This window comes from Neolamprologus brichardi, chromosome 23, assembly GCF_056152115.1.
Source record: "Neolamprologus brichardi isolate AB-2024 chromosome 23, ASM5615211v1, whole genome shotgun sequence".
NCBI lineage: Eukaryota > Metazoa > Chordata > Actinopteri > Cichliformes > Cichlidae > Neolamprologus > Neolamprologus brichardi.
In genome coordinates, this window is record NC_142125.1 from 4873109 (window position 1) to 5014858 (window position 141750).

At 40.2% G+C, this 141750-nt stretch overlaps 8 protein-coding genes and 2 non-coding genes across 16 annotated transcripts; 2 read left to right on the forward strand and 8 right to left on the reverse strand.

Annotated features, from left to right (window-relative positions):
* Positions 1–7676: 7676 nt before the first annotated feature.
* dmrta2 (DMRT-like family A2) lies at positions 7677–11802 on the reverse strand. Of its 2 annotated transcripts, none has more exons than XM_006800412.3 (2): positions 10504–11802; positions 7677–10132 (listed from the first exon to the last, which is right to left on the reverse strand). In XM_006800412.3, the coding sequence occupies exons 1-2, from the start codon at positions 10961–10963 to the stop codon at positions 9246–9248; spliced, it is 1347 nt and encodes a 448-aa protein (XP_006800475.2). In that variant the 5' UTR covers positions 10964–11802; the 3' UTR covers positions 7677–9245. The 2 variants fall into 2 exon arrangements, with proteins under 2 accessions (XP_006800475.2, XP_006800476.2); XM_006800413.3 differs by having other exon boundaries at positions 7677–10129; positions 10504–11797.
* An 11910-nt stretch (positions 11803–23712) lies between these two features.
* On the reverse strand, positions 23713–88351 carry faf1 (Fas (TNFRSF6) associated factor 1). Of its 2 annotated transcripts, XM_006800411.3 has the most exons (19): positions 87809–88349; positions 85410–85478; positions 81683–81729; positions 78441–78706; positions 78239–78330; positions 77860–77951; positions 70797–70902; positions 65140–65226; positions 56006–56101; positions 55777–55900; positions 55614–55677; positions 55433–55514; positions 46519–46673; positions 41932–42068; positions 41744–41832; positions 38197–38277; positions 36439–36516; positions 32795–33010; positions 23713–24138 (listed from the first exon to the last, which is right to left on the reverse strand). In XM_006800411.3, exons 1-19 carry the CDS (start codon positions 87866–87868, stop codon positions 24055–24057), a joined length of 2025 nt encoding a protein of 674 aa, XP_006800474.2. In that variant the 5' UTR covers positions 87869–88349; the 3' UTR covers positions 23713–24054. The 2 variants fall into 2 exon arrangements, with proteins under 2 accessions (XP_006800474.2, XP_087692003.1); XM_087835877.1 differs by lacking the exon at positions 23713–24138 and having other exon boundaries at positions 32505–33010; positions 87809–88351.
* Positions 88352–92564: 4213 nt separating this feature from the next.
* On the reverse strand, positions 92565–99064 carry armh1 (armadillo like helical domain containing 1). Of its 4 annotated transcripts, XM_087836489.1 has the most exons (11): positions 98657–99063; positions 98438–98506; positions 98177–98343; positions 97862–98058; positions 97524–97608; positions 97249–97365; positions 96952–97024; positions 95950–96079; positions 95203–95280; positions 95046–95127; positions 92565–94954 (listed from the first exon to the last, which is right to left on the reverse strand). In XM_087836489.1, exons 1-11 carry the CDS (start codon positions 98860–98862, stop codon positions 94926–94928), a joined length of 1233 nt encoding a protein of 410 aa, XP_087692615.1. In that variant the 5' UTR covers positions 98863–99063; the 3' UTR covers positions 92565–94925. The 4 variants fall into 4 exon arrangements, with proteins under 4 accessions (XP_087692615.1, XP_087692613.1, XP_087692612.1 ...); XM_087836487.1 differs by having other exon boundaries at positions 92565–95127; positions 98657–99064; XM_087836486.1 differs by having other exon boundaries at positions 95046–95280; positions 98657–99064.
* A 1554-nt stretch (positions 99065–100618) lies between these two features.
* Positions 100619–100737, forward strand: LOC118453472 (5S ribosomal RNA). Its single transcript, XR_004843325.1, has one exon. It is a non-coding gene; the product is annotated as a 5S ribosomal RNA (ribosomal RNA).
* A 2195-nt stretch (positions 100738–102932) lies between these two features.
* LOC118453473 (5S ribosomal RNA) lies at positions 102933–103051 on the reverse strand. The gene has a single exon (XR_004843326.2). It is a non-coding gene; the product is annotated as a 5S ribosomal RNA (ribosomal RNA).
* Positions 103052–106349: 3298 nt separating this feature from the next.
* Positions 106350–107822, reverse strand: LOC102783529 (mast cell protease 1A-like). Its single transcript, XM_006800409.3, has 5 exons — positions 107735–107822; positions 107509–107656; positions 107288–107417; positions 106889–107140; positions 106350–106789 (listed from the first exon to the last, which is right to left on the reverse strand). The coding sequence occupies exons 1-5, from the start codon at positions 107820–107822 to the stop codon at positions 106631–106633; spliced, it is 777 nt and encodes a 258-aa protein (XP_006800472.3). The 3' UTR covers positions 106350–106630.
* Positions 107823–112550: 4728 nt separating this feature from the next.
* LOC102783245 (duodenase-1-like) lies at positions 112551–114883 on the reverse strand. Its single transcript, XM_035911909.2, has 5 exons — positions 114826–114883; positions 114607–114754; positions 114397–114526; positions 113421–113684; positions 112551–113329 (listed from the first exon to the last, which is right to left on the reverse strand). The coding sequence occupies exons 1-5, from the start codon at positions 114881–114883 to the stop codon at positions 113168–113170; spliced, it is 762 nt and encodes a 253-aa protein (XP_035767802.2). The 3' UTR covers positions 112551–113167.
* Positions 114884–121355: 6472 nt separating this feature from the next.
* Positions 121356–124869, forward strand: LOC102782947 (granzyme K-like). Its single transcript, XM_006800408.3, has 5 exons — positions 121356–121568; positions 121716–121857; positions 123490–123628; positions 123786–124055; positions 124128–124869. Exons 1-5 carry the CDS (start codon positions 121514–121516, stop codon positions 124290–124292), a joined length of 771 nt encoding a protein of 256 aa, XP_006800471.2. The 5' UTR covers positions 121356–121513; the 3' UTR covers positions 124293–124869.
* Positions 124870–130212: 5343 nt separating this feature from the next.
* On the reverse strand, positions 130213–131467 carry LOC102782666 (mast cell protease 1A-like). 2 transcript variants are annotated; one of them, XM_087835919.1, is made up of 5 exons: positions 131415–131467; positions 131173–131316; positions 130825–130957; positions 130481–130735; positions 130213–130374 (listed from the first exon to the last, which is right to left on the reverse strand). In XM_087835919.1, the coding sequence occupies exons 1-5, from the start codon at positions 131465–131467 to the stop codon at positions 130213–130215; spliced, it is 747 nt and encodes a 248-aa protein (XP_087692045.1). The 2 variants fall into 2 exon arrangements, with proteins under 2 accessions (XP_087692045.1, XP_006800470.2); XM_006800407.2 differs by having other exon boundaries at positions 131173–131320; positions 131410–131467.
* A 3828-nt stretch (positions 131468–135295) lies between these two features.
* LOC102776042 (duodenase-1-like) lies at positions 135296–136461 on the reverse strand. The gene is made up of 5 exons (XM_087835942.1): positions 136404–136461; positions 136175–136322; positions 135959–136085; positions 135569–135823; positions 135296–135460 (listed from the first exon to the last, which is right to left on the reverse strand). Exons 1-5 carry the CDS (start codon positions 136459–136461, stop codon positions 135296–135298), a joined length of 753 nt encoding a protein of 250 aa, XP_087692068.1.
* Between the last annotated feature and the right edge of the window lie 5289 nt (positions 136462–141750).

A 141750-nucleotide genomic window follows, 5' to 3' on the forward strand; every position in this document is an offset into this window, starting at 1 on the left:
TCTTTTTAGCGTGTGTTCAGAATTTATTAACATATCACATACAGTACGCTGCATGTATATTCCATACGGGGGCATGGGGTGGAATGACAAGAGTGTATTTTGTTAGTTACGGCGGCCACGTTGGGAGACCTATAGGTCGAAGTTTTTTTGCACACATTCGTTTTCAATCTGCATATACAGCGATGTAGATACGCTGCTGAATGTCATACAGCACACATACATTTTTAAAAATATTTTTAACTGAGTACATATCTGCAGTGCAAGTGTCTTCATCTTTTAGTGTTTCCTTCTGGATTTATGTTAGCTACTTTTTAGCAACTTATGCATTTTACTTGAATCCTTGAATCTCTCCCTTCCAATTATGTTCCTCCTTCTATTTTCTTACCACATGAATTTCCTCTTCCTCACTTCAGCTCGTGCTGTCAGCAGCCTGTGGTGACTGTGAGGCCTGGTTACCAGTTGTTGCTGGTCCTACTGTTCGCACATTTTGCTGCATCTATTATTGGTGTCTTTATTGTTTTCTCTTAGCTTTCCAGCTTCACCTTCTCGCTACTTTGAGAGCTCGCAGCAAAGGTAGAGGAGGGGCCGGTCACATTGAGAGATTTGATTGGACAATCCAGCGTGAGTAATAAAAATGAACCAATGGGCTGCTGTCAGTGCTTGTATGGCTGGTGGGAAGAGGCCCAAAAGTGTGTTGACCCACTGGGAAAATCCCGGTATGTCAGATTACCAGTCTGGCCCTGGTGGTAACCCCCTTCCTAAACTTCCTAGACCTGATTTTAGGATTAGGGTAAGTGGCACATGGGCATGTCAGGGGGTGGGATCATTGGATTAGAGTAGGAGTAAGAACAACAGGAATGTAACCGAGTAAATTTACTAAATTACTTGACTCAAGTATAAATTTAATGTACTTCTACTTCATTTAAGTATTTCTATGTTAAGCTGCTTTCTTCTTTTACACCATTATATTTTGAATGCAAGTATTCTACTTTGTACACTTTATTTTAAAGCTTTAATTCCTAATTATTTTGCAGATTAACTGCATTATTATTGCTCAAACTACCCAGCAATGTATAAGCACTTAAAATCACCAACAGCTGGATGTACACACATCAACAGATTAAAATTATGATCTAGTAGTATGTATATAGTACTGTATACAACCTGAAAAGTGACGTTCTACATAATGGACACGTTTACTTTAGGTTCTTTTGCACTAATAAACTACTTAGTAGGATTGTAACTTTTCCTTAAGTAAAAAGTGTAAATTTACACATATACCCACACACACAGGCAAGCTTTGTTCTTGGTTCCCCCATAACACCCAATTTAAAATATCCTGGAACTGTCCCTGAGGTGGGAAGGTTGGGTTAAATTACCAGTAACACAAATGTAAGAAATACTTTTTCTGGATGAAGTTTGTGAAGGTTCTTGTCTGAAAGCTTTGCAGAAACCAACCCAAATGCGGGACACGCAAACTGAGAATAGAGTTTGCAGAAATTTTAATAGAAAGTTGAAGAAGAGGCTGGACGGAAATATGGGTGGAATTTAAAAAGGACCAGATAGTTGTGTGGCAGGTTGGCAGTGGACAGAAAAGTTGTAGTGAAGAGAAGCTGAGTGTGGCATCTGACTGGCAGGCAAGAAAGACAAAGGTAGTCAAAGAAATTAACTTTTCAAGGAGTAATGTTCTTAAATCGATTAAAGTAATATTCATACGACTATAGTGATCGAAACAACCCAGCAATAACCAGAGATGGGCGCGTTACTGTAATCCGATTACTTTTTTCAAGTAACGAGTAAAGTAAGGGATTACTATTGCAAAAACGGTAATTAGATTACCGTTACTTTCCCGTAGGAACGCTGCGTTACTGCATTACTAAAACTGTGATTTTTTGTCATGACAGTGACGTTAGCAAGTGCGACATTTGTGACAACAGCTGTGTGCAGATCAACAATGGATCATATATTGAGTGCGGGAGAGAGTATGAGCGTGCAGCGTTTAAAGCGTGGAAGTACTGACCTTACTTTGAGTTTGATTCCATAAAAAGTGACAAAAACATTAGTGTCCGTTGTGCGTGGGAAGAAAACTTCTTTTTACAGCGAAAAAAACCCCTAAACTTCCAAGCAAGCACCAAGTGCGCTATGACGTAATGGGAAACTCACAGAGAAACTGCCGTATCCTTCCACTGACTGCTGCGGCACACCTGCACCAGGGTAAACCTCCGCCTACCCAACTCCTGCTTTACAGGTGAAAATAGAGCAAAAGGACCGCTAGTCTTTGACTTTATTTATTTTCTGCTGTGTTTTACTTGCATCTATTTGAAAGACTGAGTGTAAACACACACAAAATAAAATTATTTTATGTGCTGGAATGTGCAGAGAATAGGTTTAAATATTAAACAAATTTCTTCCAGTCAGAGAATGTTGCATATAATTAAATTTTTGCTTGATGCATAAAGTTAAAAGATTAAAACTAATAAAACAAGTTTTAAAAAGAGACTTTTCCATTTGATTACATTTTGTATGATGGATTATGTAGAAAAAGTAGAATTGGGCTGAAAGATCTATCGCTTTATCACCTATTCAGGTTGTAAATCGTGTTTTTAAAAAGTAACTAAGTAACTAAGTAATTAATTACTCTCTTACTAATTACAGTAAAGTAACTGGATTACTTTTTGGGGGAAGTAATCAGTAATTAGTTACTGATTACTTTTTTCAAGTAACTTGACCAACACTGGCAATAACTGAATGGAAGGCTGGGAATGATAATCAGCAGTGTTGATGAGAAGATGAGAAGCAGATGTGCCAATGGGGAACAGCTCAAGAGCAGAAAGGTGGTGATCTGTGCAGCCACACCCACAGGTGACACAAACAGAGAAATAAGGGGAGGGGGAGGAAAACACAGGAATCCTACCATAAGCCGTGATAGCTTGACAAGAAACAAACTGCATTTCCTGCAGACTTTTATACACGTACAACATGCGAGCAGAAATCACGAAGCACACAAACACACAGACACACTGTTGCATTCCAGCACTCCTTATCTGCCCCACCAGTGTTGACTGACACTCTCCACTTGAGGAGATTAAGTGTGCTCAAGCTGTGTCGGCACAGCTTGACGTCCATTTAGTCTTAAAACTCATACGAAGCGTCTCAGTGAGCTCCCTGCCAGCGACGTGCACACATCATCCAGCACGCTCCTCAATTTCCTCATACACACCGACTACTTTATTATCACTGCTGTCATTGGAGGAAACAGTTTAAAGGGTCATCTGTGAGCTAAGTTGAATTTGGGACCAGTGGGACTGTGAAACTGGGGGGAAAAAAACCCTGATGTAGATTTTTAGAAAATGAGAATTCTTTTATGTGCTCTTAAGAACAATTTTAGATATGTGCGTTTCAACCAGCGTCAGTTTTCTGAGGCTTAATTGCCACATAGAGCGACGAAGCCGGCAGCGTTTGTAGTTAAAACAGCAGCAGATTTAGCCAACACACTAATAATACACACGAGCCAGCTGGGTATTTGCAGTGTACAGATAACTTTCAAACAGCAGCTGATGGTCTCTCTAAAAGCCTGTTAACCTTATTGTAATATAATTTCTTCTTCTTTTTCTTTTAAACCATTTTACAGTCTGAAGGGATAATTATAGAAAGTTCTGTGATTAACAGGAGGCGCTCTAATGGAGCAAACTTATTATCCTGCTGGACATGGTCAGCAAGCTGATATGCTCCGTTGATACTAAGACATCTAATGTTTTCCAATCTTCTGTAGCCCCAATTTCCTGTTATTAGCTAACAGGAGCGCCACTGATGTGTTCTTGTGCTGCTGTAGCCCATCTGCTTCAAGGTTTAACAAGCGTTTAGAGATCCTCTTCTGCAGGGTAGCCATTCTCCTCTGACCTCCGGCAGCAACAAGGCATTTTCACCCAATGAACTGTCGATTACTGGATACTAGCTCTTTTTCAGACCTTTCAGAGACAGCTGTGCAGGAAAGCCCGAGTAGATCAGCCTTTTCTGAAGCACTCAGACCAGCTTGCCTGGGACCAGCAACCACGCCACATTCATGGATCTTTCTTCCCCATTACGATGCTTGGTTTGAACTTCAGCAGGTCATCTTGACCATTTACATATGCCTAAATGCACTAAGTTGTTCCCACTGAGTTGGTTGATCACTCCTTTGTTTCAACAAGCATGCACCTAAAAAAAAGTTGGCAGTGAGTGTATACACAGTAGAGTTGTAGCATTTTGCAGCTGCAAAATCTAACTCTGAATATGTGCACGGTGCGACGCATCCCTTTGACCTGACTGTTCCCATGTGCCTTTTAGTGTTTCATGAATAGGTCACTTCCCCCTATGTATCTTCAAAGACGATTTACCAGCTGCAATGCAATGAATAATGCACATGCACAACCGCAAGCTAGTGGTTTGGTTATCAAGCAGCTGATATGAACCAAGTGCATTAATCTCCAAGTTTTTGCTCAAAATCCACATTTTCAGTCTCGGCTGTGGAAAGTAAGTAAGTAGTCCACTTGATTTATTCTGATTGCAGATGCTCTTCTCATTTAAAGAATTGCTGCCTGAAACCACCAAGTGAAATGATAACAAGAGCACTCTGCAGATAGCCAGTAAAACTGGAGCGCTGCATCAGGCAGTGAACCTCACACATTTGATTTGTGCCTCCAGCTTTCGCTGCCCGAAAATTTGGTCATATGTGTTGTTTACCCACACTTGAGGCACCTAATATTGAAGGCGTGGAACTAGCCCCCACAGCCAGCGTACCACTAAAGCATCACTTTATCTTACTGCCAATAGGTGGGCCTGTGGTTCACCTTCCCCAAATGACTTGTCACTTTTTGATGTAAGGAAGCTTTATTAAGAAAGAGTCAAAGGGGGCAAAATGTAATGGCAGAGAGACGAGTCTGTGTGGGAGGGGCGATTGGTGTTAGGTTGTTGATTGGCGCTCCCTGGGGCGCAGTGATGAAGGAAACCTCTGAAGGAGAAATGGGAAAAAGGTTTCTTGAATCAATATCATCTAAGAGAGGTTTGCATACAAAGTGGGGCCCAAGATGGCAGAGATCCTAATAAAAGCTAATGCAGTCTTTTATAAAGAAAAACTAAGTTAAGACTGAATGCTGAACATTGCACAATTAGTTTGCACGAACTCAAAGCTTTTACTTATTTTATCAGTGGCAGCTTGTGACTCAGCATTATTAGTGAACAGGCAAAAGACGTAAAACGCATCCTGGAGCCCAATTTTATTTCTTATTTAGTTTATTTATTTCCCCATTCTGCTGCGGGTTTACTGAGCTGTAGGAGTCGAGCCACTAAATTCAGAACTGAATGTGCGCAATTGTTTTTGTCTTTGTGTTGGTTTGTTTTCCTGTTATCTATTTGTTATTCTGACAGTAAACCAAACCGTGTCTCAGAAAATGAAAATGGGTTTTATGTATGGAGTAATAACCTAAATGGATTTCCCTCTCTCTCTCTGTCTGTCTCTTTCTCTGCACCGCTCCGGGAGCCTGTGGCTATTTATCTGCCTGTGTCTAATTATTCATTAGTGAACACAGAACAAAGCACAGAAAATATAGTTGTGCGCTCAGTGTAGCAAACCAGCTTTCTTTACAAACCGATGCTCCCGCTTTCTGTTTTTCATCCATCTCCAACTTCTTGGTGTCCATTTGAGCTGAATTTTCACACGCTGTGGCCGTGCATCTAAAAACTGCAGCAAATCTCCATGTTGCAGATGAAGAACAGATGCAGTGCTCTGTAATAAAATCGACCACGAACTATCACTCAGTATGACCATCCTACTGCTGTTTTCTCTTTTTATAACTCACAAAATAAGCTACAAAAAGTCATATATTCAGATTTTGCAGAATTAAAATGTTTTTAGTCAATGCATTGCACAAATGGGCAGCAGAGGACGCTGTAGCGTTCCAAGAAAGAGAAGAAAATCAAAGCCACTACATAACTTGTGTTACATATGAACATACACGTGCGCAAATACACGTGTCAGGATTTGTTTAAGTCCGAAAAGAAGAAAAAAAGCATGAAAAGAGCACTGGGAAATAAAACAATCTCTTTAATATTCTAGATCAGGGGTAGGTAACTCCAGGTGTCGAGGGCTGGTGTCCTGCAGGTTTTAGATCTCACCCTGTGTCAACACATCTGAATCAAATGATTAGTTCATTACCAGGCCTCTGGAGAACTTCAACACATGTTGGAGAGGTCATTTAGCCATTTGAATCAGCTGTGTTGGATTAAGGACACATCTAAAACCTGCAGGACACCGGCACTCGAGGCCTGGAGTTGCCTACCCCTGTTCTAGATTTTGAAGCAACATCCCATTAAAGCGGGGGCAGGGGAACTCCAGGCCTCTAGGGCCGGTGTCCTGCAGGTTTTAGATGTGTCCTTAATCCAACACAGCCGATTCAAACGGCTAAATGACCTCTCCAACATGTGTTGAAGTTCTCCAGACGCCTTGATTCAGGTGTGTTGACCCAGGGTGAGATCTAAAACCTGCAGGACACCGGCCCTTGAGGCCTGGAGTTCCCCACCCCTGCATTAAAGCATGCAGGTGTAGGGCTGCGAAATATTGGACTTCATAGACTGCCTGTCAGGAGCAGTCTGTTATAGCAGCACTGCAGAAGCTATTTGTTAGACAATCCTGTCATCTAGTGGTGCTGTCTGTGTTATACACACCAGCTTTGATGTGAAATGATTTAAGTGCTCATCCACCATTCAAAAGCCTTGACAGCATAACGGCCTGTTTGATGGTGAGGTTTCATTGATCTGTTTGAAACTATTACAACTCTATTTGATGTCTTCAGACTCTTGGAATAAAAACAAGCTTTTACTTTTTCATCTTTGGGAATTTCTTCCACATTTGCTTCCCTGCTGTCTGAAATGACTTTTACTGGTCCTGTTGTCTCAGATGATTACACTCAAAACATCGCATCACTCACACGATGTGTAAAACAGGACAGAAGCGCCCGATTTTAAGCCTCTCCAACATGTCACAAAAATAATGTTAATACAGGCTGAGAACAACTTCCAGTTTAGCATTTTTACTGTTCCCAGAACCAGTCCTTACCTCCCCTCTCACCTGCAGTACTGTCAGGCACACGATGGGATCTTACCAGCGCTCAGCCAATGAGCATCACGCATTTCAGCGGCTCTGGTCTGCAACAAAAGTTGGGGGGGACGGGGCTTGCTACTAACACAGGGTGACCGGTAGATGGCGCCATTGCTCTTTGAAAATTCTTCTTTTCTGTGGCGGCAGTGAAATCCCTGAATGAGTGAAGTAATTGTCCATTGAGGCGCGATCCATTCCAACCACAGACAAACGAAGGCCCGCCGCTCTGCATGATAACGTTATTTTAACAGCTGGGGGAAGGGTTTAGAATTGATACGGGCACTGCTAAAAAAATAATAAAATAAAATTAAAATGGTTATTATTATTATTATTATTTTCATTATAACCATGAATGAGAGGATCATCATGAGAGGATTTGAATATTAAATTATGCAAAGCCATGCTGTTTCAAAAAAATAAAATAAAATAAAATAATATAAGAGTAAAGAAAGAATTACTTGTTCGATAAACGTTTAATTTGTTTCACCTTCTTCTCCAGTTACAGTCATAAACTTTACACTTTTTTCTTCTTGTGTGCGATTTCACGGCAGTTGTGACGTTACGCAGTCACGCAACTGTTTCACCTACAGAGTTAATCTGCATAGTCACCTTAACAAATGTAGTTTGGAAAATGTAACTGTTACTATTTTATACAACACGCTGATTTAATGAAGGGAACGTTACTGTAAACCAACTATAGGAACCTTCGGGTGTCCACCAGCTGAATCTGACCTACTGGCGCGTCACAGAAGAATATAATCTCATACCAGTAAAAATAATACTTTTTGTTCTCCTGTACAGCTACTTATTGATCAAAGCTTCGCTCTACTTGAAACTATGCTGGTGGCTGTAGTAATATCGGGCAAACTATATAAGAGCGAGAAGAAAAAGCATCTGTTTCTGACCCTGAGAGAACCAGAAGTGTCAAAACCCCAAAGGAGTTAGTTTATTAAATGTTTTATTATAGCGGGAATATTGGCTATTTGTGTGCATTGTCCTGCGTGTTGTGAGCCAGATTGGCACTGACTGGATTATAAATATAAAATATTCTGTCTGCTTTGTAAGATTCTGTAGAAAATGTCCCTTTTTTCTTGTTAAAAAAGAAGTAGAATGTACTGTTATATTTGTCATTTTTAACCCTGCTATCTATCCAGATGAAATGTCTTGGATTTGCTGTAAATTGATAGCATTCTGTGTCCTTTCCATATCAGAATATCTGGGGTGACCTTTGCAGAATAAATAGATTTTACGCAGGAAAGGTTTATCAGTGAAAGCATCATTAATAAGTGTGATGTTCCACTTGTTTAAAATAACATTTATTTTTTTTTCCAGCGTTTTGATACATTGTGACAGCACAGCGTGTAACATCTGAGGAGGAACTAACTGAATCCAACACTTTGTCACAAAATATTTGCGCTGACTAATGGATAAATGAAAAGTCAAATATAGGCATAGTGATTTCATATTACCAAATGCAATATATAATACAGGCAGTTGGACATAAACTAAAAAAACAAAATGAAATACAAAGGTGAGATAACTGAAATAATACATAAGAAAAAGAAACATGAATGGCATTTACACGTTATAGATCAACTTTTACAGCAGGAAACGGGGTTAACAAGTAAACTACGTGTTTTAATAACTTATTTTACTCGTGCGTGTGTGCGCGCGCGCGTGTGTATGTGGTAAATTTTGATAGGCTCTAAAAAGTCAGAACTCTTTGATAAATAATTTCTTCGTACTTCGTACTTTTGCTTTTGTGTGTCAGTTTAGTTTTTACTCTTCCAGCCTGATCCGGATTCATTTCATTCTGCAGTTTATAAATACATTCGGTTTTACGTCATTTTACTGATGGCGTAGTAAAGTTCAAACATAGGGGTTGCCATTCAAACTTCTGTGGTCTAACATATAAAATTATTTTGGAGAGTTACACATAAGTGGTTTAGTTTCTTTTCTTTTCCTTTTTTTAAATCCCTCTCAGATCATTTGACTACAAGCCAGATAATCCTATTATGTACAGCAGCCCGTAGCCAGAACACATCACACATTTTCAACACTTGTGGCTACAAATACAATGGAATGTGTCTCTATGATCAGTCCACCGGCTTCACTGTTTCTCCGGCGTGTTGTTGACCAAAGGCCCATACAGGCCGCTGGCATAGCCTTGCTCCTTGTGCAGCATTGTCCTGTCTCTTATCAGGTCGCTAAATGCATAGTCCATTGGAGGTCTGAAGCCCAAAGTGGGCATGAGCCCGGTGGTGGAGTAAGGTGTCATGAAAGCCAGTCCCCGGCTGTGCGCCGAATAGGCCAGCCGCAGCGGGTTCAGTCCCAAGTGTGTGCCCAGCGGGTAGGTGCTAGGGTCTGCGCCAAAGTGTGGTGCGTTTGGCTGCAGAGGAGAAAACGCAGAGCGGTTGCTCAGCGTCATAGCCCCGGGGAGCATGGGCCTCGTCGGGGCTGTTGTGGTTGCGGATGCCGCCGGAGGCTGCTGCGCATTTTGGAGCATCCTCTCTGCCGTCCACGCCTCGTCTGTCGCCTTGTTGGGGCCTTGAGCGCCGCTGTTGTTGAGGATCTGCTCGATGGCCTGCACCACATCTTTGCCACAGCCCTGCAGGACGAGCTCCAGGACGCTTCGCTTGTGGCTGGGAAATACTCGGGTGAGGATGTCGATGGCGTTCATGTGCCGAGAGGCCGCAGAGGAAGGGGAAGGCTCCTGCTCGTCTTTGTCGGTCTCAGAACCCGAATCCGAGCCGATGGAGCTGACGGACCCTGGAGTTTCTTCTCCGTCTTTCAAAGGCTTGGATACCGGTGAGCTGATGAAAGACTCGCTATCCCCGTTCTCCGAACCAGAGCCTCCGTGCCGGCCGTCTGGGGACGAGATGCCGGGGGCTGAGTCACCTTCGGTGGAAGCCGGTTTCCCCGCAGATGGTTGAGGTGTGGCGGACCCGGAGAGCTGGCTCTTAGGAAACAGCTCATACTTCTGGATGCTTGAATCTGCTGACAGAACCAGAGTGTGTAAGATTGAATGAAAGCATAAAACAGAAGGCCATCAAAAGCGTATCAGCACAGAGTCATAATCAGTACAACAATCACATCAAAAAGAGGCAGTAAAGCGACAGACACACCAGTATTCAAACAGCAGATTTACCACGTGAGCTCACATATCAGAATTTAATCTGTAAAGGTTAAACAAACGACATCATCAGCGTTTATGCTGTGACAGCTGATTAGGCTCAGTGTTTAGGGTTAAATGATTCTGCGTTTAACAGAGTCGCAGTTTGATGACAGATAAAGCCTTAGTTTAACACACTAATTTGCTACCTTCTCACGTGCTTCTTTAACATCACAGCGAAGCTTGATCCGCTCACCTGAGTTGCTTTCGCTGCTGACGGAACCAAACACCTCGTAGTTCGGCCGGGGTGGGATGATGCCGTTGGCGGCGGCGATAGCGAGTCCCTCCGCCGTGCCGTAGAGCAGCTGCAGCTCCCGGGCTTCGTTCTCCTCCTGCGCCTGCTGCCGCCGGAGCGCCACCTGAGCCGCCATCACCCGCTGCCTCTCTGCGATCAAGGTGCACTTGGCGCACATGCAGTCCTTCCAGCGGCAGTAGCGCTTGTGGCCCTTCAGCGCGGACACCACGCCGTGGTTCCTGCAGCGGGCGCACTTCGGAGTGCGCGGGTACTTGTCTGCGGCCCGCAGGAGGAGCGGGGGCCCTCGCAGCAGGTTACTGGCCATGGACACCGGAATGGAGGCTGCCGCGGCCGCTGCCGCCGCTCCGGGGTGGACTTGCGAGGCGGAGGAGACTGTGGGGAGCTCCGGTCTCAGATCCATGCCCGCGTTCCTCACCAGCAAAACTAACGTTTTAACGAGAAATCGGCGACGTTTGAACGATCTGCTTTAGTTAAACCGACGTTGGACTGATCACATCTGTCCGGCGGTTCTTAGCACCTCCGGGCAACAGGTGAAGTCACCGATTTCTGCTGTCAGACAGAAACAGGAGGGGAAAAAATAACAATTTATGATCGAAAGTCTGGTGGAAACTGTCCAAGTGTTCTCTGCCGAAGAAGCAAAAATCTGACTTTAAAGTCAACTTTAAATCCGACAAGAGTCTGAGCAGAGAGGAGCGATCATTCCTCCCCGACAGAAAGTTCAAACTGTCCAGGAGGAGCTGAGGTTGTTACTCGCCGCAGCCTGAGACACTAACTTCCTCCAGAGATTGTCAGTGGATACAGATCCCTCTCTCCTCTCTCTATTGTTGCTCCTACGTTTTCATTAGACAAATTTGACAACAATGTGGCGTCTGTCATTGGCCAAAGGGGGAAGGAGCAATCTGATTGGCTTGCCTCTTTTTTCAACTGTGTCCACCTGAGTTCTTTTTTCCAAATATCAAGTGTTAAGAATCTGAAGGGAGTTCCCGGAAAGCTCAAATCGATGCAGTGTATTACCCCCAAAACAGAATTTCATAGATTTAAAACAATAGCCCGTGTTTTTTTCCATTTATTGTGGTAAACCAGACTTCCGGTGCGATGCCAAGCAGGACCATTAGAAATGTAATGAAAAAAAAAACAACCTTAAAATGAAGGAAATTTTCAAACGTTCCAGGAAGTTTCTGTATATATCTCGATTTTAAAAACTAGTTTAACTTGGCGACGTGATTGTTAGGATATGAAATCGCTATTCCTGCATCTACATCCAATCGCAGAATATTTTTAAGACTTAAAATACTCAAAATAAAAGATGATGCGTGACTGTAATCTCATCCGTAAAGGTAAGTATCATTTATTTCATTGGTTCAAAAAGAGGCAAGATTTTTCTCTGTCGACACACAATATATATTTTTTCGTAATATATTTGCTACAGAAAGTGGAAGAAGCTGTCGATGCTGCTAAATGTCGCGGGAAAACCAGAGCGTTCACATTAATGTCAACGCCAAGCTTTAAATATTTGTTTCCCACATGATCCGTTTAAAAGTTAAAAAGTACAGAAAATGTGCCACTTTTTGTTTCATCCGTATACTGCGGACTGCATGAATATGTTGTTCTCTGCTTGGTGATTTAAACACGCGAGTTAGACCAGTTTTCATCCGAATTTCGTTTTTTGTCTTTTTTTCTTCCTCATTTGAAGCTTGAAACTCTAACATAAATTATTAATGACGACTTTGGTTCTATATTAGGTGTTTCTCTTTTAGTTGTTGAAATAATAATAATAATAATAATAATAATAATAATAATAATAATAATAATAATAATAATAATAATAATTTTTAAATAGTGTTTTCTTTTTTTAGGCTCCACAATTTCGTTTGCTCTGATTTTGTTCACCTCATATATAAATATTTTTTTCGTTTATTTCAGCCTTTTTGTTTTTTAAATTGCATTTTAAAAAAAATAGTTGGTTATTTATTGTAAACGCGTTTTGATTAGATAATAAAACGTAAGTAATCGCTGGATAAAAATTTTAACATTAGTTTATCATTCATAGCTCGGCGAGTTTTAAAAATAAAATACTACCTGAACGGATATAATAATAATAATAATAATAATATCAATAATAATAATAATAATAACAGTAGTATTGATAACGCTTAAAGACAGAAGAGCGGCTTTCCGTTTTAATTCTTTGCTCTGCTCCTTCTATGAACCGGGGAAAAATAAAATAAAATAAAAACTGGATTAACAAATTGCTTCCGCCCTCCTCAGTTGTCCTCCATAAAATAAGCGCTCTCCTTTGGGTTCTGCTTTGTCCTCCAGTCACCCTCCATTACCTGAAAAGCGATAACGCTCTAATGCTTCCTGAGATTTAAGAAGTCCGCCGCGCACCGAGCTACAAAAAGGGCATCGCGCGCAAGCCACCTGCTCCCTCACCTGTTCACTGATGATTCGTGCAGCTACTGGAACTCGGATTTTTGGAAAGTTATAGCTCTGATGATTTAGTTCTGCTTTTTTCCCCCCTTTTCTTTCATCAACAATTGCTTGCACCTTAGAGGCCGACAACAGTCTTTGTGATCCACAACAACATCTTTAGCTGGAAGAAATGGTTGCTCGGTGTGCAGCAGCGAGTGTGTGCAGCCCTTCCTCTCTCTCCCCTCCCAGGCTCATTGTTTACTTTCTGAATCACTGTAAGCAAATGCCATCTGTTTCCCTCGCCGCTGTCATCTGCACCTTAATTACCTAGCCAACAGGCTAATAGAGACGATATTAAAACTACATCTTTTTGACATTCAAAGTAATTATCTGCATGGGCGACGATCTTACTCGGATAAAAAATTGCCCGTCCTGCACGCAAGTGAAAGTTGCACACAGCAGAAAGGGCCTGATGCTCACAGGAGAGATTATGGGCCTACAGCCTCAGGATGGCTGATTTAAAACTGCGCATTCAGACTACAGTCAGGCAAACATGAAGGTTTCCACATCAGCTTCTCTTATTACGCGCAATTTTCACTCTTAATAACCGTAGAAATAAAGTGACAATTACTTGGACTTGACACGTGTTCGCTGAGCTATATTTATCCACGAGGAGCTCATAAAGCTTCTCTGCAGTTTTAATATCGTAGCAAGACTTTTAATTACGTCATTGCCGCCTCTGGTTGAAGTTACCGCTCATTTCTTGTCCACGTCAAGTTTGGTTTAAGTTCATTTGTGGAAAAATATGTATTATGATTAGGGGATTAGCTTCACCGGTATTCCTCCTGGTCCAATTAAAAATGCCCCCCCGCGCAATTAAAAGTGACTGTGGGCACTTTCGAGAAAAAAAAAAATCCGACATTCTTTTAACCACTTCATTAGGCCTGTGCATCAAAAACTATGCGATGCTTTCATTTCTTTCAGGAAGGCTACAGACGAATGGGTTTTTAACACCCTTTTAAGATCACAACAAAGGCCATGCTTGACCCAACATATGTAGCAGCATGTTTCCGCTGCCCCCGCACCCCGGTGCGGCTTTCTAGCGGCCTCTCCCACTGCCGCTGCCCCGCCTGCAGCCCGGCTGGGCCCGGATCCCCTCCCGCGCTCTCCCGCTGCAGCAGCCGGCTCTGTCACACAGAGGCAGAGGTTAGAGTAGCAGTTAGACAAGGGCCCGCGGAGAAAAGAAACGCACTGGGTTTTTTTTCTTCTTTCAGCTGAAGTATTTACACGCTTGACGGCCACACCGAGGAGGACTCCGGGTTTATAGACAAGAGGTTGTTAACCTGCCACTTCACACCAGTTCTGCTGAGCTGGGGAAATGGATCGGTCTAAATGCATTCCCTTAAAGGCAAAGTCAGGAGAGCAGTGAAGATTAGAGAGCCACAGAACACAATGCTGTGGGAGTTTAAAACTGCCGTGCGCTCATACGCACACACGCACACCAGGCAAATTCATTATATTAAGCATGAACAGCCTCGATAATGATTATTTCAAGGCCAAATATTTGAACAAATGCACTTTATTTGGCTCTATGTGTGTGATATCTATAGTTTTCTACATAAGAAGGAAATGCCTTTACAATATAACTAAAATTTGCCATATCTGTAGTAGTTATGATGTCATAAAAGCGGACTCTGGCTGCATGATTTAGAAAGGCTCTGCGCTCACACAGAGAAGTACCAATGATTCCTTGTAAGCAGCGTTTTATTTAGGTTTTCGGCTGGTAAAAATGTGGGCTTCATTTGCCAAAAACCAACCTGCAGTAAAGCAGTGCTGCAGAATAAATAGCGCAGTGTGAAAAGGAAACAAACAAAGCGACTAAAGTGACACCGGTTACTCGCCAAGCCCTGCAAAAGTCAAACATATAGGCTAAATTTACGCAGGCCTAGCTGAGTGAGGCCAGACGGTGAAGAGGCACTTGAGCTAAAGAGGCAGACAGAGGTCTGTCAAGCATCACTCTTCACCCGCTAGAATAACACTTATTTGTAAATGGGGGATAACCCTGCCATGGCGTATGAATATTTCAAAGATTTGAAGGGTCCCTCTGTGCCAAAACTGTTGGCCAGCACTCAGGCAATCTCTCTCTCTCTCTCACACACACACCCTCACAAAATACGTTTTTCTGCCCCCGAGGTAGGTTGGCAGGGATTATCTTTGTTTAATGAATGGGCTACAAGTATTCATCAACACGGCGAGATTATTGCACAGCCTATAGTCGCATATAACTCCAGCGTGTGTGTGTGTGAGTGTGAGCGAGAGAAAAAGAGGACAGAGACAGACCTACACACTGCAGCCAATTAAAACGCACTCTCCCCTGCTCTATCCCTCCACATCTGCCTCCTTTTCTCCACCAACGAATGGCGCAGAAAAGAAGGAAGCTCATGAATAGGCGCTCATTGAGATCACAGATGGAGTATGGCTTTCTTTTTGCTAGAAATTTGAGAAACACCATTGTCCCCAATCAAAACTCAATGTGTTCGCCTACAATGGTGTCGGCTTTGAGCTCCGCCGCTTCAATTGGCCTTGTTTTTGAAACTTGAAGTGTTCAGCACAAAGACTTGGCCCTCCTAGATGTCACCGTCGCTTCGCTCCAGTGTGTGAGAGTGTGTGTGTCTATGTGCGCCCAGAAGAGAGAGAGAGAAAACACAATTAATATGAAGCTGTAATTACTCCCCTTCACGCCACTGCACCCATTCAGGACCCCACTGGTCCATTTATTGCTTTATCCCATGTGGCTGATAATCCGAATACCACAGGTTTTTATAAGGCCTCTGTGGTGTTTTAAGGAGACAGATCTGGAGGTATGAGCGAGGGATGCGGTCCTCAGAAAACTGAGCGACAAGAGCGCGCAGCAGCGGCCGAGGGATGGTTGACGCACATTTAATTATTCAATTAATATTTAAAATAAATCTATTAGCGCAATGGTCTGTAGGTATTCAGTGCCATTAAAAAACAGATCTTCACCAATTAATTACGAGATACTTTATTAACCTTTTATATAAAACTGCATCTGTATTCACAAGATTTCTATTTGACATTTTCACATTCAGGCGTAAAAATATGTAACTTCTTTAAAAAAAAAATCTAATGAGAAGGATATGTTGGTATATTTAGTTATTTTTGGTTTTGGAGGATAAATTTTTTTTTGTAAAGGGAGTCCTGTTTTTTGTTTTTCAAGCGGTTGTACATTTAAACACGTTTAATTAGACCAGAGAGCGCCCCCTGCTACCGTCAGCTCTGCGGTGGATGCGACTGCTAAGGACAATATTTAAAATATTTAGAAATAAAACGGCACTAAAGAATAAAAACAGAATTTTTGACATTTTGTAACGATTTCATTCAACATCCGAGCAATAAAACGAAGTTACCAACGCTGCTGAAAATAGAAAAAAAAGGCTACAATTCTGCATTGCGATAAGGAATTACTCCCTTTGGCACTGAGGAGCAAGAATGCTGCCTGATTGCTGTAATTGTGAGATAAATCGAGACATTCTTGCTTTCCTCACAGCGGCAGCATAAGGTTTACATATAATTTTCCAAGGCCCATCGACACTCTTCATAACAGGCTTTAAATTAATTTTCATTATCCTAGATGAAGATTCATTTTTGCCCTATTATGCAAGTAAATGAAACCACTTACTGACCCATGTGGGATTGTTTCGGGGCCTGTACATGCGCATAAAAATGTGACACGTGGGGTTGAAAAAGATTAGTAAAAATAAAAAAATGCAGGATGGATGAGTGCTGGACAACAGTCATATTTAATCCTTAAATGATAAATAAAAACTCCTTATAGACAGCATGGGGATTTAACTGCCTGCCAACCCAGAAGACCTTAAATTATTTTAATGAAGGCTCGCTTCTCTTATTTCAAGATATTAACCCAATAAAACTGAATAATCTTTATTGACTTAGAGCTTGTGTCAAACTAACAAGGTGGCATCTGCTGCGGTTTTGCTCACACTAACACCCCGGACTGTGTATTAGAATAAGAAGAAACACAGAGGAGACATATTTAAATCAATGTAAGTATACTCTTCTTCTTTTCTATATCAGATGATCTGGAATTTAACTTGGCATAGATGGGAAAAAAACAGCTCTCTGAATTGAAGCATACAAGCTGAAACCCTGAAGAAGGATCTGTGCCCACACATTCATTTTTGTTTTTGAGAATTTAGAGCACTTTAAAGCCTCGTGTTTTTACATTAGATTAGTTACATTTATTTATTTTAAGTTTTTGTTTAATCAAGATAAAAACTACAGTCTTTACATGTCCATTGTGTCATTTCCAAACAGAGCTGCAAACAGAGGGAGACAGCGAGGGAGAGATGACCCTCCTTTTGTGCCCACCCAACAGTTTAAGCTGCATAGATTCTGTTTCTTTGGGCAGGGCCCGCGACTCTGAGAAAGTAAACTCGGAGTGACCTTCCAGGTTAGGCCAGTCTGGGATATGGGCAAAGATCCTGTGATTCAAGGAGCTGCCATGCTCGGAGATCTCATTGGGTCCTACTTCAAAAGGAGGGAGGAGGGATCACTTGTGTCAGGAATTTTGTTCCCTCGCCAGTGGGCTGCATTCTTGACCCCAAAGGAGCTGGTTAAACATCATGGACGCTTTCCTCTTTTGTGGTCAGAGAATCAAGACAGAAACCTGATGTTGCCACCACTGATTTTGTGGCGGCGTAGGACGGCAGCGTAAGCTCATTACCACACAGACACTTTCTTGTCCCGCTGGTGTCAGATTTAAGGGGTGTTGCCTAGACAGACACTGATTAAGACATCCAGCCAAAGTTTGCCTAAAATGTAGCCCCCAAAAAACCCAGTGAGCTGTGTTTCAGGGCAACAACATAGAATTATTTAGATTACCGATTATTTTAACAAAACAATTGATGCCTGTAATGCTTAAAAAAAGAGAAAGAACAACTTCAACATGGTCTGAGACCTAAAGATGTTCAATTTTCTGTCACGTGGTAAAGATCAGATTGGAGAAGCTGAACCAAAGGAACGTCTGACATTTCAAGAGACCCAAAATATATAAAAATGAAAATATTTAAGAGTTTTTTATTTTGTGCAGTAGCTACAAATTTCTGTACATTGAGGCTGGTCAAATGTGACTTGTGTCTACTGAGCTGGCTCTCCCAGCGTGGGTCGAATAAAGGAAAATTGTAGTTTTAGGGAATCTTAAAACAGTGAAACTGCACCTGTCATGTCTGTCACCACTGTCCCATAAAAAAATGCAGAGTTAAAGTGAAACCATGACAATGTCACGAGAACTGTTCGTGTTCCCACAGAGAAAAGCACCTGCTGGTCTTTGAAGGATCATTGGGAAATCAACAAAAGGTAAAATAGGAAGGAACAGAGGTCCTACAGAGGTCAGAGGATGCTTTACGAGATGGTGCTGTGATACAGACATTAGATCTGAAACACAGCAGCACAATAGTGGAGTCATTACCACTGTCAACTTGCAAAAAGAAGGTTCCTGGTTTAAATCCCAGCTGGGGCCTTTCTGGGTGGAGTTTGCTCCCAAGTTTCAATTCAATTCAATTCAATTTTATTTATATAGCGCCAAATCACAACAAAAGTCGCCTCAAGGCGCTTCATAGATACAGAGAAAAACCCAACAATCATATGACCCCCTATGAGCAAGTACCTGCAGGTTTTCTCCAGGTACTCCAGCTTCCTCTTACATGCACATCAGGTTAATTGGCGATTCTAAATTGGCTGTGGATGTGAGCTCGATGAAGTGCTTGAAGTGCACAGAACCAAAGGCTGTTTGAATGTGTAATTAAAAATACGTGTGAGCAGCGAGACTAAATAAGTGATGCATAAATGTGAGTACATTAGAATCCCATCTGTTGGTGCTCGTGCTTTGAAAGTTACGCAACAAAAATTAATTAGAATGCATTTAATCTGAGCAAACTCAGATCAGGGTCATAAGATTATAAAAGCACCTGAGCTGGTATATCATCGAGTGCAGGAACACGTGCAAAGTTTCTCATCACTGCTTTGAACCCACAGTTTGCAGTTGGAAGGTTTTGTGCTCTTAGTGTTAACCATTATTGAAATGAATGGCTGTAGTACTGAAACATGGTTATATAATAAATCCCAACAGTTTCAGAATATTCTCACCATTTTCACTTACACTCCGCCAGCTCTCAAAAACATGAATTAACGATTATTCGCCCTTTTATTAATGTTCGATGGGAAGTTTCTTCTTCTTTTGGCTGCTTCATTTAGAGGTCGCCACAGCAGGACATCTGCCTCCGTCTTCCTCCTCTGTCACGCCAACTCTCTGCATTGAAATGTTTTGGTGGTGTTCATCTTTTCTTCCCGCCTGGCAGTATATCCACTACATCTGCACATGTCCACACACTTCAGTCTCGTCTCTCTAACTTTGTCTCCAAAGCGCTCAACCTGAGCTGTCCCTGTGATTGACCTATTTCTAATACACTTCTTTCTAATACTGCCCCCCTTCTGGTCACTACCAGTGAAGACCTTTTAGCATCTTCAGCTTTGCTTCCTGTCTTTTTGATTAGTGACAGATACTAATTATGAAGGAATTCTTGGCATTGGTCAAACGGACACGAACCATACTGTGAAGGAATGGAATATGAACAGTATGTAAGGGTAAAACACGAGATGCAGCACCTGTGGAAAAAATTCAGGACTTGAGAAAAACAGTCGCAAAAACCTTTGACGGAGCTCCTTATAAACTTGTCCTCCTGTTAGAAATGGCCAGTCAACAGAGGCCTAATTAATTTTTTTTAGACTCATTCAACTGCTGACAAACCCTTTCATACAGCTGTCTCTCCCCAGACAGTTAAACCTGGTGACTTTTGCCCGTTAACTTAAGACAAGTTTGGTCAGGTACCAAAGAGAAATATCATTAGGCCTCACTGGCTTATTAGCCACAGCGGTACAAATGAACATGCTTGTGTACGTGACGTTGAAAAAGCTGCACGATAGAAACTGTAATCTCACAGTCGAGAGGAGCTGCACTATGTGCGCCCCTCTGTGAGGCAGAGGCTCTCTGACAGACGAGCAGAGGTGCATCTGCCTCTTTCATAAACACGTTCGGCTTCACGGTCACTGAGCTCCTCGCCCCGCCCTGAGCTCACCCTCGCCCCAAGCTGCACGTGTTGGTACAGCCAGCGCGCTCAACTCTTATCTCGGTACAGTGAAATCTGAGTAATACAAATGTCAGCCATAGACATTTAACTTCTGCCCTTAGAGCTTCAGCAAAGTTCAGCATTTTTCCTGAACTGAACCGAGCTCCTCACATTTAAACGGAAACATTTCAGCTACACATCGTGACAAGATTTGGGGATGAATGGAAGTCAACCAGGATGGTCCCAACCAATCATATGAAGCTTTAAACCAGCGGTCCCGAACCTTTTTTGCGCCACGGACCGGTTTATGCCCGGCAATATTTTCATGGACGGGCCTTTAAGGTGTCGTGGATAAATACAACAAAATAAAACTAGTACCGGTACCGAAAAAAAGAAAATTTATTCATAACACACGTGAAAAGACCCAGAAAAAACCGAGTAAACGATAAAAACAATAACAAAATAACGCTGAAAACTGATAAAAAACCCCTGAAAACTATACATTTCACACCTGAGCCTCAACTCTCGCGGCCCGGTACCAAACGTCTCACGGACCGGTACCGGTCTGAGGCCCGGGGGTTGGGGACCGCTGCTTTAAACACATGTTTAGGCAGGATGCAGTGTAAGGCCCATGACTGAATTAACTGGATAGCCAGAGGTTGTTGAGTTCATGGATATGGAGAAGGAAAACCAAATATATAATAATTACTACTTCTCTCTCAACTAGTATATCCCAGCGCTGCAAATACAGTAAATGCCACCATTACTGACACAGCCACAAGAGTCAGTGCCACAACTTGAGATGGCTTGAAATGGATTCTGCTATTAGCTCTTCCACTCTAATAGCAGCTATTTACTTAAAATACAGGTGCGTTTGTTGGGTCTTTTCCCCCCAGTGTTGGATGACAAATATTACACTTCTCTGGCACGCAGAAAGAAACAGCAAAGTCAGGAGGATTTGCCCTGCAGCGCATCTTTCCCAATCCCGCTTTCAAGCTGCCTTCAGCGAGGAGCTCCTGTCGGGTCAAACCTTTGGAAGTGCGGCTTGCTGAGCACATTAGGTCGACTCATTCCTCGCGTGAGAAACACGGCAGCCACAGAGAGGCAAACTAACACACACAGGATGCTTGTGTGATATATTCACTGTGCGTAACACACCAGTTGTCCAAATTTACCGAAGCAAAAAGAGATGACTACAAATTGTTGACGGTGACACATAATTCTTTGAGACATGTATTACTCAACCACGAACAGCACAAGATTTAAAGACAGCACCCATAGTGGTAACTGTCTCATTCACTGAAGAGGATCAAGTTGAAGCCTACAGAAGTAAGACTACCTCTAAATAGCTTAAACAGACGTTGCTTCCTCCACTTATGTATAATAGTTTAATCTAATCCAGCACTTGAAGTTGGTTTAAACTACTCTAGGTCTGCAGTGCACCTCAGAGAGACAGAGTTCCTCTAAAAGTAGTTTAAATCAGCAAGTTTCACTTTGACTGATGTAACATGTTATAACTTTTGGATAATTTTAATATTCTTATTGTAATAACTACTCTTTGAAAAGAAATGTTACATTTCTGCTCATCCATTTGAGGATCTTGGGGACTGCTGGAGCCTCTCCCAGCCGTTCTAGGGTACACCTCAGACAGGTCCCTAGCCTCTCAAAGGAATACATTCTCTTCTGATCCAAAGAAATAAAAATATATAATCATTACTCCAAGGTGGGCAGCACGGTGGCACAGTGGTTAGCACTGTTGCCGCACAGCAAGAAGGTCCTGAGTTCAGGCCGGGGTCTTTCTGTGTGGAGTTTGCATGTTCTCCCTGTGTTTCCGTGGGTTCCCTCCGGGTACTCCGGCTTCCTCCCACCGTCCAAAGACATGCAACTTGTGGGGATAGGTTAATTGGATAATCCAAAATTGTCACTAGGTGTGAATGTGCGAGTGTGAATGGTTGTCTGTCTGTGTTGGCCTTGCAACAGACTGGCGACCTGTCCAGGGTGTACCCCGCCTCTCGCCCTATGACAGCTGGGATAGGCTCCAGCGCCCCCCGCGACCCTGAAAAGGATAAGCAGAAGCGAATGGATACTCCAAGGTCTCCATTTGGATGAAATGGTGACAGTTATTCTGAAAACTAATGCCCACTCCAAAAATAGTCAAAGTCAGGTCCTATAATTGTCTGAAAGAGAAAGAAAAACAACAAACTGTGCTACTGAGACCAGAGTCCACACTTCAAATAAGCATCGATCAAAAGATTAACTGTAGAGGTGCAGCTTCCTAAAGATCATCACAGTTTTTTTTAAATAATATGAACAGGCGGTGTTTGGTGGGAACACAAAATGTGTTTCCCATCAGCGTCCACTGTTAAGTACAAAACAAAAGTCTGTAATATAATCAGTGAAACTGCAATTTAAACAACAATCCTTTTGCCAAGTCTGCTTTAGTCCTGTCTTATTACATATGTGTGAGTATAATCCAAGTCTGAGCGCTTATTCACGAGGGAGCAGCATTTCACCTGAAGTAGTTTGTTTATGGCATTTATGACTCTGATGGGGTTCTTAAACTTTGCCTTTAGTTGACAGAGGAGCCCCACTACAGATGGAGGGCTAAGCCCGTGTGATCTCCCCTCGCTGCAGGCAGGAAATTAGTCGCAGTTTGGCTGATTTCAGCAGGTCATGTAAGAATGAGAACAATAAGGGAAGTAAAAGGCCTACGAGTGAGTGTGCAAATCTAAACTTTGGTATCTGCAAGAAGCGAAGATGCACAATCAGAGCAGGACTGGAATCCCGTTCAGACAGATACACACACACTTAATAAAAGCATAGAAATGCCGCACATTTTTCGGTATTACCCCAGAGTTGTGACACGAATTGAAGAAAATCAGATCTCCAGTTTATAAAATATCCTCTCACATGACGAAAGAAGACGTGTGTATGCGTGCGATAAGGTTCAACAGATTTTCGCCTGAGACAAATTGATGTTCATATTCATATATTTTATATAATGTATATCAAACTAAAACTAATACAGCATCAAACTTAAAAAGGATTCAAAGGAGAAAAAAACAAACAAACTAAAAACTGAGCAATCTATTGGCTTTTGGGGCAGTGGATGTGGAAACCAGGAAGAACGGAGCTTGACGGGGCCGACGTGTCGTGTCCCAACCCCACCTGGACAGCAGACGGAGGTGTGCAGCTCTAGAAGGGCGGTTTGGGGAAAAGGGTCAGTGGGTAAACACAAATGGAGATGAGACGGCCCGGGCCTCGCGGAGCTACGCCTCTTCTCGAAGTTTATTTAATTACATTTTTTAGCCTTTTCTATTTTAGTTTCAAACACACAAAAAACATGTCTTAAAAAAAGCAGCCTCGGTGTCTTCAATGAGGAAACGGGAAACAAGTCCTTGTTTTTTTTATTTGTTTTTTTTTTGTGTGTGACAAAGATTTGTCTACTCAGTCTCTGAATGCTGTTATTTGTACGGTGTTTGTGTTGTGAGAGAAAACAATGACACAGCAGTTTGGGAACGTGAAGTCGAGAAGAGTGTGAGGGGAGTTTTTTGGGGGGGGGGGGGGGGGGGGAGGGGGGGATTGTAGAGGTGAATGTTTTGGCTGTGTGCTTGTGGTACTGTCTTTGCTCCTCTGTGCAACACGTGTACATCAGGCATTCATGTACGACGACCAGGCTGAGGGCAGAGAAGCTTACTTCAACTTGTGTGTCACTGGATCTGCATGCCAGTGTGTTTATGTGTGTCTGAGATGGTAGTTTGTGTGTGTGTGTGTGTGTGTGTGTGTGTGTGTGTGTGTGTGTGTGTGGTTGAGGCCCAGACTGATGTGTGGGGGCCATGCTCGGTGACGAGTGTGCATCCAGCCAGTTCATCAGTCAGTCAGTCGGACCTCTCGGGGATCGGAGGGCCTGTTCTTATTCTTTAGCCTCCAGGAAGAGCGTCTCCTGTGGAAACAACTTGGCCTCTAACAGGGTCGACCCTGGATCAAGCTGGGTGATCTGAGAAGAGACAAGGTGGTGTTTTGGGGGGTGGGGAGGGAGGGACGACAACATTAGACTGAGCAAAAGATTGCTGCAAATACAGAAACTTATGAAAATCCTAATCACAGCTTCCCCAAAATACAATCCTCAGATTGCTCGATTACGATCGGCAGCACGAAACAAAGACGTTAACTTGAAGCCACTTTCGTAAAGCTCTCCTCAATGTGGTTTAGCTTGATTTGGAGTTTAACTAGGTGGCTGTTTTGCCCTCACTTGTTTGTTATTTTGCTCCACGGTTTCTGTTTATTGTGCGGAGAGCTTAACCTGAGTGAGGGGGTGCGCTCTGGCCGTTTTGGTCATTAGTGAATTTAGTTTAAAGTTACCCCGGGCCCAGTACAGTACTGAAGACTGCAGCACAAACAAGGAGGGCATGATGAGCTCTAGCTTGAGTTGTAGCAGCCAAAAGCGGTGAACCCCCAAATAGTTTTATGAACACGTCTTCAAGTGTGAACAATATGGACGTTCAGGCCATGCACCTCCCAAATGACTCCCAAAAGCCAACAGGGGTGTCAGAGGAGTGTAACACTGTGGAACGTGCAATTGTTTACTATAACTTCTTAAAGACGACATTTCTGAATCATTGCTGTTAAAGGTTTCTCTCCTAATGTACAATCAGCGCAATGAGCCAAAATACCAACAAAATTATCAAATCTGTCAACCCTGTTTTTAATTTTATCAAACTATTTCAAATACCTTCTCAGGTTTATCTACACTAGTGTCACCATGGCCTCGGTCATTCACTGTGTGACTGTCTCGCCATCTATTCCCAAGAGTCAGACTGGAAAACAGTGTGGTTTTAGTGCTAAATTCATTTAATGTGTGTGTTTGCAAGAGAGTGTGTACGTTGTGTATTATTCTAACATCGTGTTTTTAAAAATCCTAAGCAGTAACCTGAGAATTGAGAGATTTGCTTCCCTAAGAGGACCATTAGGTTTGTTTTCTTAAAAAGCTTCCAATCCAGAACAAACTGATGAAGGTTACAGGACAGGAGAGTGTGTGTGTGTGTGTGTGTGAGACACAGACTGAGTGCAGTGGGAAGCCAGAGAAGAATTTTATGCGAGTAATTTCTTCTTTAACAGAAACATTTCTCATAATGCAAAAAACATTTATCTGCTCTGAAAACTCCACACGACGCAGTACCACCCACCACGGAGCTGATCGAGTTAGCCGACATGAAGGAGGTCTGACCTCTGTTTTGAAAAACAGGACAACCCGACTCTCTCCCTCTGACACCCACCACCCCTGCGGGCCTCTTAGCTTATGTGAGCTAATCACTGGCGGGGTTGTGTTACATCGGGCCAATCTAACACCTGGGCTGAATGGGCGAGGCGGCGTGACACCGAGATGTGTCCGAGGCTTATCTGGTCGCTGCTGCATCAGCCCCTCTGATTAGAGATCCTATTCTAAACTCACGGTGGGATAATTAGCCGGCTCCCTGTACCTGCTCTAGAAGGTCAGAGGGCAAGCCGAGCACGGTAAAGGTCGGCCTCACAACAAGCAAAGCAACAGATTTAAAACAGACTTTTGTAGGCAATGAAATGTGAACTCTGACCATTAATTGAACCACGGCATCACCTGTGCTCACCTTCTGAGCATATAATAAATGTATTATAAGTCTAATTAAATATACACATTTTTATATTTTCAATTGGCACGTTCAAAGGTACCAATTCTGCAAAAGTAAAAAAGTATTTGAGTCAATTAAATTAGACAAGGTGGACAAATCTGCATCAGATACTACGTCTCCGATCTCCCACGGGTGTTTGGAAATGTCACACTAGATCTAGAAGGCCTTGGACTCCCTTTCATCTCCTTATCCTCATTTCAAGGTGTCATTTAGCATCTTGACTTCTCAGCGGGATCCTTCAGAGCCCGGTGCGGGCAGGGAGGGGCTGCCACATCAACTTTATGCCCCTCACCCCGTCGACAGCTTCGCAGCACAGAGCGAGACGATAGGAAGAGATTTTATGTTTGTTTCCACCCGTGCATTCTCAGCAAGCATATTCCATCCCGACGGTGGGGGGAAAACGATGAAAAATAAGCTGCTGGATTCCTTTTCCCACCTCGGGAACAGCGCCTCACAAATGGCTGCCATGCTAATGAACCCGACAGGCTGTTATGACACCGCAGCATCAGGTAGGAGTAAATGAGGCTTCGGGGTGGAGCAGGTGCGCGCGAAGACGTGTGTCTGTGGGTTACGTGCGAATGCGTGAGTGTGTGTGTTCCGAGCAAAATCGGGAAGAGAGTTTGTGCTCGCCGAGCGCCGGGGGAGAGGCGAGCGGGAGGAGAGCAGCATCTGACTCGGAAGAGGAAAAGTAGGGAAACAAGATGCCACACTGACACAGGAGACGGGCACCATCGGTGATTGTTTACATTGTTATCCAATTAACAGACCATAAGCATGGAGGCATCTGTCAACAAACAAAGCTGTTGTTTTTCCTCTGCTATGCCTAAGCCATATTCTCTTCTCCTGTGCCTACACATACATACATACATACATACATTCATACATACATAAGACAGACACAATTTAGTTCCCTTTTTTGCAGTTTGTTTTTAACGTTGAGTCAATATAAATTTTAATCATCCACTTCAGAAATCATTCAGGGAGATGAAAGGGAAACTGTCTGCCTAATTTAAAATATTATATTATTTTCATCTGACTAAATAGCAATTTAGGGAAAAAAAACAACAAAAACCAGAACTAATTAACCGGCCGCAAAAAGATTTTCCAGTTGTTAATTAGAAATACTGAAATTAACACAATAAAAAAAACTGAAATAAGCGGTGTTTGTGCAGAAGCGAAATCTAAAGAGGAAATATAATAACTGGGGATCCTCGCATTTAAAAACCCAGGATGCGAACAAAAAGACAGATGGTGTTTTTCTGCAATCTTTGCTATTTTATCTCTTTTTTCTTATGAAAAATTATATGACGTAAAATGATCGGCTAACATAAACCCATAAAACCCCCCCACCCCCCCTTTTTTTGTCCTTATCGAAAAGCAAATCTCAACACAGTTAAAAAAATAATTAGCACTTAATGTGAAGTTTTAAATAAATAGCACAATTGTAAGTCACTTAATTCAAATGAATAAAACAACACTGATAACAGAGGAGGCGACACTAAGCAACGCTCAGCCGTGAAAGAAAAGAAAGGGAAAATAAACACAGGCCCTCAAGATGTCCGTTTCCAACATAATCAAACGTGCAGCTGAAATAACGCATTTTTAATGAAGCCATTACAGGCCCTGCTATGTTAATTAAAACCAAATAACTTGTCTGTTTTAAACTAGTGTTGTCAAGTGTTTATTTGGCCAATTACAAAAGCAGTGGGAGATCATTATCTGCTGCCAGGAGCGTTGACAGCACGTAGTGCTGGGGCGTGAACAGAAAAGAACCGACCAGAATACGGCACTTCAAAGGACAAATGCACCGCACAGACTGCGAGGGAGGGGGGGGACTGAAGGGGAAGGAAAAAGCTGGAAAAAGAGCTATGGGGAAGAAGAAAGTGAGGGAAATTAAAGACAGACTACAGCACTTATATAGAGACGAGCGACAAACCAAAGCAAGAACAAACAAAGATTTTGTGTAAGGTGTTGGTTCGCCACCACGTTCCACCACAAAACCTTCAATTTGGCTTTTCGTTGATTTCCAACGTCTCTGGAAGTCATAACAGAATAACGACGTCTAACATGTCAGTGCAAAATTATGTGCAGGTGTGAGAGCCGCTGACTGAAGAGATGACTGCAGTCAACAATGTTTCATTCAGAGCGACTTTGTATGAATTTGAGGTGTCGCTTTCCTGTGACGGGACAAACTATCCGAGCATAGCTGAGACCCTCGGTGTAGGATTAAGGACTTTAGTTTTTTTCCTTTAATTTTCCACTCGTCTGTTTTTTAAAGGTATATCTTAAGTTATCTAAAGGATTTTTTTAAGAAAGGGGGATTTGGGTAAAAACGCAGGGTGGCAGGAGACCAAAAAGTAAAAATACAAAAGATGGAGCAGAAGAGAGGGAGGTGTACAGACAGCAGGCGAAGGAAAGGGGAGGGAACAGAGAGGCAGAGGGAGGGAAAGCTGGAAGGAAGAGTAGGAGGAGAAGGTTAAGGTAAAGAGGGGGCTGAGATCCCGAGGGTAAAGCCCAGCTTTAATACTACTCCCAGCAGAAATGTGTTTTTCTTTTCCACAATAAAATATTTCAAGGTTTCTAGCTTGTTGTATAATTTGTATATTTAAAAATCAATCTCCGAAAGCTAAACCATCATCTCTGAAAAGTCTCATTGAAAGTGCACGATGTGCATCTTATATTTCCAGAACTTTCCAAACATTTTAGGACCTTAAACTAAACTGTCGATGCTTTTAAAAATAATGCCAAAACACATAATTTGGTATGATCGCTTTTTTTTTTTTAAAAGTACACTTTCCCAGCGTGTCTTAGGGAACTTGCCACATTCCTCCTGCAGCTTTTGGCTGCCTCACTTTCTTCTGTCTCTTCATTTAATCCCAGACTGAGTTGATGAATTTGAGATCAGGACTCTGTGGGGGCCGTTACATCTGTTGCAGCACAGCAAAATGTATCTGAAACCAATCGGACGCCTCTTTCAGTCAAGAGGAACTTATAGAGGTTGGACGGATACTCGTCTCCACACTTTAGATTTGTACTCAAGGATGAAGCCCCACACAGCACCATGAACCCATGTTGCACGTTATAAAAATGTGTTTTATTAAAAAAACACTTTAAAAATAAACTGCTGCTCAACTTCCTGTGAGTCTTCCTACGACTTGTTCAGATAGGAGGACAAGAAAAACAAAACATACCAGTACAACAGATGTAAAACCTATTACGGCGCAGAGCAAAGCTTCTTCTGTGCCATTGTTTATTTTTACTGCATCTCAGGTTTTGTCTAAGAATCATTCGGGCAAATTCGCCGATGGAGCTGGAAGAAGGATTAGCAAAGGTGAAAGAGAGTACAGTATCACAATGGGAAAAGTAATACGCCGCTTTGACAGCGTTTTGGTATCCACGAGCAGCCGGCCAGGAAGAGCCTATTGCAAATTATTATAACGGCAGTCTAAACATATTCGCCGCACGCTGAAGGAAGACCTCGGGCCTTTCAGCAGAGGTTTGTGCTCAACAAGTATCAAAGAAAACGGAGGAAATTCTTGAATGAAAAGCTGAAAACTGAAACACTAAAAGCCCCCCTCCTCTTCCTCAAACTCGCTGACAGTCATAGAAACAGAGAAAGGGTTAGTTCCCTGAGCACGGCTAAGCCTAGTACAAATGATGCCAGTGTAAGGCCTGCTGTAGTGCTGAAGAGATAAGCCACTGATACCAAATGTTGAGGATGAGACTGAGTCCAAAAAGTGGAGACTAATAGACATTTATTGGCTAAGCCACAGGAAGGTGGCAAAAGCATGATTCCGACATATCCGAACGTCCGTGTGATTTAGGATGAAGTTTGCGAAACCCGTGTTAGCGCATTTCCTAACTCACAACGCCGTTCTTGCTCCTGGTTAACAACGCATTTCCCGCCCCAAAACTAAACACAACATCCAGCTTTGCTTAATTTTCTAAAGATGGGCTGAGCAGATCTACTAATTTGTGCTGCAGCTTAATGAGTGGACGTGACGTGAAGAAGACTGACGAGGAGGGTAATAGCAAAAGAAAGAGTGACACTGCACAAAGCTGCTGAAAACTAAAAAAAAGGGAGGAGGAAAAAAAAGGTTTCAACAGTTGTGCAGTATTACAAATGCAATAGTGGTCTATCCTCTATCCTCTGATCCTGGCAAAGCAACAGTGAGAGCGTCTGGACGGGATGGAGGCTTTCTATGCTCTCTCTCATTTAATTACAACACAGAGCTGCAGGATTAGACAGGGGCCTGTGTTCACAGCCTTATACTGGCACTACCACTGAGCCACTTCCCTCCTCTCTTTCTCCAAATCTCTCGCCTTTCTGTTTTCTCGAATAATCTCCCATCCTCTTCTTTTTAATATCTTCTCCACTTGTCTTCTCTATCCCTTTCTCTTTCAGACTGTTTCTCTGATTAAATCTTTTCTTTGTTCAAGCTTTTGTTTTCTCTGTTCTCTTTTCCGACTAGTTCTGCAGTCACCATCCTCTTCTCGCTTCTCTCCCCCTCTAATCCTGCCATCCTGTTTTTGCCGGAATTTCATCTGCGATGCAGACACATCTTTATCTCTGTCTCAAACACATGTTTACTCTTGATTATAAAGAGACAACTGTGAATCCTTTAAGTGACAAAGTTGTGAGCGGGGCATGTGTTTGCTTGAAAATATTTGTGCATGTGTTGAAGTGTGCGATCGTGATGAAATGGAGAGTGTGAGCTGCGCGATAATGTGTGTGTTGCTTTGAGGTGTTTGTGCCCTGGCGGTCTCTACAGACTACGATGGCACACTGCCTGGGCAAGCCTACACACACACACACACACACACACACACCTCTATACAATCACCACCCCTCCACATGCACTCCACTCTTGATTAATGGAAATCCCATTTTTGTTTCCAGCAGCAGGGCTAATTAAACTGGTAGTTAAAACAGTGCTCATTAGCTCGCTACCACACAGCGTAGCGACCGAGCCCTCAAATGGCTGGTTGTAGATAGCTGAGTGATGCAGGGTGTCAGCAGAAGAGCCACAGAGAATACTACTCTTAGTGCTGACAACTGTATCCTAACACAGTCAGAGTGTACTGTATTCACAGTGGACTGATACTAATTAATATTCACTGAATAATACGTGTGCGCAGGTGGATGGATAAACAGTCGGCTTAACTTTCCCCGTCACAGGTGCGAGTAAACAAAGGCGCCGACGCAGGGCTACTGCTGCAGCACACAAACAGTAAAACAAATACGAAGCAATAACGGAGGGAAAAAAAAGAAAGAACAAGAAAACAAAATCGCCAAACAGTGACAAGAGATTATCTGAACTATTGTCCCTGCTGCACTTCATACACAGCTGCTGCCTGAGGTTGGGCTGAGGCCCAAATGGAAAAGCCAATTAGGGCTGTGGGTGTCACAAGCGGAGATGCTGATTTGATTCATCTGAAGGATACAAAGTCATTCTTAAAAAAGATAAAGATCCACAAAGAACAGTTGAATGAAAGACAACTGGATGATTTCAGCTTCTTGTATAATATACTACAGTATATTTCTCTATGCTTCTCTCTCTTGGTACTTTAAGACATCAGACATAACACTTTGTTGGGTCCACTTAAACAAACTGCAAATGTGAAATGTTAAAGTGACATCAGGGGTTAAATTTGACATGCAAAATATGGCCAAGAAATTAGAGTTTTAGGCACGGTTTTAAAGATAAAAGACTTTTAATGGATGTTTGACCTTATTTGACCTTGAAGAAGAGGTTGGAGCTCTATATTTAAAATCCCGATATATCATTCCCTATTTGCCTGTATGTTGTCGACATAAATACTGGCAATTAAAAAAAAACAAAAAAACCCATAAGAATTAGGGGTGGGCGATATAAACGATATATGATAGACACGATATAAATTTGGCCAACGATAGAGATTTTGACTATACCGCTCTATTGCGATAGCGCATGTTGATGACGTCATCAAGCCGCGCCTGTTTTGGTCGAAAGCATCGCAGGCTACAACATTATCATCTCCAAATTATGCCCGGCGACAGTCATAGTAAAGAGATATTGTGGATGAATAATCTCAGTTGTTCTCCTGACTTAAGTTTGGCCCGTGTATAGCACCAGAATCCCTCACGTTAACTTTTATCGAGTGGAAAAAAAGTTAGAGTTCATCCTCCGTCTTCACTGTGCTAATGTTATGCTAACATAGCTGTGTCGCTAGCAATCACGTAGCACAACATTATATACCAGGTAGTCCTGAGCTAATTTCCTGCTAACTTCTAACTCCATTAAATTTAATAAATTCTGTTCTCATGGATGCATGGATGTTAAACTTAATTGTTACACTTGGTAAAGCAGTAACGTTGATGATTTTATTAAGGATGAAAGAATTTAGACCGTTTTTAACTCTCAGTGTTTGTTTGACTTTGGGACTTGAAACAGACGGAGTTTTGGACCCAGATTACTCCGCGAAGCTGCTCACTACGGCAGCCGTAATGCTCTGACAATCCATCAAGCAGTGCTGCTTACCAAAGTTGTACTAAAACATTTTTTAACAGATTTCTGCACGCCAAAATCAGTTCGAGGTCAGTAAGCACAACCAGAATTCATACATAAGGCACACTCTCGATTTTTGAGAAAATTAAAGGATTTTAAGTGTGCCTTATAGTGTGGAAAATACGTTATACAGAAGAAAAGAATATATCGTGATATATATCGTTACAGCACGTGCTTCAAATTATACCGCGATATGGATTATAGACCATATCGCCCAGCCCTAATAAGAATGCATTCAAAACTTTTGGAGCTAATTACATAAGGAATACTGTGAAATGGCTAAATCCACAGAGGAACTGTGGCCTGTTCTTTAAGATCAAGCAAACTCTTGAAAGAAAAAGCCGTTTTTCTATTCTGCATCCTCACTTTGCAGTAAAACAGGAGCAGAGAAGCGATTTCGGCTCTGACGTGTCTGTAAGAGAGGAGGCAAACCACTCACATTTCTTCGAGGGAAGGTCGTGAGGAGCTTGAATTCTTCAAAGGGGTATCCCTTGGAGGCCACAAAGTCAAAGAGAACCTGGAGCTTACAGCTGCCCAGGAAACGCCTTTCCAGAAACTCGCCACTTGGTGTGCGGATTCTCAGCTTGCTGATTTGCTCGCCTGACTCTTCATCGGGCTCTGGAGGCAGGGCCTGCTCCAATGACAAGCGGATTGCCTGAAACAAGAAAAGCCAGCGTTTTTGTTTTTGTCGGTTAAATGCATTAATGAATTTGAAAACAGATTTGCATACAGGTGTTGGTGAGATGCAGCAGTCAGCACTGCTGCTGCAAGCGTTTATTTGCCTTCCCTTCATTTAAACAGCAAAGTCAGCGTGATTATTCCAGTGACATCAGTAAAAATACGCATCTCGTTCTCTCTGTGTTTACAGTGAGTATCAACAGTAACGTTGGCAGCGATAAAGATGATGACACGCTTTCCAAGCAAGCCAAGAAGTTGCTCTCAGAGTCTTACTGCAGCACTATTATTTCACATTAATTAAACAATCTTCTTGCCCTAAGAATGTTATTAAATTAGCTGCCCTGTGTCTCACCCTGTTCCCTGAAGCCCGTTGTAGCTCAGAAGGTTGCCAAGTAGCATATCAGTATGCTAAGAGCAGCCAAGTCCTTCATTCTTTCATGCTGCCTTGCTGTTTGCTCTGTCACTCTCTGAAAGAAAGTGTCAAATACCCCTGCAGATAGTGGAAAACCCTCACTAGTAAGAGGAAGATCTTTGAAGATCTTCTTCATGAGAAGCAATCACTTATTTTACAGACGCTAACGGTGTCTGCGCTAAAGGGCAGGGCTCATGAGTGACGACTGACCGTCATCTTCCACAGAAAAGCAAATCAAGCCTCCCGAGCTCCAAAAACCATGCTTCAACTGCTCCCTGGAGCCTTCGTCTCCTTTCTACTCCTACCCCTCACCTCCTCCTCCCCTGGCTTGTTGTTCCTGTTTGGCCAGCCGGGGAGCATATGCTGTGACAACACGCCCCGGCTTTATTTACACACCATAATGCAATTATATTTCATAAGAGTGTACAACAGTAGCTCATTAGCAGCTTCTGGTGTTGGGTGGGCAGGGTGGAGCGCGTGCTGCTCCGCCATCAGCTCCCTCAGGTACAAGAGCTGAAGCTGACTGAGTTAAAGCTGTCCCTGGGGACAAAGCTAACACATACGCACACACAAATAACAGACAGGAGCGCGTGAGGTGATGGACATACAAATGCAGACAGCTAGTCAACCACAGACACAAGCCCAAACGCCCACGCGAGTTAGAGGTAGCGTCCCCGAAGCAACCACGAGGCACACGTCTGGTCGAGCTTCGGGCCCAGGAAGCGCCGCACAAATAATCGGGAGCATCTCTCCGTCCATTTACCTGCCTCTCCAGCTCCGCTCGGCTAACCACAGAAAGCAAACAGACGATGAGCAGGAGAAATAGGTGCACCTGACAGCCGCACAACTGTATGCTATGACCCCCTGACGGAGGTAAATAATAATGCCAGTCCACACAGGCGCATGAAACACACATGCCCTCCACCCCCTCCCGCCCCAACCCCCAGTTCACCGGCTCCCATATTCATCTCCCGTTTCTTCGCACAAAAGGCATAAAATCACAGAGAAAGCATTCCCACTAGCATTGTTCCCTCTCCGGTGGTGACTGGTGTTTTTAGTGTGTCTGCAGTTTCTACTGTAAACTCAACTGAAAACTGTAAACGAGCACTAACAAACAAACAAACAAACAAAAAATTATTCCAATTAAAACGGCTCACGTGGTAGGCAACGCCGCGCCTTCCTCGAGGAGACGGATAACTAAGTTGGCACCAGCACAGCGAGGAGTGATAAAAGAACCAGTTGCCGCCATAGACTGTTTAAATAAAGAGCAGCATGTGTGATGTAAATGCTAAAATCCAAGTTACTCATTTCAAACGCGCTCAAGTCCAAAATTCTCTTTTAATTCAACCGAATTATGAGCTGCTGTTGTGGAATAATAGCAAATTTGTTCGGTACGAATTAACTAGTAACTAACTGACACTTTTTTGGCTACCTAGGTTTGCTGTTTAATTAGTTTTCACATTTTTGTCTCCAGTTAGGAGAAGAATTCACAACTAGTAATAGTGATTAAATAAAAGGAAAGCGAATTCCAAGTTTTGTTTGTTTGTTAATTAGGTTTTTGTAGTATATTTGAACCGACGTCCATCAGAACTACTGGTACACAAAACAGGATCACGTTATGATAACGTTATCCTTTAACAGTTTGGGAAACTTAAGTTGCCATTGTCTCGGTACGCCAGCTGCTGCTGCTTCTCATATTTATGGATATCTAGACAGTAGCACAACACAGCTCGTCAGCACAGGAGACGCCATGGAAACCTTTGAGCTCGAGCAGAGAAAATTAATATAAGTAGGAAACACAACGCCATCCCGGCTATTGTTGTCGAAAATACACAAGCATGTATGCACTGTTTGATTCGTGGACTACTGTGATATAATTAAGAAGGCCAGGTTCAGGGCTCTTTTGTTGTCGTCTGTTTAACTTAAGTGACAAATCATTTGAGCAAGACGGGTCACCCAATACCTCTCGCTGCCCTCGGGCTCTGACCTGCAGAGCAAACAGCAATCAGCGAGGACTACACTGTATTACAATAGACAATCACGACGCTGGTGCCATCCTCGCCGACAACTATTGTTTTCCTGTGTGCGTGACATTGTATCCGTCGTGCGTGTGTGCGCGCCTTGCCCCGTCTTTGCAGACAATAATTGTTTTCCAGAGAATATGTGTTTACTTAGGTGTATGTTTGTGCATAGGTCTGTGTACATGAATTGCCTCTTTTATTCACTCGGGTTTGAATATGAGGCTGTGTGCTATATCAGCATAAAAAAAGCTAACCGGGACAATAACTGTGTACACTGAAGGTGACATTAATGGGGATCGGCCTTGCTGTAATTAGGATATTTAATTTCTCTGAAATGGCTGTGTGCTTGTATACTGACACAACACAGGCTTCACTGATTGGCAGATTCCACCAAAACCACAATTTAATTGAGTTACTATTGAGTAAGCAGAAAAGGGACATAAACAACAGCACAATGGTACAACCCTGCTAAATCATACTACTAGTGCGTTAGCTAATAGTAGATTTCCATTTGATCATTTTGAAATGAGTCCAAAATTCTCTTTTAATTCAACCGAATTATGAGCTGCTATTGTGGAATAATAGCAAACTTGTTTGGTACGAATTAACTAGTAACTAACTAATAATAATAATGGATTGGATTTATATAGCGCTTTTCAAGGCACCCAAAGCGCTTTACAATGCCATTATTCATTCACTCTCGCATTCACGCAAGCTACGGTTGTAGCCACAGCTGCCCTGAGGCAGACTGACAGAAGCGAGGCTACCATATCGCGATATGGCCAACACCAGTAGGCGGTAGGGTAAAGTGTCTTGCCCAAGGAGCAGGACAGAAAGCCCGGGGATCGAACCGGCGACCTTCCGGTTATAGATACGCTTCCCAACCCCCTGAGCCACGGTCGCCCCCTAACTGACACTTTTGGCTACCTATGTTTGCTGTATAATTAGTATAATTATGGCTGTTGTACTCACCTCCTTCTCCTCCTCCTGCTCCTTTCTCATCTGTTCCAAGCGAAACTGTTCGGCCTCTTCTCTCTCCTGGGCTTCTCTCTGAAACCCCCCAAAAACATAAACAAATCATTAATTTCATTTGCTTTGACGAACTAACTGACTGATCAACAAAAACTTTGTTCTAGACACGCAAGTTGTAGTCTGCACAAGCACAGCATAATTTAAAGATAAAATTAGCTGCTCTGCACACACACTGGCTCATTATGATCTCACTGAACAACAATAAGGCATTTCTTAATATTTACGACACCTCAACTAAACCGAGTAACACAGTAGGAGTAGATTGTACTCTAAACCTGATGTTTGAGGTTCACTTTGATTTTAATACTATGCTTCAAAACAACACTTAAGAACTGACAGTGATACACAAAGATAACTGGTGCACTTGTGGTCAGAAGTTTACGTACACTCATCAGGGGCATGAACGGATTTGAACCATCCTTTTTCCAGGCTGGAATGACTGTACGCCGTACATCTTTAATGCCTTTCGAAAGCAAGAACTGGGCACACGTTTGAACATACTTTGGATTATCTCTAATCCACACACGGTCAAATATATACATACATCCCCGATGATATTTAGTTAAATGTCTCTCAGCAAGTTGAAACTCGACCAGATGCTTTTAGTAGCCATCAACAGGCTCCTGGCATAATTCTGTCTTCTTGGCAGAACTACAGAGCTCATTTAAATTAGCTGGTTTGTTGGCACAGACCCGGCTTTTAAGCATAGTTCACAAATTTTGAATAGGGCTGGGGTCAGGGCTTTGAGTAGATCCTACCAGAAGCTTAATCGGCCATTTCTAATTCCAGATCACTAGAGGAGTTTAAACACCTGTATATAAATACAAGTTTTTACTTTCTCATGGTCTGGAAGCATCACTAGGATCACTATCCACAGTTTGCAGCTGCACATATGGACAACCCAGCTGTATTATGACGCAAACCTTTATGGTCAGACAAGAAAAAAACGGAGCTATTCCACCAAAATAGCAAGAGGTATGTTTGGAAGAATAAAGCTGAGGCTTAAACCTAAGAACTGTATCAACTATCAAGCATGGTGATGGTAGCATTCTGCTCTGGGGCTGTTTTGCTACCAGTGGTACTGCTACACTGTAAAAAGTGGATGGAACAATGAAGGAAGAGTACTACCTCCAAATTCTTCAACTTCACCTCAAATCAACAGCTGGACGGTTCAAACTGGGAAGCAATTGGGTGTTCCAGTAGGACAACGATCCCTGGTTTTGAAACGGATAAAACAGGCTAACATTAAGCTGCTAGGATGGCTTTTGCAAAGCCCCGATCTCAACCCTATTTAAAATTCGTGGACTAAAAGCTGGGGCTTGGCTGTATCAAGAAAACCAACCGACTTAAATGAACTTCATCAATTCTGCTAAGAAGGGTGGTCAAATATCCATAATTGTGCCAAAAGTTTGTTTATAGTGTCTGGCCAAGGTGTAAGTTGCTAGTGGACATGGTGTATATATTTGAGCCTATATATACACAGACATTTGACCCCATGTGGATTAGAGAAAATACAAATTAAATTCAAAGTTGTGCACCCAGTTCTTGTTTGTGAAAGTCACTACAGATGTATGCTGTGCCGTCATTCCACCCTGGAAGAGGAAGAACTCGTAGGAATCATTAAAAGCACAAACCTACATGACATTCATGCTAAGCGTGCGTCAACTTCTGATCACAACTGCATTATTCTGAAAGTACCTTCTTACGATCAGCCTCTAAAGACAGACGATAGGCCTCGTCCTGTTCTCTCTTCACCATCTCCCTTGCCTCGCGTTCGTCCTGCGTGGAGAGAGGGGAAGAAAGAAAGTCGGTCCCATTAACTAACAGCATAATAAAGGATACATGAGAACAAAACATCTAAGCAGAAGTGCCGGCTGTGGAAGCTAGCAGCAGAAAACAGCATGTCAAGTGCGGCTACATACAAACACCAGGTATGAAAGAGTAGCAACAGAAGGGAATTCATTCTGACTGGGCTGTCATTTACCAGACCCCAAGCCCCTTTTATGTTTCCTCATCTCAGTTTCACCCTCCCTTTTTCTTTTATTCACGCTGCCTCTCTTCCTGTTTGTACAGAGGGAAAGGGACAGGCGGCCTTTCTCTTTCTACCTGCTGTGGCTACAAAGTGTTTTATAAAGACTGGGACTAAATACAAGTGTCCATTGTGTTAACAGCGCACAGCCATTAGTTTTCTATTTTCTGAAGGCCCACGCTGTGTGTCAGCCCGGATATGGCAAAGTAAGCTTATTGTGATGATCAGAGGGCTACTGTGAAACCAGGCAGCGGCTAAGCAAAATGACAGTGTGTATTGTTGCACTGAATTGGAAAATGCAAATATACATTTGTGCTTTTGGGCTACATAATAGATGAACTTTGAAAGGAAACTGTAAAAGAATGGCACAGAGGGACAAAAGCATCAAAAGTGGCTACTTTCAATAGATTGCCCCAGAGTCACGCAAACAAGTCGCACAGTAGTTCATGTTTGATATTCATTTTACATTCATTTGACCTGCTGTTGAATGTTTTCAAACACTTTGAATAACCTAAAGTGAGGAGGCATGAAGGGAAATGTTTATCTGACATGCTCAAACACCATGTGATTTTCAGGGCCTTAACTTTGGAGGAAAAAAGAAACAGATTTTCCACAACTATATCTTGGCTACTGTTCAAGTTGGCAAGACGTGTGCCGTCTTTTAGTCGCGATGATACACTTGGTGTTCAGAAAAGCAAGCTGTCACATATTTAATGTTTGCTCACAAATAACAACTAGTGAAAGACGCTTTATATGGCGGTTTTTGGGTTGGTTTTTTTTGCAATTTAATTTTGGAACCAAGTGGCTGAGCTCTACTTGCCAGAGGGCAAATTTTATATCCAATTATTTCCTTTTGGACCGCGATATCAGCCTTTATGCGCACTGTCACTTAACAAACAGAGGGCCCTGGCTTAAATCAGATCCTTTCTGTGGACACTAGTTCACCTAACCATGAAACTCGACTCAAATTTATACTCTTTTTATATACAACTCTTCAACCAAATCAGCACAATGGTTAGTTTTTGGCTAGTTTTCATATGAAATCCATGCTTAATGACCTGAAAACGACCTTTAAAAAACAACAACCCTGAAATGCTGACAGATGTAGACCACAAAATTGCATCGAGTAGTCATTTGATTACTAACTACTAAGCTAAAACACAGAAAACCATACAAATGACTGGCGAGTCAGTACGGCTGGTAGAAATCACAATGTGGCCTTCCAGCTGCTCCGATTCCAGACTGACACAAAAGTCGCTGTCAAAGAGGAATGTCTGGGTGTCTGCGTTCATGTCTGAGTTTGTCTTTGGAAAGGAGAAAAATGGAAGAAGAAGGACGAGACACAGGGAAAGAATCATATACACCAGCACCCAAAAGCAGGTACCGTGAAAATGAGGTTTGTCAGTGAAAATCTTGAGGTTGATGGTACTAATAATGAATAATTAGTCATATATTACACTTCATTTTTATAGTGTTTAATTTTGGTAATAGTACTATTCTTTTGGCACACACACACACAGCACCGGCACTAATCCTGTAAAACAAAAGAACCCTAGGATCCAACACTACACAAACTCTGAATATTTCTTGTTTTAAATCCTATCATTAATGATTATTTGACGAGCGACTAAGAGTGACAAATCCACAATAAAGCCAGAGCATTACAGACATTATAACAACACAGAGAGAGTAGCTGTCACTCAGCAGGGCGCAGCTCACCTGAGCAAGTCTGACCCTCAGGGTGTGTGTGAAACTCAACTCATTCCTCAGCCACGATTCCCATAACTGAGATGCTATGACTCCCACAATAGTGCTGCCAATTGCTAAAGAGGCTGTTTGGTTGACTTAACATAATGGCTGAACCTAACACAGCTTGTCATCTGTCATCTATAGATACAGTAGTCAAAAAAGAGGCACAGTGTAGTCAGGGCTGACAAAAATCCGTGGAAATAAAACGTCTGTGACATACTAAGAGACTAAACGCCAGTGCTGATTAAATTACTCTAAAGCTTAGTAATGTGTTGCTGTTTTTTATTAATCTGAACGAGTCAGCTTCAAGTCACACAGGTCAGTTTTCAATTATAGACTTAACCATAGTAATATTCACATATCATTTACAACAGTTACCATGGCACTCACATGGTTTGGGAATGTCTAAACTAAGCTATGAGGACCATTAAGTTAAAGGTAACTACAGTGTTGTTCATGTCAAAAGGATTTGAGTGAACATATGAGATGATAGTTAATAAATTAGTTAAGTTCGTTGTAAGTGACTGATGCATTGTCTCATATTGTTAAGATTCGTGGGAAGGACACAAAATGCTAGCTCCACCTTTTCTTTTCTATGGAAGGAATGTTTTAATCATGTTTTAATTACATTTTCTCTTTGGGTAAAAGGAGGTCAACAGATATGTTAGCAGTAGCCAGACTCTAGTTGATAACTAAAGGGGATAAAATGGCTGAATGGTTCTCGAGTCATTATAACAAAAGCCATATTTTAACAATGCCTTCTGATGTGCTCTGACATGTTGCAATTTATCGCACAATGTATAAAGTTGGTTCATTTACTGGAGCCACTGAGATTAGCCAACTAAAATAAGATTTATGGTAGAAGTTCAATTCAATTTTATTTATACAGCGCCAAATCACAACAACAGTCGCCTCGAGGCGGTTTATATTGTAAGGTAGACCCTACAATAATACATACAGAGAAAAACCCAACAATCATATGGACCCTCTATGAGCAAGCACTTTGATAACAGTGGGAAGAAAAAACTCCCTTTTAACAGGAAGAAACCTCTGGCAGTCTTCAACTTATCCCAACCAATAAAGCACGGCTTTATCTTGAAACGATGTCCTTAATGTCAAAAGTGTGACTCTCACAAAAAACTGTACATTTGAGAATTCGGTTGGTATACTTGGAAGTGCTCCCCAGGCCACAGTACCTCCTTTAAATAAAAATATGAAGTCATCTATATACAGTGGAAACTATAGATAGTAGCAAACTGGTTAGTTTCCTAGCTTTCCTAGCTACTGTTAAACAGCATTACAAGGAAACACGAGCATATGTTTCCATTTGAAAGAGCAAATGGTCCATAATGAACCAAGTAGTTATTGAAAGAACAAAGAAATAAAGTATTTTCTCCATCTTTAAGGATCAGAGGCTGACGTTTTTGTTTCCTGCGAACAGACTGTCTGAATCCGCTCAAGCTTTACCTCGTCTTTAATGTCCTCTTGCTGTTGTGCTGTGAAGATCTCCATTGCTCCCATTAACCTCATCATCAGCTCATCCACTGTTGTATTGCCTGAATTAGAAAAGAAATTCAGAGGGCAATAAAAGAGTTTGTTTTCATGATAATTACAGAAAACAGAGTTAATTGTCGGATGAATAAAATGAGAATTACCTTGAATAACATTTAGAACTTCGTTGGATGTGCGTTTCCCCATGACTATGAGGAGCAGGGGGAACTGGTCTGTCTTGTATGTCCGTATGGTCTGTGTCACCACACTGCCAAAGTGCCTCGTACACATCGTGAGTAGTCTGGAAGACAAAGAAATTGATCTAATTCACTTTTCCCCCCAATTTATTTACTTTACCTGCTTGTTCCTTTGGTAATAAGCATATATTTAAGCCTGCAATAAAAACAATTTTAAAGAGCGATAAAGTATTAGTGCACATATTTTCCCTGGGAGGTGCGTGCTTTTCAGATTGCAGCACAAAAGAGAAATACACACAACTTGTGGCATTAAAGACTTTAAAACCAATTCTGCATTTTCTTATTCCATCAGGGTGACATGCTATCTCAATTGGAACCACAGATGAATTAGTATTCCTCACCAGACACCCAGAATTGATAGGGCAAGAGAGGATTTCTTATTCCATTACAAAGACAGAACTTTTTAAATTAACATTTCAGAGAGGGAAAAGGGTAGCAGGCAGCCGGAGCCCCGCCAAGCTCCCTGTAAATGTCATAATATTAATGAATTGCTATAGACTGAATGCAAATATAGATTAGCTTTTTCTCCTGCCTTTTAATAAGATCTACTTTAATAACTGCCTGGTAAAATAGAGAGGTAATGGAATGGATGGCGGGACAGTGGGTCAGAGGAAGAAGATAGATAGAGCGGATGCTGTCTGAGAGGGGGTGTAACTCATTAAAAGATGAAGCCAAAGCTGAGGGAGCTACTTGCAGACTTTCCAAACGGTGAAATCGAGTACTTCCAGTCAATAGGACAATAGCAGTAGTAGTAATAATCATGCCAAAACCAGCTAAAGTGTGGACGCTGGACTGAAAGATGAATGAAATGAGCTTTGGAATACAATGCAGACAAAAACTTTTTCCAAATGTTGAACTTTGTGTGACCCACACCTTGCAATGAAAAACGTGGGTACCCTAAATCTTAGATCATTTTGTTCTGACATTTGTCCCTGTTCAGACCTCAACCCAGCCACAATATAACAAAAGCTCACAGGGAAACTCTAACCTGTAATGAAAGGCCAGGGAACAATAGACACTAACTTGAAGGGTAACCCAATCTTAAACCTCTAATCAAGCGCAGGCTAACCTGCTTTGGTTTCTAACTCTAAACTAAGGAAGTCAGTTCAGCACAATGATGATCATAATCACAACAACATAAAAACAGCACAATCTCAAAACACAACTTCCATGTACTTTGTAACCACTATCGTTCAGGGTAAGACGGACACCGAAACTAGGAAACAGGAAGAACTATGAAGCCCTTATGGAATTACGTAAAGAAGAATAAGTATGGCCACAACACTTAATGTCAGGAGGAAGTCACTCCAGGAAATGAGCTGCACAGTTTGGCCTGTCTCATCTAGCCCTAATATAACATGGTAACCTGCGGCCTTTAAAAACCTTTAGGGGTAACTAAACGCAGAAGAAACACCTGCGTGGAATTTGCAACTACCATTAAATGCGTCGGTGGCTAATGTGACTGACAGCTTCTAATTTGTTGCCCATCCCAGCTTATTTTCTCACTGCGGATCCCGACAGCTATAACAGTAAATGTTTTCCTGGACTGTCAGCTTGCACTTCTTCAAATCAAACTGATGCACTAAGATGCGAGTAGACCGGTTAAACCTGGCGTCTGCTCCACTGAGCAGCTGATGAGTCAGGGTAGTACAGTAGCACTGCAGGGAATATTTTTGCCAGCCACCTGTACGTGTGCAGCATGGGAACCGGATGCTCCGATAGCTCACTGTGTCATACACACTTTGTTTCAGAGTGAACATGGACATGTTTTGATTTGAAAGTGACATTTTGTTCTCCCACCAAACGAGTTATGTTTTCAGGGAAGACTATGTCAAGAGAAGAAGTCGAGTGTACAGGACAGGTTAGCACAACGGTCTGTTTCCGCCTTGAGCAGTTAAGACATAAGTTTACACTTAAAGGCTAGTAAATGTAACTGCAATAAGTTAGTTAATTAACCAATTCGCACTACAACCTGGTTTGCCTCTTACCTGTAATTATTTTTATTTAATTTAATAACTGTACAGTACTCTGTTTATAGTAACCATTGTCCTTAATGTAAATATGTAAGAAAAATTGTGTATGTTTCTGTTCCGTGTCCTGTGTCCTGTTTGTTTGTGTATGTGTCTTTTTGGCTGCTGTTACAACCAAATTTCCCCCTTGTGGGACAATTAAAGGATTATTCTATTCTATTCTATTCTATTCTAAATATGTAAATATGTAAGATAAATTGTTTCTGTATGTTTCTGTTCTGTGTCCTGTGTACTGTTTGTTTGTATATGTGTCTTTTTGGCTGCTGTTACAACCAAATTTCTATTTCTATTTTCTATTCTCCAATAAGATCGCCTGTATTGCTATAGACCAAACGGGTAATCGCATTAGACTGCCAGGTCTGTATAATGTTTAAAACACTAAATCTAGTGTCAACATAAGGTCACCTTAGTGCATATTCTTACACTGTAATGTATTATGAGAATGCGCACACAACACAAATAATCGACTTTCAATGTGTTTATTTACTTACATGTGCAATGACAGTATACTGCCTGGGCGATATATCAGATTCATTTCCCACGAGTGACAATTACACTGGCATCCAATCACCAGCACTGCATTTATGCATAATTAATCATTAAACTGGTAGGCCTGTGAGAATAGATTAAGCTAAGCAACAGGCACATTCCAATATCAGCAGGTTTATCACTCGCTCGCAGACGCACACAAATGCACGCACACATAATCAGGATACCTTTCTAACAGCTTGTGTGACTGATGCCAATCACCAGTCACTTTAGATCAGCTAAAGAGCGTGAGAATGCCGAGCAGCAGTTGGATGTGTGAGCGAGTTAGTGCGCACATGTGCATGCATGCGTTAGCAGCAAAGCTGCGACTAGCTGTGTGCGATGAAAAGCTCCAGATGTTGCCTCCTTTTTAACGTGCAATAAAAAGGCCCAGCTGGGGCAAAAAGCAAAGGAGGCCAATGGGAGAGAAAGGAGTGCGGAATGAGGAAAGGAGGGAGTTTCCTTAAAAGAAATAATGGAGAGCTGAGGTCAGGGTGCGGATCTTTCTCAATGACTGCTACCAGAGGGCAGGCTTAACTCTGGAGGTTCAGGGTAGAGTGAGAGAGCTGAGGTAGCTGATTAAATAGAAGAGAAATAAAGAAATATCAGAAAGGAAACAAGTAAAATATGAAGTATTAAAGATGAAGGGAAGGATAAAATAAATGAAGCATTCCTTGTTTACAATGTGCAACAAAGGTTCAAATTTACCTAAACCTCTCCTCTGTTCAACACTTGAACCTGCAAGAGCTCTAATAGTCTGTTAAAAATATACATCTCACTCACTGAACCAATGTAATAAACAGGTGTTGTTGTAAAATACCAACACAGGGTGCTGGAGCTAAGCTAGGACTTTCAGGATAAATTGGAGAGATAGAGATGTTTGGACTCCAACGGAGTCCTTCATCTCCCACTGACCCTCTATTCAGACAGTTTGGTCAAGATTGCCCAATCAGGGGCCTCACCGTGCAAACACAACGCCTTTTGTTAGCATGCAACCTCCAAGCTTCAAAAAGAGAATGAGGCTGAAGAGAGAATGAGAAGAAAGAGATACAGAGTACGAGTAATGGAGTGAAAGATGAATGCCAGCAATTACGGATGTGTCAAACCGATTTTTAAACACTGTTCATTTGCCAGATAGGATTCCACCCACACTAGCATTTCTGGATTATTATCTAAACGCTACCCAAAATATGCAGGATTCACTCTCTAAAGTCCAAGATTTTCTTGCTTCACACACACAAAAAAAATACAACAGTAGGATGAAGGCACGACTGCAAACTAAATTTACTTTCTCTAAGAAAACTATTCGGAACAATAATGCGGGGACAAGATAGTAGCATGCAACAGACTGCTTCCCAACCAGAGGACTCTGACAGCTCACAAAGCCCTCAGCTCATGATCAAGCTTCTCTCCCGCTGCAATACATTCAATATCCTCTTTATTAGATACACCTCAGTATTTATGCAAACAGTCGGCTCCTGCGGACAGTAAGTCACATATAAATAAAACATAAGGATTAAGGATGCAGTCAGGGCTTAAAGGTTCTCTTATTGCATTACTAAACTTTACAGCTGGCTAAAGCAATTCTAAATACAGCATGATTCTGATAGACTACCGGATCTCCAGAGAATTAATTCAGTGTTTAAAACCTTAGTTTTTTATTACCCTTTAGCAATCATTCTCCCCCAGCTATAGCATCACAGTCAGATTTGGCAACCAGAAAACAGCCAGATTTAGCTTTGCAACAGAATTCACGTGTAGCTGCAGTTTCTACAATTTAAATATTTGATCCGACAACTCAAAGGTCGTAAGATGAGCTTAAAACTTTATTTACACAAATGAATTACGCAAAAATGGACTCATTAAACAATAGGATACTTGGAATAAGATACGTCTTCAATCGCACTCCAAGCGTGCTGGTCGACTGACACTGTACCTGGATTTGTTAGCTTCTTTAGTGACATCCCACGCCCATGTGATGAAGTTCTGGCTCAGGTAAGAGACGATAGAGTCAGCGCACATCATTTGGGAGCAGAAGACGTTGCTGAGAACACTGTCATCATTGTGGAGGTAGATAGCCAGCAGCTTTCTCTGTGGAGAGAAACAGTTTGAAAATCAGAGTGGGAGAAGAAGGCATGAGCAAACTGCAACTCTTACTGTGCTAGGACATTTGTTAAGGCAAAGGGTCACTGCAGCTGATCCTTTATTTTTTGTCTTCAATCAGTTGTTCAGTGGCTAATAGGTGGAACCAAACACCAAAGTATACAGTCGACTTTGTGGAAGAAGTTTGACTAGCTAAAACTCATCACTCCCCAATATAATAAATGTCATATCTGTGATCAGTGCTGCTCTATCAGCCATGCACTAGGCGTCTCATTATTGGAGAGACATGTCCATATTACATGAACATAACATGACCACCGGCAGAGAGGACTTGGCGCAGAGCTAGCAGGACTTCTAAAGACCACGGTAGGACCACAACTGGCAAAAAAGCAAATACCACGCAAAATAAAATGGAGAGCGGTGTAAATAAAACTTTGCTTGGAGGCGACAAAGATATGGAGAAAACAAAACAGACAAATCACTCTATTTATTTTACACCAAATGCCAGCAGCCTGTTCAGGTTAGTAGCGGCAGGGCCAGACAATATTGACGAAGCTCCAAATCCAAGGATATTGACACCATCATATAAGCCTGGTAGATTCTCCCTACTGACAATCTAATTAAAAAACAAACACACCCACAAACATAAAAGGTTCCAGGGGACAATGTTGGAAATAATGCTCTTTAAATTACATGTCACTTCTCTTGCTATAAAAGAACAAATAAGAAAAACTCGCACTCTCTGCTTAGTTCATTTTTACCCACGGCTGTGAAAGGGGAGTTAAGGGGTCTGTTCCTCGGGAACAGTAATCTAGGCTACGTGCGCCAAAAAGCGAAAAATCTACACAGGGCGTAAAACGTGAGGAGAAGGGAAAGAAGAAGTTGTGCTATACTGTGGCCTGTGTAGAATAGGAATGGGAGAGCACTGCTGTGTTTGCTCAACGATTAGTGCTTTAGAATAATCTCCAGGGCTCCTAGAGAGAAGGAGCTGGGGACTCATTCACTAGGCCGATTCAACAGCCTGAAAAGATTAAACACTCATGCTGAGAAGACAAGCAAATTCAGTCTTGAGAGAGGAATGAGTGTGAGGAGAGGGAGAGTTTTACAGCGTGGAAAAAAAAAACCCAACAAAAAACCAAAACCCCGATACACACTCGAACGCCGACGTCCCCGACACGCACGCACAGATGCGCAAACTTAACTCCGCTGCCCGCGAGTAACGGGACTCATGCTCGCACACATGCATGCTCAATTAGAGCAAGTGTAAAGACTAATCAAAGTGGGCATTTTGGCAAACTGAACTCCTTCATCTTAGTTAAACTGTCCGTACCCCTCTGTTCCCTCTCCGCTTTCAACTCAGATCTTTTGTATTGCCTGTCTTAGCGGGGAGGAGCAAATCCCTCAGTTCAGCTAAATTACTAGGTCCAACCTGAGCTAGATAGTGACCCCATAGCCCTTCCTCACACCTGTTCACCTAAAGCTAAGCTCGCTTTGAGGCTGTGAGAGAAACAAAAGAGTTCACACACTGTAGAATAGCGTTGCGCTTCATTTGCTGTTTAATCAGTGCACCTCTTTCTTGGAAGATGGCCCAGCAGAAAGTTTGAAAATATGAAATATGTGTCTATAAATATAAAAAAAGCATGTGTTCTCGTGATGAGGCGGTCCTTTGAATGAGGCACTTTTCAACCATTGTTTTAAAACAAAAACATTTTTTTTATCATAAAACATGCAGGTCTTTTGTTTCACTTTTCCTTTTTAATTAATTGATGCACTTGCCTTTTTTTTTCTTTTAGGGATGTGGATTACCATGTGTGAATATGAAGAGCAGGTTTTTCTGTTTTATTTTTTAGTTGTTTGAAATAAAGGGATTATTTATTTCAGACTCTTGAGATAAAAGTGCATGTATGCAAAAAGAAAAACAAATAATTTCTGATAAAACACAATGATGTTAATAATAAAACCCATTTACTGTTAGAAATCACCTGAAAAGGGGTGTAAGTGGATCAGGCTCATATCCCACTCCAAATCTGCCTGTATTATAAATGACCAATGACCAATTATGAGCACCTCAAGAATGCTGCTTCTTCTATTCGTGTAGTACTCTAACTAAGCCAGTCGCAGGAGTATTTATACGTTTACATAAACGGGACTTCCAAAATGTTTTTTTTAATAATGAGCAGCATCTCCTACCCTGAGAGGTAAACAATATAATATGTGGTCTGGGCTGACAGATGAACACAATTTATTAATTTACTCAAGTTCTATTAAAGGTGGACTCGTCCTTCATTATGAGGATAAAAAGTGAATTTAACATGTGATCTGTCACATATTAAAAAGGCTTTATTTGCAGACTAATTCATATAATTTACACTTGGAGATAATGAAGTTGTCGGCTCGGGCGACTGAAACTGCGAGCAACAGACACCAAGGTGTGTGCAGAGCGCTCTGTGATTTAAGCACACTGTACAGTTATTACTTTCATTTTTAGTCCAGCTTCAATTCACCTTTTCTGCAAAAAGTGTCTGCACAGGGGTTAAAAGAAAAAAAGAAAATGTGCTTTTATGCCCAAACATTTATCCTTTCAAAAACATTTAATATAGCCTGTTTACAGTTAGTTATTCATAAAGAGAAACAATAAAAAACAATGTCATCAGTTTCTGTCATGATCAGCTCGTCTCTATGGCTACGAAGGGAAGACCCAAATAGCCGAGTTTCTGTTGGTGAATGAAATAAACCAAGCAAGCTTGCAATATTACAGGCTGTGTCTGATATCACTCCAGATTTAGCTTCATTATTTTGCCCTTTTTAAACATGAATGAAGAGATACAACTTGCTGCTAAAAATCTCACCCCACACCCATAAACACAAAGTTTTAGGCTACACGAGTAAAGCAGTTTAAAAAAAAAATTTAAATTGTTCTGCTGAAGACAAAATAAAGGTACGTCCACACGTACGCGGGTATTTTTTGAAAACGCAGATTTTTTTATGCGTTTGCACACGTAAACGGCGTTTTTGGTCACTGAAAACTGGATTTTTTAAAAACTCCGGCCAGGGTGAATATTTTTGAAAACTCTGTTTTTGCCCTTACGTGTGGACGAGAAAAACGGAGACAACGCAGCGTCAAAGGTGTGTGCATTTTTTGACGTCACACTGTGCGCCACGTTATTGTTTCGGTGAAATGAATTTCTACAATACTATTACTGTTACTTGTACTCTCTGCAGTGTTTAAATGCTTACATATACACACACAGTTACTGTCCCTCCACACATACCACTCGGTTCTGCTTCTATGCCCCATCCTTGTTTACTATTTCCCGCTGAGGCTTCTAGACTTCTGATTGGCCAACATTTCTGCACGGTTAGGAATATAGCGCCACCTGTTGCTTTGGCATGTTCCTAGCAGCATTTTTCTTCATTTCTGCCTTTACGTGTGGACGGGATTATTTTTTAAAACGAAAACGGAAAATCTCCGTTTTCAAAAATACCCGGGTACGTGTGGACATAGCCTTATAGCCCACATGAAGTGTTAGGGGCCTTTGCAGTCAAGGAGAAGATAACTTGCTCCACGATTCATCCATGTTACATTATTTTGCCACCATCAGAATTTTAGAGCAATAATAGAAATAAACGTGACACTATTTCTTTTGTTTGTTTGTTTTTATTTTATTTTAAGCCTCTTTAGGGAAACCGTGTAATGGAACTGAAGTCGACCAACAGCTTTTAGTTTAATTAGGGCCCTTTTTCTGTGGATGACATTTTTGCAACATCAAGAAGAGGCTTAATCACAAATACAGCGTGTTGAACAAAGCCAGGAGAGACTAGTTAATGAGATACAGACATGTACAGATGAAAGGAAGGACAGAGAAATCCAGATGGTGATTGTTCTTTAGATGACCGGCTCAGTCTGGAAAAGCAAATACTTCAAATTGAAGAGCTCAAATGACCTACACGGTGGGAAAACTCATTGTGATCGATGAGCAGCCATATAAGAGGCACATTTTAGAGTCTTTCCAAACAATTATGAGAGCACTGAAATAATATGAAGTTTGCAACTGAAGTTAAGTAGTTAAAGTCCACACTATAAGAATATGGACAAGTTTGAGTTTGCACACCACATTTAACGTTTAACCGTAATGGCCACACATGCTCAGTCATTAACCACATGTAAGCCTTTTTTGTGTATATCTAACTGTTCTGACACATGAGGGGTGGAGCTGTCTTATGGTTATCCAAGCTCCTGATCATCGATGATTCTGATGGATTAAGAGAATGTAGAATAAATATATCAATATTTAAAACTTTACACAGATGTAGCCCCTAATCTATCCATTTACACGTGACAGTAATCATTTCAGGTGCAGTCAATAACTAATCAAAGCCACTTGTGATCAACATCTCACAAGCTGACAGAGATACATGTACATCTACACGCCATATGCCATTCTGATTGACCGCTGCTTTTTCCTCTTGACTCTGCGAGGCTATTGCTGGGTTTTAAAGCAGATACTTGGCAGCGATAAATCCCTCAACTCCGCTCTTCAGCAAGGCTATGAATTTTGATGTGTCTTTGTGTGTGGCAGACATGAGAGCAGAGTGGAGAGCGAAAAAGCGTGGGGTTAGAGTGATTAACCAGTGCGTTGATGGGGATTTAGTGAGGATCGTGGTTAGTGATGGGTGGCCTATCTCTCTGTACGCTCTGACTAACCACTGATCCCCAAGAGGGTTCAGCTCAGCTCAGCTCAGCTCAGCAGCCCAAAGCATTTTCATTAAGGATGGATTGAGTCTATCTCAACATTCCCCCAACACACACCTTCAGAAACACTTCATCAAATGTAGTGTTTTGCTTAGTGATTAGCCTCTCCCAGGCTATGAGAGAGTGAGACTGATTCCTCTGTTTAAAAACCCCTTCAGTCAAACCTGCCCCACTCTAATATACCCTTAATGAAGTAGGCTTTTTCTACTACGAGGACACAAATACTAGATTGCTTTTCAAATGGAAGCGAAAGAGCAAGGGATGGGATTGTCGGATAGATGGAAGAGGGGACGGTGTAATTGTGCACATATGCTACTGTGTAATGAAACCGTGAAAAGCAGCTTGTTTTGGCCTGTCATCTCGGATGTTTGTGACAAAACAGGACAAACACAGAACAGATCAAATAGCTTCTGCTTTCGTGCAACATCTTTGCACATATCCAGCTTCTCCAAAGCCATTTTAACCACAGCACAGTTGGCAGGCTAATTCAAGCTCACCCAGAATAAAACAAAATACAGTGGAAATGAATACTATTCTGCCCTCATGCTGTTTAGAGCACAGTGGTACAGTACTGTGTGTGAACACCAGAGAGACATCAGCCATATTGTGCTGGCTTAGGAGAGGAGATCAGCTGGGAAACAGGCAAAATGCCAAGCTTCTCTTTAGATTTTTTTCTACATCTCTGTTTATTTCACACTCTCTCCTTCCCTTTCTTTTATCCCCCAAAATCACATTTGCTTATTTTTCTCTTTCTTCCCGCACAGCCTTTTTTCGTCCAACTTTCTCTTGTGCTCCGCGCTGCTTTTTAAGACCATGTCCTTCATTTTGTGGCCCCGCTATCATCTTTTTCACCCTCCCTCTTTGTGTGCCTGGTGATCTGAACCCCCAGAACATCTTGCTGTGTCCTCACAGTCTAATAAGGCTGTAATCCACACAAGCTGTCCGTTGATACAAGCATCCTTAAAAGGACAAAAGCTGAAAAACAAGGGGGAAAGTGGACAGCTAAAAATAAAGCCTCAGCTGTCGGGGTGAAAATTTGATGATGGTTTTGATAACTAATATCAGTGTCGCTATCAAGCCACATCCACGGTACATACATTAAACATCACCATCATCCTCATCAATGACTATTTTTTTTAGAAAGAAATGTAATTTTACGGTTTATGGAAAGTAAGGCATAGATTATCGCCATGCTTTCTGCACACACTAATCATTTACTCAGTTACTCTTAGCACACTGTGTCTAACATGTTTTGTTCATGCTGATATTCCAATTGTTCAAGTTTCAAGAAATACTCAATAAAAGTCTTGAGCCACTTTTTATTTCTTTATACTTTGGTAGGAAAATGTGAAATCTGTCCAGCAATATGTCAAAATGTGCAAAAATACAGTGTATAACAAAATGCACTCTCCTAATAAATCTTGTTTGGAATGTAATGCTCAGTAATAGTTCTACAGGCTTTGCCTTTTGTTCCGTTCTCTGTCGAGATGATCCCACGCTGCTTTGATAATTGTTGTGGTCTGGGCTCTGGGGAGGCCAATCCATGTTTGATAGTGTTCCACTATGCAGTTTTCTTTTTCATCAAGGTTTGCTGTTACTGCATTGGCAGTGTGTTTGGGATCGTTGTCATGCTGAAAAGTAAAGCCGTTGCCAATCAGACGCTTTCCAGATGGTACTGCATGGTGGACAAGGAACGATCCCTAACACGACTGACTGAAATGCAGCCGCAAACCACGACAGAGCCCCCAGCGTGTTTTACAGGCTATAGAGACTCATTGTTTTATCTCTCTCTGACCTCCTCCAGACAGATTAACGATTATTTAAACCAGCGGTCTCCAACCTTTTTTGCGCCACGGACCGGTTTATGCCCGATAAAATTTTCATGGACCGGCCTTTAAGGTGTCGCGGATAAATACAACAAAATAAAACTAGTACCAGTACCGAAAAAAAGAAAAGTTATTCATAACACACGTGAAAAGACCCAGGAAAACCGAGTAAACGATAAAAACAATAACAAAATAACGCTGAAAACTGATAAAAACCCTGAAAACTATACATTTCACACCTGAGCCTCAACTCTCGCGGCCCGGTACCAAACGACTCACGGACCGGTACCGGCCCGAGGCCCGGGGGTTGGGGACCGCTGATTTAAGCCAAATGTAAAATTTGGATTCATCCCTATAAGACCTCTTGCCACTGAACTGAATCCAGTTCTTGGCACACCTCAGGGTTTTTTCTCTGTTTCCATTCCTTAAGAATGGCTTTTTAACAGCCACACATCCAGCGAGACCATTTCTGATAAGACTTCAGCATATGGATCAACTGAAGTTCCAGATACATCTCTCGTATATGTCTGTGGTTTTCTTTGCAAGCTCCTTTGATCTCTCGTATAGATAGTTATTTTCAGGCTTACCGCTTTGTCTATTGGTCTCCACTTGTCCAGGCCCAAAAACCAGTTGAGAAACACCTTGTTAGTGTAAAGATACTGTTTATGTTCATCAAATTGTGGTACTTTTGACGTTTCATAAATTCAGCTAAACAAATGGGAACACATTACATGCTTTTTGCAACAAGCTGCTAGTAACAAAGTGCTTAAAAGCATAATTTCATAGTGGTTATTTGCCCAGTTGTCCGTTATGTGTAGACACATCACTGGTTGGGTGCCTTTTTGTGGTTGAATGATTTCTAGGTCACTGTTGAGCAGTTTAACAAAAAAAACAAACAAAACTTTTCTCTATAAATGGTCAAATATAAGGACTGGACTGAAAACGAGCCAATGGCCAAAGAAAAATTGAGGAGACCTTAAGAGAACCTGGGGAACTATTGGTCAAGACCACTTTAAAGAATTATGATGAAGTCTGGCTTCTTGGAAACAAAATATAAAGAGAGGAAATAATTAGGGATGAAAATATTACCAGGTCTCCATTACCTCTATTATAGATGACTGAAACACCGGGGGTAACGAGCTTTTGCTGTTGTGGCCCCCAAAATATGGAATAAACTGCCCCTCCATATTAGGTTGGCCCCAACACTTGAAATGTTTAAATCACTTTTAAAAACACACTTTTTTCAAAGGCTTTTTAGGAGTAGTACCAGAGTCAGTTTTTAGTCAGTTTTTTTATTTTGTTAATTTTATTCATTGTATTTTTTATTGTCTATTTTACTCATGTTTTAATATTTAATATATATATATTGATTTATTTTTATCATTTTCATTTATGTATTTATTTTACTGTTATTTATATTTATTTCTTTGTCTGCTTAGTGTATGGTTTTGAACTTTTATCTGTTTTATTATTGGAAAGCACTCTGGTTAACTGTGTTGTTTCAAAGTGCTATATAAATAAAGTTGGGTTGGATTGGTTTTGCTGGCATTAAGCCTAAAACTAAATGACGTATATTTAAAGTTGTGTCTCATGAGATCTCCATAGATATCATTCTACATAAGCGGACTGAATTATGTGTGCGACAGACCAGCAGCACGGCGTCTGTGATCTCCGATTACCCTATGCATCCATCTATACAATGTATAAGTTTGTGGTAACCAGATTCATCTAGCTTTCCCCAACTTAACAATGAACTCTAATCCAAATGTAAAAAATGTAGGCCAGGTGAATAAAGTTCCTGATTATATTACCGTTTTAAATTTCCCCCAGCCCTGTAACAAAAGAGAAGTTATGAGAAATAAAGTATCTCCCTTGACAGAATTAATAATATCCTTCTCTGTTTGTGTTCCTTTGTCATGTTATCTTAAGCAAAGAAAACTCAAACCTGAAAAAAGCGACTCTTCCATGAAGCAGAAATGACATCAGTGATAAAGGACAGGCCATCATTTGTAACATCAGTACCTCGTATCACTTGCACAGCTTGGATAAGATATCAAGCTATCGTATCACTTGGATAAGAATATGAAGCTTCAAAGAAAAACACAAGTTTTTCAGAGTATATTAAAAATGTTCCTGTGGGACCCAAAATAGTCCAAAAGGTTACTTACATCTCTGGCTTTGCCATGGAAGGCCTCTTGAGATGCTGCCTCCAAAGACCCAATAAAGAACATTGGATGGGTCTCTCCATATCTACAGGACACACACACACGACTCTTATTTAAAACATTGTTACTAACCAGTTTTGTTAGGTTTCAAAGCCATTTTAAAATGAGCATAACAACAGCTCACCTCGAAGAAAATTCAGAAGTAAAGTGAATTAAGGCATCAGTTTCATTTTCACTATTCTCTGGCACTGCAAAAGGGACAAAAATAATCATATGGTCAGGCTTTACATGCTGTATCTGGAGGTTAATACTACAGTGGCTGCTATAAGTGAGTTCACATTACGTACTCATAGGTGATTTCCTACAGCTCGAGGAGCCCACTCCAAACATCTCTGAATCATCCACACCAAATTCTGATGCGTCTTCATAATCATCACCCTCACTGTCGCTGATCATATGGACATCCGCACACTGTAAATAAGAAGCATTTCATGAGCATGTCTGATGCTTGAAAGTTGCCTAGGGGATGAAATGCATAACTCAGAAGCGTGCGGTGGCATACGTAGGTCCATTTACCTCTTCTGTGGGTTCCTGGGCATTAGCTGGCGAGGACCTTCGACAAACACTCAGGTGATGGCAGGGATAGCTGATTCCAGAGAGAGCTAGTGTCATCTAAAAAAACAACAAAGGAAACAGAACAAAAGAATGAAGCCAACAATTATGAATGACTGCCGACCGTGTGCGTTTACTCAACACAATATAATGATGCCATCAAGTTTAAGCATGTGTTGGTATCTACTGCTTATGACTTGCCTAAAACTGATGCCTAAACCAAAACAAGGCAAACTTCACCACTGATTCTGTAGTTGTGCCTTACATTTGTTTGCCTTTTTCCCCAGGCAGCAGAAGCATAACCTGTATCATGACATACTTTGTATTTTCAAACAAAGGCTTGATCATCTCTCTAATGAGGCGTGACCACAACGAGGTTTCTGTACACCTGCAGGATCCATAAGTGCAGTGGTGGTCTATAGTAGAAGGTAACCTGACTAATGAGCTCCCAAATCCAAAACCAGGACTGAAAATGTCAGCATTCAGCAGGGACTCATTACAGGAGTCTCCTGGCTCAGACCCCGAGGGATATCAGCAATAGAGACAAGGCTGTTGCAGAATGAAACTAAAGTTGTCTTGCTTTTAGATCTTAGATTTTCCAATCTGAATATACTGAGACTTAATAATAACACAACATTATATTCAGTGGGACCTGAACTGAAAGCCAACATGCAAATACTGTTCTGGTAGAGAGAACAACAGCACTGAGGCAGGGTAGGTAAGCTTGGTGTGATAAGAGCCAGAGGAGCTGCTCATCCCCTGCAGAGGTCCTCTTATCTGCTCCATTGTCGAGTGCTGAGACACACAAAGAGCAGCTGGACATGGCTGAATCAAGAGACGATTACACGCAACACCAATTGAGTCTGAAAAGAGCTACACGGGCTGAATGGAGTTTTCCTCTCTGTGTCTCTCCTAAATTAAAAGTACTTCCTCGTGCTGGTGTCAGCTCTCTAGAGCAGCAGAGAGCAGTGTAACCAGTAGACCTTATCACAAACACGGACTTATAAGTGTATCTCTGTTTGCCTGGCACTGATAAGAACTGTGCCGTCACGTCGCACTTAATTATCTTTTGACTGTTAGAAAGTAAGTGCGCTGCACACAAAAGACCCAAATATTTATACAAAACTATTTGCACAGTTGTGGAGTAGTTGAGTCAGTGTAGGCGCTGCTGGGGTTGGGCAGTATTGCGATACTCATCCTGAGATTAGTTTGAACATTTTAATTGCTTTTTATGCTGCGGTTTTGTATTTTACGTAGACTCCACTGTGCTTCGCCATATAACAAATCAACAAAAGGGCTTTTTTGTTAGCAATTACACAAAATAACCAAATTATTTTCTACAGAAAAGAACAAGGTAGAAATTATTATTTAAGAAAAATTTGGATAGATACTGATCAAGAAATCATGAGAAGCTGTGTCCATATTCCCCAAATCTACCACAACTATACTCTTTGTCCCTTTGCAATGACATTTACAACATATACAGAAATAAAACGATAGCATTTATTTACATATTGGGTTTTTTTCCCTCCTAAAAGAGCAAGTGAACTCAGTCTCACTCTTGGGAGCTGAAAAAACATTTATTGCACCATTTCAAATAGTTGACAGAGGATATACTAAAACTGGCTATAATATTGGCGTTTCAAATTCCCACCAGTCGAGCAACGATTGACTGAAGGAATATTTCACCGAGTATCTCCCCTGACAGTATGAGAAAGAATAACATCTTGATGAGTATTCCTCCTCTGTGTTGTCTTAAGCGCAGAAATCTGCTCCAAAAAAGCAGTGGCTAGACTCTCAAGCAATATTGAAACAAAACAAACCAAGAATGACATCACCTCTAAAGGGACAAATCCACCGTGGAGCTTTGTTTGCAAGAGCACACCATATAACACTAACTAAGTCTAAATGTTTCGGGGCAAAAATATTTGACTGTCCTTTTCTTTGTGAATTTATGTTTTTTTCCCTTTGGGGCCAAGAACAGATGAATGTTCCCAGACAAAAGGAAAACCAAACAGCCAAGCGCATACAGACGAGAGAAGAGACCGACTGTACTTCTTGCACATTACCAATTAGTAGCAAGTGTACTATTGTCAATAAAAAGCACAGCTGATCCAGCCAACCCTAACATAAGGAACACCTACGAAGAACACTTAACTGAATTGCCTCGTCTGTGCTCAAGTAACTCAACTCTAACTTATTTACTTCTTTTATTTTATTAGATCAATCAGTCATTCTAATCAGAAACCAGAACATCACAAAAGAATTTACTGAAAAAGTGGGGAAAAAAATTAAGCGATGTAGAAACGCAATTTGCTTTTTCAAAACCAGCAACACGCTTAATGAAAAGCTACGACCGCTGAAGACGTTATGGGTGCCAGGTCTGTGAGCTGAATTAACACTGACGTTATTGAGCTAAAGATGCACAGGTTCTGAACTTTAAGGACGTGAAGGAATGGCCCCGTCTCTTCGCTGCCTATGAGTGGCAATCAAACGTGAGAATTTTAACACAGACTGGCAAGCAGAGCCCCATAAACCCTTTACCCCCGCCACTCACAATGAGAGGGTTTTGTCTGAGCACCTAATAAGTGTATAAATAAAGTTGATCACTTCCCCTGTCAAAGACAGCCTGGAGGGTTTGGGCTGACATGGATGCAACCAGGGGAGGTGAAAAGGGGGGAAAAAGGAGAAAAAAAAAGAGAGAGATGAGTGCCTCTCAGTCCTCTTCCTCACATTGACCCGATGGCTTCTCCCGATGTTGAGGTACACAAGTGCAGCTTGACGGCTCAGTGGTGAAACGTGGAAACAAGGTTGAAGCGCCGCAGGGCACAGGGTCTGAGGGGATGAGGTTAACCCCCAAAATGACCCTCTCCCACATCTCCGCACAAAAGGAACTGGCTCCTCTTTTTTGGATTCTTTTAATTAACACTTTCATTGAGGCTCTAAGCATTCAGGGGCCGATACAGGGGAAGAATTTTCTCTTTCCCTCACACCCCCCCTCCCTCCTTTTGCTTTCCCAGTCAACCTTTTTTTTGTCCCTCGACTCTATCCTCCTTTTTCCTCCCTCTCTCTCCCTTCATTCTTTCTGTGTTTCATTTTTTTTTCTTTTCCAGTGTAGGCAGTGTTTGGATTAGGTGTCTGGCTGTGAGTATGAGATAATTACCACTGACAGCTGCACTGAAGGCAACCAAAACCTCATCATACCACCTTACTCTACTATATCATTTTTAGAGCAAGAGAAGAACAGAGAGAGAAAGAAGGGAGGAAGTTGAAAAGGAAAGGAGATAGAAGACTTAAACTCCACCTTTAAGATTTATTAAGATATTTAATAAATGACATTGTTTCTAGGCTGAGATGCAATAGGAAGATATACAGTGTGACCAAGCTCAGGACAAAAAGATCCTATTCTTCAAATAAAAGGTTCAGTGAGATGGGAGCATAACACCAAGAAACAAAAAGAAAACAGATACAGACAGACTAAGTCAGCACTGAATTTCACCTGAAGGAGGCCAATTTCATGACGAAGTGGGGTGGCTCTGCCTGACTTTACTGCTGAGCCCTGATGCTATGGAAACCACAAGCTGTCCCCCCTTCTGTCAATAACTGGTTTCATAGGCCCCAATCAGGTAGAGGAAGATTCCAGTAATGCCAGCTGGGAAATGGAGGGAGGTGCTGCCCTACAAGCCACGGCACCTCAGAGGCTCTGTGGCATTAATACATTAGCAAACACCATGAAACACTGCATAAATGTCAGCAATTACAGGCTAGAAGAAAGGGCGGGTGGTGGTGGAGGGGTGCAGAAATGGGGGGGACGTAATAAGGATGTCCCACTGGCTGTCAATCACTCCAACAGGTACGGGAGGAAGGACGGCCAATCAGAGCTGCTCCAATGAGATGAAGCCGGTCCAGAGACTCTCTGTGCTGAAATGCTAAGGGCAAAGTCTCAGAGAAGGCGAGGACAGAGGTTCAACCGTTATATTTGCAATAGCAAAGCAAGTAAATTTCCATCTTCAGTATTATATTCAGAACAGCTTTGTCAATGCCACACAAGCGAGAAAAAATTGAAAGGCAGCACGACCATAATATTCCCAAATGATGCCAGAGTAAGCGTTTTGCTCTACTTGGAGAAAATGATTTTTTTTTTTTAAATCAAATTTAAACTATAGCAAAGTCCAACATACTTTTTCTCTGACTGAGAACTTTTTCCAGTTCTGTCAAGACGTCTGTGATGGAGTAAACCCAAAGAAAATTCAAGCAAATGCTAAAATAAACAATCACAAAAACCATTTGTTTTGCCCACATGGATCTCTACTACTAGTAAATATTACAAACTGGATTCTAATGAATCTATAAGAACATTGTAATCATGGCACCCAAAACAATGTTCAAGAAACAAACATTTAAATTGCTCATCATGAACAGCTGCACATTTGTCAACCAAATGTGCTCTGGGTAAATGTCACACTGGGGACATTAAATTATTTATGGAATATTAAGAAGCGATACAGAAGACTGGGAAAATGTTTTATATGCTTTGAATAGCAATGTGTTCACATTAGCAGTCGTGTTTGATGGTGAATTTCAATTACTTAGGAATAAAATGTACAGCAGTTAAGGCAATGTGACTTTTACTACCTTATCTATAGATCTATACATATCTAGACAGACAGATATATATAGATATATATATATATATATATATATAGATATATATATATATATATATATATATATATATATATATATATATATATATATACACACACACACACATATATATATACACATAGATAGATAGATAGATATAGATATATTACAGCTACTATGTCCCATTTACTACTACATTTAATACTGAATTTAGGGCTGTTCGATATAACGATATATATCGGATGACCATATAAAAACGTCTATCATGTCATTTTACGCTATCGTTTGTTTCGTGGTGTCGCAAAATAAACTGTTTACGGCAATATTTTTTCATCGTTTTGATGGTCACTGTAGTGGCTATATTAATTTCTTAAAGTTCTCTCTTTCTCTTATATTTAATATAACCACACTACGGACAGAGAAGCGCCTGTTTTTATGCGTTTTGGTTAGCAACAATGACGGTAACAGCATCTCGTGTCCGCTTGTTTATGTTCCACATAAACCTTTCACAATAAAGCTCAAGATCCTGTTGAGACTTTTCAAAATAAACTGAATCACGTGAAAGAGCAGATAATTTACGGATGAGAATTAAAAAAAGAGCCGCCAGGTGCTAAAAAATAAACTTTAGACTCAAACGTTAGAACAAGCTTTTCCCCGCAGCACGCCGTGTAATAAATACTCACAAAGAAAACGGCGGCCGTTACAACTTATGTCTAAAAATGTATCGTTTCATGCATCGGTTAAAACACTCGACTCCAGCTACATGACGCGCAGCTGGAAACACTTCCCGCAAGTCGAGCTGCCCGAGATTCACAGAATTTACAGAAAATGTTACATTTTTGTGATTTATATCGTTATCGGGACGACAGAATTCTTATATCATGGTCATATCGCACAGACCTAACTAAATTCCTTTATTCTAAGAGCCCATAGCAAAAACAATAACAATAGACTGAATAAACTAATCTGCGATTCATTGCCATGAAACCATTATGCATCCTGATCCAATTTCCGATGACCATCAGACCTTGAATTTCAATGAAACGTGCTGAGTGAACAATATCAGGGGCTGACACATCACGTAACCACTAGTTTTCTGGAAAGGTGAGAATTTCTTTCTAACAAACCATCTCCTATACTCCAACAATACATGACATAATTACACTAACATTACACCAACTCAAATAACTTTCTCACAGCACAAGAATAACTGAGAGAAGAAACTGATATTCTGAGTAGTTGATCAGCTAGATGAACTATGATATATATATAAACAAAAATGTGCTCTAGATGACTATGAAAGCAACTATACAGCTAAAGCAAAGGCAATTTCCCCAACACTGTCACAGTCAGCGTGTGAATTCCTGCTAATCCAATTACAAATTTTCTGTATCAGTGCTAAATATGTTATACCTTTTCTTAAACAATGTATAATTATTTTAGTACTTCAATCAACAGTTTATTTAAATAAAACAAAATTTGCAATATTGGGGAAAAAAACAAACAAACAAAAGACAAAAAAACAAGTAAAAAGTACTAATAATTTGACGAAGAATTCAAGTGAAAAATATATATTTTCAAAGCCAAAGGAAATAAAGACACAGTTCGGTTGGATCAGTATTGGGGTTCGATAGCCCAAGACACAGTGTGTACAACAAGAAAGGCACATTTGCAAATACACAAATGCAAATATGCACACACAAATATAACTGCACAGGTGAACGCATTGGTATCGCACAAGACAGAAGAGTTGAGTAGCAATCGATTCCACCGCCAGCAGGATAGTGCGTGGAGCTAAATGCAATCTTGGGCCTCTGACTGCCATCTTTATTGGCCCAAGCCCCGGGAGATGAGACTGGGCTAATGAGCTAGACACTAACACTGGCTCCCTACCCGACTGCTAGGCCAGCCAAGCCCTTGGCTTTCTCTGTTAATACCTTCAGACGTTTCAATAAGAGGGCTATAGCTAGTGCAGAGGCCATTATTGCACTTCTGTCTCTTCTCTATACTTTTTAATATCACTTCATCCAAGGAAACACAGACACTGCGGATGTGTGCTAGTCAAAGGCTGACCGGGCCTATGATAATCTATTCGCAATCGCTGGCCGTTATATATACAGCTGAGTGTGACAAGCTGAGGCCCGCTGAAAACCAGAATACGGAGAACAAAAGTGCAAATATAAAAAACACAATTATCATTTAAACTGAAATTAGTAGGTACAGTTTACTGGTTTGGAATTGGAAAATGAGTGTGCATGGCTAGATGGTAGTAGTTAGATCAATAGTGCATGAAATGCACTGATTACACTTTAAAATGTTCAGAGCCCGTCTAAGTATTTTCAAATGATTAATTGCTATGGAACATACCATGAGAGGAGTCCTTACTGTGATGATTCCTGCATGTCATTTCCCTCTGCTCTTTCCCTATAGTTCCCAACTTTTTACCAATTTACCCAAGAAAATAATAATCTAATTTTAATACATGAAAAACAGTGATTCTTTTTTTTTGTGGTCGGCTGAATATACAGTACATAAACAAATGTACATTTCCAGTAAGTTGTGAATTATTTGAAAGTTTGCTGGTATAAATTTGAAAACAAAAACGCATAATTTCCCTCAAAACACTGATATGTTGCTTCTGTATTATTTTCACTGAGTTTTACAGTTTTAATTATTTATAAATTACTGCACTGTGTTTTTATTTACATTTTACAAAATGCCCTCCTTCCTTTTTTTTAAAAAAAAAACAACTTTGATTTTCGAAAACATCAGCACTCTTCCTATTAGTGCATAATGTGGCTCCGACTCTGAAAAGTAAATAATTTGGTGGAATAATACTGAACATTTCCACTCAAGACTGAGGTCAGTCATTGCACCACATGTCCAAAATGTGCTTTCAGATTTGCAGTAAGATTTGTATTTCCTTTGCAATCCCGGGCTGTTTACTGATCACATCATTTCAAGTCTCCAAAGATAATGCTAACAATGGAAAATCTGCATCGTAGCCCTATGGTTTGTTTGGTGGTTACTGGATTTACAATTGGCTGCTCTGAGCCGTCATGGAACAAAATACAGCAAACAGTCTTGGGTAGTGTAAAACTGTAACCTTTTATCCTTTTTATGTAGGTTAAGGGGTGTGTTGTATTTGCTTCCACTGTCAGTACTAAAAGCTTTACTTTGAGTCAAAAAAAGTTCAGTCATTGTTTATCCACTTTGAGTGATATGACTAATAGGAAACAAATGTAACAGACTCTTCCCACATAACACTGTACAAAGTAACAAGTTTTTACAGTTAATTCTCGCACAAGACACATATGATAATGCATGGAGAGAAAAAAAACAATACACCAAACCAAACAATTACAAAAACCAAAATTAAAATTGTTAGCTGGAAGAATGTGTGCACAACAGATTCTCAATGTAGGCATGAAAACATCCCAAACAATTAGCATGGGAACACATATGCTGCCAAAGAAGGGGTGAGGCAAAAGGGGTCAGAGGTTCTTCGAAGTTCTGTATGAGGGCCGCCTCTGATCAGCTTGACTGTGTGTAGGGTGAATGGTTGGGAAGGGCAACCCTGAGACAAGAGAGGTCAGCGGGACCGAATGATGTGAGCTTTAATGTCCACAGACAGAGGACACAGAATGGGAACCATCTTTGACGTCTTAATTACCTTTAACATCTTACTCTCATACTTCTGACAGCTGTTTTGGCGCAGATTAGAGATTGGAACAATTTTCTGTGCCTCGGGTACTCTAGCAAAACCAACGGACAGAAACTGGAAGGGTGTTTATTCTTTTTTTTCTCAAAAGCACATAGATTTTGAAACATGTGACAGATTTGTAAAAGCGCAGTACGAGTGGATTTCTTGGGGGAAAAAATAATTTTTTAACATTTTTTTGCTTGCCTAGATTGACCTTAGACCAATCAGAAAAATCCTAAGGAATTTTGTATATTTGACCATCACATCCAGCTGGAATCAACAGAAATGGCGCTAAATCATGAATCACATCTAAGCAATGTCTTGCTGTATCAAAAATCAAACTTATTTCATGGAACAATGACACCATTTTGAGAAACCACAGACAATTTTAGGACTTCCTCCCAAGATTTAAAATATGTTTTAAGACCAATTTGTGAGACCATGTCTCAAGTAATAGACTCATCTGCTGAAACCCAACTTAGGTTCCAGTCAGTCAAAAATGAGAACTCTCTGGATTATTTAACTAAAAAACAAAACAAAACAAAACAAATAAACAGGGAAAGAAAACGTCCACTGGGGTGCACTGCAATAAGCAAAAATTTATTTTTCACTATCTCTGCTTAGATGCTCGTATCGTCATTGCATACCTTTACTGGTTCAAACACCCACAGAAAATGTTCCCTGATGAATAGTTTGACTGACTTTTTGCATTTGTGTGTGTGTGTGTGTGTGTGTGTGTGTCTCTTACAGAATCATCAGACGCTGATGCAGGCCATCCCTCCCACTGCTGATGCCGGACTGGGATGTTGGTCAAGTCTGAAATGTTTCTCTTCACCTGCAAACAGAGGCAACGATTGTATTTCATTGAATATTACTATATACTTGCAATACACAAAACTCATGTAACATCCGTAATGACAACAGCATGCACTGCCTCTCTGACTCTGCACAAAGAGCTTTGATATTTCTCTATATTCTTGCCAGCGGGTGGGTCAGTTTTAGCGTCAACATGATTGCCTCATTACGTTGCATGCAACGCTGTAAATTTTAGGAGCCATCCTCCGCTCGGAAGAACAGAAGAGGCAGAGAATAAAGGGCTTCACAAGTCAAAGGAGAGAGAAGGACAGAAAAGAGACAGCCAGTGTTATCAGCATTCTTCAGATGCCACTGCTAATTCCCAGCGACAACAGCCCCACGCTCTGAAATGAACAGTATTTCTCTTCTCCCATTCATGTGCGGACGCTGTATCTGCATCACTTAATAACACTCCTTGCTTTTAAACAGTTAGCAGCCAGCAAGCGCCTGTCCCGTCAAGCGTTGCGTTACACCGGCTGCTGGGTTGTTGGTTTAAAGCCCTAACGCCAGCCTGATGTGCGCCAGTCAACCCTGATCAAAGCCCTGTCGGTGTCTGAACGCTGGCGGCCGTGGATTCTACTGCGTTTGTTCTGCGGGATTCTGCCGTTCAGGCCCGCAGGGCTGAACACTGATGCTGAGAAAACTATCTATTGTGGAGCTAAGATCCCTCCACACACACAGGGCAAATCCTGTCTTTGTAACAAGCACTGAGAAGAGATGGATCCTTGAGCATATTCAGGGCTGCTGGTCATGGAGGTGGAAACTTAAAGAACGCTACAAACACAAAGTCAAAGCCAATCTCGGGGAAAGCAGGAAAGCCTGTGCAGCACACTGAACTGTAAAGATTATGAAGATAGACAATGCTCGGCTGCTTGTCCCATAATACGACTTATTACCGCACTTTGCATTTATATGTAGTTTAAAAACTGTCTGGGAGCACAATCAGAATGACTCTTGTTATCTTTTATAAAAGAAATGCTCAAAAAAATTAAATAAAACAAAGTAAGGAACACTTTTGTCCCAAATATTAAAGTTGAAAATCTTTACTGGCATAAATGAGGTAAAAAAAACAAAACAAAACAAAAAAAAACCCCTGTGGAAATCATCAACCCTCTTAAAACAAAAGCAAAAATCAAAGCTAAAATAGTTTTTAAGCAGAATATTTTTTTCCTATACATTATCAGTCACAAACATAATTTTATTTCACTGTGGATGGGCAAAGCACGGCGAAGCAATTCAGAGTACAAACATGGAGGGAGAAGAATAAAAGAACAATAATAAATGAGTGGCACAGTCCATCCTTTGCCTTTCCGTCGTAAATCCCACACGGCTCGGTGCCTATCCTTATGAAGAGGCTATGATCAGGACAGCAGGCTGGGGTCAAAGCGGGTGGCCAGTGTTATTACAGAGTGTAATATCTATGTTTGACCAGCCAGACTACAGGGATTTGACTGACCGGCTGGCTGGCCGATGAATAGAGGGGAAAAGGGAGGAAAGGAGAGGCATAAACACTAGTAATGAAGAGACTGCAGTCAGAGGTTAAAGCAGCATCAGAGAAACAACAAACTTACGCCCACCACAGAGAGAGTGAAGGTGAGAGGTGGAGGAGGAGAGTGGAGACAGACAGTGAAAGACACCTGGCAAAGGACAATCTGATCTCATCACAAAAAAAACACCCACATCTACACAGCAAGCGTGTCCACCTGAAACTACACTGTCAAAATCTGAAGGGAGTCACTCAATCTTTTCCTGACATATGAAATATTGTGAGAAACGACTGAAAGAAAACTAATTATTAATAAAATTAAGGACAGATAAGAACCCAAGACGAGCTTGACAGAACGCCTGGCCTTAACCCAGCTAGCTGAATTTCTTGTTGCAGCCCTCGGTTACAGAGCATTGTTACTGAGGGCTGCAATCCAACCACACATGGAGCAATACTGTCTAATGCTGCCCCCTGTCTACCGCAGCAGCCATCTGACTGATAAGTGAGACTGAAACAAACTAAAACAATTACGTTTAATAGTTGCCTCTCAGTAACACTTCCATCGCAAATTCCTACTTACAAATAATTCAGACTTGTTTGTCTCTAAACAAGGGGCCTACATTTGGAACGTCATTGCACGGGGTATTAAGCAAAACATGGCGTTGGTGCTCGAACGATTCGGCGGCTTGTGAAAGGTATTGATCAACCTGACTTCTACACAGAGAAGAGAAAATGTAAAGAAAATGCCTTTAAGGGAGCATAAAGGGATTTATATCAAAGTCTAACACAGTGCTGCAAATTGTGTGCGGCTGTTCATGTTGAGATGAGGCGAGGGTGTATGAGCCAGTTATACACAACATTAGCTAAACTGGCAGTGGTGCTGAGCTGCTGGGCAATATGCCTCACGGCAAAATTAATGATCCAATCATTGTAAATGCCAATTGCCTGTAATCCTTGCCTGGAAGCAAATCAAAGAAAAGGAAAGGTTTCCGTTAAACAGTCACAAGCTCCCTCTCTCTTTCTTCATCTCCCCTAAGCACCAGATGCCTTTCTTTCATTCCTTTTTCGATCCAACCCTCCTTTTCTCAGCTCTCTAGCCCCTGTCTGCATTCGGTTCCTATATGTCGCCCAGCTGCGGAGCAAGGATGGGGCCCATCCACAAGCCCTGGGGTGGGCGGGGTGGGGGCGTGGGGGGGGCAGCAGACAAGGGAAATCCCCAGGACAACTGGTCTGGTCACGGACAACTCAGGACCCGGCAGCCATGCCTATTCTACCCTCTACTTCCCTGGCAAACATTTGCTCTCCAGCTTAGCTCAGAAGCTAGCCAGCAACTTACCCCCACAGTATAGTCTGGTAATGCCAATCAGAGTCTACACCGCCTTGAGCTCTAGAGATGGAGAAGAAAGAAAGTGGAAAGGGGACACTGGGAGAGAGATGGAGAATGAAGGAATAGAAAGGGAGGGGTAAGGGCAGTTCCCTGAGAGCCACAAGGCAAAGCCACAGTCTTTGGCAAAGACAAACAAGAAGACAAGACTCCATCCTTATTGATATGCACAAGCAGGGACCATCGGTTAGTCTTCAGTAAAGACAAAAGGGAGAATGGGGAAAGAAAGGTGCTCTGTAGTGGTGTCCATATGTGAGATTGGACACAGTATACCAGAAAAGAGTGTCAGTCAGGCTGAATATGTGTTGTTACCACTTTGTTGCGTCCCAAGATATTTCTGTTGACAGAACAGCATTTCCCTTCTTGCTGGTGTCTTTAATTCTTCTTCTTATTCTATATTTTTTTCAATCTATTTCCTTATCTCTCCCACGGGCAAGCCATACTAAAGCAACGCCACTCCACAACTACTCTTTCACATTCACTCTGACTCCGAAAACGTTTCTGAGCCAGCCCTTACATGATGTATACACACGATATATTCAGGTTAAAGTTCTGGGTCTCATTTTCCCCACAGGGGGCCTTGAGATGCCTAAAGACAGGCATTTGTAAGGAAAGGACCGCAACGTGGAGGCCTGTTTAAGCCCACATGGTCCCTTCTCTATCCCCCGTGGCCTCTTACAGCACCCCCACCAAGCCAACAGTCCTTTGCCTCCTTTCTGTGTCCACAGTTCCCCCCTCCCACACCACAGGGACCCCTCCCCAGTGTTTGTAATCCCAGCAGAAACACTTAAGGTTCACAGTGGGTGCTCATCAAAACCATCTGCCTGAGAAGAGAGTGAGAAAAAAAAAGGGGAGATGATGAAGGAGGAGAAAAAAATGAGAGCGCAAATGGAGAAGAGAGAGAAGTCCAGGGAGGCGAGCTGCCTCCAGTTCAGATGCTGGTTATACTAATCTGTTCAATTAGCACCATTACAAGCCCTGCGTGCAGCCTGATTATTATTAGTGTAATCTTGAACTGCAACGAGGACCTAGGCCGGAACAGCAGTGGTTGCAGAGAACAAGGAAGAATAAACACCTTTCACTTTTGCTTTTGAGAAAACAGCTGGTCTGGATGTAAAACACAGAAGCATTCAGCACATCTAAACTGACAAACAACTAGTCAAAGGCATGTAAAGAATCCACAGCCATTAAACATCCTGATACACCGAGTTCAAATCATTTAAATTGAGTTTAAATTACCTAAACTTTTGAGGAGGTACTGTAAGACAGAGTTAAAGTTCATACTTCTAGCAGCTGGCTAGCAAACACTGACTAATAAATGTTTCCTGCTCAGGTCTCTCCCTGCCAGAGCAGAGCAGGACAGCACAGGGCAGCTGCGTATGGCTATATCCACTCTAATATGTTTTCATATTAAACAGAGTTTTTGCGCCATTAATAAACAAACTGAAGCAATATCTGTCCATTCACCTAAAAATGCATTCTACTGGACAGTCTATGGTAGGAAGTTGTAGCTTAATAAAACGCACAGTTTAGCTGTAGAACAGCTGAGAGCATAAACACCAGGCTCAGCAACACCTGTAATTTGTTTTCCTCGTTGAATTAACTACTGGTTACCAAGACCACTGCCTTTGTTTTCTCCCAGAAAAGGGTCATGTGATGGGGTGTGATGACTCACGGAAGGACAGATAGTGACTGACGAGATTCAATCAGTCAGCAGTTGGATGTTGGTGCCTGCATGATCAATTCCGAGTCTTCTTTACAACCCGTCCTTACTAAAACTAAATCTTAGCTTGGTCGAGTTTTCAAAATACTTGACTTCAGGGGACCTAAAAGGACACAGTAGTGTGGTCAGATATATGCTTTAGTGGTGAAAACACTGGGATGTGACCACACGGTAATTAACACATAAAGCATAAATTCCGTCGGCCACTTTCATAGGTTACGTCGTAAGCTCTCTAAGATTGCCCTTGGCCTGAAGTCTAAATCTGGCCTTGGTGTGAATGCAGCCTAAAAGACATGTTTCTATATGCAGGCAAGTTCAGAATTCAACACAAGTAGGACCTAAAATCCGATACAGCAAGACACACTCACTCGTCTTCGCATTCAAGCAAGCATACACTTACATTCCCATGTTCCTTAACATCTAATCAATTTGCAGCTGTGATAGCAATAACCAACGGATAAAGACATGCACTGGACTCACACTGGGCCCTAGCTGAGTAACTATAAATATTTCATAGGCTGCAAAGGCTACTGTTTAGTTTCAGATGGAGCAAGCGAACGCACTGTCTTTTTCCACTGCACCCACATGCCTAGATCAAACAATGTTTAGTCATTTAAATGACTTTCTAGACTGCTGACACTGCAGCGAGAGAGAGAGAGAAAGGGAGGAAGATGCAGAGCTGGGGGAGTCCAGAAAAAACGAGGGGGCTGTACCAGAGCGCAGCTGTGAGAGTAATTATGTGCTCTGAAATGTGATCATTTGTGATGAATAATGAATCGATGGCTGAGATAGACTAGCGATGTTTGGCAAATGGAATGAAAGTTGTATTATGAGAAGCCAGAATAAGGCACAATAATATTATGCGAGTGCATGATGTGGGTGCATTACAGAGACTTTGTGCGTATGTGTGCATAGAAAGTAACACTGCGATATCTAATGTGGTGTGTGTGTCCATACCTCCTGTATGGTTCTGGAGCCGGGAAAGTTGAGGTTGTAGTCCCTCTGAGCCTCACGGTGGCTAATGACCAGCAGGAAGTTTTGGTTTAATGAATCCTGAAGAGCACTAAACGAGAAGAGGGAACATTGGAAATCGTAAGAAATAGGGATAAATGCTATAAAGGAGATGAAAACACAGAAAACACCTAAATGAGGTGACAGAATAATGACACAAGAGAAAGAAGAGGGCAAAGACAAACATACATAATTGCTAACAGTGACTCGAGTTGAGTAAAGGGCAAGCTGAAACTTGTCAACTAGTGGTAGCCTGCTGGCCTGTGGGGAGGTGGGTGCTTCCTCGGGGGGTAAGTCGTTCGCTTTTCTGGTTATGTCTTAACAAGCCTGTCCAGAGCTATGTTCAGCACAGCAGGCTCCAACAGCTATGACCACCTGCACATTAACAGCGGGGAGTCGATCAATCTGCCTTAACGCTAACAAAACTGGAGAAAAGGCCTGCAGTACTTTCAGAGCTAAAAAATAAATATAAATAAAAAGCAACATTTTGCTGTGGCATATCCTGAACTAGCTGAACACAGTCAAAAATCTGAAATAGCCTAAACCTAGTGCAGTTACAGTTACAATAAATGTATCTAGAAAGCTGTTAATGTTGTTGTAGGCAGCTCATAAAGTATGTATCGACTGACTATGCTATAGTTATCTCCATTTGCATTCCCTTCAGCGTGAAATGTTTTTCACTGACCTTAAAAGTCAAAAATAACAATAATGCAAAGCTGAAACTGAATGTGAAAAAGTGAATGCAAATAAGTCCAGCAGACATTTACCAAGAAACTTTCATATTAATCTGTGAAAGCGGTATTTACAGACAACCGCTGCTCTAAGATGTTGCCTCCGGACCGACACCCGTAGCTCACTTACTAACTTACAGCAGTGTCAGAGAAGAAGAGGTGGGGGAATCAACTTTTGGAAGCTTAATTTACAATAAGCTGTGAGGTTAAGTAGCGTTTTGAGCAAACGCTGGGTCTGTGAGGCTGAATAGCAATGGGAGGCTTAAAGGCCGAAACAAGCACTTAATCAGGGCTCAGAACCCAAGAAGAGGAGGAAGAGTTGAGAGAAAGAGAGGGATGGGGGAATTAATATGTAGCGCACACATTAATTATGCAATCACACCCTTAATCTGCGCAGATCTGGACGAGCTTATGTTAACAGAAGCTCAAATTTACTGTAATGACAGCATATTTACATTGACTAAAACTACGAAATCAATATGTAAATGTAATGTTTGTTGTAGCTAACTGGAGAAGATTGGAAATGTGTGAAGTGGGAAGGATGGATGCATATGTAATAGGCCCGAGCAGACGGATGAGAGCGATGTGTGTGCGTGTGTGTGAGAGAGAGGAGAGATGGAAGGGGTAGGGACATATAAATAAGGATCTAGCTAATATCACGATTATGTTTGGACACAGTCCCGAGCTGCTGCTGGCAAGCGGCTAGACTCCTAAATAGGCAGAGATAGAGGGTAAACTGAGTGGAAGTGTTACTCTGTCCTTCCAAGCAAAGAAGGAACATCTTATCAGTCATTTATGGCAGGCCGATGAGCCATTTGGTGTGTGCGTGGGTGGAGGTTCTGTTTGAGATTTACTTTGAAAAATATATCACTCATCATGCTCTATAGTACAAATATAGCTACTTAAAATATCAAATGCATTCAGACCGGAAACAAACTGCCATTCATGATGAGTCATCTCCTTGTCATTTCCCATCTGTCTAAGGAAGGCCTGCTGGTTCGCATATAAACACAACAACCATGTTTCAAATCTAACATCCCTTTGTCTGGACCGCTTTCACCACCTGTGTTTTCAAAGCGGCTGTCTTCTCGGGGAAGCAGGCCCTTCGAGCAGTGCGGGGTTGAAATGTGGATGTCGCAGTGTTTGCTTCTGCCTTCAGAGGTCCCTTTCTCACTCAACGCACACACACACTCGTTGACATCTAGGTCGGCCTGGAACATCTCCGGAGGCACTTGACATGGCATAAGGGTGCCGTGAGGAAAATGTCATTTAACTTTATGGACAGCAAAAATGGAGCGTTCTGCAGGGGGAGAAGAGCAGGCTAAACAGATTGGTTTCATTCTGAGGTAAGCCCGTCGCCTAAGCTGCGAGTCCCCGCGGCACAGAGCAGACTCTAGACCTTATTAAACTAGCACTGCCAGACACAGAGACGCACACGCACGCACACGTGCACACAATGTGACATGTGCCTACAAAACGCCAATACCCATACACGCATACGCTGTCCCATAAACATTCACCAAAACTGCTCCCTGGTATTTACAAACTACCATAACGCGTGTTTCAGCTGCTGCTTTAAATGCTTGAAAAAACACACCAACCAGCAGAATACATGCCAGCTCATCGTATGCCCCTAACAGGTACAAAGGAGGTTCTGAGGCGCACACGAGAGTCTGCTTACCTCCTCCATATTTTGCATCCGCAACAAAGCAGAAGAATGTGAAACCATTCAGGTTCTGCTCTATTTTGATCTGCCATTGTTTCCAAAAGGTTATTAGCGTGCTACTCGCACAATCCTTCGCATCACTGCTTTAGCTGACCAGTTAGCTATCTCCCTGAAGTGTCTGTGTATCTGAGACTGGACAGCTGACACGCGGTGGTGAAGCGTAAGCCGACAGGCAAAGCTCAATAAAACAAGAATACATAAAAAAAACCTCATGAATCGCTTTTTTAATTTCAAACTTCTTTCCAGAGTTCAAATTAAAATAACCTTTCCTCGGCAAACACGTGCCTGCTCAGAGCTGGAGCGGCGAATAAACAATAAAGGAAACAGGCTCCATTGAAATATTCATCAGCCCTTCATCATTTATGCAAGAGATTAGCTCCTCCTTAACACCATCTTGTATTCACATGCGGTCATCAACATGGCCACAGAAAAACTTCAGACCATTACTAACTGCACATCACTTCACTAACTAAATAACTATCTAAATGAATTGGTGCTCAAAGGAATACCTCCCGAAGCCTCGAGATTTATTTCTAATCAAACAAGACAACCAAAAGGAGTTTGCTCAGCGGGATCATAATGACGGTGCAGCACTATTTAATCAGTCGGTTTTGGTGGAGGTCTGTGTACAGCAGTGAGCCAAGCTCGACAAAGTAATTGCTTTGGATATTACCATTTACGGGAGATTTGAATTTTTACTATGAGCGCTGAGAAATTACATTTGGGTGGATAACTGTCTTTTCAGATTAAAAGAAAAAAATACAAACTAGCAAATATAGTTCGGGAGACAGTGAGAGGTTCATTACTCTCGTTCAAAATGTGTGTTTCAAGCCATTTTATTTAGATGGTAGTGGTTCCTTTTTGCTTTTTGTTTGGAAAAAATCATTAGCAGCTAGAAGAAAACCTTCACTAAGAGATGTTTTTTCCTGCTTTCATAACTATACTATTAAGTTAAGTTAAGGTTATTCATATATAACAGTCTTAAAATATTATCAAGCAACGTTATACGTGCATGTTATACTCCTGTCATACCTGCTGTGTGTTATACAGGCTTCTCTGAATCCAACAAAAGCTAAAAATGAATATGCCTCAACAAGCAAAACAATCCTGGTAGAAAATGTGTCTGAAAAATGTACTTACACCGTTTCCCCCCCCCTTTTTGGCTTTGATACTGAATATCAATCATGCAAAATCACAATGTTGAATATATAAACATTTTCAGTGCACGCCATATTGCAGTCTGTAATGTGGAACAAAGCTACCAACCAAATTAAAAGAAGCTCAAACTTCGATAACACAGTCTGTATGACCGCTATTTTCTTCCCAGATGTCAAAAAGATATTGCCCGAGTGCCACGAGCCACCCATTTTTACACTTTGTGGTCATCCTGTTACATGCACCATGTAACCTAAAGAAATCCCATAAAACTGCTCTGCCATAAAGCCGACTTTGGGACACCTAAAATGTTTCTGTTGACACCACTGCGATGGTTTTAAATAAGATGTTTTAGCACTGAGGTTTAGCTGCAGTTATCTTCTGGCTTGTATTACATTCAAAGGCTTTTCAAATATTCTCATAAATGACAAGAACCACTTGTCAGTGCGTTATTAGAGCACAACACCACTTTCACTCTAAATATACATACACAACAACATTATACACTCCACAAAAGGTTAAACACAATAAAAATAGGTTTTATAGCAGAGCTCTTGTACTGAATTGTGGCAGACTACAAGTGCAACTAATAAAGAGGCAACTCCGTGTGTGGATTTTTGAAGCAAACACTGTTGCCGGATGCCTGTTTGAAAATGGCTTTAGTGTGTGCAACATCCATCCAAGTTGAGACAAACAAATAGATTACTTAGAGGGAAATGAGATACATAGTTTTTTTTAATGTTACTAATTAGATATTCTGCTATATTTGGATTAATTATGGTTAATTAGATAGTAATTACATGCTGGAAGGCTACATTTTATTAGAAACTTGTGGGACAGTAGGTAAAAAACAAATAAAAGTAGACCTTTGTCTTAATGTTAACCGTTAAAGTGCTGCACTCAGTTTTGCTTGTTAGAAGTGAAACTGAAATCAGGGCCATGGTTAAAGCTTCTCAAAGGCAGGGATACAATATAATCAACAGTAAAAAATAAGCATTAAGATATATATACACACTATAAGAATTACACATTTCCTTCCATAGTGAAGTTTCAGATTTTATAAAGACACACACGTCGTTTTTCATGATTTTCTCATGAAAATCAACCTCTTTCTCATTTTCCCTCATACATTGTAATACTCATTTGATTCATCCTTAATTCCTCTAATTATGTTGCATGAGTAAAATGAGAAGACTGCCACTTTCCTCAGTAAATCAAATATTATAAGATGTTTAAAACACAAATAACACAAGAACTGGTCATTTATGGTCATTTGATACCAAATCAGTTCATTCATAAGACATGAATACTTTGAGATGGTATGACACTAAATCTTCTGAGATCTCTCTGCTACAACAAATCTGCAGACACTTCACATGAACTGTGTGTACATGGTGAGACCACAGTTTATTTTTACTACAAGCCAACAGCCTGTTTGGTCTCGCTACAGGGGACTGCTCCCTTCACATTCTGTGATTTGTCACCTATCCACTCCCAGTATGCCAACACGGTCACCATACGCACGCAGGCACACGTTAATAGACAATCGCGTGCGCATATACACAAGAGCCCACCCACTCCTTTCAGCCCCAACTGTCCGCCGCTAAAATAGCTGACACAGAATAACGAGCTCCTGACACCCAAAATGATATCGATAACACTTGGAGGAAAGGCAACGGTGCTGCTAAAAAGACACAGCAGTCGGTGTACGAGTGAGAAGATGAGGAGAGGCGGGGAAGAGAGAGAGCAACGGAGGGTCATTAACTGCCAACACCGTATAACTACCACTTAGCCTAACTAGCATGGAAAGCAGCAAACTGCCAAATTACTTCTTCCACACGTATTCTGCTGACATGTGGATGCTTTCTCAGGGGAGAGCTACAGTACAATTTTTGTTTTTTTTTAATTCACAGCTGAAAAAAGAAAAGATTAAAAAAAATTGGAGGTCAATGTATGACACGCCAATCAAAAACTAAACAAAACAAAACAAAAAAACCTAAACAAAAACCCTCTTGATCTTCTAACAAACGAACTAATGCTCATTGCAGATACATGCCCCGTACTAGCCACAGAGCTTTTGATGACGATTTGAAGATGATCCATAGAGACACGGGAAACTCGGCTCACAAAATGTTATACTTCAAAATGTCCCAGACTACGTCACAACTTATTAGGTTCCACAATTACATAATTATGCACTCAAGAAGACCTTACAGCTGCTTTTTTAATGCAATGTTAAATTGATAAATGCTGATAACGGGACCGGTGCTGGATCTGAAACTACACTGCTCAACCATTAATTTCAAAAATATTCGGAAGAACACATAAAACACTAACCACTGCTGGTAAATTTCCATTAAATCCTTTCTTTCCCGTTTTGTTTTTAGCTCACAGACCGTGTCCTCGGGGACATTAGCTTCAAAAAAGAAAACCAATTCCGTTATTAATCACAGAAGTGGCACTGTACATCCTCGATCATTCTGCCTGGATGTGTCTTCAAATTACAGCGCACACTAAATTACACGGCGGGGACAATGACAGACAGCAAACACTCATACAAACAAAGAACTCAAATACTGCAACCATACAAATAGTGCAAGGTAATATTGTAAAGAGATATTCCCACAAACAAAAAAATGTGTACCCTTCATATCTATCCTCATCCGTCCAATCCCCTCAAAATAAAAAATAAAAATGATCTTTGTCATCCTGTGATAACCAAGTAGAATAAAGCAGATATATTATTTCTTTGGATGATGTTTACCTGATACTGATGAAAGACCAATCACATGCTCAGCTGGCAACTATGATTGTATTACTGCTATGACTTTATCCTGAGCTGCCTGACATTTCAGAGAAAAAGGTTGCTAATGCTGTCACGCATTCACTAAGACAAGCTGAGAAACCTCTGGATGAAGAACACCGACTTCACAGGCTTTCCCAGAAAATCTCTATTGTTACTGCGTGTTAATGTGTGATCTTTCAAGCAAGGTATAAATAATAGATATGAAGTGTGGCTGTCATATACGCAACTTCTGAAGAGAAAGATGCGAAGGAAAACCTTTGGCAAGCAACAATATCATAGCGAAGACGACAAAGAAGGACGATAAAATTATTATTTGCATAACGCACAAAGAGCGTGGCACCAGACTTTCCTCTCATCTTCTCAAAATGTCACAAAGGATGTGAAAAGCGAATGTTCACTGCCAGGTCAAATGTCTCCTAATAAAGCTATGAAAGCAGCGTTGGCTCCCTCTCCTCTTTATAAGTGGAGATATAGCACCACCTGGTGTTTGAGCTGCACTCATGCCACTACCTATAATAATTTATAGTGTATACGCAGCAGAATGACAAGAAAGGATTTATCCCCATAATAAGGATGGGAGTTAGAGAGTACCTGTTTTTGCTGGTGCTGGCAGTAGGGGCAATGTCGGGGGTCAGGACATACAGGCTGTTGTTCTTGGGCAGGTGTAAACTTCTCAGCACCATCTGAGTACACGCACATAAACATACACAACTGTAAAAAGGTCCTGTGAATGAGTTATAGCTGTAGACACAATATAAATTAGATCGGCTCCTAAACGCAACACCTGTCTGGTAATGTAAAACAATTAACAGAAGGAGCAGACTTGTGTTATATCACCTGTGCTTCTCGTTTTTCTTAGTGTCTTAATGTATTAATTCAATTCAATACAATTCAGCTTTATTTATACAGCACCAATTCACAACAGTAGTCACCTCAAGGTGCTTTATAAAAATTAAAGCTTTTAACTCACACTGTCAGACACATCTCCGCTCTTCCACCCTTTCAACTGCATTTTGGAGACCGGAACACCAAGCTCTGTTTCAAGGATCTGTTTGATTTCTCCTATGGATTGGATTAGACAAAGGAAGGAAAATTGACCTTTTGTTCGCAAAAGTCAGTGCGAAAGCGTTAAATGTGGACACGGTACATGTGTGCGAGTTTGCGGTGCTCACCAACTGTGCTGCCCTCCTCAACCACCAGCTCTACAGAGCGTTGCCGGTACTCGACCCTGAAGTTGAGCATCCGGGACTGACGCTCTACGATGTGTCGGGAAGAAGGGTTGAGTGGGCAAAAAGCTGAAGTTGAGGACGATGGAGGTGAAGAAGACGAAGATGAAGAGGAGGGGGGAGGAACTGCGCTTCCCGCTGCTGCGTCAGCTGCTTCTGAGAGGCTAGGAGGTCCGTACGCTGTGGCCTGACTCGCCTCACTGGAAAAGTTACTACAGGAAGACGGTCAGAAAAGAAATTCAAAATAGAACTAAAATGACTTCCTTGTGGTTGTGTGCTGCTTTAAATTATTCAAGTTATAGTGCAGCTCCATGTCTGTGTAAACTCATACAGCATATTTACTTTAACAGTTAGGCAGCAAAAGCAGGTATAACCAATTCAATAAAAGAGATATATGGTCACAATCTCCCCTCGTGCCCCTCAGTTATGGTGCTGAATAATGACTGAAAAATTGCTTTTGGCAAACATTATGATGCTGCAATAAAGCTGACCTTTGACTGTTTGGATATTTAATGTCATCAGTTTATCCTATCAGAAATTTGTGTGATACTTTCAGGCATAAGAGGCTTGCGTTATAGCCAAAAACTTGTTTTGTTATGTCATAAAGACCTCGACTTTTGCCCACCAAATATTGATCAGCTTCTGCTACAAGTCGAAGTGAATGTTTGCTTCAATGCATCTATGTGACACAGACTGCTACCAGCACAAAGACAATAAATTTGGCAAGTGGTTTTCTCTCCTATCCTCTAAATATCTGTTTAACCTATTGTGTGTTTTATCTTTATTGCCATTTCATACGACACAGTTGATAATGTCTTTTCTCATTTGACCAAGAACCAAATATGTCCCTTGTTTCTTGAAATGCAGACAGCAAGTGTTGTGAAATAGCAAGCGCAAAAGCCATGTTTAAACATTTTATCGGTTTAACAACAGTGGAGAAGTCACTGGCCTGAGCCGTATGTCATCCGCCATAAAAACCTCCACAACAAACCTGAGCAACAGGAAAAGGACTAGATCCAACCATATGTTAGCATAATCTAACTGCACCCCTGCTCATCAATTCAGTGAGAAATAAAATTAATCCACCAATAAATTAAAAATTAGCATTTTTTCCCCTAAAATCAGAATGTCATGTACTGAGTTACAAATACTGCACTCAAAGACAGCTCCTCACACGTGCGCTGACAAATTAATGACTTTCATTGTTTGTGTTATTAATGAAATTGTATTTTATTGATATAAACTTGTAACTTAGATGAAAATAAGATAACATTTTACGTGTAATCGATGCAGGAAATCAACTAAAACAACGGGTTCGCATAATGGCTCTTGATGTTTTATAGTGTATATGCAATCAACATCAGGCTGTTGTGAAATATACCAACAAAGGAACAGAGATAACACATGTGCCATGAACTGCAGAAAAGTGGTGGGAAATCCAAGTCAGGACATAGTTGGAAGTTCTCCTTTCTCACCATTTCCAATACTGGAAATACTCGGTTTGACTTAGGCAATACCTGAGTAGAGCACGCAGCAAGGACACAGGACAACCACTTGTTAGCTTTGAATTTACTGAACTCATATCACACAGAGACTTTGTACTGAAATGTTGGCAGATTAAATATCATATTATTGCCAATCCAGCTGTGACAGGCACATTCATAAGGCAGTGACTAGAAAAGTTTAGGGCTGCAATGCATGTGTGAAAACTACGATAAAAAGCATATCATGTTAATAATTGAAGGTGCTAACTGTACATTTGCTCTAAAATCAGAGATGGTTTACATTTGAGACAGATGATGCAAAAAAAGAGATTTTGCAACAAATATTAAAGAACAAATATGAGAGATCCTGCCAAGATCGTCTTTTTTTTTTAATGCTGAAAGTGTCGAGGGGAAATAAGGCTGATTTCATGAGCTGTCAAAATGAATAGGAAAAAAGATCCCTATTGAAAAGGCAGTTAAAATATTTCTTATAGTGTTCTGGGCGTACTTTTATCCTTTACTACAAGTAGATGGCATTCTTCTCCATCTAAACCAAACTACTGAGGCCTTCACCTATGACAGGACTCATGACTTCAACAGATGACAGCGGAGTCTCATGAGAAAACAAGCTGCTTATGATTCTTAAATTGCTTAGTTATAAAAACACGATTAAAGAGAGAAACACTGTTCAGACAGCAGTGCTGGAGTACCCTCCAACTGGCCCCAGATCAGGTCACGTCATCAGAGTCTGTTTACAGGACAACTCTGGCCTACTCATACCAATGCCAGCCACTGAGTGAATGTGTTGGCTGCTGATCACGCTGCCGGCCAGCCTCCGTTCGTGACAGTGTGTGCCTTCAAGAAAGACTGGCAATATCCTCATGGCGCAAGAGCTGAAAACAAACTACAGCACATGCATGTGCACACGTGCGCACAAGTGACTTGCAAAATAAAACGGTTAAGGGGAGGCCTCCAGTGGGAGGGTCTAGATTAACTAATTGCATCCATGGCCCAAGAGCTGACAATAGGACACTCGTGCACATGCATGCATGTGTGCATGTTCACATACACACATGCATTGTGTGTATGTGTATGCATTAGCTCATGAGTAACAACTAACTGTTGAAGGAAAGTGAATGGCACAAACCCTCTTAAAAGAAACCCGTTCTAATCAGAAACTGTGTTCAACTTGATTCTTAGCAGAAAGCTTCCTTGCAGGAAGTTTTTTTAATATCAATCCTCCATTAAAAAGCAGAATAGAAAAATCATAGCAGAAGCAATACCCTGCAGCTCAGTAGACTCTAGGTTATTATTTCCTGGATGTTGCTGCGTGTGAGCTACACTTCTGTATCCACTATAACCGTGATAAAGTTCACAACGCCTTGTCAACACTGAGATGAGGACTTCATGTTCCTGCAAATACAGTCAGACTTTGATTAAGATTTCTTTATTTATTTTCTGACTCGCGTACGCAGGTGATGTACATCAGAGGCACATATTTCACTGAGAGTTTTTTGGGAATCCCCAAACTCATTTATGTGTTTTCACATCTGCCTGTGATTACGTCTAACCTTTAACTTGGTCATTACGGTTTGACAAAAATACAAAAGTGTTCTGAACTTATGCAGCATTCCCTTGGAATTAAAAGGCGAGCTGGTACGTTTTCTCTTATTTAGAGCAGATTTTTGAGAATGTGGTTATTACCTTTGTAAGATCCCGTTTTCCTGTGGTATGACCCCATTGATGGCTGCCTGTAATAAATGCAGAAGTCAAAATTTCAGTTGTTGTCCTTTTGCTTTCAAACACCAAATAACACCATGACAAAATATGCAACCAACGTAAACTGAACTAATTTCAAAGAGGCTGGCAGATGCAGCATGGATCTCCAAACAGGTTTTGACTGTAATTACTGTAATAAACTACTTTTGGCAAACAAACTTCATTTAGGCCTCTATGGTCTTAGGTCTATTTTCATATATATGTATATATATATTTTTTATAGATCAAGGCCTGAGTAACCCAACCTTAAGTGTTTATTAAGGTGTTTGTCACTTAGATATAAAACAAGCTCAGAGATTAAGCGGGTGTTATAGACAGGGTGATTAGTTTATGTAAAAATGTCGTTTGTTGTTGTTGTTCTGGTTTACGTGCTGAAAATGGTTTTTATTTGTGTATGTTCAATGTGTTAGACTTGTACATAGTTAATCATATATGATCAAATAATGTTGAATCCTGGATATGGATTTGTAAGCAATGAAATTTGAAATAAGGGGGTAGGAACAAGAAAAGTGTAAACTTCATCCTACTCCTTTTCGAGCACACGCATTCTGTAGACAAAGATATATACAAGAAAACTTGATGATTTTTAAGTTTTTTTTTGGGGGGTTTTTCTGTTGTTATTTCAATTATATTTGCATGTTCGAAATAAAATTATATATCTATCTATATCTATGAAAAATTAAATATCTTTCAATAAAATTTACACATTTTATACTGACTGACTTGCAAACTGTCAGGCTGACAGGGAGAGTCTGACCTGTGCGTTCTGAAAGTTTACAAATTCTGTTACTTAAAAGAAGAAAAAACACTGAAGGAGGGTGAAAGAGCAGAACAAAGGGAAATGAAAGGCCAAATATAGCCACTGTCTGCTTTGCAGTTTGCTTTTGTTTGAATCGACAATTGTTTGGATTCCTCTCGAACACTCACTATTCTACACTGCCAAACAGGCTGGTAAGCGCTGTTATAATCATATCCACTATTCATTGTTTGTATGAAAAGCAATACTAGAATTTTCTTGCAAACAAAAGGTATAAGGAACTGTGAAATAATGGCAAAAAAAACACCCAGCCCCATCATCAAACATGCTACAGTTGGCCTTCATTGGAGTATACAGTCATTATCTTTAGGTCTTATACAGTGGGGCAAAAAAGTATTTAGTCAGCCACCGATTGTGCAAGTTCCCCCACTTAAAATGATGACAGAGGTCAGTAATTTGCACCAGAGGTACACTTCAACTGTGAGAGACAGAATGTGAAAAAAAAATCCATGAATTGACATGGTAGGATTTGTAAAGAATTTATTCGTAAATCAGGGTGGAAAATAAGTATTTGGTCAATAACAAAAATACAACTCAATACTTTGTAACATAACCTTTGTTGGCAATAACAGAGGTCAAACGTTTACTATAGGTCTTTACCAGGTTTGCACACACAGTAGCTGGTATTTTGGCCCATTCCTCCATGCAGATCTTCTCAAGAGCAGTGATGTTTTGGGGCTGTCGCCGAGCAACACGGACTTTCAACTCCCGCCACAGATTTTCTATGGGGTTGAGGTCTGGAGACTGGCTAGGCCACTCCAGGACTTTCAAATGCTTCTTACGGAGCCACTCCTTTGTTGCCCGGGCGGTGTGTTTTGGATCATTGTCATGTTGGAAGACCCAGCCTCGTTTCATCTTCAAAGTTCTCACTGATGGAAGGAGGTTTTGGCTCAAAATCTCACGATACTTGGCCCCATTCATTCTGTCCTTAACACGGATCAGTCGTCCTGTCCCCTTGGCAGAAAAACAGCCCCATAGCATGATGTTTCCACCCCCATGCTTCACAGTAGGTATGGTGTTCTTGGGATGCAACTCAGTATTCTTCTTCCTCCAAACACGACGAGTTGAGTTTATACCAAAAAGTTCTACTTTGGTTTCATCTGACCACATGACATTCTCCCAATCCTCTGCTGTATCATCCATGTGCTCTCTGGCAAACTTCAGACGGGCCTGGACATGCACTGGCTTCAGCAGCGGAACACGTCTGGCACTGCGGGATTTGATTCCCTGCCGTTGTAGTGTGTTACTGATGGTGACCTTTGTTACTTTGGTCCCAGCTCTCTGCAGGTCATTCACCAGGTCCCCCCGTGTGGTTCTGGGATCTTTGCTCACCGTTCTCATGATCATTTTGACCCCACGGGATGAGATCTTGCGTGGAGCCCCAGATCGAGGGAGATTATCAGTGGTCTTGTATGTCTTCCATTTTCTGATGATTGCTCCCACAGTTGATTTTTTCACACCAAGCTGCTTGCCTATTGTAGATTCACTCTTCCCAGTCTGGTGCAGGTCTACAATTCTTTTCCTGGTGTCCTTCGAAAGCTCTTTGGTCTTGGCCATGGCGGAGTTTGGAGTCTGACTGGTTGAGGCTGTGGACAGGTGTCTTTTATACAGATGATGAGGTCAAACAGGTGCCATTCATACAGGTAACAAGTGGGGGACAGAAAAGCTTCTTACAGAAGACGTTACAGGTCTGTGAGAGCCAGGGATTTTCCTTGTTTGAGGTGACCAAATACTTATTTTCCACCCTGATTTACGAATAAATTCTTTACAAATCCTACCATGTGAATTCATGGATTTTTTTTTTCACATTCTGTCTCTCACAGTTGAAGTGTACCTCTGGTGCAAATTACTGACCTCTGTCATCATTTTAAGTGGGGGAACTTGCACAATCGGTGGCTGACTAAATACTTTTTTGCCCCACTGTAACTGACTTTGTCGTTTATCAAATGCCACACATTACTGGCTGGTGAACTGCCAGAAACTCGGTGGGCAGTTATCACGAACAAACATAACTTTGTTTCTCTTTTCTGAGCTATGAATTTGTATTTAAACAGTTTCGTTTTAAATGACATTTTAAAATGTCACAGTGGGAAGAAGCTCAAATAAATAATAAAATGAATCACTGATAGTTAAGTGTCAGATCCTGGCATTACAGGTAGCTTTAGGTGCGTTGATAAGTCAAAAAAAAGAAGACTTTTAAAAGCAACAGTGCATTCTTACTCAATACAAACATGCTCAGGCTATAAAAAGTTTAGCAGCATTGTAATGATCCATTTATTTTATCTTTCCTAACAATAAAAACAGCTGCAAATGGGTCACCCTTCCTAAAAAATAAAACTCACGTCTGCTTTTATTACTGTAAATTTAAAAATAAAATAAAATGGACAGTAAACACATAAGAGCAATGGCAATATTTCACACCACAAACTCCAACTTGCTGGCAGATGCAGTACTGAGGTATTGGGGTGAACCTCCACACTCACACTTAGCAAACACATTTGTTTTTACAAAAACTAACACCTACTGCAGAAGAACTGCGAGCCATCAGATTTACAGCCGCAGTGAGTCCAGCCCCCACTGTCTACCTCGCTGCCTGCTTTGAGCTCCTGCCAGCATCTATCTAAATATAGACTGACCTCTTCCAATATGCACTTCATGCTGAGAGGTGCATCATGAATTAATACAAACCTGATGGGATTACATGAGGAAATCATTTGCCCGTTACACGGTGTGCGCTACTGGATGTTAACTGCCCTCTTAAACCTGCCCTGTAGACAGACTAAGTCCGTGTGTCCAAGAGTAAAGCCCGATAGAGCCTGCAGATAATGAACTTACCACTAAATCCCAGTTATTAAGCTCTAACAGAGTGATTGCCTCTGCAATGTTGTCAATTCCAGTGCAAGCCTGTGAGGGGAAAGCAAAACAAAAAATGAATTCAGCAGACTAATGCATCGTATGAGATCAAATTCTAATTGTGAAAAGAGCAATAACAGTTACAGTTTAACTACTACTCTATTACCCATAAAAACAACTTGAAATGGTAACAGTCTTAAGAACGACATTCAGTGATGTCTTGATCAAAACAAGGTTGCCAGTTTTTCAAAATCTCAGTAATACATATTCAGCATGACAACAAACATGGGCTTTAATGTCAGTACCATTGAAATAAATTAGTAGGTCTAGTTTAAATGTAAAACCTTAATAAATAAATAGAAACAGACCCAGATAGTAAAACAGTAAAACATGTACTGAGCATGTTGGTTCTGTTGTGTTCAACTGGTCTTTAAACCAGCATGACATTTCAACCTATTAGACGTGTGTAAGAAATGTCTATTTTCCTTTATAATAGGAGCAGTTAATACTTGGACAACAATATTTATGCCAACATTAAGGAACATTTTATGCCTATTTAAAATGAGCCTCTATAGAATTCATAAAGTTTTTACTTGATGATGAAGCGCTCTTCAAGTATCTACAAAAAAGCAAAGTAACACTGGCATGTCCCTGCTGTCTGCTGATACCAGGAAAATTTGCTGTTAACAGCAAGAAATTAATTCAGAACAAAGTGCGATGCGGTGTTGAAACCAACAGCACAGTACTACATATCAAGAATACAATCCAAAGCAAACTAGTTGTGTGTGTATATAAAAAGTATATTATCATGCTGGCTAGACATAACCTGGACTTTAGCCCAACCTTTGATACCACTGATCTTGATTCACAAGTCAAAGCCTTGTCTTGGATTAGTTTACTTCATATGTTGCTGATAGAATGCTTTTGGTTTCAGTGAGCAAGATGTTTGGTCAGATCTGTTCTCATCATCCACCTTCGAACAACGATCTGGTTTAAGTTCTCTGGTGCTTTCATTGTATAGTCTCCCTCTCTTTTAAACCTTGTGAACTGGATCTGGTTGAATAATTTTTTTTACAGTTAAATGCAGACAAAGACAGCACATCTAATTATTGCTCCTCAGAGCATTACTGCCAAATCAGACAGGAACTGGGGTCCCTTTTATCCAATCTAAAACCTGACATGCTAAATCATGGGATATTTTGTCTGTTTTTCAGTCTTTGACATTTAATGCTCACATTAAGTCTCTGATATGCTGGTGTTTTGTTTTGTTTTGCATTTGAGAAATATTACTAAACTCTAAAAGTCAATTGGTGATGCTTGTTTAAGACTTTGCCTCCTCTTGCTCGGATTGCTTTTATTCTCATTCTTTTAAGTTCTTACATTTCACCCCACTTTTAAGGGTTTTGCATTGCCTTCCTATCAGGTTTAGATTTCGGTTTCAAATCTCGGTTCTGACTTTTATGGCCAACTGCATCCCTCAGGTCCTCAGATTGGGGCCTTCTTTTGATTCTGCGTACCCATTTGAAAACAAAAGGGAATTCTGCCTCCAAACCTTAGCTCCAAAATATGGAAGAGGTTACCACTGTTTAGAAAAAACAACTAAATTGTTTAGATAAGTATTTAAGTAGTGGTTGTGATTTTATGTTGTTTTGCTTGGTTAATGTGTGTCAACTTTGCGAATAGTGTGGGCTAGTTTTTATCCATTCACCTTTTTAAAGCACTTTTTGACAGTCCTTTGTCTCGAAAAGCGCTATAAAAATAAAATTCACTTACTTTCCTAACAGTATACTAAAGTAAACTAGCAAACAAAACTACAGTAACAAGCTCTTCATCGGGGAGCTTGCGTACAGTTAGCTAAACACAAACAGAAGATGACGATTATATGCTGTTCTAGTAAAGACCGTCAGATAAACGGGATCATAAATTATTGCCAGTTTGCAAAGGTTTATCGCCATTATCGCAATGTTCACGGCAAACTGGGCTTAATATTTAGTCTTTATGGATGACACAGTTTCTGATAAGGATTTGAAACGCTGGCAAAACAATGTGTAAACAAGCTGACAGCAGCGGTTAGCCCCGAAAATTCCCTCTCAGTAGTAGTTGGATCGTTATCCTTCAATTATGTAAACGATTCAAATGATTAGATGACTGTTGTCATCTGTCTGAGTCATCTTTTCTGTTATGTAGTTATTGGTCACACAGATAACATGCTTCTTCATAATCAGGTAGCAAGTTGTCAGTGTGTTAGCACAGCGTGCTAACCACAGAAACACCAGCTCAGGTCTGCTGTTTACCACGCCAGTCCGAGGCGTTTCAACAACAACGGGCACATTATTGCCCACCTCGTACAATATGAGGGGCTAAGAAAAAATGACACTCACCTGAAAATCGGCCAGAATCATTTCTCTATCCATGTTGCTATCGCCGCTTTCGGAGGCCATGGCAATGACTGGCTAAAAGCAGTTCTTGTTCCACTGGCTCTCGCTGCTTTCTGTACTCACACAGGGACGCTGAGTGCTGGTAAAACTGTTTGCTTAGGCGTGGCGGCGAGTGAACGAGCTGTCAAATTGGGAAATGCTGAACTTTCTTTGATTTTTAACTGCTTCAAATAGACAAAATGCTGTAAAGTAACGTTACAGTGTTCAGTTATCTCATATCACTATTGTCAGCTTTACGGCTGACGTAAACCGGAGATTTTGTCGCAGATTGTCGTAAAAAACCCCAAACGCGATAAAGGGAGGTTAACTTTCATGTAGCTGCATGAAATCAGCGGTTCTCTCCTTAATAACTGTACCACTATAAATATGTTTACTATGCACATATCTACAGACTGGAGTCATACAGATTTAATATTCTATTAGCCAGGGCTTCCACATACCTAAGCTTTAGGAGTAACACTACATCAGAAATTATATGACTTTGTCCAAGTGTTATTACAGAGTTGTAAGGTCATTTAGATTTTATAGACCAGTCTTGTAAATGTGACATAGGTGAAGAGTTCACACAGCCAGCCCATGCAGTAACAGGCTCCTCCTCCAGGTCAGCAACTCCGCCTGCTGTCTGGTTCATGATATGCTTTTTGAAACAGATTAAACCAAGCCACCGATGTGAGGCTCTTTCATGAGCAAACCTTCTCCCTTTAGGGTTTCGCCACAGCGGATTATCTCACCCTATCCCTAGCATCCTCTGTCACAGCAATCCTCCTTCACTGCATCCATGAATCTCCTACTGCAATCCCAGGTTTCCCTCTTTACCTCCTGCCTGGTACCTTCATACTGTCACCTCCAGCTCTGCCTCCAGTCTTTTTGTTAGTGCCACAGTCTCCAAACCAAACATCATCGCAGGTCTCACTACAGTCTTGTAAGACTTCCTTTTCTCTCTTGCTGCTATCCTCGTCTAAACCCACTCCACTCTATCTGCACGCTCTTCTTCACATCTTTAGTGCACTGTCCGGTGCGTTGGGTGGTTTCACAAACAAGTAGAGATCCTAACTTTTATTCAAATAAATATTTAAAATATATTTTCACATCAGTGGTATTATTATTATTTTTCCTCTTTCCGCATGCACAGTTTCAAAGAAAAGTTTGGTCATCTATACGAGTAATATGTTTCTTGGACACTAGAGGGGACCCATACATCATTTATCCTACTGAAATAATATGGCCAATAACACTGTCCTCAGTCCTTGTTAATATAGTCCTCACTGTAGTACGTAACCAGTGGAAAACTCTGTGGCTAACACACAAGACGTTTCTCCAGATGTCTAACAGAAGCATTGTGAAGCATCGAGGCCTTTTAATTTAAAAAGGATAGGATAGGTTCAAACTGTAATTCAGTACCTTAGTTAATTGTTTTTACATAAATACGAAAACGATTCGTACTTTTTTTTAAAGTTGCGTCCACGTGCTTTACAAAGTAAAACTAAAGTGGTCCCAGTTATTAAGTCTGAAACTTACAAATCAAATTAGTTATACTCCCTAGGAAAACTGAATGAATGAATGTGCTCGATTATACTCTTACTAAAGCTCCTAAATATTTTTAAATGATAATAAAATAAAAAGTTATTATTATTATTATTATTATTATTATTATTATTATTATTATTATTATTATTATTATTATTATTATTATTATAACATTTTATTGTAGGCGTTGTTTAAACCACTCTAGGTCACCTCACAAGACTTTAAAAATACATATAAGAATAACCAAGGAAGTATCCATGACATCAGTAAAAGAAGTAAGAAGAAGCCTTTCTCCGGTCACAAAGAAAAGAAGCATTTATTGTGCCAGAAGCACGACTGAAATTTCACCGGCTAAAAAGAGGCCTGTGGACGACCCTGGGCAGAAAGTGAGGGAGCGGTTTAAAAACGCTCTTCACAACCATCTAACCATTTTGGATTGGTTTGAGGATTGTGAAGAGGGCGGATCTGAAATGAAACCCAGTCAATTTCTCGTCTTTTTCTGCTGTCCTCTCCTTCTCACGTTTTTTCTATCAGTGTTGCACATAATACGTTTATCTCTCTCCCTATGAAATACAGTAACTGCATATCAGAGACACTTTGTGAGCAAATGCACAGAAACAGTTTGTGTGTTGGGTGATATCTCGAGCTGTTTGAAAGGTGCATCTTAAAAGAAAGTTGCACTTTAAAGTTTTGTAGCGTCCCTCCGACAGAAGACAGAGACGATCAGTATTCCGTTTACCGGCTGTTTATTAAGAACAGTAACACAGGCTGTGGACCCAACACGTTCTCACTCCCAAAGCGTGGGCCATAAGCAACGCCAAAGCAACAGGCGTTGGCTACGCTTGGCTGTTTCTCAATATGCATACCTGGTATTTAGAAATCTCCCTGCACTCTTTGATCGATTCCCAGAAGAGTTCCTTGAACTCTTCCACCACCAGGACAACATCTGGAGAGGCCTTTCTTACAGTTGAAACCACATTAGTTAATTATTGTTTTCAAGAAGTAGTTCAACAAATGGGACTGAAATCCTCACAGTATCCAGTGCAATCTGTCATCCCAGCCATGCTGTAAAGTAATTATCTCAATCTCAGGCAGTAGTTGATAGTATTGTCCCACGCTTCTGAATCAGCCACTGCAGCAGATAAGGAAAAATGTTCTCATTGCCCTATTACAATAGATATTAAAATAACAGTATGCATCATATAAACACTGTATGTTAAGATTTCTAACTGTCATGGGCCTGGGTCTGTTATTTTGGGGTTTGATGAATAATTATTAGTTTCATTTGTCTTCTGGAATGCTTATGGTTGTTTGTTGGCGTGATCTGCTCCTGTTCCCTCGCTTCCCCGTGTAAGAGTTGGAGTGAGTGTGTTTGTGTGTGTGCCTATCAAGGAGCCCTACTTAAGAGAGCAGTGGACGGTGGATAGGACTGTACTAAATGTGGCATAGGTCAAATGTGGAAACATGTGACGGGAGCAGCACACCGTGTACATAGGCACCAAGGAGGACAAAACTTCACCACATATCAAGGAGAGGAATCAAAGCCTGGGAATTGGGAACACACTGTGGATTGTTGGCAGTGTTTCATAGCTTTTTGTAAATAAACACACTTTCTCCGTTTAGAACGTTCTGCATTTGGGTCCTCCTTCAACCAACCCTGACACTAGCAGCCTTAACTTTCATTTGATCACCACAGGACATTGGTCATGAGTTTAATGTGTAATGAAATATGAGCTCGGGCAAATCTTGTGTTTAATATTGCACAAGAAACAAGACAAAACAGCTTTCCTGTCTTTGAACAACACATGGAAATTTTCACCTCTTCAGAACAACTACTGAAACGTGCAGGAAATCCAGTGTTTATTACACAGTGTGGAAACTCGATGCTGGACTCAATCAAACATCAAAGATGATGATGATGATGAGATAGCCTTTATTTGTCAGTTGCAGTTGCCCACATCCGAGATGACAGACCTTGCCAACCTTACATACAATACACAAACATCACATTGAGGAGACAGGTCAGGCTAGGTAGCAAGGGGAAAAAAACATTGAAATGTGTAACACAAAAGGATAATACAGGAATGCACAGATATCAACACACCATAGCACAATAAAACACAGACAAGCAACATGGGAGAGTATTCCAGTGTGTACAGCTGATCTGGGACCGCTGCAATCTTCGATTGCGCCTCCAGCTGATCCGGTGTCCACATCGGATGGGAGGTAAGCATGGGAGGAGGCGTTGGATCCGGGGTAGGGAGGGTGATAGTGAGGGTGTATCAGTGTACGTGTTTCGTGCTTCTGCATGTGTGTGTATCCTGTGTTCAGCGGAGATAAAGTGTCACCACGCCCGGTTAAGCGTCAGTCAACAGTATACTATGCCACTTGGTTTTGCGTTCTATGTATGCCTTGCCTGCTAGAATCTTGCACCCTGCTGTTATAATAATGGATTTATGGATGGACTTATGGATTTATATAGCGCTTTTCAAGGCACCCGCTTTACAATTCCACTATTCATTCATTCACTCTCGCACTCACACACTGGTGGAAGCAAGCTACGGTTGTAGCCACAGCTGCCCTGGGGCAGACTGACAGAAGCGAGGCTGCCATATCGCGCCATCGGCCCCTACCTATCGGCCCAGATTACCATACCGCCTACACCAGTAGGGTAAAGTGGGCCGATAGGTAAAGTGTCTTGCCCAAGGACACAACGACCAGGACAGAGAGCCCAGGGATCGAACTGGCGACCTTCCGGTTACAGATACGCTTCCCCCTGAGCCACGGTCGCTTATGTGCTGGATTGTCTCAGGGGGATCTTTACACAGCCGGGTAGGAGGGCCACCGCGATGAGCACGGAAGCCTAGATCTTGGTGGTAGTAGCAAATATTCAAACGAGAACTTTGAAGGCCGAAGTGGAGAAGGTTCTATGTGAACAGCAGTTGAACATGGGTCAGTCTGTCCTAAGGGATGGGCAAACGCCGTTCGGAAGCGCGGGGCGATGTCCTACGTCGCCTTTTTGAAGGGGAGTCGGGTTCAAATCCCTGAACCTGGAGGCACCACGAGGTGCCCAGTGCGGTAACGCAAACAAACCAGGTGAAGCTGGCGGGGGCCCCTGGGAGAGTTGTCTTTTCTTTGTGAAGGGCAGGGCGTCCTGGAATAGGTTCGCCCCAAGATAGGGGCCCGTGCCCTGGAAAGTGTTGCGGTTCCGGCGGCGTCCGGTGAGCTCTCACTGGCCCTTTAAAATCCAGGGGAGAAGAAAAGGAACCAGCCAAGGTGTACCCTCAGTGGCCGAGGAACAATATGAGAAAAGCACCACCAAAGCAGGAGATGGAGCAATACTGGAAGAGCATATGGGAGAAGGATGGAACCCATAACAGCAAAGCTCAGTGGCTAGTGGATTTAAGAGCAGGGTCCTGTTAATTTGGGTTTCACCCAGGACTGTATAGGTGTAGGTTGAATAGCAGTGGTGTTCACCTTGGGGTGTCGGTCAGAACACACAGGACACGCAAATAAGGTTATTTCTTCTTTACTGTCATTCTTTGGCACAACAACACAGTAATGCAAAAACAGGCTTACGGGGTGGTGTACAAGAACCTGTAGGTATGGGAGTTGGGGTGTGTGATATACGAACATAACATATACAAAATACTGAATATAATAAACATTCAAGTCTGTGAAGGTTCTCAGTCATCCAGGTCATCGTAGTCTAAGGAGCTTGGAAAGAAGGGAAGGAAAGTTCACCAGGGAAGACACAAAGGACAACTGTTTGCCTTTCCTGGACTGCGCTGTGCACATTGAAGAGAATGGCAACCTCAACATTGAAGTTTACTGGAAGCCCACACACACGGACCAGTACCTCCTCTTTGACTCCCATCACCCTCTGGAACACAAACTTGGGGTAATCAGGACCCTGCACCACCGGGCAGAACATGTTCCCTCTAAGCCTGAAGGGAAAAAGAAGGAACACACACATGTAAAGGAAGCACTTAAAACATGCGGTTATCCTAATGGGGCGTTTATAAAGTCAGCAAAGACGCACAGAAAAGAAGATCAGACACCAGCGAGGGACGATAAGAAAGACAGACGCAACAACATTGTCATCCCCTATGTAGCCGGTGTATCAGAGAAACTCAGGAGAGTTTTCTCCAAGCACGACATCCCGGTGTACTTCAGACCCAGCAACACACTCAGACAGAAACAGGTTCACCCGAAAGATAAAACTCCTAAACACAAACTTAACAATGTGGTGTGCGCTGTACGGTGCAGCGAGGAATGCCCAGACCTCTACATTGGAGAGACCAAACAGCCACTTCAAAAGCGCATGGCACAACACAGAAGAGCCACCTCCACAGGACAAGACTCAGCAGTTCATCTGCATCTAAAGGACAAAGGTCACTCTTTCGAGGATGCCAACGTTCACATTTTGGACAGAGAAGACAGATGGTTTGAAAGAGGAGTGAAAGAAGCCTTTTACGTCCACTGTGAGCGACCATCTTTGAACAGAGGCGGTGGTTTACGACACCAGCTGCCTGCCATCTATAATCCAGTTTTGAGATCCCGTCCCAGACGCCCTTAACGCCCACTCACATCCTGGGCCGTCTGACCTCAGGAAATCACATGATAGGGTGGGGCCAGGTTTCACAATGACTCTCCACCATTTGACCTTAGAACTGAAGAAGCTTCTCGGATGAAAGGTGAAACGTCTTCAAGCAACTCAAAGAAGTCCAGACGCTTTTCTTTGGATGACTGAGAATCTTCACAGACACCTTAATTTTAAGTTCTTTCAAATCCCTTGGATGTTGTCAAATTAACATACTTAATTGCAAAATGATTATTTTTTAGATTGGGTAGTTAAATCGTAACCTTACATTTTACTGTACTTACTTTGAAGGAGTTGCCTTTAGGGAAGTAATATCCCCCAAACTGAAGTAAAATAGTTAGTGTATCTGTGCTTAAGACCCCAAAGGGAAGTACGGTCCTCATAAGTGGCACAAAATGGTTTATCTGTGTTGGTTTATCACTGAAGACCCCAAAGGGGACATTAAACATTCCCAGTCCCGAATAGGAAGGTAAAAATACTGTATGAAGAAATATTGCTTAATGAAATGAAAATCTCAAGTGATTTTTTTTTATTTCTGTGGATTTGGAGGTGTAAAATTCAGTTGCCAGCCTGCTTCTAAACCAAACAGAAACCGGTGTCCCCAAAGGGTGGGAGTTAAAAAGTGCGACCTCAAATTTGACTCAAGTGAGTATACACACACGTGTGTATACCTCAAACACATATAAATTCCAAATTTATTTATTTATTTGTATTTATTTGAGAAGAAGCCCCAAAACTATGACAGAGCTTCCATTGTCCGAGCCATTTCTCGCTATATTAATATAAATGACTGAGCTTCCCATTTTTCTAGTGATAGATAGAATATTTTTTCTTAATACAAAAACAAATGGTAGAACAGGTTATAGGTATTAATACAAACATTTCTAAAAACCTTATTTATATCCGTTTATGAAACTATTTTTCCTCTGGTCAGCTGTCAGACTTGTTACCATTTAAAACTGAAAAAAGAAAAAGAATACAATTAGTTTCACATAGTACAGGAAATATAGGAAAATAATCAGCTGTCAAATAAAACAGTAAAATCATTACCTTGTGACATGTTAATCTGATTTGTTAGCAGCATTTCTGCTTCTGTTTCATTCATGTTCATGTATACAGTGTCAGCTTTGTTCTGTAGAAAGATTGTGATTATATTAGTTGGTACTGACTTGGAGCAATGCACCTTTAACTTATCGTTATCGCTTACTTTGAACTCTGCAAACAGAGCGCTGCCCATCACTCTCCGCACTTGGTCCTCAACAGCAGGGAAGGAGACGACAAAGTACTACACAGAGATGAAAGCAGACATCAGAAGCTGATATTCATATGTCTGAATTAATGTTTCTTTCTACAGATGCAAAACCAAAACAAATGAGAAACGGAGATGAACCAAACACATTTTTACAAACAGCCCAACTTCAAGAAAAGCAGCCTCTGTTTCCACTTAATTACAAGGCTGGCACTTTCTGATTCTAATTTAATGCAAAAGAAAAAAAAGGGCTTTACTGGAACACAATAATTGCAAATTACTGCTTACACATTTTTTTAAAGAGGGTGGAGGCAGTGGGGACCAAGAAGCAGTCATAAGAAAACTCATAAGTAATCAGAAAATTCTATCAGAACAGTAACAGAAACTCAAACCATCTAAAACAGTTGAAAATTGGGCAAGACATAATGACTTTAACTGTCCTGCTTCGTAGACATGCATTAGTAGATTGCTGACAGGACCACATTCAAGCATGAGGTAATGAAGCTCTCAAAAAGCAGTTACAACTGTGAATATGTCCTATTCTGCTGAAAAGAAAAAGTAAAAAACAAAAAAAAAGTGAAGTCTTAAAATAGAAGGCTGAAGCGCTTTATAGTATTTTTTTTATTTGTACCAAATGGTTGTGAGAAAATCATCATAGGTGTCATCAGCCTGCTTTTTTGAGAAGACACACACACACTGAAGTACCTCTAACGTTAGACTGGCTTGTATTTGGGCATCAGGATGTTCTCTGTTGCCCATAGTGTGCAGAAGATGCTGGATCACTCCAAGAGAGAGCAGCTCACGAGAAAGCTCTTGATCTTTCTCAGCCAGCAACCTTTAACAAATATTGAACATCATTAAAATGCAGAAAGGACATCGGGCATAAAACTGCCAAATCAAACATGGGGAGCTACCGGCTATTGTGAACCCTTGTGACATGGGAGCAGCTAAAGATAGCTACTGTATTACAATATATAAAGCTATCACACTGCCATGAATAAAATGTTATGTCATGGTTTTATCAAACCATGGCCTAAAAAGTCAGTTTAGCTTCATGCATCTCAATCTATTTACTGGGAAGTATAAACCACTGTGAATCTAAATCACCCTTTTTGCTGCCAAAGAAAGTGGTAACAAGGCAACAACACGACACCTGCCAAAAAGGAAATAGTTTTGCAGGTGGTGACTATAAACCATTGTTCTCTTCTTATCCTGACAGATTTTTCTCCAGTTTTGCTTTTTTGCTTATGACTTTGTCACTGCAGCTGGGGTTTAGGAGGTAGAGCAGGTTGTCTACTAATTCAGTTTGAGCACCTGGCTACTACAGTCTGCATGTCAAAGTATCCTTGGGCAAGAGACCAAACCTTGAGTTGTTCCCCTTGCATCTATCGTGAACAGCTCAGGATTTTTGTTTATACTGTCCTCATTGAGTTTCTGTGGGTGTGTAATGCAAATGTTAGAGAAGATATAAGTATGTATGTATGTAAATGAGTGTGTGATTTGTTTCTAAAGGTTTGGTCATAACATCCACATGACGCTCCATGAGCACGGCATGATAGCAATGGTTTTTGGCAACCACCTGCAAAGCCATCATGGTTTTGAACAATTCACATTATGTTCTGTTTGCTAACTGGATAGACAGATATCCCAGACGTTTAACTGAGTTTGTGTTATACTGTGATTGAGGGGGTTATTTGGACTCCATACCGTATTGTTTTAGCTGCAGCAGCTTGCTGTACAAATACAGGGAAAGATCCAGTCATCTCAGTCATCTTTGAATCTGACAAAATTGTATAAGGTTGTCAATAAAACTTTTCATGAAAATGACTGTGACAAGTTAGGGCTCATTTACAAAATTATAACACATTCACTGATGGGTTGTGTAACTGTATCAGAAACTGCAGAAAGGCACCAATTAAAATATGAAAAGGCAGCAATAATTGGTCAAAAGAAAGAGGTGTATATTAAAGGCTTTCACAGCGCACAACCAAACTCTAATGTCACCTTTGCTGATTAGATGCTGGTGTTCTTTTTCTTTAAAAGGCCTCAGTAGAGCCACCAAACCAGTCAGTAGAACTGCCTTCACATCATAATGCTTCAGGTCTAAGATGAGTTTAATGGCTGTCAAAGATATAAACAGACAAATCCAGAAAAGCTGATTAATAATAACAGGATCACAATTTTTCATCGATAATCACAATGGCTGATGGAATGATTTGTTATTTCACAGGACACAAAGAAATTTCAGGATAAATTTAAAAATTAGCGTGTCAGCTTACCTTCATCCTGAACTTCCAGGTGTAGGGATCTGAGTGTGTTAAGCAGAGGCTCTACAATGCTGTGATGGGCTGTTTTCATTTTTCGCTGCAAGAGAAAAAATGTTTAAAACTAAAAATCAGTTCTGCAAGACACAGACTGACTGCAGTAATATACAGCTTTGTGCATACTCTGTAAAATGGCCTGTATTTGTATAGCGCTTTACTAGTCCCTAAGGACCCCAAAGCGCTTTACACAACCAGTCATCCACCCATTCACACACACATTCACACACTGGTGATGGCAAGCTATATTGTAGCCACAGCCACCCTGGGGCGCACTGACAGGTGGCTGGCTTCACCTGGATGATACATAAGGTGTGCAGAATGAGCTGCAGGGATTTAGGTGAGCTACAAGTCATGCAGCTAATCAGATATTTGTAGACTTGGTCCTGATATCTGGGATTTCCGTGGGACAGGGACTCCAAAAGGACCGACGCTGCCTCTTTGGTTTCATCTCTGTTTGATGTGGACAGGCACTCGCCTATGACTTTAACACCTGGAAACAAAGCAAAAGAAGCATTACTGATAAAAGAAACTATATTGTAGGCTGTTTTAAAATCTGATCTAAAATCTAAAATAAATTTACATATGCCACAGACAAATGTGAAATTTACCGTGACTTTCACAGATGATCTCCTTGTACTTGCGACCTGCTTTTGAGACAGTGAGTAGAAGTTTGATGGCTCCGGCCTTGTCATCGTCTTTGCTCTGAGAGTGGCTCAAAATGTCCAGCAGAGTGAGAACTCCTCCATCCTCCAGGAAGTTCATCAGATACTGATCACTGATCAAATCAGAAAGATGGCTTATTGAAAGAAAACATCTGTTGGCCTAAAGATATTTTTGCAGATTACAGTCCTGCATTTTGGGTCACTCACTGACAAGAAGCAGACAGAAAAATCCCAAGTGCTTTCAGCTGAAGTCCCAGGAAGGTGCCTAACATGTATCTGAAGTATTAGTAAAGGGTTGTCCAGTTGATTTCCCTGTCATTCAAGAGCAGGAACTCATATCCTTCATCCGATCCACAGAAGTCCAAGGTCCTAACTCATACTTTATCAAACTCTCACATGTGCAGACCACGGCTGAATAAAGGATACGTGAGCTTCATCCATGTGGTAAGTCGAGCTAGGAAGAGACTGGCGACCTGCGCAAACTCCAGCTCCAGCTCATAAAACGTCTTCCCCGTGTTTTGAGTCACAAAGGTGCTCAACATGCGACCGCGGACCCTCATGTCACTGCGGTCCCATTCCCGAAGAAAGCTGAGGACTTTGCCGATGTTAGCTTGTTGCTCTTGTGTTGACATCGTTTTGTTGCCTTGCTTATCGCTGGTAAACCGAAATTAAGCAACAGCGAAGAAGCAGAGCCAGAAATCGGAATAATTATCCAGAGATACAGAATAACATCTTAAATTCAGAGGCTTGATTTTGGTAGCTTTCTTCCTCTATCCCTGGTTTACTGCTGCTAACTCGCGGTTGCTTAGTAACGGCCACACACTGGCACCCGGAAACTTGGTGGGAGGAAAGTCAGAAGAACTTCTGACACTACTGCCGCTAAAGACAACTACGAGTGGAGTTGACAACTTTAACACGGTGGAGGAGTTTTTCGCGGAGAAAAAGGTACCTTTGGAAAAGCTGGACTACCGACGGAGCTCCTGCTATGATCGTCAGACATACAGGATTCATCGCTCACTGTAAAGGTGACACAGAGTTCCCAAACTTTATGCATTACCACTGCATCATTCACCAGCAGTCGTTATGTGCAAAGGTGATCAGCTTTGGGCACGTCATGACTCCCATCATGAGTGGACCTTTGACCTTGCATTTTTAAGGGACATTACTGGGAAACTGAACCATTTGAACTGTGAGCTACAAAGCAAAGGTAGGACTGTTGCTGACACGATGCTTTAAATGCATTAAAAGCCCAGATGAACATTATCTCATTGCAAAGCTGGATTTAATTATTGAAAAACAAATGTGGTCGTTAAATGTAACATATGATAATTAAACAAAATGCTGCAGATCTGGTGACAAGTTCAGTAAAATCTTATGATTTGTTAAAAATTGTTAGTGGCAAGTGAAAATGTTGTAGAAATGATCATTTCAAAATGCAAATACGCGTTGCATATTCATATTTATCTGTTTCCTACCTTGTCTTAAACATTGTTTATAATTATTGTGAGAAATCATTAACATAATCAGTGTCTTTACATAGATAAATATCATTAATTATTAATGATAACATATAGTTAAAGGCAAATTGACCAAATTTGTTATTTCAGAAGTGTGTATCAAACTGGTAGCCCTTCGCATTAATCAGTACCCAAGAAGTAGCTCTCAGTTTCAAAAAGGTTGGTGACCCCTGCTCTGTACTCTACTCTGTGGTCAAAATTGCTTGGTCCCATTAAAACTTTTTCGCATTGTATTTGTTTTTACTTTTACTTTAAATCTAGTCTCTACCAACCAAGACATTTGGTGGACTGCTGTAACCTGGGTTTTGCCCAAGCAGAAGACAAGGCTTGTTATGTACTGGCATCTCTGGCTGTGACTGAGGAATAGAAGAAACATGTTGAGGAAGCAACAATTGGGCAAACAAAGAATGCATTGTGTTAAAAGGTGTCTTCTGCTAGGTGTTAACAATGGTCTCCTGTCAAAGTGCTGACAAAGCTGCTTATCTTCCGAGACGAGATCTGATGTGTTCATGTATGGGCATAAGCGAAAGAGCTTAAAACCCTCACAGTCATGGTGTAATGACACATACACGCTTACATTTTTATCTGCTATGTAACTTAAAGTCTCCAAACAACAACAATGTTTGACTTCCAAATCTTCCTAACGCACGGTGTGCTCTCTATCACTTGTGCTGTGCTGTAATAAACGAACATGTGTTATTATCCAGATGTTACTGCAGGAAAAGCATTTTTGCAGATCAATGTTGAAGTTACAGTTAATAACGAAGGTTTGCATCTTTTCGCTGTAACATATGAAATGTATCACAATAACATTTATTGAACTGTGTGATATTTGCCACCTATAAAAGGTCTTTTGTAGAGCGTCTCCCTCGCTTACGGCCATACCACCCTGAACACGCCCGATCTCGTCTGATCTCGGAAGCTAAGCAGGGTCGGGCCTGGTCAGTACTTGGATGGGAGACCGCCTGGGAATACCAGGTGCTGTAAGCTTTTCGCTTCTACACACAAACAACAGAGGGCGCTGCTGCTCAATCAGTGGAGACATCTTCAGTAAATACTCACTGATAACATTTCTAAAACTGATGATTTTAGCTTTTATAAACAAATACATAAATAAAATATAATAATAATAATTATTATTATATATATATATATATATATATATATATATATATATATATATATATATATATATATATATATATATATATATCTTTACAATGCAAATGATACAAACTCAGTGAATTCACTTATCTGGTGGGTATTTTCTGTAAGGATCACTGAGGTTCTGCTCAGTGTGATTCATGTGTCTGAAAGCTTCAGCATGTCAAAGATGCACCAACATTATCTCCTGGCTTTAGTTTCCAGACTGTCAGTAGATGTTGCTGCAGTCTGTAGCTTCCTCCTGTTTTCAACTCTGTACAAAGAACCTCAGTGATGATGTCAGTGATGATATCCACTCTACTGAATCTGAACCTCCACAGCTGTCTGATGGACTCGCTGAGATTAAAAAATTAAAACAAACAAATTTAATAATACAAATAATTTCGGTTCCAATATTTAATCATTGCTGTAAGTAGACGATCAGTATCACTGTATCTAGAGCTTCTTTACATTTTTTTGTGCACATGAACAGACAGACTATATTGAAATACTTAGTCTGAAAGATTTTTGTATTTTTTGTCTGTTTTAATTGCACACATGGTGCAGAATAATGCAGTCCACATCAACTCCATCACTAAGACCTCAGCACTAAGACAAAATGTAATCATTACCTCTATAACTTTGTCAACAGAGCATTATATTATCATCACATCATTAACTGTTCCATATAATGAGTATAAAACTCCTCTCTGCGCCAGAGATTTTAAAACCGAATAGTGTGTGTGGTTTCACAAGTGCTTCATTTTCAGGTTAATAAAATTCTCTAGAGCAGCAGCTTAGTTGTTTTAGTTTATTTAATGAGAGATGGCAGGCAAGCAAGAACATGATGAGAAACAGGCAATGAGGAAAAAACATCAACATGTAGAATATACACTTATGCAAGTGAAACAAGAAAGCGGAGTCTAAAGGATCCTGCCATAACTGCTGTGATTGTGATATTTTTCCTCATTCATTGAAATGATTTCTCCCACAAAATATCCACGAGAGGAAAGTTCACCAGGTCAAGTCAGCTACAAATAACTGATAATATGGTGGAGGCTTCCAAGGAGGAACTGAAAATGTGCAGGGATATGAATGAAACGGAGCTTTTATGAGTCATTGAGGTGTCATCTTCTCCTGCTGGTGATGTGATACCTAAAGACACCCACATCAACAAGAGCTAACCTCATGTGAAATGAATTTATGGTAAGAAAGTGACTGATCTTTTATCAGTTCAGATAAATGCATCACTGATTATTCTGAACACTTCTGCATCACTCAAACTAACTTCTTGTTGAAGTTGGCCGACAGGATTTTGAAGGAGGACACAGTGGATCCCCCCTTTAATGAGCATAATATCAGTGAATACTAAATGCAAATAATCAAAATGCTCATTAAAGAAGCAGTGCTCTGTAGTTATCTAATGCAAGTGCTATCTGTTTCAGGAAATAACCGCCATCCGTAATCAACACAAGGTTTTTTGAACTGTCAGGTTTGCAGACAACATGGCACACATGAGGAATGGGAATTCCTCATGTGTGCAGGAAATTTGGGGAACACTTATAGTTGATGTCTTAATTATGCAAATAGCTACTATGAAGTTGATGCTTCCTGTTCTGTCAGACAGAAAACAACTATTTGTATCAAGTTACATCACATTGTCTGAAATAAAATCATTATAATAAAGTTAAATACGTATATTTTTAGATAAAATCTTTAAGTATAATATATAAGATGATATTTCAAAGTCACAAAGGTAAAACTCTTTAAAATGCCATACCAAATGTAGGTCAAATGAATAAACTATAGATCTAAAAAAGAAAAGCACATTTGTTCAATGTTCTCTAGGAAAAAATGAGGATCATTTTTGTCGCTGGACTTTCACAACCAGAGAACCGGCGTGAAGAAACCTGATACGAAGCTTTTAAAAGTGAGCATTTTCCAAGCATCAGTTTTAGAAATGTTATCGGTGAGTATTTACTGAAGATGTCTCCACTGATTGAGCAGCAGCGCCCTCTGCAGTTTGTGTGTAGAAGCGAAAAAGCTTACAGCACCTGGTATTCCCAGGCGGTCTCCCATCCAAGTACTGACCAGGCCCGACCCTGCTTAGCTTCCGAGATCAGACGAGATCGGGCGTGTTCAGGGTGGTATGGCCGTAAACGAGGGAGCCGCTATATAAAAGACCTTTTATAGGTAGCAAATATCACACAGTTCAATAGATGTTATTGTGATACATTTCATATGTTACAGCGAAAAGATGCAAACCTTCGTTATTAACTGTAGCTTCAATTGATCGGGGTGTTTTTTTGCTCAAAATTCTATTGCAGCTATAAATTCGTATCTGCATGAGGTGTGCATTGGTCCAACTGTTTCCAGTTAATTTTTTTCATTCATTGTAAATATTTGTATTTATTTGTATTGTACAATTATAACAATTATAATTGTACATTTGTAAATATATTCAGATACATTCTTAAAATTTAATTTTGATTTTAACAAGAAAATGTTTTAGACAAAAAGTGTTCCAAATAAATAAAGAGTAACACATTTATCTAGCGTTCCTTATTCTTAATGAAAACGCTTGAAAAAAAAGTAGGCTTTAATCAAATAATGTACCAAGCCAATAACAAGACAATTCTCAACTTGATTCTCTCTCTGACTATATCTAGCCAGTAGCTCTTAAGCTCACGCACTAACTCAGGCTCCTTCCCCACCAGAGAAATGAGATTCCATGTCCCAATTGCCAGTCTTGGTAGCTGGGGATCAGTCCACCAGGGTCTCTGCTCCTGGCCGCTGCCCGGCACCTGATCTCTACGGCGCCTCCTGTGGGTGGTGGGCCTGCAGGAGAATGGGCCCATGTCCCTTTTTCGGGCTGTGCTAGATATAGTCGGGCTCACCTCAACGCACGGCTTGGGCTCTCTAGCCAGTCTCCTGGAGAGAGGGTGAACTCTGTCTCAGTCTGGAGTTGCCCCTGGTGAAAGGCGGCGGGCTGGGGTGGGTATCCTATTATCCCCTCGGCTTGCTGCCTGTACGTTGGGGTTTCTCCCAGTGGACGAGAGGGTTTGTTTCCTGGGCCTTCAGGTTGGAGAACAGGCCCTGACTGTCATCTGCGCTTGTGCACTGAATGGACGTCCAGAGTACCCAGCCTTCTTGGAGTCCCTGCGTGGCGTGCTGGAGGGTGATCCGCCTGGGGACTCTGTTGTCCTGCTGGCAGACATCAATGCTCATGTGGGCAATGACAGTGAGACCTGGAGGGGTGTGATTGGCAGGAATGGCCTCGGGGATCTGATCCGAGCGGTGTTTTGTTTTTAGACTTCTGTGCAAGCCACAGTCTAGCCATATGGAAAAGCAAGTTCAACATAAGAGTGTCCATAAGTACACGCGTCACCAGGATGCTCTAGGCCGCATGTTGATGATCGATTTTATAATCGTATCACCAGACCTGCGGCCATATTTTCTGGACACTTGGGTAAAGAGAGGGGCTGAGCTGTCAACTGATTAGCACCTGGTGGTGAGTTGGAACGCATGTCAGGGGAGGACGCTGGACAGACCTGGCGCGCTTAAATATATAGTGAGGGTACGCTGGGAACGCCTGACAGAGGCCCCAGTCTACAAGATCTTCAACGCACAATTCCGGCAGAGCTTCAACAGCATTCCGAGGGAAACAGGGGACACCTCCTGTGGGAGGTGCTCCGGGAGTATGGGGTGTTTGGTCCGTTGCTACAGGCCATTTAATCAGTCCATTTGAGGATTCAGGGGTGACCCTGAATCCTCCCTTAGCTATGCTGCAATATTTTCAGTCACCTTTCTCACTCACTATGTGTTAATAGACCTCTCTGCATTGAATCACACTTGTTATCAATCTGTGTCCCTCTTCCACAGCGTGTCTTTCATCCTGTCTTCCTCCCCTCACCCCAAGGTCACGGCAGAGGGCTGGCCCTCATGCATTATTGTAGGGTCTACCTTACAATATAAAGCGCCTTGAGGCAACTGTTGTTGTTGTTTGGTGCTGCTTAAATGAAAGACACTAGTCAGAAGCCATTTTGAGAATGCAGTGGGGAGAGGTTAAAGTTATTTTAATCTTCCTTGTATAGATGTATTGGAAATGCAAACATTTGATTGGAAAGGTATTATTTTAGACTCAGAGGAAAGATTCATACAGCAAGTCAGTGAAAAGTAATTTTTGGAGAGCCATAGGTTTACACAAATGGGAAGAAATCTTTATTTTTTTTCCTTTTTACCTGATAAATATCTTGACATGTTGACTGCAATCAGATGACACATGAGTGTGCAAATGACTGAGGTCTTGATGCAAAGCTTTGAGGTTTGAATTCAGAGAGAGGATGACTGTGAGCATAGATGGTCTCTATGTTATATAGATACAGTCTGTGTTGTTTAGGCCTCGTTACTATGCACATTTTCACTAGATATTAGACTAACATTAAGAAAAAATTCTCAGAATTTTGAGATTAGAGTCAAAAATGTATTTCGAAAAAAAAGGTTGAAATGTGAGGATTACCCTTGTTGTCGAAAGACATACTGCTACGGCTGCTATACCCTCTATAAAATGCCTTGTTTAGGCGAGTTATTGAAACAAATCGATCAGGCGTTTTGTCATACAGCATACATCCCCTTGCATTTATCGATGTAACTATCGATAACCTTCCTATCTGTCCATTACAAGCCATTTTCTCGTGTGCAAATGCACTCTTCAACAATTGCGTGTTTTTCCATCCAGATGCAGTTTTCTGCACCATCTTATCAATGTTCTTATACTGATCAGCACATTGTGGTTACATGCTAAAAGAGAAATAATTTCCTTCCTGTTACTAAAACCGATTCTGAAGTACAATTTCAGTCAGAGGATATAGCAACCATGGCAGTTTGTAATCTGTAGTCTCCACATTTAAACTTTTTTCTCAATTATTTTTTCTTATTGTGGCCCTAATACTCGTTTGTACACCTTCAGGGAATTATTCAGATGTAGGAGGAGCACTGGAATTAACAGGAGTACTTGAGTGCTTCCCAGTTGATAGTGGAAAAAAAGTAGTATAATAGTGTGTTTCACAACTTGTGATTACACTTTTGTTTATTTATTACTCTTTTAATTTTTTTCTTCGCTTTCTTTTCTTTTCTTTTATGATTTATGATCTTTTAGCTGTGTCAGGCTCAATGTTCCTCCTTATGGAAATGTTTTACCCAAACGCTGATAGCTCAATTTCCATATTTTCCCTTCCCATAAACCCCATTCGTAAACATGAAAGCTTCCTGTTCACTGGGGGTTTCTTTACCAGATGTGTTAGCCATGCTCACAATTGTCTAATTTTATCTAGCATGCTCAAGTCTCCTACAGACCCTGAATAAAAACAGGCATGGGATTCTATTTTTGACACCAAGCTTGTTGTGGAAATCTGAAATAAAATGAGATGCACACAACCACGTTTTTTTCATTTGCTTATTTAACTGTGGGGGTCAAACAACAGTACAGACAGCATGCCAGCAGAATTACAAGCACCGAAACATATAAAGTTACAAGTTCTCTACATCCCATGGTCATAAAATACATTTAGGACATTGTAATAAAAGATAACTTGAACATCAACACTTGCTGAAAGAATCCATGGTGACAGAATAAAGTGATAAGGAGCTTTAAATTCAATAAGGTCAGCTTGACAGAGCAAAGTAGCAGAATCTTTTTAATTTTCACTTTTGGTTACATCGACAGAGCAATCAGGAATGCTTAAATTACACCTCTGAGAGTCTTGTCGATCCATTGACGGTATTTTGAGATGTCCGTATAGACATTGGGTACATCTGGGTATTTGCAGTTTAAATTTCTGTTGAAAGAAACAACACCAACTGCGAACCCGTTGCAGACCAGAGGACCACCGGAATCTCCCTGTGAGGAGGACATATTTTAATTTTGTCAGTTTATATTAAGTGTTTTATATATTTTGCAAAATCTAATTAGTATATATTGAACGGACAGAAAACATACCTGGCAGAATCCTTTATTTGTTCCATAGCCACCTGCACAGATAGCATTTTCTGGAAGATTAGGCCATTTTTCCTTACAGATTTGATGTTGAATGACAGAAACGTCCACCACTCTCAGCTCATTAGGTCGAGTGTTATTTTCAGTCAAACCCCATCCAGCCACCTGGCACACTTCATTTTCTTGTAGTTTTATTTCAGCATGTGGAAGCTGAATTATCTGTGCTGTGCCGTCTAGTTGAACTTTCCCAGATAACTGAAGACACACAACATGAAATGAAAATTAGAAATGTCTGTTTTCATACAGTAACCCTTTTGCTGTGATGAAATTTGAATTATAACGCCACAAATATAAGGTCTTATAATTCATGCGAAACTGTTACAACTATGAATATGTACTTACTTTAAGGAGCATGATGTCATCACCATATTGAACATCTCTATAATTTTCAAACTTGATGGATTCTTTAATCTTTATTTTTTCATGATGGTCGTTGAGATTGTGGCTTCCAAGAACAACGTGTGTAAGGCTCCTGAAGAAGTAATCAATGAGACTTGGTCAGTTTTAACGAAATGAATAAGAAATTGCCACAAAAGACGTTGGATTACTTACAACTTACTTACCCATCGTCACAGTGTGCAGCGGTGACCACAAAGTCTTCAGCGATGAGAAATCCTCCGCATTTATGACCATGTTTGTTCTGCACTGAGGCCATATAAAGCATTGAGTTCTCTGCTGCCTTTTCCCCATGTATAATAACACTTCCATGCCCTAAAAAAGCCAAACCAAAATTAAGTTAATGTCCCAACAAATGGTTGGAAATTGATAACAAAGAATTGCAGTTCTTACCGAGGCATGCAAGAAGATGGAACAGTAGAAGTTTTTGCAGACCGTGCATGATGTTAGCCAAACAGTGAACTGTTTCTGGTAGGAGCATCAAGGAGACCTTTTTATAGGGCGTTTTGCCTTGTTGGTAAGTATGATAATAATCACTCTCATTTTGACTTTGAACCACATCCTTTTCACCCACCCAGGCCACCCCCACTTTGAGAAATGTGAGAAATGTTGCGAATGTCTTTTTTGTATTTTATTATGGATGCGTAAAACCAAGAAAAAAAACCCTTACATCCGATGACCAAATGATCAAACAACTTTTTTAAGGAGCCAAATTTTGTGTGCTTTCTTTCCCAGGCTAGCTTACATATCAGCTCAGAAAGTGAAAGTGTAACACAATACAGAAACGGTGTAATTACAATACCTTTTTAAAGTCTCACCTTTGCAAAACAATATTTTTAACTGAGTTTTAACTTTGTGGATACTATACCATCACAACTAAACACCCTGCTGCTGGTGACCTTCTACAGATCCACCATCGAGAGCCTGCTCACCTATGCAGTGACAGTGTGGCATGCCAGCTGCAGACAGGAAGAGACTGCAGAGGGTGGTAAACACAGCGCAAAAAATTATCCTTGTCTGCCATCTATAACTCCCATTGTCTCAGCAGGGCCAGAAACATCTTGAAGGGCATTACCCACCCCGGCTACCATCTTTTTAACCTACTACCCTCTAGCAGGCGCTTCAGATCCTTACAGGCCAGAACAAACAGACTCAGGGATAGCTTCTTCCCCAAAGATATCACCATACTCAACTAAAACTTGCACAAACGTAATTTGGACTTCAGTATCTGCACTGACTGTATCATCGTTCTCTGGCGGTCTGTTTGTGTTACTTGGTGCTGTGTATTTATATTATATTTATAGTTATATTATTGTATAGTTTTTTAGAATGCGCTAAGCACATGTGCACTATGGAGCTGTTTTAAATCTTGTTATAATTTGTATAATGACAATAAGGACTTTCAATTCAATCACAACTGGTATTTATATTGAGGATTTTCATAAACAAATCACTCAAAAAACCCCCACCATTATTCGCTGGAATAGATCAAAGCTGCTGAAACACATTTGAATTCTGTGATGAATTGTTTTTCAATCAGGGAAATCACAATTACCAGATTTATGAATTTCATCGTTGTCAGTTACAGCAATAAAACTACTGCATTCACACTATTAATATGTAAAACTGCAACTGATACATATAGATAAGAGTCGAGCATTATCGCTCATCTGTTAACGTGCTAACTGAACACATCAAGTTTAACTGGCTATAAAATGTTGCTGATAAGTCTGACTTTCAACAAACAACCACATGCACATCAAAGAAATACAGCATAATAAAAAATAATATTGATAATAATACAGATACACACATATATATATCCAAAGTTTTATACATATTGCATGTGGGTTAAAACTGCAACACTCTATTGATATTTATTTATTGTTTGCATTATTTTTCATTATTTTATTTTGGCTCATATTCTGTCCAAAGTTTCTGAGACTTTTTACATCGGACTCTGCACTGCTTTACATCAACAGAACCTGAACTCAAGCCACTGGTTCCCTTTCAGCACAAGTCTGAAGGGCAGCCTGAACCTGCTTTGTGCCACGCACACCCCCAGCCTGCACCGTCTGGTCCTGTTCCGCCATAGGTTTCTGTACTGTCTGGTCCTGCTTCGCCCAAGCCAGTGGTCTGTACTCCACTTGAGTCAGTGGTCACCGCACAGTCTGGACCTGATTCGCTCAAGGGTCTCCGTTGACCTCCTGAGGGGTGCAATATTTGCGGCCTCCATCAGCCTCCAGTCCTGTCGCCCAACGGTTTTTGTCATCATTGTCAGCCTCCAGACCCAGATCCACTCCGCCTTCATAGCTGGCCTCCTGGTCAGCTTCCAAAATTGCTCTGTCTTCGCCAGTGGCCACACTTTTGGCCTCCTGAACTGTTAGTTCTTTGTTTTGGTCTCTAATGCTCCTGTTTTTCTTTGTGTTCACTCGAAACACAAAAGATGAACCTTTTGCGAAACAGTCTCTTTTGCTGGTAAGTATGATTATTATCTACAATATTTTTATTTCTAACCACATCCTTTGTTCAAGGTAAGTTTGCACACTTGTGTTGCATAATAATCATAATAATAGTGCCACATCAGTCTGAAGGACAGACATGCTCGTCCATCATTATGCTAACACAATTTGCTGCTCATTTTTAGTTGAACTTTTGAAATTTAAGACACTTTAGGCCTCCCGATTTGTTTCATTCAATATCCTTTATGGCCTCCTGGTCAACTGTAGGTACAAATTAAGTGACTTTGGATATTTTTAATGAGTGGAAACTCAGATGTAAAGACTTTACTGTGGAAATCAATCTTTGTCAGTATGATTAAGTGGCTATTTTGGATTATACATCATTGCCAGTGACTTTTGTGACTTTCTTCTTTGCTTTTTTCCTCTTATTCTCTGCATCTTTCAATGGCGAAGCACAGAAACCAGTTTTCTGCTTCAGTTCTATCATCAGACTCATTGGTTTATCAAGGTTATCTTGGTTATGTAATGGTTGAAAACTGACAAAAAGCCTTATAGTATAGTGTGTACTGGCAACATATAGACATTATATGTGGAAGCAAACTACAATGCGTTTAAAAGTTGTTTATTCCAAGCTTTTTGGATTTTCTTTCCTGTGGTTTTTTACATACATTGATCGACCTGTAGTTTAACTATACTCACAAGTAAAGAAGGCAGATGCCAGGCTTGACACAGCTGAATGGCATTATCTTTGAGATCTGCAGCAAACTAGATGAACCGCAGACACTACAGGATCCAGATAAGCTATTGCTTGTAGAACATGTACGTAAAGTGTTCTTTGCACACACATTTGCTGATTTCTCATGCATTTAGTCTTTGTACTACTACTCTGACTATATTATTATTTTGCATTTGTTTTCCTATAAAATCTTTAGCTGTAGTACACGATGCATATAATCTATTGCTGTATAGTTCAAATCTCATTAGCCTGTGGACAGAGTGTCTGATGTTCAGCCATTAGAAGATGCTATTCAACAATTTAGCTCACTGAAATGTCTGATAAAGCTTTCAGCAGAGGTCTGTATTTCTGAATTTAAAAAGTCCATGTCAAATGCTAAGTCATTACCTTACCTCATCCAAATGTCATCCATAATTGTCCTTCTTAGATAAGAACTGATTTCACTCTTGTCATCCTTGTCCACATGCTGAATCTCTTAAGGCTGTATCCCTTGTACTTTGCCACGTTGTTAAGGAGACTAGTGTAAGGTCATTCAGATTCTCAGCTCACAGTTCTTCTCTTTTCCTAAGTTCTTATTAATTCTCGTACCCAGCTCAAGGACAAGAGGTCAGGAAAAGACGATGGGAAGGATTTCTGGAATGTATCCTATATTAAATATTTTTGTTCTTTCTTGACTGTTTAAAACGTTTGTCCGAAAGCAACCACCATAGATAAAATTATGCACTGGAATTTCGAGGGATTAAGTAAACAGACATCCAGAGGTGAAGTTTTTACACACTGTAACTTTGTCATAAGGATGGACCCACACCCTGAGTATTGGGAAAGGTTTAATACGTTTATTTACAAGCTGTGAATAAAACAAAATGGCACTGTCGGTGATATGGTGAGATTGAGGCTGAGCACATCATCTGGCTGACACGAAGATCTGCCCACATCTAAGTGGGTTCTTCAGTCTTAAAAAATCAGCTTCTGTTCCTTTGATAAGCTGCAGATGAGTTAATCAGCAGATTGATTAAGTAGAGAGACCGATAGCGGAACAGAAGAAGATGTTTTTACATCACTTCTCAGAAGAGACATTTTCAGGCTAGCTTGCATATCAGATCAGAAAGTGAATGTTCTTAGCTCTTACCTCGCCTTTTACCGTCAAAGAAAATGTTTACTATCACAACTTAATTTTAAACGGACAACTTTTTGAAATGAAGAGCATAAGAAGAAACAACATTATTCATTTGCATAGGCCAAAGCTACCAAAACACATGTGATTAGTGTAATAAACTGTTTTGGAATCAAAGAAACCACAGTCACCAGATACCGGTCATAATGTCAGCATTCTCACAGAGATGAAAACACTGCGTTCACACTGGCTAATGACTAAAACAACAACGGCTTGCTAATAACTAATGCTTGCTAATTTACTCCATAGCATATAGCAGATAAGAGTCATATTATCTCCCATCTTTCAATCTGATTGAACATGTATAAATGCCTAGAAAATGTTGCTGACTAAAAATATTTGCTTTAGACAAACAGCCACAAGTACAGCAGCAAATGCAGATACATGCATATTCACAAGGTGTTAATAATAATGGATTGGATTTATATAGCGCTTTTCAAGGCACCCAAAGCGCTTTACAATGCCACTATTCATTCACTCTCACATTCACACACTGGTGGAGGCAAGCTATGGTGTTAGACATATTGCATGTTCTGCGTGCAGAACTAAAACATTACTGAGATACCGAATTCATATATGCATGGTTTTAGTATTAGGGCATTTTATATTTTGGGTCATATATGATCCATGTTTTCTGAGACTTTTTTTTTGGCTATCGTCACGGGTCTTAGGTTGAAGCAATTTTCTTTTTGTATCTATAGCAACGTTTTGCTTTTCAAAGTGGAAAAAACGAAAGCCTTTGGCCTGTTCCTTGGATGCTCCCACAGCAAAGTTCCCCAAAAAAGTTTTGAAAACGACATGAGTAAGAGAAAATACAGTTTCAAGCTTCAGGTTTTATTTTTTGCTTTTGGACTCACTGTAATGCAAAAATGCTTAAAGAGATTTAATCATTCCTGACACCTGACAGTGTAACAGAACATCTTGACTCAGGATTACATTTCTCTGCATGAAATGAATGCAAATGATATTCATATGGAAACATAAACAGTAATCTCACAGAGGAGGTGCTGTTGATTGGTGTCAAGAAGGAAGAGTTGGCTATCATAGTGTGAGAGGGAAGGTACATCCTGGACAGCCTGCAAGTTGTTTGCAGGCGTAACACAAGGAGACAGAAAACCATTCACTGTAAAATCTAAAATCATCAATTAAGCAAACAAGTGTGTCAGTAAACTATGAGAGAAAGCCTCGGCCAACAAGGAACTTTAAACCCAGAACCTTCTTTCAGTCAGCAAATGGTTCTCACCACACACTATTCTGATCTCACACCAAACTCTCCATTTTCTTGTTTCTGACAGATGTGAAAAGTTAATTGAACACTGCCCCCTAATGGTGAAAATCTAGCTCTGATTTCGCTAAAAACTTCCATTGAGGTCTAACAAAATGATCATGACTGGTTGGAGCCCAGGGAAGGAAGGTAGGACAAAAGACGCACTGTGGAAGAGAGCCAGAGATTATTAGCATTTCTTTTTCTTAAGAATGGGTTTGATCCAAGAAAGGAATTTTGATATGTCCGTATAAACGTTGGGGACATTCGGATAGTCACAGATATTGTTGTTGTTAAAGGAAACGACACCAACTGCCAAATTGTCACACACGAGAGGGCCACCAGAGTCACCCTGTGAGGAGGAAATGTTATTATTTGATTTGCCCGTCAATCATCAATCTTTTTTTTTAATATCATAGGTTGTAGAAAGAAAAAAAAGTTACCTGACAGATTCCTTTGTTTTTAAAGTATCCACCTGCACAAATAACTTTAGCCGGAAGCATATTCTGCCAAGCACTCTGACACCTGTCCTTGTTAATGATGGGGACATCCACCACTTGCAGCTCGTCAACATTTTCACCGTTACTTTTTATGGCCCCCCATCCAGCTACACTGCAGGTTTTGTTTTCCTTTAGATTAATTTTTGGATGTGGAAGTTTAATTGGCTTAATAACTTTGTTTCCTTCCAGGCGAGCTTTCCTGGACAGCTAGTGGCAGAAAATAAGAAATGAGATAGAAAAGAGAATACTTAAGGCAAATTTAATAGGGTTTAAATCCAAACCATGTCCACATGTGTAGCTGGTCAGTTGAATAACCAATACGTACTACAATACACAATCATCACTAACATGTTAGTATACCTATTAATGTGCAACACATTGTTAAAGTAAATAAAAACATGTTTGTTTTGTGTCACATATATTGCAAAAGGCAAGCAATAAGGAACTTTTTTTTCTTTCATGTGCTTTCCCATGAGTAACGTATCCGGGGCCAGTTACTTAAAATAAACTACAGTATTGTGTAAAAGTGTTGAGGCACCACTTATTTCTTTATAGTTTGCTTCCAAGGAGCCAGGCTTCACACACGGCTTGCTGAAATGCATAAAATTCATTTCATGTCCAGTTCTTATACCTCACCATTTTCAGAACATTTCAGGTTTTTAGAGTTCTTTTTGAACAGTGACGAGGATAATGCAGTTTGACAGGCATAAAATGGTATTTGTGCACCGACATGGTGACTGTCAAACAGCTACTAGCCAAACACTTGGCCAAAACAAAAGCAAAAGACAAAATCTATCTATATAGCATCAACATAACAGATAAATAATATCAGGAAGTCATGTAAGTAGGATATGCAGCAAAAACCTGATACAGGACCTAAGAGATGCATGTCTATGAGATTCAGGAGTTATCTACTTACTTTGAGAAGCATGATGTCATTTCCAGATAGAACATCCTTAAAAGAATGTTTGCACATCTTCACATCATATCTCATTGTGTCATCAACCTTTTTGAGATTGTGAGTGCCGAGAACAACACTTGTAGGATTCCTACATTAATGATAATAGAGAAAATTGAACGTTTATGTTTAGATGAATTTGAGGTTGCATGAAGAGTTTTGATTACTTACTTAGGAGCACAGTGCGCTGCAGTCATTACAAAATATTCACTGACAAGGAAACCTCCACATATATGTCCATTGTTGTTTTGCACTGATGCCATATACATCATCTGCTTTTTCTCAGCCTTTCTGCCTTTTATGATTTGACTCCCCAGTGCTGAAAGCAAATGTGCAAAATTTAAAAGCAACACACTTTTGCACATCTGTAAGAAATGGATTAAATCTTACCATTATGTCCAAGAAGCATCAAAGTTTGGAAGAGCAGAAACCCTTGCAGAGCGTGCATGATGCATGGAAGTCGGGTGAAAAATTTTTCAGGGAGGTAGTTGACCCCTTTATGCTTTACCTTGCACTCTGTCTGTGGTTTGTGGTTTTTGGGTTTTTTTCACTTCCTGTCTTCTCAGTATTCATTTCACATTTATCTTCACAGAACATTTGAATCACTCTTTATGCTCTTAGAACTGAAAAAGCTTTTCAGATGAGAGGTGAAACGTCTTCGAAAACTTCCAGATGCTTTTCTTTCCGAGCTCTAGCTTAATTAACAGAGTGATGTAGACTAAATGCTGTCACATGTACATGGAGATATATGTATACAATCTACACACACAGAAGTACTTTGTGCAGGATCCCTGATACATCTAACTCACAAAATATAATTAAAAGCACTGTTTTGTTGGAGCGCACGTGCAGAAGCTCCATGATCATTTCTAACAGGCTGAAAAACAGGAATGCAGGAATCAAGCTATCCAGAAGAGCAGTACGGTTAGCAAACATGGCAGTTTTTGTAGTTGTGTAATGACCTATTTTCATGGTCCTATTTGTGTTATGCACGTGTATATTGATGTTTGTGCAAAGCAGGCCAAACCAAATCGTCACACTACCACGACATATTTTTACTGTCTGTATTATTTTTCTTTTCTGAAATGCTGTTTTATGCCAGATAGTAATGGTGCACACACCTTCCAAAAAGTTAAACTTTTGTCTTATTATTCCACAAAGTATTTGTCCAGTCTTTCAAGTCATGGGGATCATCAAGATATGTTTTAGCAAACAGTGTTGGGGAGTAACGGAATACATGTTACGTATTTAAAATACAAAATATGAGTAACTGTATTCCGTTACAGTTACTGTTTAAAAAGGTGGTATTTAGAATACAGTTACTTTGTTGAAATAAATTGATTACACGGCGGTACTTCCCTGTTTCATATTGTCGCGGGTCAGGGCTGTTTGGGTTTTGTTTGACAGCTACGTTCTGTTGTTCCAGGTGGCAGCGTTATGGTTGCCATGGTTACAGGGTGACGCTCTCTCTCTGCGTGTGTTTCCTGGGTGAGAGAGCGCCTGTTGTTGTTGTGCTAAGCTAATAGGCAGAATGCTACAGGTATAGCTCTAAAGAATGTAGCATCATAGGCAGTGTAGTCCGTGCTGCAGGGAGACTGCCATACCCGTTACGTGTCTGTGAGCGAGGGAGGGAGAAAAAGGAAAAGTAGGAGCTGTCATCGAGCAAAAACGGGAGCTGGAAGCATGTAAATATAATAATAACCACTGCAGCCAAGAAGAGTGCCTGACGAGCCCAGTTGTAAGTAAGCTATTAAGACTCGGCTGTACACCGTGTTCGTGTTTTCCTCCGAAACAATAAGTTCCGTTGGAGCAGCCTTTCAATGTCTCTCTCTGTCTCTCGCTAGCAAAGTTGACCCAGACAACAAAGTAAAGCTAGTTTTCGGCTACGAGCCTGACACAGAACCCACCGTATTAGTCAGAGGTCCCTTTACTACGGTTCAGAGCCGCGGACCTTCAGTAACAGTAATAAATCACAGCAATAGTACATTCATGTAGTTGTAAACAGCATGATAATATATTAAGTAATCCAAAGTATTCAGAATACGTTACTCTCATTGAGTAACGTAACGGAATACGTTACAGAAAACATTTCAGGGGCATGTATTCTGTAATCTGTAATGGAATACATTTTAAAAGTAACCCTCCCAACACTGTTAGCAAATGTCTCTTTGGTCAGCAATGGTTTTCTCCTGAACTGTGCCATGGATGCCATTTTTGCCCAGTCTTTTTTATTGTTTAATCATGAACTGAGCTTGACTGAGACACGTGAAGCCTGAGGTTCTTTAATGTTGTTCTGGGTACTTTTGTGACCTGGATAAATCATGGATGTGCGCTTGGAGTAATTTTGGTAGGCCAGTCACAGAGTTATCAGTGACTTTGTTTCTCAAGTGTTTCTTTAGATTGCTGTATGAAGTGTTGCTTATTTGGATGTTATGTTACATTATATTTCATTTTATTTTAAATTGGGTTTTGGATGTTATAAATAAATAAATGAATTTACATTGTAAACTGAAAAGAAAAACAATACAGTTTTGACGTAAGAGATGTAAGATGAGTAATTAGATACAGAAATAGAGTAACAACTAATCAAACACTTTGTGCATCATCTTGCTGTCTGTCTGTCTGTGGTTTCATCGACACTTTTATCTGTTTCTCTTCTGAAAGTTTTCTTCCAGAGAATATCAAAGCACTTTTTTTTGTGGGTGTTGTTGTTTGCTTCTAGGGGTGTGAAAACTCACACCATGGCTTGACAGCCAAACATGTGAAACAATGAAACCAGTTTCCAGTTTCACAGATGTTAAAGCAGCATATATCACTGTTTAGATTGTCAACATGTGTGTAACATTAAGTACAAAAAAAGTCCATAAAGGCATAATAAACAGCGACCACATAAAAAGACAAAACAAAACAATAATTTGCTCCAATCTACATATAGAAGCCCTGTTACATGAAAGGAAAAAAGCCATCCCCAGTAGTATTGCAGTTTATTGTAATACTTTATTTCAGGACAGTGCTCAGGCTGTTAATATGTGTTATTTTCTTAAGTTTAGTTTTGTTACAAGACTGAGCATCCCATAAAATGAGCAGGGCCTAATGACAGGCCCTGTACTAGGAGCCTAGTTCAACTTTTACTTTCTGTTTTCTGGATTCATTTAGCCTAACATCAGCCATCACATTCTAGGGTATGGTTGCAGCCAGTGTTGGAGTCATTACGTTACTTACTCACTTTGTCAGTAAATAAATATTCTAAACATCTACAGCAAGCCATGCCTCTGAGTCCACTTCCCTTCACCTGACATTGGCTGTATCCTAATTCAGGGTCTGCAGCCTTAAAGGCCGCATTTGAAGGCCGATTACGTCACAACGACGCGACGAAGGCTGTCCCAATTCGAAGGCTGCTCGAAATGCAGCCCTCAAATGCGTCCTTCATTTCCCTGAATTTTAAGGATGTGGCGGTGTAGACTTCGTGGCCCAACATATCCCAGAATGCATAGCGCGGCGGTGGGTGTGGATAATTTTGTCGAAAAAAAGGGCAGATGAGGGGCACCCGAAGAGTAAACTTAAGTAAGTACTGAATATTATGTCACTTATTTATGTGCAAATGTTTAATAACGAAGAACATTAAAACATTACTGTTGGCCACATGTCGGCAAAGTTATGTGACATTAGTGACGTTTGTACTAACTTGGTTTTAAAGCCTTTACTTTAAAATATACGCCGTTCAACAGCTGACCTTACTCTTACAGAGAATGATCAAAGCTCATGTAGAAACAAACAAACAAATGAACAAAAGATTTTTTCCTTCATTTCTATCAAACAAAGCTGTATGAAACGTTTCCAGCTGTTAGTATCATGGTTGCTAGGCAACCTGGGCAGCGCAACGGAGGCTGGACCGTCCCATTTCACAAGCCTCGCACTTCCGGCCTTAGCGGTCTTTAAGTAAGCGGCCCTTGAGGATCGTTGAGGCTGCGTACTTTAAGGCTGCAGACCCTGAATTGGGATACAGCCATGGTCCTCATCAGGGGTTGAGGAACCAGGACACACTGATGAAAAGTCAGCTACTAGAACAAGAAGGCATAAGTAGACAAGGGATGACAATAGGGAATTTTTGGAATACCACTATGCATGTAAGTTTTATGCATTTATCAGAAATGACCATAGACATTACTGGATTACTCACAAATCATTAAACATTATGTGTTATGTCATTAAACTGTCCACCAGTGAACACGAGTGGTCAGTAGTGACATATTTATTCAACAAGTGAAGGACTCACATGTAAACTTCAAGATGTTTTGCTGTAGAAACTTGTGGCACATATTGTAGTATACGTCTGTATACTAGGTGAGCCACATAAGCCACATTTTCCAGATTAAGATTTGAGCTCTGATGCTGAAAGTTGTGAAACTATTGCTATGGTTAGTTGGAAAGCACCGACATCCACAGTGCTTCACATCTGTTAAATTATCGTTCAGTGTCTGCAGAAGTTTTGTGAATTTATTATTTTTATCCTTATCATTAGCTATCTGTAGGTGTAGTAACAATAGATTTGCTTTTTAGGGTGTACATGGATGCAATCTGTTTTTGTGCAAAGTTACTCTGCAGTGAAGGGCAAATATTAGTATTTAGTTGTTAGTAATAACAGAATCTTAATATTACTTAAAAGGCACTCCCAGAAAATGGCATGTTATTTGATCTTGCATGATGAATTTACTGTTGTTGTCACAGTGTGCAGAAGTAGACTGGGTGGAGTGGACAATAAAGGACCCAAATGCAGCAAAGCAAAGCGTGGAAACAAACTTAATATTAACTGAAAATGAGCCGTCGATTAATGGCTGGTTTTGAACATACAAAACAAGGGGCAACGGCAAAATTAAACACTAACCTAAACTGGGTGAACTAAGGTTAAACATAGAAAACCCTGAACATGAACATTTTAATGTGAAAAACCTGAAACATGAAGACTTGGAAACATGACAAGAAACCACAGACAACCTGATAAGGAATGAAGGAAAACATGCAGACTAAATACACACAGGAGGTGATCAGGTCAAGTGTAAACACATGGGGAAACAGCTGATTAAAATGAATATAATGATGCCACAGGTGAAGTAAAACTAAACACAATGAACATAGGACACCAGACCTCTTCAAAATAAAACAGGAAACATAATGAGATGCAGACACAACACGAGAGTGACAACATAGGACACGCAGACATGAAACATGCGAAGAGCGAGGGAGACTGAAACATGCAGACACAAGGGGAATCTAATAAACAATGAACTATAACAGGGAAACAGACAAAATACAAATGAACTTAGGTAACGTAATGAACTTCAACATAAACCATAAACATCAAAATATATTAAAACTCAAAACGCTGAGTCAAATGACCCAGGATCGTAACAGTTGTATGTTTCTGTTCATGACTTTGTTTGTCATTCATATAGAACGAAACAAGTGAAATAAAAAATACTGATGGCTGCTCAGTTTCCTAATAGATGCATCTATGTATAAATTTGAAAATCTTTGGTCACTTACTTGAGTTATCGCATTCCCGAGATTTTTGGAAAACCTGACCTCTGACCTCAGCCTTGACACCATTATTGAGATTTGAACTCATGTGGGATTTGTAGCAGATGAGCCTATGGAAGGGGTAGACAACTCCAGGCCTCGAGTGCCGGTGTCCTGCAGGTTTTAGATCTCACCCTGGGTCAAAATACCTGAATCAAATGATTAGTTCATTACCAGGCCTCTGGAGAACTTCAAGACATGTTGAGTAGGTAATTTAGCCATTTGAATCAGCTGTGTTGGATCAAGGACCCATGTAAAACCTGCAGGACACTGTCCCTTGAGGCCTGGAGTTGCCTACCCCTGGCCTATGGTATCAATTTGAATACCAAGGTGACATGTTTCTCGAGTTATCATGTTCATGACCTCTGACCACAATGCCAAAGAACCAATTTGTTCATTTGTTTTCTACCTTCTCTTTCTGTCCGTTGCACATTATTATAAAAAGGTTTCCTGCAAAAGTCAAGTACAGTAATCTCAACACACAAATCAACGAACAAGGAATAATGGGATCTTAGGAAGAGTGCAAAAAAAGACAAACATTTTTTCTTAAGTGATGCTGTTCCTTCATTCCTGTTAGCTGATAACAGCTGAATTAACCTCTTGGTGACATTAAATTTAAATCACTTTAGGTCTCATGTTACATTTCAATGTAAAACAGGGACACTTTTATGACCCTCGCAGTTTTCATACTAAACCACAAGGTGGCGTTCTCTACTATATTTTGTTGGCACTTGTGTCTTCAACGCAGTTCACTGTAATCCAGGTAAAACTATAAAATCAATCATCAATATTAAAAAGCACATTAACATGTAAACATGTAAAAACTTAGACTTAGTAGTGTAAGTCTTGTGGTGCACATTTATACTGTGTACTCTTTGTTTGTATACGTGTCTTTTTGGCTGCTGTTACAACCAAATTTCCCCTTGTGGGACAATTAAAGGATTATTCTATTCTATTCTATTCTATTCTATAGCACTTTTGGCAAATATGACACATATAATATCTAGCATCTAACTTAATAACAAATGACAAAAAGTGTTAAACATTGTCTGCGCGATTACTTTTCATTCCTCTGGTGAAACTACTGCATCTACAACTATTCTCAGTAAATATTGTGTCTTTGTTATCATTTACCTCTGCACACACGGTTTCCTTTATTTTTTTCTGAAGTACACAGCAGCTTTCAGAAACCCTTAAAAGTATAGCTGAAAGTTTAAGTGACCGGACTGCTGCCCATGACAATGTGAGTTGCACTAACCCTCCCCTATATAGCAAAAGGGTGTGTGTGTGTTTATGTGTGTCGATTGGGTGTAACTGTAGTGATGGTGGGGGGGTGGAGAAGGAATAATTTACACCAACAGTTTTTAGGATTTGATTGGCTGTGTCTATTTTGTTGACTCATTAATTACTGTGTCCAGACCACATCCTTTCAGCTCAAAATATTAAGCTGTGCATCCCAGTAGATTTGAAAACATTCAACATTAAAGACAGATAACAAGAAATGTTGCGCCTCATCGTTTTCATCTCATGTGGCATTCTCTTCTTCGTCCAGTCAGGTGAGTAATGTTTTATATTTTACTTTCATTTACTTACTGATAATTGTCTCCTTCATCTTAGAAAGCCATTAATGCCGAGTGTTTGTTTCTCTCACTTGTTCTTGTGCTGATTTTGTTATACGACTGGATATTTTCTTTTTGTTTTAGGTCATGGTTCTGAGATTATTGGAGGAAGAGAAGTCAGGCCACACTCACTCCCTTTTATGACTTATTTGTTGAGTAAACACAGTTTCTGTGGCGGGACATTAATCCATCCACAATGGGTCCTGACGGCCGCACACTGCACCAAGTACGAACCCGAGTTACTTTTCTTGAAATTTCAAATCAAAATATTGCAGTATTTTTTTTGAAACAGTGAGTGCATTATAATGATATTGGTTAAAAAACAGATTATGTCTGTAAACACTGATCACTGATATGGTTTGTGTAAACCTTTTTGCAGCTTTACAAGTCTATTATTTTTGTCACGATCCTGGGTCTTATGACCCAGTGTTTTGAGTTTTAGTTCTTTTGATGTTTATAGTGTATGTTTAAGCTTATTAGGTTTCCTATGTTCATTTGCTTATTAGTTCCCCCTTGTGTTTTCAACCCCTGTGAAGTCTCCCTTGCCCTTCGTGTGTTTCATGTCTGTGTGTCTTATGTTGTCATGTCTGCGTCTCATTATATTTCCTGTTTTATTTTGAAGGGGTCCTGTGTTCCTATGTTCAATGTTTTTTTAGTGTTACTCTCTCCTTGTGACGTCGTTATGTTCATGTGTGTCAGCTGTTTCTCCATGTGTTACCACTTCCGTCATTATCCTCCTGTGTGTATTTAGTCCGTGTGCTTTCAGTCATTCTTTGTCAGGTCGTCTGCTCGTCCATGTCACAACTTCAGGTATCTATGTCAGTTCACCCAGTTTAGGTTATTGTTTAGTTCCACCAATGCCCTTTTGTTTGTACTCTTTTTGCTAGCCTCAATAAACGGCTTGTTTTTTGTTAAATCCACGCCACGTTCAGTTTTTGGTCTGCGTTTTTGCAAACACATACAGTCTGCCCCAGCCAGACTGTGACAATTTTAAAGACCTCATAGTAGTATTACTATGAAAACTTACCAATAGAAAACTTCTTTCTCAGACTGCTGGTTTACGTGTGGTTCCTAAGGGTCCTAAAAAAAAGAACAGGAGACAGAGCCTTTAACTTTCAGGCCCTTTCAGGATTCATGAGAAAGACACCCCTCTACTTTCAAGAATAGGCTTTTTTGAAAAAACATATACTGCAATAGGCCTAGGCTGCTGGGGGGCATCCCATGATGCACTGTGTTTATGTATTTATACACCAATCTGCATTTAATCATTTGTTATTATTCATTTCTGACTCTCTCCTCCCGCTTTGAGGTGACTGTTGTTGTGATTTGGTGCTATATGTGATGCAGTTGGAGTAAATTGAATATACTCATTAATAATTGATGCATTTCCTTACGTTGATAGAAATCCAACTGGCATTCACTTAAAATATCGCTGTGATATACCTGCGGTTCTTTTTTTTTTTTAAGGAAAAGCCTGTAACACATGAGTAGATTTGACTGTTTGGTACATCACTGAAAAGTTGATCACACTCCTTCCAGGCTTCAGTCACAAACATGCAAAGAATAATGCCTTTTAAAAAGTAAATATCAAAATTATTTCGTGTTACACCTGCTCTAGAACTGGAACAAGAAAGTAGGTAATAAAATGTGGCAGTGATTGTAATGGACATTTGCTTTTGGTCTATATATTTATTTGAGCTATCCTACTAATTCCTGTAATATTTAGTCCTAAGTCCTAAATAGAGGACATCCAGGGCTTTCTATTGATATCTCGTGTGTTTGAGTGGCCTCTTTTAGCCCCGAAGAGGAAGGAAAATGTGAACTGTCATCACTAAAGTTTTTTGTTTTTATTTGTCAGAATGAGGCTGGTTATCCTAGGTGCACACTCTATAAACGAAGAGGAAAAAGGTTCCAAGCAGGTCCGAGAGGTTGAGGAACTCTTCCCTCATCCTGACTATTACCACTATCTCCAGGGCAACGACCTCATGCTGATTAAGGTAAGGTGATAATTGAGTGTCTAATAGCAATAGGTGGTTCAAGACTTTTGAACAATGCTGCAAACAGACTTATTTTAAGGACAACTCTGTGAAGGTAATGTATAGACAGCCATTATCGATATGTAATATTTCTTTTTATTTCTCTTTTTTTTTGTAGCTTAAGGAACCAGCAGAGATAACCAATACCGTGAAATACTTACAGTTAGGGAAAATAGTCAAAAGGCCTGCAGATAGGAGAAGGTGTCTGGTGGCTGGATGGGGACAAACTGAAAACAATGAAACATCAGATGTCCTCAAGGGTGGTCATGTAGCTGTGATCAGCAGACAGAAGTGCAACTCTTGTGATTATTACAACCGCAACCCTTATATCACCAGGGACATGATTTGTGCTGGTACATTTGGCAAAAGAAACGATTCTAGCTGTTATGTAAGTATGACAAATGCATGTTCTTTTTATTTTTTGTTCATATATTTAATCATATATTTGATCTTGCTGCAGGGGGATTCAGGAGGACCGCTGCTGTGCTACGGACTGTTGGTTGGAGTCACTTCTTTTGGATCTCGTGGGTGCATGTCAAAACCTGCAGTCTACTCGTTTCTCTCAAAGAAACAACTAAAGTGGATCAAAAAAACAATGAAGTCATCTGAAACCAAAAATCAGTGAAATCGAGCCGTACCAGCTAAGGGAGACGGGCATATTTGATGCTTTTTAAATCTGTCAGCGCTGTCACTGTTAACCACTTACTTGAACATTATCCATTTTATTTCATTCTTCCTCTTCTTTATGATATTTTAGTTTTTACAGACTGTCCACATGATAGCAGCCCATGGTTAGTCTGTTAGGTAAATTTGGCACAAACATGAACTTTTTCCAAATATCATATAACTCAAAGTACTCCAAATGTGAATGATCTTGTTTGTTGCAGACAGCTACAATGCAAACAGAAAAAGGATATTTTTAATGTATACAATAAATAAATAAATAAATGAAAGTGAAAAAATAAAGCGAGATTAGCCAAAGAGACTCACCATGTCATGTATTGCAAACTTAAGCTGAAAATAAATAAATCTTTAAGCAGACGTTTTGACAAAAATGACAAAAAAATTTTTTGAGTATGCTTTAATGTTTATTTCATTTCTCATTTTAAATATTTTGCTTGAAAAGGCTAAAAACAATATTTTGTAATTAACTTTCTAGCTTTTCTACTTTCTAATAAACCTTGTGGCATGATAAAAACAACAACACATCTTTCATTTTCTTGTTCTTTTCTTTTCTTCTTTTTAGTGCATTTCCTTAATTGTGTCATCGCCTTACAGCACAGGTGTTGAACTCCAGGCCTCAAGGGCCGGTGTCTTGGAGGTTTTAGATGTGTCCTTGATCCAACACAGCTGATTTAAATGGCTAAATTACCTCCTCAACATGTGTTGAAGTTCTCCTGAGGCCTGGTAATGAACTGATCACTTGATTCAGGTGTGTTTACCCAGGGTGATATCTAAAACCTGCAGGACACCGGCCCTCGAGGCCTGGAGTTCGACACCCCTGCCTTACAGTAACTCCTAAGCCTCCTAAGTCATCTTCGTAAAATTTATATTTCAGTCTTTCAGTCCTTTAGTGTTCAAGTTAAAGGCATTTTATTCCTAATATTATTTATTGTAATTTCTGTAAACGAGCTACCAGATAGCAAAAAGTAATTATTCCTGAATCTTATCAAGATGTTTTCCTGAAGTACGATTAAAAAAAAAGTCTGATATTCATCATTGTTCGGAGATTATTGGAGGGAAAAGAAAAATATTGCCGTATTTATTTTTAACAGGCTATACAAAAGATAAGACATTGTGATTGTTTTAAAATTGAATTGTAACAATTTCACAGATACAAGCAGGTTAAATAATTTTGTAGCCTTACATGTCTGTACATATTGACATATTTTCTTATTATATAGAATAGAAAGCATGGTGAAATTGACATCCCTTTGAAATCATATGAAAACTCTGATGAAAGACATTTGTGAGTTTGAACAACATATTACTAAAACAAAGAGAGCTGGAAAATATTTCATGAAAAGTAGCATTGATATTATTCAGAAAGTAAAAGAAAATGAATCGATTCTGTGTTAATGTTTTAATTAAAAAGTCTTTCAGGCTGCCTGGCAATCTGATAACGTTGATAAAACTAGAGGATTAAAACTGCTAGGTGTATTTAAAATAAACTTTTTGTAGTATTTACTTACCAAACGTGTCTTCCTCTTGGTTTTACAAAATAATACCAGATGACTGGTTGTAGATAAATAGCTGGCTCAACTTGAATCCGTGTGTTCATTCATTGTATACTCTAGGATTCCAAGAGTACCATATAACTTGTCAAGTTGTAACGAGTTGGGCCATTAAAGTTAAATAGTTGACTCAGTTTGAATTTATGTGTTAATACGTTATCTATCTTCAAAGATTTTTAGGACCATTACGTGTTATATCAACTAATTCAGTTACAGAAAGATGCACTACTTAAAACAATTAGTAGATTAACAGCAAATATCATCCGGTTCCATAAAGGTAAAAACAGCAGCATAAGTGAAATATATTTAGACAGCAGTTTGTTTGAACTAGTATTTAATTTATTATTAGAGTCAACTGCTGTGAAGTGAAAAGCTATTTTCACTCAATAAATCTTATTTCTTTATTATTTACTGCCAACCTAATGAGAAAACACAATTTTTATCCAGTAAACATTTGGTGTCATATGACTTCTCACTTATTTTCATCTCATAACTAGTAATCCAGTTGGTAATTCAATTTTGCAGGTTTACACTATTCTGCATAGATAACACTTTATTGGACACTTAAATAAGCAATGTACAAACCCCAGTGAATTTTAAAAGCTGTTTAGCTCTCACTCTTATGTTTTTCGGGTGTTTACTCCAGGCTTGTTGTAATAAACGAACCCACACGCATTTTGTGAGCATATCTTACTTGCAATAACAGATTTAGATTGATTTAGTGATCTAAAGTTCAAGAAGGCTGATGTAAAACCATGATACTTTGCTTTGGAAACTTTTGACAACTTCTTCAGAACCAGATAAGATTTGAACTTCGATGTGCTTTCCCAAACTCACAGTTATGACATTTTGGCTGTATTTAGTAGAAAATTTATAAATGTAATTTTGTAAGTTTCCCAGACATAAAGACATTAGAAGGACTTTTGTAACTCAGTATACTGCATAAGGGTGGATACCATTCGCAGTTTTTCAGATTGACCTCTTCCATCATAAATTTGGTCTTTGATTGTGGGTAAGTGTGAATAAAAAGCAATTAAAATTCCAAAAATAGTAAATATTATTGACTTAAAAACTACTGCTAGCATGCAGGCTTTAATTCTTAATGTCTTTATGCGTTATTTTATGAATCAGCTAAATTCAGTGAATGCTTGCAGACCATTGACAGAATGTAAAATAACAACGTCACTTCTTAGCACTGCATCCTAGATTTGTCACCATTTGCTTGCATGCCTAGAACACTGTCACCTTTATTCTTATCTTGACCTTTATGACCACATCCATTTTATAGTGTGAATATGCAGCTTGTGATATCTTGGTCAATCATGCTATCTTTTGTGGTTCCAGATGTTTGGCAGTGCCTGCATTGCAACACAGTTTGTCACATGAATCTGTATTTCTTCCTTTATTTAATCATTTTCATTTTACATTTTGTAAAAATTCAGTTTTTTGCAAGTGAATAGTGTTTTACATTAACTTAATAAATTTATATTTTTATTTACTAATTAATTTGTTAATTATTTATCTGTTGTCTACATGATGTAGACCAATTTCACTGGTAAAAAAAAATAACGTCAGTACTGTTTGTTTCTTTTTAAACTGAAGTGAATTCAATTTAGTGTCTACTGTACCATACCACAGACTGAACTGCTGAACTAAGGCACTGATAAACACATGGACACTTTTCTGTTGTCAGGTACTGGACTGGTCACTGTGTCCATCTCACCCACCGTCTTCTTTATTAGCACCAAATATGATGTTAATATTTTGATCAACACCAACAACAACAGCAATGGCGATGACGACAATAATGATGATGATGTTGAAGTATTTCACTGTAGCTGTTTTTGTTCAAGTGTACTTTGCTTTTTAAATGAATTTGTTGATTCACAAGAATTCGCAAGAAATAAATTAAGAGACGATCAAAGCTTTGGACAGAAGAAACTTTGCAGAGCATGTGCTACTCCCAGTAGTCAGTAAAGATGTGGTTGCTTAGATTTTTTTTGTTTTGTAAAATACTACATTATGTTTTCTCTTGCCATATTGATATACCATCAAATGCAATTTTCTGTATTTGTACAGCTCAACTGTTGCCTTTGTCTAATTCTTCATTATAGCCAGCAGAGGGCAGCAGAAATTCTTATACGTCATCATTTTGGCTGGGTGGTTACCTTTAACCTGGCCACAATCTTTATCCTCAGCTCGGTATATTCATCTGTCATTGCATGTGCCAAGTTTATCTGGTTCATTTCCTCTACTCTCTTCTACTAGGGTTGGCTCATTATTTCCGTATTGCTCAATATTGTTCCTATTATGCTGTGACCAGGGGTAGGCAAGCACACAGCAGGTATCTCCTATTAATGTTAATGCACTGAGCTACTACTGGTGGTGTTTCTTGGTCAATGTGTTGGCTTTTTCCTCAGCCATAGTTCCCAGATGCATTGCATATAACTCCTTTTACTGGGTTGGTTGGCAACACTGAATTATTAACACTGAATTCAGTAACACTGAATTAATTCAACATTATCAGCCTTTTTCCAGTACCCCAGTTCTCGTCAGTATATTCTCAAAACTTGACTCGAACAGTCCTAATACCAGCAATGTCTGAGCTGGCTTCACTTACATGCCCCCCACACCCTGTTGGATAATAATTTACACAATGTTTAATATTTACTTTATCTTGTCAGTTTGATAGATGACAGGCTCATTGCAGCTTCTTGTGTAATTCTGTTCTTGTTGGTGGATTGTTTTGGAGGTTTATACCTTTCTAAATACATATAATCTATAATTTTGTTTGTTTATTTAAATTTAGATTTTATACAAATAAAAAAAAGTGATGAAGGCAGATGCATGACCTGAGATTTTTTGCTGATTTTTTTTATTCTTTATACAGCCTAATGACATCATCTCTGAGTTCTACAGCCAACTAGATTAACCACAGAAATAACATTTTCCCAGATTAAGATTTATTGTAATTCGACAACAAACATATATCCACCTTCATGATAAAAAGAAATTAAATCTCCTTTCCTTTCAAAGGTTTTACATATCAGAACAAAATAGTAAAAAAAAAAGAGATGTGGTCTAAAAATAAACACATTAAGGCTTCACTCTCCTTTCATTTCACACAGCACTTTACTAAAGCTCCTTGCCAATCAGGTATTGTTGCTGAAAGCTGCACTTCCTTCAATCAACACATGATGCGATGTCATGACCGCGTAGACATAAGTGACGCTTCAAGCACAAATGCATGGGTCAGTCTCATAGTGTCTGGGTGTGTCTGTCTCCTTTAACAATGACTGGAGCTGGACACGCTGAGAGTCCAGCAGTTTTTTTGCTTTTTCTGGTGGTTTGTGTATGCGAATTGTGGCTAAACCGCTGGTGTTTGTAAGCTGAATGGAGAGCAGCTCACAAGCCAAAGTACCGTTGGTCTGCTCTCACCGCTCTGAGATCAGTTAGGATCTATGGAAACACAGCTAGCATTAGCATGTAAATTTTATCTTGTTAGTTAACAATAAAGTTATGCTGATGATCTCAGAGCCAGGGGCGATCCTGGCCTGTTGGGTGCCCTGGGCAACCGCCCATGTCGCCCAATTTAAAAAACTACTACATTTTCTTGTTAAACCCAGGGTTACAGAGCTCAATCCTAGCTGTCATAGGGTGCGCGCCAGGGTGCACTCTTAAAACTACCCAGCCAACCTTGAAAACCTGATCTCATCTCATCTAATAACTGCACCATGCTTTTTTTGTTTCTGACTCCAGGGGAACCTTTTTACTGTCCCCTAAATCAGCGGTCCCCAACCCCCAGGCCTCGGACCGCTACCGGTCCGTGAGTCGTTTAGTATCGGGCCGCGAGAGTTGAGACCCAGGTGTGAAATGTATGGTTTTCAGGGATTTTATCGGTTTTCAGTGTTATTTTGTTATCGTTTTTATCGTTAACTCGGTTTTCCTGGGTCTTTTCACGTGTGTTATGAATAAATCTTCTTTTTTTCGGTACTGGTACTAGTTTTATTTTGTTGTATTTATCCACGACACCTTAAAGGCCGGTTCGTGAAAATATTGTCGGGCATAAACCGGTCCGTGGCGCAAAAAAGGTTGGAGACCGCTGCCCTAAATCATTTACCGGTGATTTATTGCATTAAAATGAGCTAAATGACATCACAATAATATTGTCACTACAGCAACTTTGCTACAATTACATGTCTGCTGAGAAATATTTGAAACATTTATTTATTCTGCATCTAGATAAAACACAAAGCGATTTAAACGCACAACTACAATAACAGTGTGTCAAAGCAAAGATTTATGTAAGACTTAACAATGCTTTTTCTTGAGAATCTCGTTGATCCAGTCAAGGTGTTTTGCGATATCCACATAAACATTGGGTGCATCCGGGTAGTCACATTTGCCCCATTTGTTGAAAGAAACAACTCCAACAGCTGTACCATTACAGATCAGAGGGCCACCAGAATCACCCTTTGAGGGTTATTCAAGAGAAAAAAATGTTTTATACACTGTTTCAAGTACACATGAGTTAGCAGTTAATCTTAAAAATCAAACAAATTAAAAAAAAAAAACATACCTGACAGAACCCTTTGTTTGTGCCATAACCACCAGCACAAATAAGACCATCCGGAAGACCCGGCCAGTTCTTCCTACAGACCTCTGGGCTGATAACAGACACATCCACTACTCTCAACTGGTGAACTAATGGAGCACCAGTTTTTGTCAAACCCCACCCAGCCACAAGGCATCTTTCATTTTCCTTTAGCTTTATTTCAGAAGAGGGAAGTTTAATAATTTGGATGTTTTTGCTTGGATGGACTTCACTAGAAAGCTGGGAACAGATTAAGAGATTGTATATGCAAATGTTCTAGAGATCACAAATATGTCTTCTGTGTATTAAGTGAAAAAAAATCGACTTACTTGGAGTAGCATGATGTCATTCCCATTTCCAACACCTATATAATATGGGTGTATGCATTTCATGATTACATCTTTCACGGTGTCAGCAGGCTTGCTGAGATCGTGGGTGCCAAGAACTATTCTCCTTGGATTCCTAAATAAGTTGCAAGTCAGAGATAATCAGTAGGCTTTCTAAGCGGTAATGGTTATCTGTGTTTGTGTGCGTGTGTGTATGATTTTAAGGGAGAAATTGTGACATACATTGTGCAGCAGGTGAAAAGTGTTGCCAATTAATATTAATAGGAACTTCTGAAGTGGTTTCTTATCACATGACCCACAAATTACCTTTAAGCAGGATTGATTACTTACCCTTCATCACAGTGTGCAGCAGTGACCACAAAGTCCTCACTTACAAGAAAACCTCCACAATTGTGGCCATCGTTGTTCTGCACCGAGGCCATATACAACAGTGAGTTCTCGGGAGCTTTTTCCCCATTTACAATTTCACTTCCAAGTGCTAAAGACATCAGAAGATAATCAAAATGAGTTAAAAGTGTCAATATTCAGCTTGCAGATGGCTAAAAGTATTTGTATAGTGTGGCTTACCATTTTGTCCAAGGCACGTCAAAACATGAATTAGCATAAATTGGTGCAGAGCATACATCTTGGCAGAAAGATATTCGTTCTGTCACTATGGAACTGTGTGGCAAACCCTTTTATGTGGTTTGCACTGACTGATCCCTATCCATTTTATCGCAGCTGCAAGGACTTCCTTTGCTAAATGTGGTAACTTTCCAAAACGAACACTTCCAGTTATCAGCACTGATCAAAACTAGTTATTAAATGTATACCTCTTTCTCAGTAAAGGTCCTTCACCATGACACTTTTTGGTAACACACACATAATGACTCTTAAGCATTAGTTAGGTATCAGTAAGTACTTAATTCATTATTTATAAAGCATTAGTATACAGTTTATGAGAACAGATAAGTAATATGTTCATTGCATCACAAACACTAATCGGAGACAGTTACTAGTTGTTAAGTATTTTGTGACCTCATCTAAAGTGAGGACTATTTTTGCCTTATAAAGCCTTTATAAAAGTAAATGAAAGTACCTCAAGAGTTGAACAAGTCTCAGCTATCTTCACAACAGAAAAGTGATACAGACAAAGCACAAAGAGATACACAGTGTTGGGGAGTAACGGAATACATGTACCGCCGTTACGTATTTAAAATACAAAATATGAGTAACTGTATTCCGTTACAGTTACAGTTTAAAAAGATGGTATTTAGAATACAGTTACTTTGTTGAAATAAATGGATTACACGGCGGTACTTCTCTGTTTTATATTGTGGCGGGTCAGGACTGTTTGGGTTTTGTTTGACAGCTACGTTCTGTTGTTCCAGGTGGCAGCGTTACGGTTGCCATGGTTACAGGGTGACGCTCTCTCTCTCTGTGTGTTTCCTGGGTGAGAGAGGCCTTTTTGTTGTTGTTGTGCTAAGCTAATACGCAGAATGCTACCGGTATAGCTCTAAAGAATGTAGCATCATAGGCAGTGTAGTCCGTGCTGCAGGGAGAATGGACTGCCATACACGTTATGTGTCTGTGAGCGAGGGAGGGAGAAAAAGGAAAAGTACGAGCTGTCATCGAGCAAAAACGGGAGCTGGAAGCATGTAAATATAATAATAACCACTGCAGCCAAGAAGAGTGCCTGACGAGCCCAGCTGTAAGTAAGCTATTAAGACTCGACTGTACACCGTGTTCGTGTTTTCCTCCAAAAACAATAAGTTCCGTTGGAGCAGCCTTTCAACGCCTCTCTCTGTCTCTCCCAAGCAAAGTTGACCCAGACAACAAAGTAAAGCTAGTTTTCGGCTATGAGCCCGACACTAACCCGACATATTGGTCAGAGGTCCCTTTACTACGGTTCAGAGCCGCGGACCTTCAGTAACAGTAATAAATCACAGCAATAGTACATTCATGTAGTTGTAAACAGCATGATAATATATTAAGTAATCCAAAGTATTCAGAATACGTTACTCTCTTTGAGTAACGTAACGGAATACATTACAGAATACATTTTGGGGCATGTATTCTGTATTCTGTAATGGAATACATTTTAAAAGTAACCTTCCCAACACTGGAGATACACAACATACAAATGTATTGCTAGATGCAAACATAGCACACCTGAGATTTGCAGAACACTGAAATGTAGCTAGGCCCACAGTCGAAGTTTGAAAAAAGTGGCTCACTAGAGAAAGATACATGAAGACGTTAGAGCTACAGGGTACTTTAACATAATTATACTAAGGCTTCTTCGTTTAAAATAAAATATGGCTAAGGTCATCAAAAAACACATACCAAAAACATGCTATATTTAAGCTTATAAACCAAACTAAATATTTATATCTGTGTTGGAGTCAAATGGTTAAATGTTGCCATTATTGTACTTAAATTTGTAAGTCTTGGTTCAAACTGTATGATCCAAGACATTCCTTTTTTCTGTCCCCCTCCCCAGCCTGTTGAATGGAGGGGGAGGCTGTAGTGTTTTATTATAGAGACACATCCTATGTGAGGGTTCTGTTTTCTTGTTTAGCAAGCTTCCTGCCTTTATGACCAATGACCCTGTTGGTGAGCAGGAGGTCACACAAACGCACCCCCAAACACACACACACACACACTCACATGCACATGCATACACACACACACACACACCTAGTGCCTTGTCTTTTATAACCATAGGGGGTTTTTACAATGGGTGTTTGTGTAAACTGTGTGTCACAGAAATAAAAGGCTGCAGGAGAGATGGTTCTTCGAAATGGTCTGACACCGAGGGCAGAAGGGCTGCTCTGAGATCCTTCCCTTGCTAGCATGTGAAAAACCGGTTGAGCTGTTCGTCTTGCTTTGTTAACGGGAATACGTTTCTGAACTGGGGCCTGTGGAAGCGCAGACCCAACCATCTGTATTTGTAAATTACATACTAAGGAGTAGTAATGCTTTAAATAATGATAAATTAAGCACTTAGTAATACCTTACTAATGCAGAATTGTGTGTCAAAAGTGTTGCCACTTTTGTGCCTCCTACTGCATTACTGAATAAAGCTTACAGTTAGGGCTAGATCAGGTGACCTTGAACCATACTTCAGTTATGCTAATAGTCTAAGTCATCTAATGCACTGAATATTTCTTTTTTGCTCACCTCTTTACATTCTCAGTGTGATTACACACCATATATTATATGACTCTCTTCTCTTTCTCCCCACCCCCAACAAGTCAGACTTCATTAGACTAGTTCTGTTGAACGTTTCTTCCTCTTAAAAGGGAGTTTTTATTTCGCACTGTCTGCAAGCGCTTGCTCATAAGGGTACATCTGATAGTTGAGGTTTTCTTTCTATTATTATACGGTCTTTCCCTACAATACAAAGCGCAACTGTTTGCAGCAACTGTTTTTGTGAGGTGGTGCTATATAAACAAAACTGAATTAAACTGAACAAATGTGAAGGTGATAAGCCAGGCAGGTGAGATTTTTTACTTAGTTTGAATCCACAGGCTGAGGCTTTTCTGTATAAAGTTAGTGTATAAAGTTTGCATGTTCTCCCCTATACACAGGTTCTCTCCTGTTACCCCCCACAGTCTAGACGCATGCTTGTTAGGTTACTTGGCAATTCTCAATTGGCCATACCTCTGACTTTGTGACTTGTCTTTCACCAGTAGGTGGCAGTATTTTACAAGATAGTGTTAGTATATTTGCACTTGTAATCAAAAAAAGTATTTGCCAGATTCAAATAAAAAAGTCCCTTGTAAAACTGAGCCAAAGACAGAGTCAAAGTGAAAACAAGTTTGTAAACTGAATTAAATTTGTGGACCTCAAACTGCAGCAAGTCCTCTGAGGCAAAGTCAAGCCTGTGGGTGATAAAATAGGTGGGTTCAACTTTTCTTCAATCAAATAATTAGGGTAGAAGACCTATCCAACACTTCTTTGTTAAGTGTTGGACTAGTCACTCTTCCATCTTTTGTTTCTTGCGTCTTTCTCATTAGATCTAAATTTGTCATTTTTAACCAAATTTTGTTAAAGTTTATATAAATATCTTAATATTATCTTAAAAACTATGATAATTGTATTAACGATTAATCATGGCAGTCAAAACATGTAGCTCACGTAGCTTTTGTTTGCCCCTGTGTGCATCAGCGAGTATCTGTACATGAGAAAAAAAAGTTTGAAGTAAGCTTTCTCAGAGTATTCAGTTTTTTAGATCTCAAAGAAGATATAAAAAAGACGTTAGTTGGCCTTCACCTGAGACAAAAATGACCTCTATAGTATTCTTGTTTCTTGTTGTTTTGTAAACTAAGATTATTACAAAAGGAAATTAGACAGAAAATTTGGGATAGATTTTTATTGCTATTTTGTCACTCTGGTAATGACAGACAGCCATTATTTTTTTTTATTCATTTATCTTTTGCTTCTACAGTAGCAACACAAAAACACATTTTTAGGAAGATGTTGCAGTTAGCAGAATCCCATTGATCCACTTAAGGTGTTTGGAGATGTCTGTGTAGATATTGGGTACATCAGGATAAGCACAGTTGTAATTTTTGTTGAAAGAAGCAAGACCAACAACTAACCCGTTGCACACCAGAGGACCACCAGAATCACCCTGTCAGGAAGAAATAGGGAAAATATCCATTTCATATTTAATTTAGGTCGTTCGGGTATTTGTCAACAAGAAACAAGCAGACACATTCAATGAAAGCAGAAGCCATACCTGACAGAATCCTTTGTCTGTGCCGTATCCACCTGCACAGATAACATTGGCAGAAAGACCGGGCCATTGTTCCCTACATACATATTGGTTAATGACGGACACGCTCACCACTCTCAGGTCATCGACATTTTCACCACCAGTTCTATTTCTTCCCCAACCAGCCACCTGGCACACTTCAGCTGCTTTTACGTTCATTTCAGCACATGGAAGTTGAATTATTTGTACTTTGCATCCTAGCTGAGCTTTCCTAGACAGCTGGAGAAACACATTAGATAGAAAAAAATCCCAAATTTTTAATTTCATAACATATTAGCAGTGTTATTAGAATGGAAATCATTAAATCAACAATTATGGCACTTGAAAGTGTTGATTGTATGAATACATACTTACTTTAAGGAGCATGATGTCATTACCCAACCAAACGTTAGAGTAAGAGCGGGGCTTAAATTTTTTTTCAATATTTATTTGATAACCCTTCTTGATATTGTGGCTGCCAAGGACAACATGTGTGGGCTTTCTGAAGGAAGACAATCATTAAGAGCCATCAATTAAATTGATGTAGTTACACGAGTCAAAGAGGTCATCATGAGAAGACTGATTACTTACTCAATGTCACAGTGTGCAGCAGTTACCACAAAGTCTTCAGTGACAAGAAAACCTCCACATATATGGCCATAAATGTTCTGCACTGAGACCACATACTGCATTGAGTTCTCTGGGGCCTTTTCCCCATTTATGATGTCACTACCATGTACTACAACAAAAAAAACGTCAAAATTAGGCTGATGCTCCATTAAACGATCACTGAAAAACAACCAAAGATTGTGATTCTTACCAATTTGTCCGAGACATCTCAGAATATAGATGAGCAGAATGTTTTGCAGACCGTGCATCGTGGCAGTTAATTTGTAATTGTAGGCGTGTCAAGATGACCCTTTTATACGGCTAGTTTCCACTGTTGGCATGTATCAGCACAATCTTTTGTGTTTTGACTTCTAACCACATCCTTTGCTCACGTAAGCGTGCAAGTTCTGCATTTGTATTATCCTTGTATGATCTAGTTTGTCCTAATTACTTTACCTCAGCAGTCTGAAACAGATTGTATTATGAGTGTTATGAGAAGGTTTATTATTCTGACATTATTTATTCTTTATTTTCTTACTTATGACACCGTTTTGCATTCACTTTTAGTGTGAGTTTTGAGATTTGACACTTAATTTGGTGCTTTCAGTATTATTATACGGACCTTCTGCTCTTCTGTAGATACAAATCAAATAGCTTTTGTTGGATGCTTTTAAAAAATGAAAATACAGATGTCCCGCCATGATTCTTATTTGAGGAAATCATACTTTGTCAGTATGACTGTTTTGGATTTTAGTTCCCTCGCATGATTTTCTCTTCAATTGTATTGTGCATCTTTCAGTCTCTGTTGTTCGCTCCGGGTTATTTTGGACCTGCTTCTTGCTGTTTGTGAAGGGAACTCCAATATATTTTTGATTTACTGATGAACTACAAAATTATATTGGATTTAGTTTTGTCCTACCAGTGACAGACATTGCATTTGTATTGTAACAAGTCAACTCATCAACAAATGTGGGCAATCCGGTCGTTAAGTCTGACGTCACTAGCCGTGTCTGGGCCTAAACTCCGCTGCAGGTCCATATATCAAACGATCACTATGGCATTACTGAGAGTTGAAAAACTGTCTAAAGTCTTTCATCTTTAATAAAATTATCAGCGTTCTGCTCTACCAGGTGTAACAATTGAGTTTAACATCCAGGCATCCATGAAAACGGAATTTATGACATTTAACGGAGTTAGAAGTTAGCAGGAAGTTAGCTCGCTAGCTTCTATCTAAATACAATATAGCATGTCCTGACTGCGGGGTTTTGGAAACAAATTAAAACTTACAGCTCTGTTATCATTTCCAACATAAATGAAGACAGAAAACTAAACAGCAGTGACATTTGTAGGGTTACTGAAGTTTGGCTAGCTGGTATATAATGATGTGCTATGTGATCGCTAGCGACACAGCTATGTTAGCATAATATAAACAAGCTAACTTTTTTTCCACTCGATAAAAGTTAATGTGAGTGTTCTCGGTGGTCAGGAACAAATGTAATCGCATGGCAGGATGCTGTAAAAGGACCAAAGTTCAGCCAGGAGAACAACTGAGATAATCCATCCACAATACGAGGTTAGTCATTCATATCCCGGAAGTAGGATTCGTCCTGTCATCACTTAACGACCGGAAAGATACATAAATTTACTCTTTCTCTGCTCTACTTGAACACTTAGTGCACTTTTATACAACTTCCCTCATTCACCCAGTCATGCAAGGACGTTTTTTCCCCCCATGCTTTTCGTGCTTTCTATCTAACATTTACTCACGAGTGGCTGTATCAAGTTAGTATCTTGCCCAGGATATTTGGCAAGTAGACTGGATCATACAGGGGTTGAACCACTAACCTTCAATTAGCAGGTGACCTGCTCTACCTAGTGAGCCACAGCCACCCCACAGTCTGTTTGCCTTGTGTTGTAAGATGTGACTAATTGCTAATTAACACTTAATTAACACTTAACTTGTAATATTGACACTTATTTGGATAATGTCAATATAATAAATAGACCAAGTAATTAATAAGCTACTGCTGTAGCAAATATCTATTTCTATTTTAGACAGAAGCAACATTATTACCAGATCAGTATCAGTATTTCCTTTATAGTTATGGCTGTAGCTCACTGACCTATCATGTCCATATTCTGTATTTGTTAGATTTAAGGCCTGGTTTGTAAACACAGTTTGTATCATTTGGCTTCTTGCTTAATTCCAGTAATACTTGACAGTTAGGACCCAATTATTCCCATCTTCCTCAAGGACTGTCAGGTCCAATTCACCTTAGAGTTGAATACTAATGCAATTGGTTAACTGAATTTATAAATAGTTATATTTATTTGTTTTTAATTTCAGTTTATTTGGACTATAATGTCTCAGATGTTCATGAAAATGGTTCACACACATTGCGAGAGTTGTAGTTTATTTAATCTAACAAGTAAAGAAGGCAGATGCAAGGCGACACATTAAAATTTGACTTAGGTCCCCCAAGGTCTTCAAGGCCAAATTAATGGTTTATTAGTCAAAAATTGACAAAAAGTACCCTTGTTGTGTGTGGTGTGTTCCAAATATTCCAATATTTCTGGCCAAGGTAATGCCATTCAAGTAAAAGTATTCACTGCGTAATGACATGATTCAAGTAGTCTTCAATTTGAATTCAATTCAATTTTGACAGAAGAGGACAACAACATGACCCGCATCCTTACCGGGACAAGAGGTTGATCCACGAAAAATGCAGACTGCAATAGGGAAGATTAGCAAGCTCTATTTTCTGAGGGAGATGAACTCTTTGATATGTGCAGCAACATGATCTTGTTCTATCACTTAGTTGAGCACCATCTACTTCCTAATCAATATAAAATGATTAAGAAGTGGACTCATCTTTCAAGCTCTTATGAATACGTTCATCCTCACTGTTTGTGAAGTTAAACAAGTTAAGCAAGTTAAACCTTGCTCTATATCATTTGTCATCTTTCTGTTATTTTGAGTTTTGGTAGTGCAACAGCATTTCTTCGAATTCCTTAATGAACCACAGAAACCAGTTTTTCATCTTCAGCGTGGGTATCAGAATCAGTGGTCTTACAGTCAAAGTAAAAAAAAAAAAAAAACCCAATGCAACCTAAAGTGACACATTTCCTGCTTTAAAAAGTCAGTGGTTAGTGTAGCTACATTGAGTAATTCATAAACTAAAAGCAAACGTCATCCAGTTCCACAAACTTAGAAGCAATAGCACCAGCAGATTATGTCAGTCATCATTATTTTATTTACTATTAAGGTCACTTCTAACAGCTGCTAACTGAAAAGCTATTTCCACTCATTACTGCACCTCATTGGTTTCATATTAACAGTCAGCCTAATGGCAAAAAGAGTTTCTGTTATATGTCTTTTTTTTCTACATACCGAGACCTCCTGACATACCACAAATGTTATATGTATGTTATATATATATATATGTATATATATATATATATATATATATATATATATATATATATGTATATATATATATATATATATATATATATATATATATAGATATATACACACACACATATATATATATATATAACAGATCAGAAACTGAAAGTTAAAAACTCAGAAATAGAGTCGCAGTACAACCAAAAAACGTTTTAAAAAAACATCTCTTGTCTTTTTAACATTTCTTTTAGAACCCATCCTTCACCTTGATGGACACTACAGTAAAGCATCAATTGAAGATGACTTTTCTAATGCATAATAGAAAAGAAATTCTATCATTCTTAGATCACGAATACTTATGAAACAGTTTTGTCACTTCTGATACACTATGACTAAACCACAGAAACACATCTCACAGTTACCAGATTCTGTATAGAATTAGTGCTTTTACATTGGCTGAACAAAAATGAACAAGTAGTAGGTTACTCATAACTATTGCCATTACATGTTTCCATTAAATAACAGGTAACATTCAAACACTATCTCCTACGTGTTTATTTAACGATTGACAAAAGTCTAAACTGTGTTTAACGGCTTAAGAAATGTTGCTTAAAGAAGACTCGAGTTTTAGACAAGATCAGATACTTTTGGTATATCACCTCTGTGGGACAATTTCATCCATTTCTGTTTATTTAGTCACATGAGGGTATATTGGGATTTAACATCACTCTTGGTCCTTGGCTAGTAATACCATTGTTGGAGCTGCTTTTCAAGAGCTGATATTGTGTTAGCAATACAAAGGAGTTGTTTCCCAATTTTAATTTCAGTATTATTTATTTGTCTTTTTATGCAAAAAAGATAAGTAGAGAATTAATATAAATTTTAAGTAATAGAAATTGTAAAAATATTGTTTGACTTCAGACTCTATAATGTTACGTCTGCAACTTTGTACCTGATGCAATATCTTTGAAATTGCAAGTAAAATTGCTTTTTTTCTTTCTTAAACGTTTTTCAAACTTTATCAAGAGTTACATGGCTGTAGCCTGTCATGTCTGTTAGAGGTTGATAGACAAGATACCCTGAACAGGTCATCAGTCTTTTGCAAGGCTGGCAGAGAGACTGTTTGCTTACTGTACAGCTACAGTTTGTTACTTAACCTAATAACCGTGTCTCTGAACTGTGGGAGAACATGCAAAACTGCAAAGAAAGACCCCAGCCAACCAGGAACCTTAAAAAATAAAGCTACTTTTAGTAAGACAGTAATGCTAACCACTACGCCACCATGATGTCTGACCAAAATGCTGAATTTTCTTGTTTGTTTTTTTTACTGTACGTACAGCTGTAGTAAATATTCTGGTAAGACACTGCCCTCTGCTGGTGAATAGTTTAGTTGATTTTTACAAATCTGATTACAAACAACTGCCTTCAGCAGGCAAACAGTGATATACAAAGATTACTTACCATTAAATGTGTTCTAAAAATGCTGCAAATGTTAAAATTCTAAAACAGCTTGATATTCATCATCGCCATGGTTTCATCCACTGCAAACATTTCTATGAATATACTGTGGATATATCTTCCATTCATTTTTGCCAGCATTCTATTTTATTGAACTACATACTTGTATTTACTTAAGCTATTTTTTAAAATATAAAAATATAAATATAAATGTGCCATATAAATGTGTTTAAATTAATTTTTAACCACTATATTTACCAAATCTGGGACTGAATAATCTTATCTTAATAATGCAAATTTATAGAACACTTGGGTAGTTAATTTAATTTTAAAGCTGAAGAGAGAGTACTATCAAACTGGGCAGGATCTCAGTCACCCAGGTCATGGTAGTTTGAGAAACTTGGAAAGAAAGTGACTGAACTTCTTTAGATTTCTGATTCACCTTTTATCCAAGAGTCTTCTTCTGAATTTAAGAAGGAACTTTAGAAGGCACTTCTTAAATCTAAAGCTGAAACATCTTCAAGAAATGGAAAAAGAAGTACTGGACGTCTTTCCAAGTTCCTTAGATTATCTCACTCTTTTTACACACCAATACAAACATCTGGAAGGCCTGTTATTAGCTGTCTGATAAAGCTGAGGAGACACACACATTTAGCTTCAGCTGTTTCCAAAAATCAGTTACGAATAAAAT

Coding starts and splice junctions, on each gene's coding strand:
- dmrta2 (XM_006800412.3), bottom strand. CDS start 10,963: ATGGATCTGAGACCGGAGCTCCCCACAGTCTCCTCCGCCTCGCAAGTC. Junction 10,133..10,503: donor CAGCAGCGAAAGCAACTCAG/GTGAGCGGATCA, acceptor TGGTTCTGTCAG/CAGATTCAAGCATCCAGAAG.
- faf1 (XM_087835877.1), bottom strand. CDS start 87,868: ATGGCCTCCGAAAGCGGCGATAGCAACATGGATAGAGAAATGATTCTG. Junction 78,331..78,440: donor TGAGGAGGGCAGCACAGTTG/GTGAGCACCGCA, acceptor TCCAATCCATAG/GAGAAATCAAACAGATCCTT. Junction 70,903..77,859: donor GCCAGCACCAGCAAAAACAG/GTACTCTCTAAC, acceptor CTTCTCGTTTAG/TGCTCTTCAGGATTCATTAA.
- armh1 (XM_087836485.1), bottom strand. CDS start 98,862: ATGTCAACACAAGAGCAACAAGCTAACATCGGCAAAGTCCTCAGCTTT. Junction 98,507..98,656: donor ACCACATGGATGAAGCTCAC/GTATCCTTTATT, acceptor CTAATACTTCAG/ATACATGTTAGGCACCTTCC. Junction 97,366..97,523: donor CCTGGAAGTTCAGGATGAAG/GTAAGCTGACAC, acceptor TATCTTTGACAG/CCATTAAACTCATCTTAGAC.
- LOC102783529 (XM_006800409.3), bottom strand. CDS start 107,822: ATGCTCCTACCAGAAACAGTTCACTGTTTGGCTAACATCATGCACGGT. Junction 107,418..107,508: donor GCTGCACACTGTGACGATGG/GTAAGTAAGTTG, acceptor TTACTTCTTCAG/GAGCCTTACACACGTTGTTC. Junction 107,141..107,287: donor ATGACATCATGCTCCTTAAA/GTAAGTACATAT, acceptor GTGTGTCTTCAG/TTATCTGGGAAAGTTCAACT.
- LOC102783245 (XM_035911909.2), bottom strand. CDS start 114,883: ATGCACGCTCTGCAAGGGTTTCTGCTCTTCCAAACTTTGATGCTTCTT. Junction 113,685..114,396: donor ATGACATCATGCTTCTCAAA/GTAAGTAGATAA, acceptor TTCTGCCACTAG/CTGTCCAGGAAAGCTCGCCT. Junction 113,330..113,420: donor AAAACAAAGGAATCTGTCAG/GTAACTTTTTTT, acceptor TCCTCCTCACAG/GGTGACTCTGGTGGCCCTCT.
- LOC102782947 (XM_006800408.3), top strand. CDS start 121,514: ATGTTGCGCCTCATCGTTTTCATCTCATGTGGCATTCTCTTCTTCGTC. Junction 121,569..121,715: donor TCTCTTCTTCGTCCAGTCAG/GTGAGTAATGTT, acceptor TTTTTGTTTTAG/GTCATGGTTCTGAGATTATT. Junction 123,629..123,785: donor ACGACCTCATGCTGATTAAG/GTAAGGTGATAA, acceptor TTTTTTTTGTAG/CTTAAGGAACCAGCAGAGAT.
- LOC102782666 (XM_006800407.2), bottom strand. CDS start 131,467: ATGTATGCTCTGCACCAATTTATGCTAATTCATGTTTTGACGTGCCTT. Junction 130,958..131,172: donor GCTGCACACTGTGATGAAGG/GTAAGTAATCAA, acceptor CAACTTATTTAG/GAATCCAAGGAGAATAGTTC. Junction 130,736..130,824: donor ATGACATCATGCTACTCCAA/GTAAGTCGATTT, acceptor ATCTGTTCCCAG/CTTTCTAGTGAAGTCCATCC.
- LOC102776042 (XM_087835942.1), bottom strand. CDS start 136,461: ATGCACGGTCTGCAAAACATTCTGCTCATCTATATTCTGAGATGTCTC. Junction 135,824..135,958: donor ATGACATCATGCTCCTTAAA/GTAAGTATGTAT, acceptor GTGTTTCTCCAG/CTGTCTAGGAAAGCTCAGCT. Junction 135,461..135,568: donor CAGACAAAGGATTCTGTCAG/GTATGGCTTCTG, acceptor TCTTCCTGACAG/GGTGATTCTGGTGGTCCTCT.